General features: G+C 45.7%; 1 protein-coding gene across 3 annotated transcripts; it reads right to left on the reverse strand.

Annotated features, from left to right (window-relative positions):
- Window positions 1–5041: 5041 nt before the first annotated feature.
- Window positions 5042–54988, reverse strand: LOC135054617 (oocyte zinc finger protein XlCOF8.4-like). Of its 3 annotated transcripts, none has more exons than XM_063957819.1 (7): window positions 54831–54988; window positions 52934–53069; window positions 47348–47488; window positions 45708–45786; window positions 45494–45591; window positions 11491–11671; window positions 5042–9465 (listed from the first exon to the last, which is right to left on the reverse strand). In XM_063957819.1, the coding sequence occupies exons 2-7, from the start codon at window positions 53009–53011 to the stop codon at window positions 8564–8566; spliced, it is 1479 nt and encodes a 492-aa protein (XP_063813889.1). In that variant the 5' UTR covers window positions 53012–53069; window positions 54831–54988; the 3' UTR covers window positions 5042–8563. The 3 variants fall into 3 exon arrangements, with proteins under 3 accessions (XP_063813889.1, XP_063813890.1, XP_063813888.1); XM_063957820.1 differs by lacking the exon at window positions 54831–54988 and adding an exon at window positions 53760–53837 and having other exon boundaries at window positions 5042–9462; XM_063957818.1 differs by lacking the exon at window positions 54831–54988 and adding an exon at window positions 53760–53837.
- Between the last annotated feature and the right edge of the window lie 89191 nt (window positions 54989–144179).

Genomic DNA, 144179 nt, shown 5'->3' on the forward strand with positions numbered 1-144179 from the left:
GTAGCGAGCGATCAACTCGGAATAAGGGCCATAATACACAGGTATCTAATTCTGGGACTTAGATAGGATATATTGATTGCAGTGGCGTGCAGTGAGGTCAGCGGCTGGTGAGGCACTGCAGCCATAATGTCCGCCAAATCCCGCCGATGACCCCTACCGCCGCTGAGCCAATGCCCGCTACTGCAGCTGAGCCGATGCCCACTAGCCCCGCCAATGCCAATGGCTCACAAACTCACCCACCATCAACTAACCGGACCCTCCACCACTAATTCGCATCTCAGTCCGATGCCGCCACCGCCGCCAATGCCCGCAGCCTGCCTGCTTATCAAACATGTGATGAGCAGGCGGATAATATATTGTAAATTTTTTATAGGAAAAAAAATTGTGTTTGGGACTGGGGAGGGAGTGGGAGGAGCAATTTTGTTGTCCAAGGCTTCCATTAACTTAATAGCACCGTGGGTGTGGCACTATTAAGTTAATGAAAGTTCTGGACAACAAAAAAGCCAGCAGTGGGTGACAGGGAGAGTGTGACACCAGAGAGAGGGTGACAGCTGTTGGTGACATGGAGTGGGTGACGCCAGGGAGAGGGGGTCAGGAAGAATGTGACACCAGGGAGAGGGTGATGGCTTCATGGGGAAGGGTCGTGGACACAGAATAGTACCTATTCACATTACACCCCACAGTAGTGTCTGTCAGTCACATTACACCCCACAGTAGTGTCTGTCAGTCACATTACACCACACAGTAGTACCCTTTATACACATTACACAAGGTAAAGCATACAACACAGGAAAAATAAAACACAGGGGGAAAAACTATTCATGCCCTTTCCACATTATTTGTTATTTTTGCTCCTTATAGTAATGCCCTTTACACATTATGTCACACACCTTAATGCCCATTCCACATTATGTCACACACCATAATGCCCATTCCACATTATTCCACACACCGTAATGCCCATTCCACAGTATTCCACACACCATAATGCCCATTTCACATACCATAATGCCCATTCCACATTATGCCACATACAGTTATGCCAGATACCATTTTATGCTTCACACACAATGATGTCCCATACAAATTATGCCACAGTAAGGCCTCTAATTATTTTTAAATTACCTGCTCATTGCAAGGGGTCTCATGATCGTTGCCAGGGGTCTCATGCTCGTTGCCAATGGTTTCATGTCCTGGGTTCCATGCTCATTGCCTGGGGTCTAATGATCGTTGCCAGGGGTCTCATGCTTGTTGCCAATGGTTTCATGTCCTGGGTTCCATGCTCATTGCCAGCGGTTCCATGTTCGTTGCCAGGGGTCTCATGTTCGTTACCAATGTTTTCATGCCATGGGTGTTAGGTGCGGCGGTCCACGGCGCTGCTCAGACTGCTTCTGAGCAACGCTCACGGCCGCTGCACCTCCCTTGCTGCCCGCCCGGCACCTACCAACGCCAGGACACCGTGCGTACTGCAGCCGCCGGGTCCCTGACAACGCTAGGACGCCGGGCGTCCACAGCCGCCGGGTCCATGGCAACAGGGACGCCATTGGCGGACCGCGTTCTCCGTTGCCAGATGAAACTTGATTAGTTGTTCGTGCAGCAGGGCAGCTGCACAACTATTAATTAGGGGGCTAGTCTTGCTGGCCCTCCTGTCATTGGCCAGCAGGGTCTTTTTATGGGAGCCAGCACATTGCAGCCTCGCCGGTGATAGCTTCCTGTATGCTGTTCCTGCCTTGCAAAGTTAATTCTTAGTCTGCTGTTATCTGGTCGATCCTGCTTCCTGTTGTCCTGAGTCCTGGAGTTCTTAAGCCGGTCCTGGGAATCCTTCCAGTCCGAGTGAACCTGTTGCAGTCATCTTGGGGTTCTCTCCCGGCCTCTGCCGCATGTTGCGGCCTAGGCCGCTTAGTCCTTGTGTTTGGGGTGTACTGTTAGGTGCGGTGGTCCGCGGTGCTGCTCAAACTGCTACTGGTGTTTTTGCGGAGATTTCCATTCTCACTGTCCTCCCCAGTACACGACAGTGCCGTGTGGGGTGTGGACAGTGGTATCTTTTGTTGTTCTTTTCCTTTGGCGGCGTGCCGCACATACATGTCATTTTAGGGTTGTTAGTAGCCCCTAGCCTTATGTTTGCTTTAGTTAGAGGTCCCCTTGTTATTATCCTGTCTCGGTTCACGCCTTGTCTCACACTAAGACCTGGGAGCATCATCGTTGGGCAGACCTAATCCGCCCTTTAAACGCGGCTGCCGTGGGCCCAAGAAACCATAGTCATGCAGGCGTGAACTGACTACGCGGGTGAAACAATGGAGGTCGGGTGCTAGGGGCTATTCCCATACCTTAACTTATTTCAGCATCACGTTCCGATGCTCTGGACTCACTACACGACATCTCTCATGTTCTGAGCACCGGGAACGTAACAATGGGTTCCATGCTAGTTGCCAGCGGTTTCATGCTCATTGTCAGGGGTTCCATGCAGGGAGCCCCAGCAGCACAAGGCAGCACTACCCAGTGTTAACCCCTCGTGCGCTGAATGTACCGACAATAGTGTGGACACTTTAAATCATTATAATTGTGTTTTAATTCAATCAATAAATAAAATGGAGAATCTTGCTTAATTAATAATAACTTTACTAAATTGTGATTAAGATTAATACACTTAAAATAATCAGTTATACCAATTATTCAGACATATGTTTAAACATATGTCTGAATAATTGGTATAACTTGATTATTTTAATTTTCATCATAATTTAGTAAACTTATTATTAATTAAGCAAGATTCTCATTTTTATTTTGTCCACACTTTTGTCCGTACATTCAATGTGGCTGCGTCCACTCCAGCAAGCACATACCTTGGCACCCGGGACTATTGAAATAAGAAGGCGGGGGGAGGACAGATCCGCGGTGGCCCGAGTGTGCGGCACACAGGGGGATCGGGCTACCCGGCTTCCTGATCAGGCATCTGCGGCGGCCCGTGTGCGGCACACAGGGGGATCGGGCTACCCGGCTTTCTGATCAGGCATCTGCGGCGGCCCGTGTGCGGCACACAAGGGGATCGGGCTACCCACTCCCTGATCAGTGCAGGTTCCGCGGCGGCCCGGGTGTGTGGCACACAGGGGGATCGGGCTACCCGGCTTCCTGATCAGGCATCTGCGGCGGCCCGAGTGTGCGGCACACAGGGGGATCGGGCTACCCGCTCCCTGATCAGTGCAGGGTGCTGAGGTCCGGGAGCTTAGCTCCCAGTGCCCCAGGCAGCGTCACATGCAGGCAGAGCAAATGCTCACACGGAGCTTGTCTGCACGGCTGGAAACCGGAAGCTCAGCGTAGCACTGCACACTCCCACTGGCGTGCTTTCATATGGGCTGAAAGCACGCCCCTGTCAAAGCAGCACTTATACCAGTGCCGCTTATAGTGCTTTTTATCAATGGGATTTTACTCCCTGCTGCTTGGCCCCGCCCTCCAGCTTCCGCCCATTTTACACTGTCAGCGTGAGGCACCGACAACGGTGCCTCTGTAACACAGATTTTTACAGGATAAAAATTATTAAAATAATACAAATATACTTATGACACAAAATCTGTGTCATAAGTATCTTCTTTGTATTATTTGAGTCATTAATCCTGACTGCACATCCCTGAGTGATTGCCAATAAAACACAAAGTGTAGGGCTTATATAGACTGCACCATATATAGATATAGGGGGGTAATTCAGTGTTGATCGCAGCAGCAAATTTGTTAGCAGTTGGGCAAAACCATGTGCACTGCAGGGGAGGCAGATGTAACATGTGCAGAGAGAGTTAGATTTGGGTGGGTTATTTTGTTTCTGTGCAGGGTAAATACTGGCTGCTTTATTTTTACACTGCAAATTAGATTGCAGATTGAACACACCACACCCAAATCTAACTCTCTCTGCACATGTTATATCTGCCTCCCCTGCAGTGCACATGGTTTTGCCCAACTGCTAAAAAATTTCCTGCTGCGATCAACTCAGAATTAGGCCCTTAGTTTGAAGGGTTATGGCACAGATATAATAGAGAGGAAGTGAGCTGAAAACTTTAATAACCGCCCCATATATCTACCAATATATAGTACCGACTCCCATACATATTAATGACTCTAGCTTCCTATCTACAGCATGATATTTAGCCCATAGATAAAGGGGTCAATATAACTACAATACCTATCTGAAAGTAGAATTAATAGTATTATTGCCAGCAAAGTAATTGTTTTGTTATAATATTGTCTCAAAATTTGATTATGTCTCTATACTGGGTACAGGAATATTTCTGTTGATATAATTCCCTCATCTAAAGGATACTGGGGGTAATTCCAAGTTGATCGCTAGACAAAAATGTTTGCAGCGCGGAGATTAAGTGAAAAATCGTCGCAATGCGCACGTGCAAAGTACTTTCACAACAGCCGATGTAGTTTCACACAGGGTCTAGCGAAGCTTTTCAGACGCAATGGGCGCCGCAGAGTGATTGACAGGAAAGGGGCGTTTCTGGGTGTCAACTCACCATTTTCAGGGAGTGTTTGAAAAAACGCAGGCGTGCTAGGAAAAACACAGGCGTGGCTGGGGGAACGCAGGACGTGTTTGTGACGTCAAACCCGAAACTGAACATTCTGAAGTGATCGCAAGCTAGGAGTAGGTCTGGAGCTACTCTGAAACTGCACAATCTTTTTTTGCTGCCGCACTGCGATGCCTTCGTTCGTACTTCTGCTAAGATACGCTCCCAATGGGCGGCGGCTTAGCGTTTGCACGGCTGCTAAAAACTGCTAGCGAGCAAACAACTCGGAATGACCCCCACTGAGTGAGGTTTCAATGCTTTGGTACAAGAAACAAATGTATCCATAATCCGGCAGCTGAGCTAAGAATACAAATGTTACTTTACTTTTGGTTATTTTAAATATAAAATTGATATAAAAGTGATATAAACTAGATATAAAGAATAACATAACAGAAATAAAGAACTACACATAGAGAAGTATACATGAATTTTAGCAATGGAAGGCAAACAATGAAGTTAACAGTCTAAGTGGAAATAGACAATTATTAAAGAATAAGGTGGGCTATTAAGCCTTTATTTTACCTTGCAATTGTATTAACAGTTGACAGCAGTCAGTGGTTGGAACATTTTTAAAACACTTTTTTTTTTCTTTCTATCTCACTCTATACATTTATATATTTCAGTTTCTCAAATATGAATAAAGATTTAAATGCATACCTATAAATAAAAATTTTAAGAATATACAAAGTTTTTAGTGCACCTACGCACAGGGATGGCCATCGAACATCGATGATTCCTAATCATTGATAGTTTAAGGCCGATGTCAAATGGTTTTTTTTTTTACAAGATGCCGGGACATGGAGCATAGCTCCGCCCCGGCACCCGCTAAGCTTCACCCCTGGGCTGTGATTGGCCACGGGTTATTCACAGAAATGTCACTCACAGTTTCACCATCGATGGTGAACACACAGATAGCCATCACTATCTATGCAAGTAATTAACTTTTTGTCTCTTGTTTGCAGTACCGCTGGAGTGTCTACAATCTTTTAATTATATTGGTCATTTTTTCCTGAGCCCTGAGGTGCTGCTATTATATATATATATATATATATATATATATATATATATATATAGGTACACTGGTATTCCACAGGGAATAGCATTGGGGTGTAGAGTTGGATCTTGATCTGAGGCACCAACAGGCTAAAGCTTTGACTGTTCCCAGGGTACATTGCACCGCCTCCTCTATAGCCCCACCTCCAGGCACTGGAGCTCAGTTTGTAAGTTGGTGCCTGCAGTGCAGGTAACTAACAGGGAGGGCTGCGCTAGGCAGCCCTGAAAAGAGTTTTTAAGAAGACTTCAAGAGCTGCAGCACTGTATAGAATGTCAGTCTGACATCCTGCGCTGTGACTCCATCACCTCCCCATGCGGCGCTGCACACACCCACAGCCTGGTTCCCAGGTACTTGCAGCGGAGGCGCTCCGGTCTTCAAGCACACACACCGCAGCTCTCCTGGATCGCGTGGCTGCACATCAGGGGAAGAGGTAAGGTAAATCGTGATCCGGTCGCGGTCTCAAGAGACAGACCGCAATGCTGGCGTGGACATATGTGATATAGTGGTAAGAACAGATACAGACGGATCCACAGTTATCTTGATTCGTTTTCTGCACCTAGGCACAACATGATTTATTAGCATAAACCCTTCATCTATTGTTCTCAGCTGCAATACAATGCAGAGAACAATACAGCAGAGGATTAAGTCCGACTGGCCAGTCTCAGTTAATACTATTAAAAGGTCAAGATAAATGTGGACTCATCTGTACCACAAATTTTAAATCAGTCCCCACACATTTTTTGACACGAAAAAATGGGTGCCATAAATGCCTGGGTTGTACTACATGTACATTCATGTCACCAGGCGATTCCATCACGCACCCATTTTCTGGTAAAAAAAATTCCTATCAAGTGGTCATTAACATTAAGCACAAAGTTTGTAATCTATGGCATCATGTGCCCGTGTGGCACCTACTATGTAGGGAAGACTGAATGCCAATTTAAAATCCACATGGCACAGCACAGACAGGCTATCCACAGGCATGGCAGCGCAACCGGTTGCTCGCCATTTTTCGAGCAAAAACATAACATAGCAACTTTGAGACATAGGAATATTGACCATGTCCCAGAATCCATTAGGGGTGGCAACAGGGGGAAGAAGCTGTTGCAGCTCGAGTCCCAATGGATATTTAGGTTGCAGACACTCCCGCCCCAAGGGTCTCATTGGGACTTATACATTTCTTATAAATCCAGCCGCTCTGATATCTGCCATTGGGGTGGTTTTCAGGTTGCCGACTGTCGGGATCCCGGCGCACAGTATACCGGCGCCGGAATCCCGACAGCCGGCATACCGTCAGTTTTTCTCCCTCGTGGGGATCCACGACCCCCCATGGAGTGAAAAAAAAATAGCGTGGCGCGCGTTGCACGCCACCGTGCCCGCAAGGGGCTCATTTGCGCTCACCACGCTGTCGGTATGCCGGTGGTTGGGCTTCCATCGCCAGTATGCTGGTTGCCGGGAGCCCGGCCGCCTGCATACCATACTACACCCCTGCCGTTGCGGTATGGCTACTGTGTAGGCCATATTAGTCTTATGATGGAGGTAGTATTAGGGGTGCAGTGAGTAAGACCAGTATTTTGATATTGAAGATTAGGAATTAATTATAGGTAGCCACGGCGCATTTATAATGAGATTGTGCCTTAACGTGTCATCGCTATGGGCGATTGCAAGAAAAAAAAAACTTTTCTTTAATAATATGCTGTTTTATTATTGTTTTAATGCACACAATGTCAGATCAATGTCACAACTTGATACTATTTTTATGTCACGAATAAGTGTGTTTTTATGCACCCTGTGCCTGATCATATGTGTAATATTGCACAGTTTCATTTTATTGATTTATCACTGTATGCTTATGTTACGTTTTTGTTATTGATTCTAGTGTTGCCCGGGCGACGGAGCCGTAACATGGGACGTCACTTCCGCCCGGCCGCAGTGGGAGGGACACGCTAGGAGGAATTACGGGCAGCCCTGCCAAAACGCTGCCATGACTACAGGACCGAGTTCCGCCGCATATCTTCCGCCCGGCAGCGCTGAAACAGTGCCACAGGTGACGTGCACGTGGGAGATGCTGGCGGGGGAGGACTAGGGGGTAAGTGGGTATATATTGTGTTTTTTGTGCACTGTTTAATTTGTTCTGAGGAAGGGGAGCACGTCCCCGAAACGTCAACGGATTTTCTAATACACCTTGAGTGATTTTTTTTCAAGCCTCTTCAGATGGTGGACCTTAAATGGCTTACTGCTAAGGTCCTGTTTTGTTGGCTATTGCCTCTGCTAGAAGGGTGTCAGACTTAGGACCTTTGTCCTGTCGCCCACCCTTCCTGATATTTCATCGTGACCGGGCAGTTCTGAGAACTCGCCCAGGTTATTAACCTAAGGTGGTGTCATCTTTTCACCTTAATCAAGAGGAGGCGGTGCAATGCATCTTGGGAACAGTCAAAGCTTTAGCTCGTTGGTGCCTCGGATCAAGATCCAACTCTACACCCCGATGTTATTCCCTGTGGAAACCAGTGTGCCTCGCAGAAAGAGATTTAACAATGGTAAGTCTACCATAAATCTCTGTGTGTGTGTGTGTGTGTGTGTGTGTGTGTTTCTACTATCAATGGTAAACCCCACAGTACAAATAAACATTAATCAGATCTTCTGTTGTATATGAAATAGATATGAATTAACTTGAGGTGGCGACTAGGTATTAGAGTATTTGGAAAGCAGGTAACGCCAGTAGTACACTAAGGATCAGAGTAATCACTGGAATAAAAGGTTTTATCTGTAAGATCAGAGGGTTGCGTCTGAGGACTCGCAATGGTAGACATTGGTCAGTCTGTTTACTTAGGACTGGCCATCGCATCCAGACAGCCAAGTCCAGTAAGTCTGCATCCAACAATGCAGACTTGTATGCTAACCATCATCTTTGCATACAAATCCAAATCAGGCCTTCAGTACATGGAAATGGTTACACACCTGTGTGACTTCTCTCATGTGTAACAAGAGTTGATTTCTTTGCAAAACATTTCCCACAGTCAGAGCATGGAAATGGTTTCACACCTGTGTGACATCTCTCATGTGTAACAAGAGCTGCTTTCTGTGTAAAACATTTCCCACAGTCAGAGCATGGAAATGGTTTCTCACCTGTGTGACTTTTTTGATGTTTAACAAGATATGATTTCTTCGCAAAACATTTCCCACACTCAGAACATGGATATGGCCTCTCACCTGTGTGAATTCTCTCATGTATAGCAAGATCTGATTTCTGTGCAAAACATTTCCCACACTCAGAGCATGGAAATGGTTTCTCACCTGTGTGAGTTCTCTGATGACTAAAAAGCTTTGATTTCAGTGTAAAACATTTCCCACACTCAGAACATGGAAATGGCCTCTCGCCTGTGTGATTTTTCAGATGTATAACAAGAGCTGATTTCTGTCTAAAATATTTTCCACACTCGGGGCATGAAAATGGCTTCTCACCTGTGTGACTTCTCTGATGTATAACAACATGTGATTTCTGTGTAAAACATTTCCCACATTCGGCACATGGAAATGGCCTCTCACCTGTGTGACTTCTGTGATGTCTTACAAACATTGACCGACATCCAAAACCTTTACCACAAACAGAACAGGTAAGGACTGAATCATCTGTAAGAGCAGAACTATATGTAACAATATTTGAGTTATAGGGAGAACATTCCCTATGATCAGAGGGATCAGATGATAGATCAGCACTGTGAGGTACAGGATGTATATTTAGAGTAATGGGGATGTCTCCTGGAGAATCCTGTGTGATGTTATCTTGTATTTTAATATCTGGAGAAAAAATGAGATCTCTTTCCAAAGTCTTCCTACTTGGTCCTCCATCTGCTGGAAATAAATGTATGACGACAACAGAATTTTGTTACCGTGAGGAGCAAATTACCATACTATTAGTGAGTTCAAGATGTTCAGTTGTTTCATTTCAATCTCCAAACTACAGGTTATTACAAATATACATGTACATACAGTAAACAGGGCTCTATTTATGCACATATATAACACTGGCTTAAAATAGAGTCAGATCCATCTAATAAATGTGTGAACTACAACATTTGTCCTAGTGGCCTCTGAGAAAGCCCAGGCTATTATTTAAGAATGTTTCCTCACAAGTTGAATGCAATAATACAGGAGGCTCCTAACATGCGAATATAGTTCTATATGTATCATATGACATACACCAGTGAGTGTGGGGAGGAGACTGGTCAGATCTCTGGGCTGGTAACACACAGTGACATGAGGAGGGGAGAGCAGCAGTATAATAGGGGCTGATGGCTCCTGATGTATAAGATACACCAGAGAGTGAGGGGAGGAGACTGGTCAGATCTCTGGGCTGGTAACACACAGTGACATGATGTGAGGGGGAGAGCAGGAGTATAATAGGGTCTGATGGCTCCTGATGTATGAGATACACCAGAGAGTGTGGGGAGGAGACTGGTCATATCTCTGGGCTGGTAACACACAGTGACATGATGTGACGGGAGAGCAGAAGTATAATAACGGTTGATGGCTCCTGATGTATGAGAGATACACCAGAGAGTGTGGGGAGGAGACTGGTCAGATCTCTGGGCTGGTAACACACAGTGACATGATGTGAGGGGGGAGAGCAGAAATATAATAGGGGCTGATGGCACCTGTTGTAGGAGATACAGCAGAGAGTGTGGGGAGGAGACTGGTCAGATCTCTGGGCTGATAACACACAGTGACATGATGTGAGGGGGAGAGCAAAAATACAATAGGATGGAGATGTGGATGACTGGCGCCAGGTTCCTTTGGAGACCAGATATTGAAGACAAAGATATGCAGCCAGGAACAGCAAGAACCTTTTAACAATGGCCCTCAGGGGTAGATTATGGAGATAAAGGGGTGGTGCTTGAGCTATCTTTGATCGGGATGCGGTTAGCATCCCAGCGGTCATGATGCCGGTGGTCATGTGACCAACGCCAAAATCGCGGGGCCAGAACTCTGACCGTCGACATCCCAAAGGTATGTATCTGGGTTAGGACTTGAGGGGGGGGGATAGGTTTAGACACTAGAGGGAGGGGGGGGGGGGGGGGGGGGTTAGTCGTAGCTACCACTCCCTGAATCTTAGCGCTAGCCGCCACCCCTACAATCTTATTCCTAGCCACCACTCCAGGTGGGTTAGGGTAGGGGTCAGGGAAGGGGCGAAGTGATTACCCTGTCCTCTGTAAGCATGTCGGTGTCGGTCATGTGGCCATCGGCATCCCAACAGTCAGGCTCTCATACCACACCCCTTTGATCAACGAGTGTTTTAATTCCTTCTGAAATGTTCTTCTAGAAGTGAATCAAATAGCCAGAAAATTTGTGGCTGACAAAGCGTAATAGTAGTGTGTAACATACAAGTACTTGAGTTTGCAGGTACGTACAAACTTACCTTGTTACAAGAAGGGGTAGGCATTGGACAAACTAACTTCTCTTTCCTTGGAACACCTGCAAGATAAGAACCTACAACAGTTCCAGACATCTACGTTGGTCATACAACCACCATAGGACAGCAGGATGGAATTTGTCCAATGCCTACCACTTCTTGTACCTCAGTGAGATTGTATGTTCTCTGCTGCAAACTCAAGTACTAGTGCGTTACACATTATTATTGCAGTTTTGTCATCCACATATTTTCTGGCTATTTACAAAGTTACTGAAAGACCATATCAGAACTAAAACACTGATCACAGACCACACCAGAACTACTTTCTCTCCAGGAGTATAATAGGGGCTGATGGCTAGGCAGAAACATTCCCCTCATTAGTCTGTATTGAGGAGGAAGTAGGATAAGAGATTACTGTAGTGACTGATCAAGGAGAATATATTCTGTAAAAATGTATTATTCCTCACCTGTGCTGAGGTCTGTAGGGATTTCCTCCTCCTTACACTGCTGATCACCTCTCACATATGGTTCTTCCTCTCCCTCTGTATCTTCTACCTTAATATCAGTCACATAAGTTTCTTCTTCTTCTATATATTCTTCCTTAATATCAGTCACATAAGTCTCTTCTTCTCCCACTATATCGTTTATCTTAAAATACAGTAAGTAATATACCATAATTAATACAAAAAAACATTGAAATAGTTATGGTAGACTTACCGTTGATAACTCTATTTCTCCAAAGTCCACAGTATCCCCAGGATATCCTTTGGGATATTAGGAAGCGACACTGGATTGGCCCCACTGATCTAACCTTTTCAGATTCCCAGGATGCAAAGGGCCAGTCCCCTATATCCCTGCCTCCTGGCACAGGCAATTCAGTCGTCTTTCCAAAGCTCAAGGCAGGAGCATAATAGGGAGCCCTAATCAGGCGAGAAGAACATGCACACACTTCCATACAAGAAGGAAGAGGTTAGTAAGTGAAAGGATCCTCAAATCAGGTGTGTCAGGGTGGGATCCCTGTGGATACTGTGGACTTAGGAGAAAAAGTTAGACGGTAAGTCTACCATAACTTCTTATTTCTCCTGCAGGGTCCACAGTTGTATCCACAGGATATACCTTGGGATGTCTCAAAGCAGAATTTAGTGGAGATTGGATTGGACAGGAGAATCCTTCACCCAAAAGCAGTGTCCTGAGAGTTGAAGGGTTTCAAAGGCATAATGTCTAATGAATGTGTAAATAGAAGACCATGTGGCTGCCTTACATATCTGCTCAGCTGAGGCACCACAATGTGCTGCCCATTAAAGACCTACCTTATGAGTAGAGTGGGCAGAAACATTAGCCGGGATAGGGAGATCATCTTGAGAATATGCTCCTGAAATAGTCATTCAAAGCCATCTAGCAGCATTTGCTTATTAGCAGGCCATCCTCTCTTGTGAAATCCATATAGAACTTAGAGTGTTTGACCTTCTGATGTCACTGGTACGATTCATGTAGATCCTTAGAACACGAACCACGTCCAATGATGTATCTCCTGCAGAGAGGTCTGGTCCCTGAAAAGCCGGAACTACAATTTCTTTGTTAAGGTGTAACTTAGGGACCACCTTAGGAAGTTATCCAGATTTAGTTTGGAGAATTGCTCTATCTGGATGATATATCAGAAAAGGAGGGCGCCATGATAACGCCCCTAAATCTGAGACTCTTCTAGCTGAAGCAATTGCCAGTAGAAAGAGAACATTTGCTGTCAACCATTTCAAATCCACTTTATTCAGTGATTCAAATGGGGCAACTTGAAGCACCCTAAGGATTATTTCTAGATCCCAAGGGGCTGTAGGGGGAAAAATAGGAGGTTGAATGTGTGGCATTTCTTGTGGAAACATACAGTTAGTGCCAACACATGTACCTTCAAGGAAGTCACACAGAGACCTTGGTTCATTCCTGCTTGAAGTAATGCTAGAACTTTTTAAACTCTGAAAGACCTAAGGTCATAATTTCTGGCAGTGCACCACTGACTATAAGTATGCCATATCCGGTAATAAATGTGAGCCGAGGATGGTTTCCTTGCTTTAAGCATTATTTGAATTAACTGTTGTGAAAACCCTTTTGCTTTCAAGATGGATGTCTCAAGTACAACGCCATCAAAGACAGTCGATCCAGATGTTTGTAGAAACAGGGACCCTGGAACAGTAGATCTTGACGTTGAGGCAGTAGAAGCAGAGTATCCGCAGACAGCCTCTGCAGCTCTGTGTACCAATGTCGTTTAGGCCACGCTGGAGCTATTAGTATCACAACGCCCCTTTCCAGTTTGAATTTCAGAATTGCCCTGGGCAGCAGGGAGATTGGAGGAAACACATGTGCCAGATGAAACTTCCATTTCACTGACCGGGCATCCACGAAGATTGCTTCAAGACCCTTTGTTTTTGATCCATATGCGGGTACCTTGTTGTTCTGACGAGAGGCCATGAGGTCTACTTCCGGCAGTCCCACTTGTTTACCAGAATCTGAAAGACTTCTGGGTGCAAGGCCCATTCGCTTGCATGAATGTCGCACCGGCTGAGAAAGTCTACTTATGTATTTAGGACTCCCAGTATGAACACTGCGGACATGGTTGGATGATGAAGTTCTGCTCACCTTAATGTGCGGATTACCTCCTTCATTGCCCTTTGACTGCGAGTTCCTCCTTGGTGATTGAGGTACACTACAGCCGTCGCATTGTCCGAGCAAATCTGAATTGGCTTGCCGTGACGTATTTATTTTGCTTGAGTAAGAGCCATGTATGTGGCCCGAAGTTCCAGAATGTTGATTGGCAGGCAACTTTCTTCCTTGGTCCATTGTCTCTGGAAGAAGTACTTTTCTGTCACGGCTCCCCAACCTTTAAGACTGGCGTCCGTTGTCAGCACCTCCCAATCTGAGATCCAAATGAGTCGACCTTTGTCCAGATGGGATGTCTGTAGCCACCATGCTAACGACCAATACACTTCCTGAGGAAGAATCATAGTCTGGGTTTTTATCGTCTGGTGCAGTGCATTCCATTTGGAAAGAATCAGATGTTGAAGGGGCCTCGAATGGAATTGAGCATATTCCACCATGTCGAATGTTGACACTATTGATCCCATCACTCGCATTGCTGCATGAATGGATACTCTCAGACTGTGTAGTAGCTCCTGAATCCTTATCTGTAATGTGGATATTTTGTTCAGAGGTAGGAAGAGTCTCTGAAGACTGAAATCCAATACAGCCCCTAGATGCGTCATACATTGTGACGGAACTAAGGATAACTTTGCCGAACTTATGAGCCAGTCGTGGCTTTGTAAACAGGCTATTGTCAGTTGAAGACGGCATTGCAAAGTTTCCTGGGACAGAGCCAAGATTAGCAGGTCATCTAGGTATGGGAAAATCCTTATCCCCTGATGACGAAGGTAAGCTGCCATCACTACTATCATGTAGCCAGCCCAAAGGGTAGAGCCTTAAACTGGAAATCTTGCCGGAGGATAGCAATCCTGAGATAGCACTGGTGGGATGGTGCTATAGGTACAGTTAGGTAAGCATCCTGGATATCTAGGGACACCATGAAATCCCCTGTCTCCATAGCCAAAATAATGGAATGCAAGGTCTCCATATGAAAACCAGGCACCCAAATGTGTTTGTTCAGAGCTTTGAGATTGAGAATGGGGTGGTATGACCTATTCGGTTTCTGTACTAGAAACAGGTTGGAATAGAAACCCTGTCCCTGCTGTGCTGGAGTAACCGGTACTATCACTCCTGATTGTAGCAACTTCTGAACTTCCTCTTGTAATGCCCTGGCCTTCATTTCCACTGAAGGCGGGCTGGTAAAAAAGAACATTTGTGGAGGGTGTTTCTTGAAGGAAAAGCATAAGCATGAGACACTGCATCTTACACCCTGGCATCTGTGGTGGACTGCTGCCATACCTGTGCAATTAGAAGTAGTCGGCCTCCCACCCTGCTCCCCCCAGGTGGAGGCCTGTGCCATCAGGCTGATGGCTTGTCCTCTGGTTTGGACGGTGGCCCTCTGGATGCCCAATGCTTTTTAGTCTTACCAGACTTTTCTGATTGGGACTGTTTGCCGTAAACCCTTTCTTTTGCTTTACCTTGGGTCCGAAAGGACTGGAAAGCCATAAACCTGCGTTTAGGTTTATATGTAGAAGGAAACTTCACTTTCTTAGAGTCTGCCTCAGACTCCAGAATGTTGTTTAATTCTGTACCAAACATAATATCTCCAACAAATGGCAAAGATTCTAGTACCTTTTTGGATTTTGAGTCAGCCTTTCATGTATGCAGCCAAACAGCTCTGCAAGCTGCTACTGCTGAAGCTGATGCTCGAGAAGCTACTATACCCATATCCAAGGCTGCTTCATCCATAGAGACAGCTGCCTGCTTTATAGATGTCATATAGGATTTTTGTTCTCTCATAGCTATTGCTTCCAATGCATCAGCCCAGGCCGCCTGACAAGGAGAAAATAGTTTTGAGAAAAAAACACTATTTTTCCTTCTGTTACATCATTTAATGATGTTGAAGGCAGAGGTAATGTAGATTTGCGCACCAGTCGAACCACATGTGCATCTACTTTGGGAGGAACCTCCCTTTTTAAACAATCCCCAGCCCGAAGAGCATTACAAGATTTCCATTTCTTAAGAATCCTAACCTTCTTACTGGGTGTGACCCATGCTTCTTGAATGATTTCCATCAGCTATTCTGACTCTGAAAATTCTATTTTGACTGTTTTAGGATGTTTAAACACAGGTGCCTTAGTTTTTAACAAAGGCTCTGTTGCCTCTTCTAAAGACAGAATGGCTTTCACTGCATTAATTAACTCAGGCACATCTACTGAGCTAGGACATTCATCATCTCTAAATGCAGATCCAGAGTGTGAGGAATCAGCTTCATCTTCCGTAGTGTCCTCTGCATCTGAAACATGTGTAGATTGCGAAGATGTTGTTTCATGTCTGTGTTTCTTTACAGGCTCGTAAGCCTGTTTATGTTGAAAGGTTGCAGATTCCTGAAGTGGATATGTCATAACCCAGGGGAAATGTTGCATGTAAGGGTTAAATGGGTATCCTATACCTGGCACAGGTGCTGGCATTATTCGCTCAGCTATACTGGGTAATGTTTGAGCTATACTGGATAATGTTTATGCAAAAGATGCCCATGGAGGTTCTGTCTGAAGCTGTGCCAGACTTAACATTGGTTTATTAAGGCGGTTTTGATGGAAGCTATAACAATGTGCACATAACCCATTTTGTACCAGATCTTGAGAGGTTAACCCTTGTTTGCAGGACAAACGTTAATGTAAGTGCTGCTTTGGAGAGCGTATCCTCTTCACCCTTGCCCTTCTTGGACATGGCAATTTTTATCACACACACATACGGTGTTAACTACACAATTTGTGACAGTATTCACTTTATGTTTCTAAAGTGACAATCAGATCCCTCCCTGCTTTGCACCAGCATTGAGGATCAAATTATAAGAGAAAGCAGAATTGACAGAAACACAGTCAGCAGCCACACTAGCAACCAGTCACGTTATACATTAGTAAACATTAGCGATATGAGCATATATTCAACTACAGAATACATTTCAGGTATGTAGGAAAAAATAGGATCCTTATCTTGTAGTCTGTAGGGGATACTGGGAATCCATTTAGTACCATGGGGTATAGACAGGTCCACTAGTAGCCTTGGGCACTTTAAGAATTTGAAAGTGTGCACTGGCTCCTCCCTCTATGCCCCTCCTACCAGACTTAGTCTAGGAAACTGTGCCCGAGGAGACGGACATACTTTGAGAGAAGGATATAGAAAAAAGGAAAGTGGTGAGATTACGAACCAGCACACACAGAACAAGAGAAAAGTCATGCTAACCAAACCTGAACAATGAACAGCAACAGCTAAGGAAACCACACTACTTAACCAAGTAACAGTGCAGGAAGAACGAAGCACCGGGCAGGCGCCCAGTATCCCCTACGGACTATGAGAAAAGGATTTACTGGTAGGTAATTAAAATCCTATTTTCTCTTACATCCTAGGGCAGGCATGTCCAAACTGCGGCCCTCCAGCTGTTGTGAAACTACATATCCCAGTATGCCCTGACACAGTTTTGCTGTCAGAGAATGCTAAAGCTGTGTCAGGGAATGCTGGGATGTGTAGTTTCTTAACAGCTGGAGGGCCGCAGTTTGGACATGCCTGTCCTAGGGGATACTTGGAATCCATTTAGTACCACGGGGAAGTACCAAAGCTCCCAAACCGGGTGGGAGAGTGCTGAGGTTCCTGCAGAACTGATTTACCAAACTGAAGGTCCTCAGAGACCAAAGTATCGAACTTGTAAAACTTAGCAAACGTGTTTGAACCTGACTAAGTAGCTACTTGGCAGAGCTATAAAGCCGAGACACCCCGGGCAGCCGCCCAAGAAGAACCAACCGACCTAGTAGAGTGGGCCTGTACAGATTTTGGAACCGGCAAGCCTGTCGTGGAATACGCATGCTGGATAGTGAGCCTGATCCAGCGTGCAATGGACTGCTTTGAAGCAGGACACCCAATTTTATTGGGATCATAGAACAGCGAGTCCGATTTCCTGTGACGAGCTGTTCTCTTTACATACACCTTCAAAGCCCTCACAACATCCAAAGACTTTGAAGTAGCAGAGGTGTCTGTAACAACCGGAACCACAATAGGTTGGTTGATTTGTAGGCTCCATTAAAGTCCAGATTTCGGCCTTGTCTATTTACTTTCAGAAACAAATGGCTTCTCTCCCTGAGGTCCAGACGTTCTTGAAAGGTGTTTTGCACATCCAACCTCCCTTTGTGCCTCCCACACCACCTTAAGAAGAAATTGCTGACGAGTTCTGAGTTCAAATCCCGGAAGTGAACAAGCCCGGACGGGCGAAACGCGTCTTCCACGGAGGGACCTTTCTATGGAGGACCTGCTGGCGCCATTCCCTTTATTTAAAGGGTGAACACCAACTAACAAAGGGGGACAGTGAACCAAATAGGAATAAAGAAATCTGCTCCCCCAACACAGAGGTATTGTTTCTGCAGACAAAGGGAATAGGAAGCATATCCACAGCAACAGAAGATAATTCAGATCAAAACCAAATAAAAATAGGCAGAGAGAAGAACATAGCTAGGAACAGAAAAAGCACAAACAAAACTCTAAAAGCTATGTGTGCAAATGCTAGGAGCTTAGGAAATAAAATCCCAGAACTAACTGCAATAATGACAAGGGATGATCTAGACATTGTGGCAATTACAGAGTCATGGTACAATGAAAATCATGACTGGGACATAGCTATACCGGGATATACTTTGTTTAGGAAGGACAGAATTGGAAAAATCGGAGGAGGGGTAGCAATGTATGTAAAAAATGCCATAAATACTACATTAATACAAAGTATTGAAGAAAAAACTGAGGCCCTTTGGGTGACCATAGAAACAAGGGAAAAGTTGATTATTCGTATTGGCGTGATATACAGGCCACCAGGTCAGGAAGAGGAACTTGACAAGAACCTATTGCAGGACATAACTAAAATGGCATTAAAAGGAGAGGTAATAATCATGGGAGACTTTAATCTTCCTGATGTAAACTGGGAGGTGTCTGTTGCTAGTTCCACTAGAAGTAGGAACATTTTAAATTCCCTTCAGGGAGCATCCCTCCACCAATTGGTGAGGGAGCCCACTCGGAAAGACGCAATATTAGACTTAATACTTACAAATGGAGACAGATTATCGGACGTAAAAGTGGGTGAAAACCTCGGATCCAGTGATCATCAAGCAGTATGGTTCAGCATTAAGACAGAGACTGACTCGTCCCATACAAAAACAAAGGTGTTGGATTTTAGGAAGGCTGATTTTGTAGGAATGGGAAAATGTGTAAGCGATTCTTTGGCAGAGTGGAGGAACTTGGAAACAGTGCAGGAGAGGTGGAAAACATTCAAATGTGCAATATTGAAGGCAACAGACCTTTGTATCAAAACTGTTAGGAAAAACACAAGGAAAAGGAAGCCAGTGTGGTTTGCAAAAGAAGTAGCAAATATTGTAAGAGCAAAAAAGATGGCTTTTAGGAAATATAAGCAGACACAAAATAATGACGACAAAAAGATATATCTTGTTAGACAGAAGGAGACAAAGAAGGTAATCAGATGTGCAAAGGCACAAGCTGAGGAGAAAATGGCCCAGTCAGTGGGTAAAGGAGGCAAAACTTTTTTTAGGTATATAAGCGAAAAGAGAAAAACAAAAGGCGGAATTATAAAACTAAAGACGGACACTGGGAGTCTTGTTGAAGGAGACAATTTAATAGCAGATCATCTTAATGATTATTTTTGCTCAGTATTTACTACTGAAAGAGAGGGGAAGGGGCCACAGTTAAGTTGCAGGGATATTCAGGAAAATGAAACAAGTACATTTACAGAGGAGAAGGTCCTAACAGAACTCTCAAAGATGAAAGTGGACAAATCTATGGGGCCAGATGGGATACATCCAAGGATACTAAAAGAACTTAAAGAGGTGCTGGTAGCACCATTGACAGAATTATTCAACCAGTCATTAGCTACAGGAGAAATTCCAGGGGACTGGAAAAGAGCAAACGTAGTCCCACTGCACAAAAGTGGAAGCAAGGAAGAGGCAAACAACTACAGACCAGTGAGTCTTACATCAGTAGTAGGGAAATTGATGGAAACACTCTTAAAAGAAAGAGTTGTAGATCATATCAAATCCGGCAATTTACTGGATCCCAAACAGCATGGATTCACTGGGGGGAGATCATGTCAAACAAATCTTATTGACTTTTTTGATTGTGTGACTAAAGTGATGGATAAAGGTGGAGGCATGGATATAGCTTATCTAGACTTTAGTAAGGCTTTTGATACAGTTCCACATCGCAGACTGCTAAATAAACTTGAAAGTTTGGGATTGGATATTAGGATTATTGAATGGATAAGATCTTGGTTGAAGGATAGAAAACAGAGAGTTGTGGTAAATGGAGTGCATTCACAGGAGGGAAATGTTACCAGTGGAGTACCCCAGGGATCTGTACTTGGACCAGTGCTTTTTAATATCTTTATTGGTGACATTGTAAATGGCATTAAAGGGAAAGTATGCCTTTTTGCAGATGACACAAAGGTATGCAACAGGGTAGACACACCAGGTGGGGTAAAACAAATGATTGAGGATCTAAGTAGACTAGAGGAATGGTCAAGAGTCTGGCAATTACAGTTTAATGCCCAAAAATGCAAAATCATGCACTTGGGTCTCAAAAATCCTAAAGCTAAATACAGTATTAATGGCACTATACTGAAAACTACTGAGGAGGAAAGGGATCTAGGAGTCACTATTTCAGATGACTTAAAAGCAGGTAAGCAATGTAACAAGGCAATGAGGAAGGCTAGTCAGATGCTTGGCTGCATTGGGAGAGGAATCAGCAGCAGAAAGAAAGAAGTAATAATGCCACTGTATAGGTCATTGGTACGGCCTCATCTCGAATACTGTATTCAGTTCTGGAGGCCATATCTTCAAAAGGATATTAATACATTAGAAACTGTACAAAGGAGGGCAACTAAAATGGTGCATGGCCTACATCACAAAACATACCCAGAAAGACTAAGAAATCTCAATATGTATAGTTTGGAGCAGAGAAGGGAAAGGGGGGACATGATAGAAACTTTCAAATATATGAAGGGTTTTAACAAAGTCCAGGAGGGAAACATTCTCCAAATGAAGAGAAGCAATAGGACACGAGGACATGCACTGAGACTGGAGGGGGGGAGGTTCAGGGGAAATTTGCGGAAAAATTATTTCACAGAAAGGGTAGTGGACAAGTGGAATAGCCTCCCATCAGAGGTGGTAGAGGCTAAGACAGTAGAGCAATTTAAACATGCATGGGATAGACATAAGGATATCCTTACAAAGAAATAAGGATCAAATAAGGTTAGTGATTAAAAAAAAAAAAGGGGGCAGACTAGATGGGCCAAGTGGTTCTTATCTGCCGACAAATTATATGTTTCTATGTAACAGCAGTATCACCACTAATCTTTTTTCCTTCTCCTTTTCTCTATACATGAGTTCAGCGTCAGGCCTTGACAACATAATTAATATATACCTAATATGTGTGTATTTGGATTAACTGGTGACCAGAAAAATGTATGGTATTGACCCAATTAAAGTGGTCCTTTTAAGATACACCAATCACAATTCTGACCTCTCCTCGGTTCCATTAATACAGAACTTCTGTACTGGTCATGAGAAACGGTGTTAGACAATCAGGTGTCTACAACCTTTCTAATCACTCCCTGTGAAAAACAGACCAGAACATTTTAATAATTTTTCACAACTTTATTCACATTTGGATCATATATGGGTAACTATTTTAATTTTGAATAATAAACAGATGTTTTTAAAAATATTTCTTTGATACATAATTGAAGAATTCTTCTTCTTTGTATAAGAGTACGCCCACACAAGAGCTTTCTTTCTCTCCCTTTGCGAGTTCTGAGTTCAGCTGTCCTCATGGAAAATTAAGTAGGGGCTCTTGTGAGACAACACCCCTAGCTCCGACACACGTCTTGCTGAAGCCAAGGCCAACAGTGTGACGGTCTTCCACGTAAGGTACTTTACGTCAAACTCCTGTAACGGTTCAAACCAGTCCGATTGGAGGAACTGCAGCACCAAATTGAGATCCCAAGGTGCTGAAATCTGGACTTTAATGGAGCCTAGACATAGGTCCACATCCACACCCGACTGCAGAAAAAACATTAGCCGGGATAGGGAGATCATCTTGAGAATATGCTCCTGAAATAGTCATTCAAAGCCATCTAGCAGCATTTGCTTATTAGCAGGCCATCCTCTCTTGTGAAATCCATATAGAACTTAGAGTGTTTGACCTTCTGATGTCACTGGTATGATTCATGTAGATCCTTAGAAACCGAACCACGTCCAATGATGTATCTCCTGCAGAGAGGTCTGGTCCCTGAAAAGCCGGAACTACAATTTCTTTGTTAAGGTGTAACTTAGGGACCACCTTAGGAAGTTATCCAGATTTAGTTTGGAGAATTGCTCTATCTGGATGATATATCAGAAAAGGAGGGCGCCATGATAACGCCCCTAAATCTGAGACTCTTCTAGCTGAAGCAATTGCCAGTAGAAAGAGAACATTTGCTGTCAACCATTTCAAATCCACTTTATTCAGTGATTCAAATGGGGCAACTTGAAGCACCCTAAGGATTATTTCTAGATCCCAAGGGGCTGTAGGGGGAAAAATAGGAGGTTGAATGTGTGGCATTTCTTGTGGAAACATACAGTTAGTGCCAACACATGTACCTTCAAGGAAGTCACACAGAGACCTTGGTTCATTCCTGCTTGAAGTAATGCTAGAACTTTTTAAACTCTGAAAGACCTAAGGTCATAATTTCTGGCAGTGCACCACTGACTATAAGCATGCCATATCCGGTAATAAATGTGAGCCGAGGATGGTTTCCTTGCTTTAAGCATTATTTGAATTAACTGTTGTGAAAACCCTTTTGCTTTCAAGATGGATGTCTCAAGTACAACGCCATCAAAGACAGTCGATCCAGATGTTTGTAGAAACAGGGACCCTGGAACAGTAGATCTTGACGTTGAGGCAGTAGAAGCAGAGTATCCGCGGACAGCCTCTGCAGCTCTGTGTACCAATGTCGTTTAGGCCACGCTGGAGCTATTAGTATCACAACGCCCCTTTCCAGTTTGAATTTCAGAATTGCCCTGGGCAGCAGGGAGATTGGAGGAAACACATGTGCCAGATGAAACTTCCATTTCACTGACCGGGCATCCACGAAGATTGCTTCAAGACCCTTTGTTTTTGATCCATATGCGGGTACCTTGTTGTTCTGACGAGAGGCCATGAGGTCTACTTCCGGCAGTCCCACTTGTTTACCAGAATCTGAAAGACTTCTGGGTGCAAGGCCCATTCGCTTGCATGAATGTCGCACCGGCTGAGAAAGTCTACTTATGTATTTAGGACTCCCAGTATGAACACTGCGGACATGGTTGGATGATGAAGTTCTGCTCACCTTAATGTGCGGATTACCTCCTTCATTGCCCTTTGACTGCGAGTTCCTCCTTGGTGATTGAGGTACACTACAGCCGTCGCATTGTCCGAGCAAATCTGAATTGGCTTGCCGTGACGTATTTATTTTGCTTGAGTAAGAGCCGTGTATGTGGCCCGAAGTTCCAGAATGTTGATGGGCAGGCAACTTTCTTCCTTGGTCCATTGTCTCTGGAAGAAGTACTTTTCTGTCACGGCTCCCCAACCTTTAAGACTGGCGTCCGTTGTCAGCACCTCCCAATCTGAGATCCAAATGGGTCGACCTTTGTCCAGATGGGATGTCTGTAGCCACCATGCTAACGACCAATACACTTCCTGAGGAAGAATCATAGTCTGGGTTTTTATCGTCTGGTGCAGTGCATTCCATTTGGAAAGAATCAGATGTTGAAGGGGCCTCGAATGGAATTGAGCATATTCCACCATGTCGAATGTTGACACTATTGATCCCATCACTCGCATTGCTGCATGAATGGATACTCTCAGACTGTGTAGTAGCTCCTGAATCCTTATCTGTAATGTGGATATTTTGTTCAGAGGTAGGAAGAGTCTCTGAAGACTGAAATCCAATACAGCCCCTAGATGCGTCATACATTGTGACGGAACTAAGGATAACTTTGCCGAACTTATGAGCCAGTCGTGGCTTTGTAAACAGGCTATTGTCAGTTGAAGACGGCATTGCAAAGTTTCCTGGGACAGAGCCAAGATTAGCAGGTCATCTAGGTATGGGAAAATCCTTATCCCCTGATGACGAAGGTAAGCTGCCATCACTACTATCATGTAGCCAGCCCAAAGGGTAGAGCCTTAAACTGGAAATCTTGCCGGAGGATAGCAATCCTGAGATAGCACTGGTGGGATGGTGCTATAGGTACAGTTAGGTAAGCATCCTGGATATCTAGGGACACCATGAAATCCCCTGACTCCATAGCCAAAATAATGGAATGCAAGGTCTCCATATGAAAACCAGGCACCCAAATGTGTTTGTTCAGAGCTTTGAGATTGAGAATGGGGTGGTATGACCTATTCGGTTTCTGTACTAGAAACAGGTTGGAATAGAAACCCTGTCCCTGCTGTGCTGGAGTAACCGGTACTATCACTCCTGATTGTAGCAACTTCTGAACTTCCTCTTGTAATGCCCTGGCCTTCATTTCCACTGAAGGCGGGCTGGTAAAAAAGAACATTTGTGGAGGGTGTTTCTTGAAGGAAAAGCATAAGCATGAGACACTGCATCTTACACCCTGGCATCTGTGGTGGACTGCTGCCATACCTGTGCAATTAGAAGTAGTCGGCCTCCCACCCTGCTCCCCCCAGGTGGAGTCCTGTGCCATCAGGCTGATGGCTTGTCCTCTGGTTTGGACGGTGGCCCTCTGGATGCCCAATGCTTTTTAGTCTTACCAGACTTTTCTGATTGGGACTGTTTGCCGTAAACCCTTTCTTTTGCTTTACCTTGGGTCCGAAAGGACTGGAAAGCCATAAACCTGCGTTTAGGTTTATATGTAGAAGGAAACTTCACTTTCTTAGAGTCTGCCTCAGACTCCAGAATGTTGTTTAATTCTGTACCAAACATAATATCTCTAACAAATGGCAAAGACTCTAGTACCTTTTTGGATTTTGAGTCAGCCTTTCATGTATGCAGCCAAACAGCTCTGCAAGCTGCTACTGCTGAAGCTGATGCTCGAGAAGCTACTATACCCATATCCAAGGCTGCTTCATCCATAGAGACAGCTGCCTGCTTTATAGATGTCATATAGGATTTTTGTTCTCTCGTAGCTATTGCTTCCAATGCATCAGCCCAGGCCGCCTGACAAGGAGAAAATAGTTTTGAGAAAAAACACTATTTTTCCTTCTGTTACATCATTTAATGATGTTGAAGGCAGAGGTAATGTAGATTTGCGCACCAGTCGAACCACATGTGCATCTACTTTGGGAGGAACCTCCCTTTTTAAACAATCCCCAGCCCGAAGAGCATTACAAGATTTCCATTTCTTAAGAATCCTAACCTTCTTACTGGGTGTGACCCATGCTTCTTGAATGATTTCCATCAGCTATTCTGACTCTGAAAATTCTATTTTGACTGTTTTAGGATGTTTAAACACAGGTGCCTTAGTTTTTAACAAAGGCTCTGTTGCCTCTTCTAAAGACAGAATGGCTTTCACTGCATTAATTAACTCAGGCACATCTACTGAGCTAGGACATTCATCATCTCTAAATGCAGATCCAGAGTGTGAGAAATCAGCTTCATCTTCCGTAGTGTCCTCTGCATCTGAAACATGTGTAGATTGCGAAGATGTTGTTTCATGTCTGTGTTTCTTTACAGGCTCGTAAGCCTGTTTATGTTGAAAGGTTGCAGATTCCTGAAGTGGATATGTCATAACCCAGGGGAAATGTTGCATGTAAGGGTTAAATGGGTATCCTATACCTGGCACAGGTGCTGGCATTATTCGCTCAGCTATACTGGGTAATGTTTGAGCTATACTGGATAATGTTTCTGCAAAAGATGCCCATGGAGGTTCTGTCTGAAGCTGTGCCAGACTTAACATTGGTTTATTAAGGCGGTTTTGATGGAAGCTATAACAATGTGCACATAACCCATTTTGTACCAGATCTTGAGAGGTTAACCCTTGTTTGCAGGACAAACGTTAATGTAAGTGCTGCTTTGGAGAGCGTATCCTCTTCACCCTTGCCCTTCTTGGACATGGCAATTTTTATCACACACACATACGGTGTTAACTACACAATTTGTGACAGTATTCACTTTATGTTTCTAAAGTGACAATCAGATCCCTCCCTGCTTTGCACCAGCATTGAGGATCAAATTATAAGAGAAAGCAGAATTGACAGAAACACAGTCAGCAGCCACACTAGCAACCAGTCACGTTATACATTAGTAAACATTAGCAATATGAGCATATATTCAACTACAGAATACATTTCAGGTATGTAGGAAAAAATAGGATCCTTATCTTGTAGTCTGTAGGGGATACTGGGAATCCATTTAGTACCATGGGGTATAGACAGGTCCACTAGTAGCCTTGGGCACTTTAAGAATTTGAAAGTGTGCACTGGCTCCTCCCTCTATGCCCCTCCTACCAGACTTAGTTTAGGAAACTGTGCCCGAGGAGACGGACATACTTTGAGAGAAGGATATAGAAAAAAGGAAAGTGGTGAGATTACGAACCAGCACACACAGAACAAGAGAAAAGTCATGCTAACCAAACCTGAACAATGAACAGCAACAGCTAAGGAAACCACACTACTTAACCAAGTAACAGTGCAGGAAGAACGAATCACCGGGCAGGCGCCCAGTATCCCCTACGGACTATGAGAAAAGGATTTACTGGTAGGTAATTAAAATCCTATTTTCTCTTACATCCTAGGGCAGGCATGTCCAAACTGCGGCCCTCCAGCTGTTGTGAAACTACATATCCCAGCATGCCCTGACACAGTTTTGCTGTCAGAGAATGCTAAAGCTGTGTCAGGGAATGCTGGGATGTGTAGTTTCTTAACAGCTGGAGGGCCGCAGTTTGGACATGCCTGTCCTAGGGAATACTTGGAATCCATTTAGTACCACGGGGAAGTACCAAAGCTCCCAAACCGGGTGGGAGAGTGCTGAGGTTCCTGCAGAACTGATTTACCAAACTGAAGGTCCTCAGAGACCAAAGTATCGAACTTGTAAAACTTAGCAAACGTGTTTGAACCTGACTAAGTAGCTACTTGGCAGAGCTATAAAGCCGAGACACCCCGGGCAGCCGCCCAAGAAGAACCAACCGACCTAGTAGAGTGGGCCTGTACAGATTTTGGAACCGGCAAGCCTGTCGTGGAATACGCATGCTGGATAGTGAGCCTGATCCAGCGTGCAATGGACTGCTTTGAAGCAGGACACCCAATTTTATTGGGATCATAGAACAGCGAGTCCGATTTCCTGTGACGAGCTGTTCTCTTTACATACACCTTCAAAGCCCTCACAACATCCAAAGACTTTGAAGTAGCAGAGGTGTCTGTAACAACCGGAACCACAATAGGTTGGTTGATTTGTAGGCTCCATTAAAGTCCAGATTTCGGCCTTGTCTATTTACTTTCAGAAACAATTGGCTTCTCTCCCTGAGGTCCAGACGTTCTTGAAAGGTGTTTTGCACATCCAACCTCCCTTTGTGCCTCCCACACCACCTTAAGAAGAAATTGCTGACGAGTTCTGAGTTCAAATCCCGGAAGTGAACAAGCCCGGACGGGCGAAACGCGTCTTCCACGGAGGGACCTTTCTATGGAGGACCTGCTGGCGCCATTCCCTTTATTTAAAGGGTGAACACCAACTAACAAAGGGGGACAGTGAACCAAATAGGAATAAAGAAATCTGCTCCCCCAACACAGAGGTATTGTTTCTGCAGACAAAGGGAATAGGAAGCATATCCACAGCAACAGAAGATAATTCAGATCAAAACCAAATAAAAATAGGCAGAGAGAAGAACATAGCTAGGAACAGAAAAAGCACAAACAAAACTCTAAAAGCTATGTGTGCAAATGCTAGGAGCTTAGGAAATAAAATCCCAGAACTAACTGCAATAATGACAAGGGATGATCTAGACATTGTGGCAATTACAGAGTCATGGTACAATGAAAATCATGACTGGGACATAGCTATACCGGGATATACTTTGTTTAGGAAGGACAGAATTGGAAAAATCGGAGGAGGGGTAGCAATGTATGTAAAAAATGCCATAAATACTACATTAATACAAAGTATTGAAGAAAAAACTGAGGCCCTTTGGGTGACCATAGAAACAGGGGAAAAGTTGATTATTCGTATTGGCGTGATATACAGGCCACCAGGTCAGGAAGAGGAACTTGACAAGAACCTATTGCAGGACATAACTAAAATGGCATTAAAAGGAGAGGTAATAATCATGGGAGACTTTAATCTTCCTGATGTAAACTGGGAGGTGTCTGTTGCTAGTTCCACTAGAAGTAGGAACATTTTAAATTCCCTTCAGGGAGCATCCCTCCACCAATTGGTGAGGGAGCCCACTCGGAAAGACGCAATATTAGACTTAATACTTACAAATGGAGACAGATTATCGGACGTAAAAGTGGGTGAAAACCTCGGATCCAGTGATCATCAAGCAGTATGGTTCAGCATTAAGACAGAGACTGACTCGTCCCATACAAAAACAAAGGTGTTGGATTTTAGGAAGGCTGATTTTGTAGGGATGGGAAAATGTGTAAGCGATTCTTTGGCAGAGTGGAGGAACTTGGAAACAGTGCAGGAGAGGTGGAAAACATTCAAATGTGCAATATTGAAGGCAACAGACCTTTGTATCAAAACGGTTAGGAAAAACACAAGGAAAAGGAAGCCAGTGTGGTTTGCAAAAGAAGTAGCAAATATTGTAAGAGCAAAAAAGATGGCTTTTAGGAAATATAAGCAGACACAAAATAATGAAGACAAAAAGATATATCTTGTTAGACAGAAGGAGACAAAGAAGGTAATCAGATGTGCAAAGGCACAAGCTGAGGAGAAAATGGCCCAGTCAGTGGGTAAAGGAGGCAAAACTTTTTTTAGGTATATAAGCGAAAAGAGAAAAACAAAAGGCGGAATTATAAAACTAAAGACGGACACTGGGAGTCTTGTTGAAGGAGACAATTTAATAGCAGATCATCTTAATGATTATTTTTGCTCAGTATTTACTACTGAAAGAGAGGGGAAGGGGCCACAGTTAAGTTGCAGGGATATTCAGGAAAATGAAACAAGTACATTTACAGAGGAGAAGGTCCTAACAGAACTCTCAAAGATGAAAGTGGACAAATCTATGGGGCCAGATGGGATACATCCAAGGATACTAAAAGAACTTAAAGAGGTGCTGGTAGCACCATTGACAGAATTATTCAACCAGTCATTAGCTACAGGAGAAATTCCAGGGGACTGGAAAAGAGCAAACGTAGTCCCACTGCACAAAAGTGGAAGCAAGGAAGAGGCAAACAACTACAGACCAGTGAGTCTTACATCAGTAGTAGGGAAATTGATGGAAACACTCTTAAAAGAAAGAGTTGTAGATCATCTCAAATCCGGCAATTTACTGGATCCCAAACAGCATGGATTCACTGGGGGGAGATCATGTCAAACAAATCTTATTGACTTTTTTGATTGTGTGACTAAAGTGATGGATAAAGGTGGAGGCATGGATATAGCTTATCTAGACTTTAGTAAGGCTTTTGATACAGTTCCACATCGCAGACTGCTAAATAAACTTGAAAGTTTGGGATTGGATATTAGGATTATTGAATGGATAAGATCTTGGTTGAAGGATAGAAAACAGAGAGTTGTGGTAAATGGAGTGCATTCACAGGAGGGAAATGTTACCAGTGGAGTACCCCAGGGATCTGTACTTGGACCAGTGCTTTTTAATATCTTTATTGGTGACATTGTAAATGGCATTAAAGGGAAAGTATTAGAGATGAGCGCCTGAAATTTTTCGGGTTTTGTGTTTTGGTTTTGGGTTCGGTTCCGCGGCCGTGTTTTGGGTTCGACCGCGTTTTGGCAAAACCTCACCGAATTTTTTTTGTCGGATTCGGGTGTGTTTTGGATTCGGGTGGTTTTTTCAAAAAACCCTAAAAAACATCTTAAAACATTGAATTTGGGGGTCATTTTGATCCCATAGTATTATTAACCTCAATAACCATAATTAACACTCATTTTCAGTCTATTCTGAACACTTTACACCTCACAATATTATTTTTAGTCCTAAAATTTGCACCGAGGTCGCTGGATGACTAAGCTCAGCGACCCTAGTGGCCGACACAAACACCGGGCCCATCTAGGAGTGGCACTGCAGTGTCACGCAGGATGTCCCTTCCAAAAAACCCTCCCCAAACAGCACATGACGCAAAGAAAAAAAGAGGCGCAATGAGGTAGCTGTGTGAGTAAGATTAGCGACCCTAGTGGCCGACACAAACACCGGGCCCATCTAGGAGTGGCACTGCAGTGTCACGCAGGATGTCCCTTCCAAAAAACCCTCCCCAAACAGCACATGACGCAAAGAAAAAAAGAGGCGCAATGAGGTAGCTGACTGTGTGAGAAAGATAAGCGACCCTAGTGGCCGACACAAACACCGGGCCCATCTAGGAGTGGCACTGCAGTGTCACGCAGGATGTCCCTTCCAAAAAACCCTCCCCAAACAGCACATGACGCAAAGAAAAATAAAAGAAAAAAGAGGTGCAAGATGGAATTGTCCTTGGGCCCTTCCCACCCACCCTTATGTTGTATAAACAAAACAGGACATGCACACTTTAACCAACCCATCATTTCAGTGACAGGGTCTGCCACACGACTGTGACTGAAATGACGGGTTGGTTTGGACCCCCACCAAAAAAGAAGCAATTAATCTCTCCTTGCACAAACTGGCTCTACAGAGGCAAGATGTCCACCTCATCATCATCCTCCGATATATCACCGTGTACATCCCCCTCCTCACAGATTATCAATTCGTCCCCACTGGAATCCACCATGTCAGCTCCCTGTGTACTTTGTGGAGGCAATTGCTGCTGGTCAATGTCTCCGCGGAGGAATTGATTATAATTCATTTTAATGAACATCATCTTCTCCACATTTTCTGGATGTAACCTCGTACGCCGATTGCTGACAAGGTGAGCGGCGGCACTAAACACTCTTTCGGAGTACACACTTGTGGGAGGGCAACTTAGGTAGAATAAAGCCAGTTTGTGCAAGGGCCTCCAAATTGCCTCTTTTTCCTGCCAGTATAAGTACGGACTGTGTGACGTGCCTACTTGGATGCGGTCACTCATATAATCCTCCACCATTCTATCAATGGTGAGAGAATCATATGCAGTGACAGTAGACGACATGTCCGTAATGGTTGTCAGGTCCTTCAGTCCGGACCAGATGTCAGCATCAGCAGTCGCTCCAGACTGCCCTGCATCACCGCCAGCGGGTGGGCTCGGAATTCGGATTTGGGATTTCGAAGAATGCACAGTTCTTTGCTGTGCTGCTTTTGCCAGCTTGAGTCTTTTCATTTTTCTAGCGAGAGGCTGAGTGCTTCCATCCTCATGTGAAGCTGAACCACTAGCCATGAACATAGGCCAGGGCCTCAGCCGTTCCTTGCCACTCCGTGTGGTAAATGGCATATTGGCAAGTTTACGCTTCTCCTCCGACAATTTTATTTTAGGTTTTGGAGTCCTTTTTTTTCTGATATTTGGTGTTTTGGATTTGACATGCTCTGTACTATGACATTGGGCATCGGCCTTGGCAGACGACGTTGCTGGCATTTCATCGTCTCGGCCATGACTAGTGGCAGCAGCTTCAGCACGAGGTGGAAGTGGATCTTGATCTTTCCCTAATTTTGGAACCTCAACTTTTTTGTTCTCCATATTTTATAGGCAGAACTAAAAGGCACCTCAGGTAAACAATGGAGATGGATGGATTGGATACTAGTATACAATTATGGAAGGACTGCCACGGTTAGGTGGTATAAAAAAACCACGGTTAGGTGGTATATAATACAATTATGGATGGACGGACTGCCTGCCGACTGCCGACACAGAGGTAGCCACAGCCGTGAACTACCGCACTGTACACTGGTTGATAAAGAGATAGTAGTATACTCGTAACAACTAGTATGACACTATGACGACGGTATAAAGAATGAAAAAAAAACCACGGTTAGGTGGTATATATTATAATAATAATACAATTATGGATGGACGGACTGCCTGCCGACTGCCGACACAGAGGTAGCCACAGCCGTGAACTACCGCACTGTACACTGGTTGATAAAGAGATAGTAGTATACTCGTAACAACTAGTATGACACTATGACGACGGTATAAAGAATGAAAAAAAAACCACGGTTAGGTGGTATATATTATAATAATAATAATAATACAATTATGGATGGACGGACTGCCTGCCGAGTTCCGACACAGAGGTAGCCACAGCCGTGAACTACCGCACTGTACACTGGTTGATAAAGAGATAGTAGTATACTCGTAACAACTAGTATGACACTATGACGACGGTATAAAGAATGAAAAAAAAACCACGGTTAGGTGGTATATATTATAATAATAATACAATTATGGATGGACGGACTGCCTGCCGACTGCCGACACAGAGGTAGCCACAGCCGTGAACTACCGCACTGTACACTGGTTGATAAAGAGATAGTAGTATACTCGTAACAACTAGTATGACACTATGACGACGGTATAAAGAATGAAAAAAAAACCACGGTTAGGTGGTATATATTATAATAATAATACAATTATGGATGGACGGACTGCCTGCCGACTGCCGACACAGAGGTAGCCACAGCCGTGAACTACCGCACTGTACACTGGTTGATAAAGAGATAGTAGTATACTCGTAACAACTAGTATGACACTATGACGACGGTATAAAGAATGAAAAAAAAACCACGGTTAGGTGGTATATATTATAATAATAATACAATTATGGATGGACGGACTGCCTGCCGACTGCCGACACAGAGGTAGCCACAGCCGTGAACTACCGCACTGTACACTGGTTGATAAAGAGATAGTAGTATACTCGTAACAACTAGTATGACACTATGACGACGGTATAAAGAATGAAAAAAAAACCACGGTTAGGTGGTATATATTATAATAATAATACAATTATGGATGGACGGACTGCCTGCCGACTGCCGACACAGAGGTAGCCACAGCCGTGAACTACCGCACTGTACACTGGTTGATAAAGAGATAGTAGTATACTCGTAACAACTAGTATGACACTATGACGACGGTATAAAGAATGAAAAAAAAACCACGGTTAGGTGGTATATATTATAATAATAATACAATTATGGATGGACGGACTGCCTGCCGACTGCCGACACAGAGGTAGCCACAGCCGTGAACTACCGCACTGTACACTGGTTGATAAAGAGATAGTAGTATACTCGTAACAACTAGTATGACACTATGACGACGGTATAAAGAATGAAAAAAAAACCACGGTTAGGTGGTATATATTATAATAATAATACAATTATGGATGGACGGACTGCCTGCCGACTGCCGACACAGAGGTAGCCACAGCCGTGAACTACCGCACTGTACACTGGTTGATAAAGAGATAGTAGTATACTCGTAACAACTAGTATGACACTATGACGACGGTATAAAGAATGAAAAAAAAACCACGGTTAGGTGGTATATATTATAATAATAATACAATTATGGATGGACGGACTGCCTGCCGACTGCCGACACAGAGGTAGCCACAGCCGTGAACTACCGCACTGTACACTGGTTGATAAAGAGATAGTAGTATACTCGTAACAACTAGTATGACACTATGACGACGGTATAAAGAATGAAAAAAAAACCACGGTTAGGTGGTATATATTATAATAATAATACAATTATGGATGGACGGACTGCCTGCCGACTGCCGACACAGAGGTAGCCACAGCCGTGAACTACCGCACTGTACACTGGTTGATAAAGAGATAGTAGTATACTCGTAACAACTAGTATGACACTATGACGACGGTATAAAGAATGAAAAAAAAACCACGGTTAGGTGGTATATATTATAATAATAATACAATTATGGATGGACGGACTGCCTGCCGACTGCCGACACAGAGGTAGCCACAGCCGTGAACTACCGCACTGTACACTGGTTGATAAAGAGATAGTAGTATACTCGTAACAACTAGTATGACACTATGACGACGGTATAAAGAAAGAAAAAAAAATACCACGGTTAGGTGGTATATATTGTAATACAATTATGGATGGACGGACTGCCTGCCGAGTTCCGACTGCCGACACAGAGGTAGCCACAGCCGTGAACTACCGCACTGTACTGTGTCTGCTGCTAATATAGACTGGTTGATAAAGAGATAGTATACAATACATACAACAATATACTACTATACTGGTGGTCAGGCACTGGTCACCACTAGTCACACTGGCAGTGGCACTCCTGCAGCAAAAGTGTGCACTGTTTAATTTTAAATTAATATAATATTATGTACTCCTGGGGGCTCCTGCTATAACAACCTGCAGTGCTCCCCAGTCTCCCCCACAATTATTATAAGCTTTGCCTTTTATACATTGATGTGCAGCACACTGGGCTGAGCTGAGTGCACACAGACTGAGTCACACTGTGTGACTGGCTGCTGCTGTGTATCGGTTTTTTTCAGGCAGAGAACGGATATAGCAGAGAACGGATATATTATATTAAAATAAATAAAAGTTAACTAACAACAACTGCACTGGTCACTGTGGTAAACTCTGTCTGACTCTGCACAATCTCTCTCTCTCTTCTAATCTAATTTCTAATGGAGAGGACGCCAGCCACGTCCTCTCCCTATCAATCTCAATGCACGTGTGAAAATGGCGGCGACGCGCGGCTCCTTATATAGAATCCGAGTCTCGCGAGAATCCGACAGCGTCATGATGACGTTCGGGCGCGCTCGGGTTAACCGAGCAAGGCGGGAGGATCCGAGTCTGCTCGGACCCGTGAAAAAAACATGAAGTTCGTGCGGGTTCGGTTTCAGAGAAACCGAACCCGCTCATCTCTAGAAAGTATGCCTTTTTGCAGATGACACAAAGGTATGCAACAGGGTAGACACACCAGGTGGGGTAAAACAAATGATTGAGGATCTAAGTAGACTAGAGGAATGGTCAAGAGTCTGGCAATTACAGTTTAATGCCCAAAAATGCAAAATCATGCACTTGGGTCTCAAAAATCCTAAAGCTAAATACAGTATTAATGGCACTATACTGAAAACTACTGAGGAGGAAAGGGATCTAGGAGTCACTATTTCAGATGACTTAAAAGCAGGTAAGCAATGTAACAAGGCAATGAGGAAGGCTAGTCAGATGCTTGGCTGCATTGGGAGAGGAATCAGCAGCAGAAAGAAAGAAGTAATAATGCCACTGTATAGGTCATTGGTACGGCCTCATCTCGAATACTGTATTCAGTTCTGGAGGCCATATCTTCAAAAGGATATTAATACATTAGAAACTGTACAAAGGAGGGCAACTAAAATGGTGCATGGCCTACATCACAAAACATACCCAGAAAGACTAAGAAATCTCAATATGTATAGTTTGGAGCAGAGAAGGGAAAGGGGGGACATGATAGAAACTTTCAAATATATGAAGGGTTTTAACAAAGTCCAGGAGGGAAACATTCTCCAAATGAAGAGAAGCAATAGGACACGAGGACATGCACTGAGACTGGAGGGGGGGAGGTTCAGGGGAAATTTGCGGAAAAATTATTTCACAGAAAGGGTAGTGGACAAGTGGAATAGCCTCCCATCAGAGGTGGTAGAGGCTAAGACAGTAGAGCAATTTAAACATGCATGGGATAGACATAAGGATATCCTTACAAAGAAATAAGGATCAAATAAGGTTAGTGATAAAAAAAAAAAAAAAGGGGCAGACTAGATGGGCCAAGTGGTTCTTATCTGCCGACAAATTCTATGTTTCTATGTTTCTATGTAACAGCAGTATCACCACTAATCTTTTTTCCTTCTCCTTTTCTCTATACATGAGTTCAGCGTCAGGCCTTGACAACATAATTAATATATACCTAATATGTGTGTATTTGGATTAACTGGTGACCAGAAAAATGTATGGTATTGACCCAATTAAAGTGGTCCTTTTAAGATACACCAATCACAATTCTGACCTCTCCTCGGTTCCATTAATACAGAACTTCTGTACTGGTCATGAGAAACGGTGTTAGACAATCAGGTGTCTACAACCTTTCTAATCACTCCCTGTGAAAAACAGACCAGAACATTTTAACAATTTTTCACAACTTTATTCACATTTGGATCATATATGGGTAACTATTTTAATTTTGAATAATAAACAGATGTTTTTAAAAATATTTCTTTGATACATAATTGAAGAATTCTTCTTCTTTGTATAAGAGTACGCCCACACAAGAGCTTTCTTTCTCTCCCTTTGCGAGTTCTGAGTTCAGCTGTCCTCATGGAAAATTAAGTAGGGGCTCTTGTGAGACAACACCCCTAGCTCCGACACACGTCTTGCTGAAGCCAAGGCCAACAGTGTGACGGTCTTCCACGTAAGGTACTTTACGTCAAACTCCTGTAACGGTTCAAACCAGTCCGATTGGAGGAACTGCAGCACCAAATTGAGATCCCAAGGTGCTGAAATCTGGACTTTAATGGAGCCTAGACATAGGTCCACATCCATACCCGACTGCAGAAAAAGCAGGAGACGTTCCAGATGAAACTCCACCGCAGAATATTGTCTGCTTTCACACCAAGAGACATACTTCTTTCATATACGGTGTTAATGTTTAGACATTACCCCCTTCCTGGCTTGGATCATAGTCAGGATGACCTTGTCAGGAATCCCTCTCCTGGCTAAAATCAGCCATTCAACTTCCATGCCGTTAAACGTACCTGCGTTAAGTCCTGATAGATGAATGGGCCTTGTTGCAGAAGATCCTCGCGAAGAGGTAGAGGCCACGAATCAGCATCTCGAGAAAATCCGCGTACCAGGCCCTTCGCAGCCAGTCTGGAGCAATGAGGATTGCTTGAACCTTTTCCCTTTTTGTTCTCTTTAGAATTTTTGGAATCAGAGGAAGTGGGGGGAAACACGTACACCAGCTGGTAGACCCATGGAATTATCAGAGCGTCTACCGCCACTGCTTGTGGGTCTCTCGACCTGGAACAATACCGCTTGAGCTTCTTGTTGAGTCGAGAGGCCATCATGTCAATCTGTGGATATCTCCACCAACATGTCAAGCACCGGAACACCTCCGGGTGGAGGCCCCACTTTCCCGGGTGCAGATAGTGTCTGCTGAGGAAGTCTGCTTCCCAGTGGTCTACTCCCGGGCTAAAGACCGCCGACAACATCACGGCGTGTTTTTCCACTCAGAGGAGAATTCTTGACACCTCTGACATTGCTACTGTGCTTTTCGTTCCGCCCTTTCGGTTTATGTACATTACCGCCGTTACATTGTCTGAATGGACTTGAATGGCCTGAGTCCGAAGTAGAGAGGAGGCCTGCAAAAGGGCGTTGCAGATTGCCCTGAGTTCCAGGATGTTTATTATTATTATTATTATTATTATTATATTTACTTCCCAACTTGACCATCTTCCTTGAAACTGCACCCCTGGGGTGACTGCTCCCCAACCTCTGAGTCTTGGGTCTGTGGTTAGCAGAATCCAATTCTGAATCCTGATCCTCCGACCCATGACGAGGTAAAAAGTCTGTAGCCACCAGAGAAGGGAGAACCAGGCTCTTGGCGACAGATGGATCCCCTGGTGCATGTGAAGATGCAATCCGGACCATTTGTCCAACAGATCCAGCTGGAAGGGACTCGCATTAATCCTTCCGTACTGAAGCGCCTCGTAAGAGGCCACCTTTTTCCCCAGAAGGTGAATGCACAGATGCACTAAGATCCGGGTTGGCTTCAGGACAGCCTAAACCATCGACTGGATTACCACAGCTTTCTCCAAGGGAAGTAACACTCTCTGAGACACTGTGTTAAGTATCATTCCCAGGAAAGGAAGCCTCTGCATCGGTTCCAGGTGAGATTTTAAGTTCAGAATCCACCCGTGACCCAGGAGTAGTCTGGTTGAGAGGCCAATGCTGTCCAACAACCGCTCCCTGTATGGTGCCTTTATTAGAAGATCGTCCAAGTACGGAATTATGTTCACTCCCTGTTTGCGGAGTATAAACATCTCTGCCATCACTTTGGTGAACACTCTCGGTGCCGTGGAGAGACCAGATGGCAGCCTGATGAGGCGGCCAGATCGGAATGTAAAGGTATGCATCCTTGATATCCAGAGACACTAGGAACTCTCCCTCCTCCAGACCTGAGATCACCGCTCTCAGAGGCTCCATCTTCAATTTGAACACTGGTAAGTATGGCTTCAACGACTTGAGGTTTAAAATCGGTCTTACTGAACCATCTGGTTTCGGTACTACAAACAAGTTGGAATAAAACCCCTTGTTTTGCAGATGAGGTGGAACTGGAACAATGACCTGAGTCTGTACCAGTTTTTGAATGGCTTCCTGTAAAGTTATAGTTGCCTCTTGTGAAACTGGTAAGCCTGATTTGAAGAATCTGTGAGGTGGGAGCTCCTGGAACTCCAGCCTGTAGTTCTGGGAAATAAGATCTATGACCCAGGGATCCTGGCATGAACTTGTCTAGATGTGACTGAAGAATTTTAGTCGGGCTCACACTCACTAGTCTTCCAGGCATCGCGGTTCACAGTCATGCTAAAGGCTTTGAGGAAGCAGAGCTTGAGCTCTGTTCCTGAGAACCAGAAGTTGCTGGTTTGCATGGTTTACCTTTCGCGCCTCTGGTGGCTGTAGAAGAACCTCTGGTTTTGCCCCTAAACTTGGCCTTTCGAAAGGACTGTAAATTGGAACCTGAGTAAGCCTTCCTGGCTGAGGGAGCTGCAGAAGGAAGATATGTGGACTTTCTCGCAGTAGCTTTGAAGATCCGTTTGTCTAGTTCATTTCCAAATAATCATTGTGCTAACAAATGCTTAGTGGATCCAGACGCTACTCGGTAACACAGACGCCCAAGTGAACAAAGTTGCACCAGTGACACAACCACACAGCGCTGATACTGGGTTTGGTTGATTTTTAGCATCTCAGATGGAAGCAGGGAAATTAGTTCATGGCGGGAAACTCGGAGGAAACTGGTCATGTACCGGGGGGAGGGGCGACATGGAAGCGTCTTACTCCCCACTGCTGACATCAAGCCCTGGGATTGCGGCCTCATACTAATCCCTGGAACCTATAATCCCTGAGGCCTAGTGCTGGTGAACCCGAGGTATCAGCCGCGCCAGCGACTGTTCGGTAGTCTCCCCCCGAAACAGTACGGTTGTGTGCTGCGTCTCAATCCGCTAAGCGGAACTGATGCTTTACCTTCTCCCCGTTCTCCGGCCACAGCCTGGTAACATCTGCTGGACTTGCTAGTACATCCTAGCTGACGTCCGCCGAAACAGCACTGTACACGGAGGTAAGCATTGTCGCGACCCGGCAGAGAGCGACTCTCTCTATGATACGTATAAGACGCTATTCAGAAAGATCACTCAAACAAAGGTAAGGCTATAAAGTAAATTAACAAAGCTTATGGCTGCAAAAACTAGCAGCACTCTAGACCATGGTCCGGCTCCTGCCGCACCAAACAAAAAACTGAAGTGCCTGAACCAGGAGGGGATATAGGGGACTGGCCCATTGAATCATGGGAGTCCGAAAAGCTTAGATCGTTGGTGCCAATCCACTGTCGCTTCCTAATATTCCAAGGTATATCCTGTGGATACCACTGTGGACCCTGAAGGAGAAAATAGGAATAATACCTACCGGTAATTCCTTTTCTCCTAGTCCGTAGGGGATACTGGGATGGTAACATTTACCATGGGGGTATACAGTAGATGGGGTCAATTGGAGCCAGGGCACTTTAAAAATTCTTCAGTATGCTGGCTCCTCCCCTCTATGCCCCTCCTGCAGACTCAGTCTAGGAAAGCTGCCCGAGGAGACGGACATACTTTGAGAGGAGGAAAACAGATAAGAAAAAAGCTGTGAGATACGAACCAGTACACAACATAACAAGAGGATAGCAACGCTAACCACAACTTGAAAATAGGGAAAGCAACAGCAGAACCAAACAGTAAACATACAAGAACAACTCTTGCAGGAAAACTCGAAGCACAGCGGGCGCCCAGTATCCCCTACGGACAAGGAGAAAAGGCATTACCGGTAGGTATTAAATTCTTATTTTTTCCCACGTCCTAGGGGATACTGGGATGGTAACACTTACCATGGGGATGTCCCAAAGCTACCAGAACGGGTGTGAGAGTGCGGAGACCCCTGCAAAACTGAGCGACCAAACCGAAGGTCCTCAGCAGCTAAGGTATCGAACTTGTAAAACTTTACAAAAGTGTTCAAACCGGACCAAGTAGCAGCTCGGCATAACTGCAAAGCCGAGAAACCACGAGCAGCCGCCAAGAAAGAACCCACCAACCGCATGGAGTGGACCTGAACAGAACTCAGCAGCGGCAAAGCTGCCGAAGAGTAGGCCTGTTGGATTGTCATCCGGATCTAACGAGCAATTGACTGTTTTGAAGCAGGACAGCCAATCTTCATAGCGTCATAGAGAACAGAAAGGGAATCAGATTTCCGGTGACAAGCTGTTCTCTTGACATAAATCTTCAAAGCTCGAACAACGTCCAAGAACTTTGGAGAAACTGATGTGTCAGACAAAACAGGAACCACAATCGGCTGGTTGATGTAAAATGCAAACACCACCTTAGGCAGAAACTGCGGGCGAGTCCTGAGCTCCGCTCTATCCTCGTGAAACACCAGGTAAGGGCTCTTACATGATAAGGCCCCCAATTTCCGATACCCGCCGTGCTGAGGCCAAGGCCAATAACATGACAGTCTTCCAAGTCAAAAATGTTAAGTCCACCTGGTGCAAAGGTTCAAACCAGTCTGCTTGAAGAAAAGTGAGAACCACATTGAGATTCCACGAAGCCGTGGGAGGTACAAACGGTGGCTGAATATGAAGGACGCCTTTCAGGAACGTCTGAACTTCCGGAACCACAGCCAACTGTCTCTGAAAGAAAATAGACAGGGCAGGTATTTGAACCTTAATGGAGCCTAAACGAAGGCCCATATTCACACCAGCTTGCAGGAAGAGCAAGAACCTGCCCAGATGAAACTCTACAGTGGAGTACTGTCGACCTTCACATCAGGAGACATACTTCTTCCAGATGCGGTGGTAATACCTAGACGTGACCACCTTCCTAGCCTGGACCATAGTAGAGATAACCTTGGCAGTAAGTGTCACGATCCGGGTATCTGGACGCCATTACTTACCCTTCAGATGCCTCCTAAGGCTGGCTCAGCGTTCCAGGACCGGATCCCGCTGTTCCTGAGTTTCCACATGCAGAATGTCAGAGTGGTGATTTCATCAGCCGCGGCCTCCGCTGTGCCCGCGTGGTTAAATGTGCGCTTGTCAGTCTGGCGTCTCCTGTCTCCTGTGGCCGGCGTCGCCATTACTGTTTCAATTCTCACATGGATTACAAACCAAACTTCCCTCCAAGTGTCTGCATGGGCGCAGCCATCTTGGATTTTGTCATCTGATCATTTCCACCAATCTGCTGTCTGTATTGTTGATTTGCATAATTGCCTAGCCAACCCCTTCCTTGCTGCAGGTATAAGTAAGCTGTGCCTGAGCAAGGAAGGCGTCAGTGCTTTGGTTGTCTAACCTAGTTCCAGTTTGTCTCTCTCCTGTGGTTGTCTTCCAGGTTCCAGCTCCTGTCTCCAGACTTCTGCTACAGAGACCCGCACCAGCATTCCATCTGCGGTGTAGCCTGACTCTCCGATCCATTCTGGACTCACCTGTTTCCAGCTACAACAATCACCTGCTTCCAGCCCAGCTTCCAGCAGTGTACAGCTTCTCTTAAAGGGCCGGTGTTCTTTTCTGCAGTTTACCACTCTCCACCGGTATTATTATTTCACCGCTCTCAAACTCCAAACTTCATTATTATTTCATCGCTCTCAAGTTCGTTTATTATTTAACTGGTCCCAGCCAGTATCCACTCCGTATCAACAACAGTCTGGTTCCAGCCAGTATCCACAGTAACTTCAGTAGCCCAGCCTTTCCTGGAACACCGGCTGGTACGATCCTGGGTTCTCTCCATTGCTACAGTCAGGCCTGGTAAGGACTTTCCAACTAAAAGATTATAAGAACTGTCTCACACTACCAGTGCCTGTGGCCCTTGCCACCCTGTAGTACCCAGGAATTGTATTTATCCTCTGTTGACTTTTATGTTTCCTTTTACTGCTGCTGTGTTACGGAGTTTGTCATAATAAACATCATTGACTTTTATCCTGGTTGTCGTGGTCACGCCTTCGGGCAGTTATTTTACATGTCTAGGGGTCTGATACAACCTCCCAGGTTCCGTTACATCTCAGCCCCTACAACTGAGGCTGCCTCCCGTCAGCTCAGGCCCTCAGTTGTGACAGTAAGCCCTTTACGGGCTAATATCTCCCTTTCAACCGCCATGCCGTCAAACATAGTTGCTGTAAGTCTGGATAGACAAATGGACCTTGCAGAAGAAGATCCTTTTGAAGCGGGAGAGGCTAGGGCTCTTTGAGGGACATGGCCAGGAGGTCCGCATACCAATGAGAATTGCCTGTATGCTTTCCCTTTTCAGTCTTTTCAAGACCCTGGGAATTAGAGGAATCGGAGGGAATAAATAGAAGAACTGGTATATCCACGGCGTCGCCAGGGCGTACACTGCTGCAGCCTGTGGATCCCTTATCCTGGAGCAGTACAGACGCAGCTTTTTGTTGAGTCAAGAAGCCATAATGGCGATGAGCGAGAAGCCCCACCACTGAACCAACAGCTGAAACACTTGAGGGTGAAGACCCCACTACCCCGGATGCAGATAGTGTCTGCTGAGGAAGTCTGCTTCCCAATTGTCCACTCCCGACATGGCCCTGGCGTTGCGTTCTGCCCAGAGGAGTATCCTGGACACCTCTCACAATGGAGCCCTACTTGTTGTCCCTCCTTGTTTGTTCATGTACGCCACTTCAGTGGCGTTGTCCGACTGGGCCTGTATGGCCTGACATTGGAGGAGAGTAGAGGCTTGTAGAAGGGCATTGTAAAACGCCCTGAGCTCCAGAATGTTTATGCGAAGAGAGGCCTCCTGAGGTGACCACCTTTCCTAAAACCGAGCCCCCTGGGTGACAGCACCCCAACCGAGGAGGCTCGCATCCGTTGTCAATAGAACCCAAGCCTAAGTTCCGAAGTGTCGACCCTCCACCAGGTGGGAGATCTGTAACCACCATAACAGGGAAATCCTTGCTTTTGGTGACAGGGATATCCGCTGGTGCATGTGCAGGTGTAAGCCGGACCATTTGTTCAGCAGATACAGCTGGAAAGGACGGGCATGGAATCTTCCGTACTGGACTGCCTCGTATGAGGCTACAATCTTGCCCAACAGTTGGATGCAGAGATGCACCAAGATCTTTGGAGGTTTCAGAACAGAGCGCACCATCTCCTGAATTGTGAGAGCCTTATTCAGAGGAAGGAACACCTTCAGAGCCACAGTGTCCAGGATCATCCCCAAGAACTGTAGCCTCTGTGATGGCACCAGATGCGATTTCTGCAGATTGAGAATCCACCCGTGATCCGTCAGTAGCCGTCTCTTCAGGGCATTGCTCTCCAACAACCAAGCCTCGGACACCGCTTTGATAAGAAGATCGTCCAGGTATGGAACTATGGGGGTCATTCCGAGTTGTTCGCTCGCTAGCAGTTTTTAGCAGCAGTGCAAACGCTAATCCGCTGCCCTCTGGGAGTGTATCTTAGCATAGCAGAAGTGCGAACACTTTCATCGCAGAACGGCTACAAAAACATATTGTGCAGTTTCTGAGTAGCTTCAGACCTACTCAGCGCTTGCGATCACTTCAGACCATTCAGTTCCGGATTTGACGTCACAAACACGCCCTGTGTTCTCCCAGCCACGCTTGCGTTTTTCCTGGCACGCCTGCGTTTTTCGGAACACTCCCTGAAAACGGTCAGTTGACACCCAGAAACACCCACTTCATGTCAATCACTCTGCGGCGGCCATTGCGACTGAAAAGCTTCGCTAGACCTTGTGTGAAACTACATCGGCCGTTGTGAAAGTAGGTCGCGCATCCGCAGAAGTGCTGCTTTTTCACTTAATCGATGCGCTGCGAACATTTTTATCTAGCGATCAACTCGGAATGACCAGAAAAAGGAAATGGGTACTGGCGCCGGCTGTAATTCAAAGTATAATGGACAACTCAGTAAATAAAATATAAAAAATTACTTTTAATAAACATTCATCAAAGAATGCCCCTCAAGAATAAAACGAAAGCAGTTGTTGAACAATAATATGGATAAAATTTGTAGGATACCACAAAAGTTAACCCTTCCAAGTAAAATGTCCACAGTTCCTGGTTAGGACACTATTCCACATTTGCCCACAAGTTCAGTTGGATGTAAAAGCATTTTACCAGACTTGATTCTGGATGAAGTCCCCTAGGTATCTCATGCAAATAGGAACCAGATGGCAGATGGGGGTGAGTCCGGGTCTGTAAAGAACTTGTGTAGGAATTTTATCCAGTGGATGCTGATGGGTCCAAATATCGCCAGGAGGTGGATAAGGGTGCTGGTGCTTGTGTTCCTACAAGGTAAATCCCAACGCGTTTCGCTGGTCTGATGGGTGCCAGCTTCCTCATGCTCATGCTTTGCTGGGGAGATAACTAGAGCCTTAATAAGGTAACTAGTCTGATGTATGTATAAATACACAGTATCTTGCTCCCCCCCTTCTACAAAACCCCCTGGTACCAGTAACAAGGTGTTTTGAGGGTCCATTTGAGGAGTCTGATGCAGCAGGAAATGGCGCCTGAGAGCTGCTGGTCCCGCTCTGTTGGAAGCCCCGCCCCCTTAATGGCACGCGGTCCCTGTGACTTATTTATACTGGCAAACACTCCTTAACAGCAGAAAACCGGGTTAAAACCCCAATACTGCGTCAGCGCCGGTATGGGGTCCCCGCAGCGTGCCCCTCCGCCTCCAGCGCCGAGTGCACACTGCGTCCTAATGCCGCCATTGTAACCGGGACCCCGGTTCCTGTACTCACCACTCCAGCGTCTTCGGCTCAGTTAGGGGTGGCAGCGTGCTGTTGGAGCTGCAGCTCTTCTCCTCAGCCCAGCACACTCTGCTGTGTACTGGGCGGCAATGTGGCCATGGAGGTCTTAAAATACAATTTTTTTCTGTATTTTTCTCGAAGGGTACATGACCACACCTCCTGTGATTAGGCCACGCCCCTTCAAAAGTACCTAGGCCCATCCCGGCTTTGGACTGCCCTGTGTGCGCACACCCTGGGGGTAATGCGGAACAACACCTTAGGAGCTATGTACTGTCAGCGGGGATCCGGGCCATTAACCCTTGAAGAGGTTGGTACCGGTCCACCCCTAAGTCCCATGACGCAGGCAGACTGGTGTTAGCCAGCGCTGCCTAAAAATAACAAACTAAAATAAAGTTTTGAAGAAAACTCTCTGGAGCTCCGGAGAATGCACACGGCTCCTTGGGCACATTTTTCTAAACGGAGTCTGCGGGAGGGGCATAGAGAGGAGGAGCCAGCAAACTGAAGAATTTTTAAAGTGCCCAGGCTCCAATGGACCCGATCTACACCCCATGGTAACTGTTACAATCCCAGTATCCCCTAGGACGTGGGAGAAAATACTTTACTAATATCTGTCACTGAGTTAAGCAGTAGAATATCACTGTATAAGATACACACAGATGCATTACACATCATACAGTAACAGTCACTTTGGTATATTGGGGAGACCCTAAATCCCACCTACCTGATCCTCCTGTGGGATCCTGTGATTCTCCTCTGTACAATCCAGGGAATACAGAGGACGGGGACATCTCTCTGGGGTATCTCTGTTACTGGGCCCATCTGTAGGAGACACACAGTGACTGAGTACAGTGTATATATGTGATTATCAGGTGATGTGTATATAGGGGCCCCCATACCTGCTCTCCCCTATACAATACATGACAGTCTCCTCTTACCCAGTGATGTGAGGGGCCGGTGATTCTCCATCATCACGTCCTTGTACAGACTCCTGTGTTCCTCTATATACTCCCCCTCCTGCATGGAGACATAGACAGTGACATCCTGACACCTTATAGGAACCTGACACACACAGTGATACAGTCATCACCCAGACACATCCCCTGGTGTTACTGTATAATGCCCCATTCCCAGCAGCCACCTCTCCAGTCATCACCCAGACACGTCCCCTGGTGTTACTGTATAACGCCCCATTCCCAGCAGTCACCTCTCCAGTCATCACCCAGACACATCCCCTGGTGTTACTGTATAATGCTCCATTCCCAGCAGTCACCTCTCCAGTCATCACCCAGACACGTCCCATGGTGTTACTGTATAATGTCCCATTCCCAGCAGTCACCTCTCCAGTCATCACCCAGACACGTCCCCTGGTGTTACTGTATAATGTGCATTCCCAGCAGTCACCTCTCCAGTCATCACCCAGACACATCCCCTGGTGTTACTGTATAATGCCCCATTCCCATCAGTCACCTCTCCAGTCATCACCCAGACACATCCCCTGGTGTTACTGTATAATGTCCCATTCCCAGCAGTCACCTCTCCAGTCATCACCCAGACACGTCCCCTGATGTTACTGTATAATGTGCATTCCCAGCAGTCATCACCCAGACAGGTCCCCTGGTGTTACTGTATAATGTGCATTCCCAGCAGTCACCTCTACAGTCATCACCCAGACACGTCCCCTGATGTTACTGTATAATGTCCCATTCCCAGCAGCCACCTCTCCAGTCATCACCCAGACACGTCCCCTGGTGTTACTGTATAATGTCCCATTCCCAGCAATCACCTCTCCAGTCATCACCCAGACACGTCCCCTGGTGTTACTGTATAATGTCCCATTCCCAGCAGTCACCTTTCCAGTCATCACCCAGACACATCTCCTGGTGTTACTGTATAATGTCCCATTCCCAGCAATCACCTCTCCAGTCATCACCCAGACACATCCCCTGGTGTTACTGTATAATGCCCCATTCCCAGCAGTCACCTCTCCAGTCATCACCCAGACACATTCCCTGGTGTTACTGTATAATGCCCCATTCCCAGCAGTCACCTCTCCAGTCATCACCCAGACACATCTCCTGGTGTTACTGTATAATGTCCCATTCCCAGCAGTCACCTCTCCAGTCATCACCCAGACACGTCCCCTGATGTTACTGTATAATGCCCCATTCCCAGCAGTCACCTCTCCAGTCATCCCCCAGACACATCCCCTGGTGTTACTGTATAATGTCCCATTCCCAGCAGTCACCTCTCCAGTCACCAGCCAGACACATCCTCTAGTGTTACTGTATAATGCCCCATTCCCAGCAGTCACCTCTCCAGTCATCACCCAGACACATCCCCTGGTGTTACTGTATAATGCCCCATTCCCAGCAGTCACCTCTCCAGTCATCACCCAGACACATCCCCTGGTGTTACTGTATAATGCCCCATTCCCAGCAGTCACCTCTCCAGTCATCCCCCAGACACATCCCCTGGTGTTACTGTATAATGCCCCATTCCCACCAGTCACCTCTCCAGTCATCACCCAGACACGTCCCCTGGTGTTACTGTATAACGTTCCATTCCCAGCAGTCACCTCTCCAGTCAGCAGCTGAATGATCTTGTTGGTGAGATCCAGGATCTTCTGGTCATTGTGCCTCTTATGTATCAGTGAGTGAGGTGGAGGAACCGTGATGGAGGCACAGCTTGGAAGTGTCTTCTTCACTACTGTATAATCCTGTGTATTGAGGGAGACAACATTTGAAAATGTATTAAACAGTGCTTCATTGTGCAAGAAAATACAATTGAGTAATTTATCAGAGAGGCGGAGCTGCAGGAGAGGTAGGCTGTAAGACTATAATACTATTGTTTCTATACAGAGAGGCTGCTGGTCACAACTAATATTACCAGCTACATCCAAATGTACACTCCTGATATACAAACTTCTATGGAATATTTCTGGAATATGTTTGACTGGGTGCATCCTAGACACCAGAGTCACAATGAGAGGAGCCTTCCAGATCCCCTCACCTCCCCAGTCATCTCTCTGTATTATTACTATAGATATAAGTTGTGTCACTGTGATGCTCCCAGATCCCCTCACCTCCCCAGTCATGTCCCTGTATTATTACTATAGATATAAGTGATGTCCCTGTGACGCTCCCATATCCCCTCACCTCCCCAGTCATGTCCCTGTATTATTACTATAGATATACCGTATATACTCGAGTATAAGCCGACTTTTTCAGCACTTTTTTTTTGTGCTGAAAGAGCCACCTCGGCTTATACTCGAGTCAGCGTTAGGAGGGACACGGAGAGCACAGCGCGCGGCTCTCCTGTGTCCCCCCTGCATCTCGGGCGGCAACGACGTGTGTGTGTTAAAGGAAGTGTGCTCTCCATGTCCCTCCTTCAGAAGGGTAAGTATCTAGCACCGTGGGGCACATCTGGCACGGTGGGGCACATCTGGCACTGTGGGGCACATCTGGCACATCTGGCACTGCGGGCCATATCTGGCACTGTGGGGCATATCTGGCACATCTGGCACTGTGGGGCATATCTGGCACATCTGACACTGTGGGGCATATCTGGCACTGTGGGGCATATCTGACACTGTGGGGCATATCTGACACTGTGGGGCATATCTGACACTGTGGGGCATATCTGACACTGTGGGGCATATCTGACACTATGAGTTCTGTGTATGGCTAGAGCTGCATTTCCCACCCTAGGCTTATACTCGAGTCAATACGTTTTCCCAGGTTTTTGTGGTAAAATTAGATGCCTCTGCTTATATTCGGGTCAACTTACACTCGAGTATATACGTTAAGTGATATCACTGTGACACTCCCAGATCCCCTCACCTCCCCAGTCATGTCCCTGTATTATTACTATAGATAAGTGATGTCACTGTGACACTCCCAGATCCCCGCACTTCCCTAGCCATGTCCCTGTATTATTACTATCGATATGGGTGATGTCACTGTGACGCTCCCAGATCCCCTCACCTCCCCAGTTATGTCTCTGTATTATTACTATAGATATAAGTGACGTCCCAGATCCCCTCACCTCCCCAGTCATGTCCCTGTATTATTACTATAGATATAAATGATGTCCCTGTGACGCTCCCATATCCCCTCACCTCCCCAGTCATGTTCCTGTATTATTACTATACCAAACAAAGAACCCAGCACTCTCCTAAGCAGCTTCACCCACCTTAATGCTTTAATATACAACTTGCGGTGAAATGGGGTCCCGTGGAGTGGGCCGCAAGCTTACATGATTTGTACAATTCATAAACCAAAACCCCATTATTTATTTAGATGTATATTAAAGCATTAAGGTGGGTGAAGCTGCTTAGGAGAGTGCTGGGTTCTTTGTTTGGTATATTTGAGTTTGGTGGTCACAGCCCACCGCACCCCAACCCCTGGGAATGGCGAGTGCAGTGGTTCCTCGTGTTTGTTTGTATAACAGGGTTAATTTTTAATTGGCCCATTTGTGACCATATCTCTCTCTCATGCACCCCTGGGCTCATTAACCTTTAACCTGGATCAGCTGCTATTTAGGTGTGTTGGTGACTGTCTCACTTTGAAAGCCAGTAGTCTGTTGGCAGGTGAGCTGTAAACCAGGTAAAGCACACTTGTTTAGTTGTGATATTTGTGTTGGGGACTGTCTTACCTTTTAAAAGCCATGGGTGTGGCAGGTAAGCTTTAAACCAGATAAGCACATTTTCCTCTATGAAACAGCAGTAGCCAGGATTCTATATAATTTCTATAAAATCTATGTGAAAGTTTGTGATAGAGTAGGACTTGCGGTGAAATGGGGTCCCGTGGAGTGGGCCGCAAGCTTACATGATTTGTACAATTCATAAACCAAAACCCCATTATTTATTTAGATGTATATTAAAGCATTAAGGTGGGTGAAGCTGCTTAGGAGAGTGCTGGGTTCTTTGTTTGGTATATTTGAGTTTGGTGGTCACAGCCCACCGCACCCCAACCCCTGGGAATGGCGAGTGCAGTGGTTCCTCGTGTTTGTTTGTATAACAGGGTTAATTTTTAATTGGCCCATTTGTGACCATATCTCTCTCTCATGCACCCCTGGGCTCATTAACCTTTAACCTGGATCAGCTGCTATTTAGGTGTGTTGGTGACTGTCTCACTTTGAAAGCCAGTAGTCTGTTGGCAGGTGAGCTGTAAACCAGGTAAAGCACACTTGTTTAGTTGTGATATTTGTGTTGGGGACTGTCTTACCTTTTAAAAGCCATGGGTGTGGCAGGTAAGCTTTAAACCAGATAAGCACATTTTCCTCTATGAAACAGCAGTAGCCAGGATTCTATATAATTTCTATAAAATCTATGTGAAAGTTTGTGATAGAGTAGGACTTGCGGTGAAATGGGGTCCCGTGGAGTGGGCCGCAAGCTTACATGATTTGTACAATTCATAAACCAAAACCCCATTATTTATTTAGATGTATATTAAAGCATTAAGGTGGGTGAAGCTGCTTAGGAGAGTGCTGGGTTCTTTGTTTGGTATATTTGAGTTTGGTGGTCACAGCCCACCGCACCCCAACCCCTGGGAATGGCGAGTGCAGTGGTTCCTCGTGTTTGTTTGTATAACAGGGTTAATTTTTAATTGGCCCATTTGTGACCATATCTCTCTCTCATGCACCCCTGGGCTCATTAACCTTTAACCTGGATCAGCTGCTATTTAGGTGTGTTGGTGACTGTCTCACTTTGAAAGCCAGTAGTCTGTTGGCAGGTGAGCTGTAAACCAGGTAAAGCACACTTGTTTAGTTGTGATATTTGTGTTGGGGACTGTCTTACCTTTTAAAAGCCATGGGTGTGGCAGGTAAGCTTTAAACCAGATAAGCACATTTTCCTCTATGAAACAGCAGTAGCCAGGATTCTATATAATTTCTATAAAATCTATGTGAAAGTTTGTGATAGAGTAGGACTTGCGGTGAAATGGGGTCCCGTGGAGTGGGCCGCAAGCTTACATGATTTGTACAATTCATAAACCAAAACCCCATTATTTATTTAGATGTATATTAAAGCATTAAGGTGGGTGAAGCTGCTTAGGAGAGTGCTGGGTTCTTTGTTTGGTATATTTGAGTTTGGTGGTCACAGCCCACCGCACCCCAACCCCTGGGAATGGCGAGTGCAGTGGTTCCTCGTGTTTGTTTGTATAACAGGGTTAATTTTTAATTGGCCCATTTGTGACCATATCTCTCTCTCATGCACCCCTGGGCTCATTAACCTTTAACCTGGATCAGCTGCTATTTAGGTGTGTTGGTGACTGTCTCACTTTGAAAGCCAGTAGTCTGTTGGCAGGTGAGCTGTAAACCAGGTAAAGCACACTTGTTTAGTTGTGATATTTGTGTTGGGGACTGTCTTACCTTTTAAAAGCCATGGGTGTGGCAGGTAAGCTTTAAACCAGATAAGCACATTTTCCTCTATGAAACAGCAGTAGCCAGGATTCTATATAATTTCTATAAAATCTATGTGAAAGTTTGTGATAGAGTAGGACTTGCGGTGAAATGGGGTCCCGTGGAGTGGGCCGCAAGCTTACATGATTTGTACAATTCATAAACCAAAACCCCATTATTTATTTAGATGTATATTAAAGCATTAAGGTGGGTGAAGCTGCTTAGGAGAGTGCTGGGTTCTTTGTTTGGTATATTTGAGTTTGGTGGTCACAGCCCACCGCACCCCAACCCCTGGGAATGGCGAGTGCAGTGGTTCCTCGTGTTTGTTTGTATAACAGGGTTAATTTTTAATTGGCCCATTTGTGACCATATCTCTCTCTCATGCACCCCTGGGCTCATTAACCTTTAACCTGGATCAGCTGCTATTTAGGTGTGTTGGTGACTGTCTCACTTTGAAAGCCAGTAGTCTGTTGGCAGGTGAGCTGTAAACCAGGTAAAGCACACTTGTTTAGTTGTGATATTTGTGTTGGGGACTGTCTTACCTTTTAAAAGCCATGGGTGTGGCAGGTAAGCTTTAAACCAGATAAGCACATTTTCCTCTATGAAACAGCAGTAGCCAGGATTCTATATAATTTCTATAAAATCTATGTGAAAGTTTGTGATAGAGTAGGACTTGCGGTGAAATGGGGTCCCGTGGAGTGGGCCGCAAGCTTACATGATTTGTACAATTCATAAACCAAAACCCCATTATTTATTTAGATGTATATTAAAGCATTAAGGTGGGTGAAGCTGCTTAGGAGAGTGCTGGGTTCTTTGTTTGGTATATTTGAGTTTGGTGGTCACATCCCACCGCACCCCAACCCCTGGGAATGGCGAGTGCAGTGGTTCCTCGTGTTTGTTTGTATTATTACTATAGATATACCGTATATACTCGAGTATAAGTCCACTTTTTTAGCACTTTTTTTTGTGCTGAAAGAGCCACCTCGGCTTATACTCGAGTCAGCGTTAGGAGGGACACGGAGAGCACAGCGCGCGGCTCTCCTGTGTCCCCCCTGCATCTCGGGCGGCAACGACGTGTGTGTGTGTTAAAGGAAGTGTGCTCTCCATGTCCCTCCTTCAGAAGGGTATCTAGCACCGTGGGGCACATCTGGCACGGTGGGGCACATCTGGCACGGTGGGGCACATCTGGCACGGTGGGGCACATCTGGCACTGCGGGGCATAGCTGGCACATCTGGCACTGCGGGGCATATCTGGCACTGTGGGGCATATCTGGCACATCTGGCACTGTGGGACATATCTGGCACATCTGACACTGTGGGGCATATCTGACACTGTGGGGCATAACTGACACTGTGGGGCAAATCTGGCACTATGAGTTCTGTGTATGGCTAGAGCTGCATTTCCCACCCTAGGCTTATACTCGAGTCAATACGTTTTCCCAGGTTTTTGTGGTAAAATTAGATGCCTCTGCTTATATTCGGGTCGACTTACACTCGAGTATATACGGTAAGTGATATCACTGTGACACTCCCAGATCCCCTCACCTCCCCAGTCATGTCCCTGTATTATTATTATAGATAAGAGATGTCACTGTGACACTCCCAGATCCCCACACCTCCCCAGTCATGTCCCTGTATTATCACTATAGATATAAGTGATGTCACTGTGACACTCCCAGATCCCCTCACCTACCCAGTCATGTCCCTGTATTATTACTATAGATATAAGTGATGTCACTGTGACAATCCCAGATCCCCTCACCTCCCCAGTCAGCAGGTAGATGATCTCCAGGGTGAGATTTAGTATCCGCTCTTTCATGTGACTGCTGTCATTATCCATTTTCTTATTCTCAGGAAACTTCTAGTACAGATGCTTCAGTTCCTCACTGTTCAGTTTTCTAGGAATAAATGTAATAATTATAATAAACACCAGAGTACATGTATATCATACTCCTCTTTCGCACACGCTATTAGTCCTGGTCAAATAACCCTGGACGAGCTTATTAATACTGGTCACTATTATATTATACTATATCGCGCACAGAGCACATTGCATAATGCCATCATATCGGGTGGCTGTATCACCCATGTACAGCAGTAAATAAAGGAATGCAGCAGCAGTGAGGGCCAATATCGGGAATGCGATCAGGCAGTATCACACCCAGATCACTAAACACAGGTCACACTGATATCAGACATCTGATACACCCTGATCCCTACACAAAGGTCACACACGGTTAGTACACCCCTGTATAATAATAATAATAATAATACCACCACCACAGGCTGCTTCCCCTGTATAATAATAACAACAACAACAACAACAACAACAACAACAACAACAACACATCACAGGCTGCTCCACGTGTATAATAATTACTACAGGACACACAGACTGGTCCCCCTGTGTAAAAATAACAGGACACCACAGGCTGCTCCCCCTGTATAATAATAATAATAATAACAACAACAGGACACTACAGGCTGCTCCACCAGTATAATAATAATAATAAAAATAATAATAATTAATAATAACAATAACAACAACAGGACACCACAGGCTGTTCCCCCTGTATAATAATAGTCACCATCTCCTGCCAGATGTAACGTCTCCCTCCTGCTTCCACCAGTTCAGCACAATCTACCGGAAGCGTACGGTGAGTGGAACGCACACGGCGGAAAATAGGTGTAAACCCACAGGGCGGAAGTCCAGTGGAACGCACAGGGCGGAAGTCCAGTGAAACGCACAGGGCTGCAGTCGAGTGGAACGCACAGGGCTGAAGTGGAGTGGAACGCACAGGGCTGAAGTGGAGTGGGTGGAACGCACAGGGCGGAAGTCGGGTGGAACGCACAGGGCGGAAGTCGGGTGGAACGCACAGGGCGGAAGTCGGGTGGAACGCACAGGAGTGGATGTCGAGTGGAACGCACAGGAGTGGATGTCGAGTGGAACGCACAGGAGTGGATGTCGAGTGGAACGCACAGGAGTGGATGTCGAGTGGAACGCACAGTGCTGAAGACGGGTGGAACGCACAGAGTGGACGTCGGGTGGAACGCACAGGGCTGACGTCGGGTGGAACGCACAGGGCGGAAGTCGGGTGTGTAGCACTGCGGGCGGTGGGCTGGCGAAAAGTACATACATATAGATACGGGGAGGGATATAACACGGTTCACGCAGCGGGTGTGGGGCTTGGAGGGGACTGCAGTCTTGCGGGCCGGACACCCTTCACACAGCTCGGGGGCTGCCCTGTACCTATTGCTGCTGCTCCCTGCCCCTCACACCCCCTCCTATAGAAATAGTAAAAAAAAATTCTGTGCAGCCATAAAGCACAGAGGGCGGGTGAGGCGCTGCGGAGATGACTGCTGGAAGGGGTGGTGGGTGCAGTCTACATGCCTTCTCATACTGCTCACCTGGTATCCTACTAATGCCCCCTCATACCGCATACTTGCCTACCTGACCCTCTCCATGAGGGAGAAAATGCTCTGTTCCTGGACTTTCCTGGTAATGTATGATTGCCATCACCTGTGGTGAGCTAGTTAATTGATAAGAAAGGTGTTTCACCACAGGTGATGGCAATCATACATTACCAGGAAAGTCCAGGAACAGAGCATTTTCTCCCTCATGGAGAGGGTCAGGTAGGCAAGTATGTCATACTGCTCACCTGGTATCCTAATACCGCTTGCTAGTGTCTTCTTAATGCCTCCTCATACCGCTCACCTGGTTTCCTCCTAATGCCGCCTTATACCGCTCACCTGGTATCCTACTAATGCCCCCTCATACCGCATACTTGCCTACCTGACCCTCTCCATGAGGGAGAAAATGCTCTGTTCCTGGACTTTCCTGGTAATGTATGATTGCCATCACCTGTGGTGAGCTAGTTAATTGATAAGAAAGGTGTTTCACCACAGGTGATGGCAATCATACATTACCAGGAAAGTCCAGGAACAGAGCATTTTCTCCCTCATGGAGAGGGTCAGGTAGGCAAGTATGTCATACTGCTCACCTGGTATCCTAATACCGCTTGCTAGTGTCTTCTTAATGCCTCCTCATACCGCTCACCTGGTTTCCTCCTAATGCCGCCTTATACCGCTCACCTGGTATCCTACTAATGCCCCCTCATACCGCATACTTGCCTACCTGACCCTCTCCATGAGGGAGAAAATGCTCTGTTCCTGGACTTTCCTGGTAATGTATGATTGCCATCACCTGTGGTGAGCTAGTTAATTGATAAGAAAGGTGTTTCACCACAGGTGATGGCAATCATACATTACCAGGAAAGTCCAGGAACAGAGCATTTTCTCCCTCATGGAGAGGGTCAGGTAGGCAAGTATGTCATACTGCTCACCTGGTATCCTAATACCGCTTGCTAGTGTCTTCTTAATGCCTCCTCATACCGCTCACCTGGTTTCCTCCTAATGCCGCTCACCTGGTTTCCTCCTAATGCCGCTCACCTGGTTTCCTCCTAATGCCGCCTCATACCGCTCACCTGGTATCCTCCTAATGCCTCCTCATACCGTTCACCTGGTATCCTCCTAATGCCTCCTCATACCGCTCACCTGGTATCCTCCTAATGCCTCCTCATACCGCTCACCTAGAATCCTCCTAATATCACCTCATACCGCTCACCTGGTATCGTCCTAATGCCTCCTCATGCCGCTCACCTGGTATCGTCCTAATGCCTCCTCATACTGCTCACCAGGTATCCTAATGCCTCCTCATACTGCTCACCTGGTATCCTCCTAATACCTCATCATACCGCTCGCCTAGTATCCTAATGCCTCATACCGCTCACCTGGTGTCGTCCTAACGCCTCCTCATAAAGCTCACCTGGTGTCGTCCTAACGCCTCCTCATACCGCTCACCTAGTATCCTCCTAACGCCCCCTCATACTGCTCACCTGCTATCCTCCTAATGCCCCCTCATACCGCTCACCTGGTATTCTCCTAATACCGCTCACCTGGTATCTTACTAATGCCCCGTCATACAGCTCACCTGGTATCCTCCTCAAGACCCCTCATACCGCTTACCTGGTATCCTCCTAATGCTGCCTCATACCTCTCACCTGGTGTCCTCCTAATGCCACCTCTCACCTGGTCTCCTCCTAATACCGGTCACCTGGTATCCTAATGCTCCCTCATACCTCTCACCTGGGGGTATATTTACTAAGCTCACAATTTTTACCTATTTGGTGTTTTTTCAGCAAAGCGTCATCTCAGGAATTTACTAAACTCAGATCTCGGCAGTGATGAGGGCATTCGTATTTTCTCTGACGTCCTAGTGGATGCTGGGACTCCGTAAGGACCATGGGGAATAGCGGCTCCGCAGGAGACAGGGCACAATAATAAAAGCTTTAGGATCAGGTGGTGTGCACTGGCTCCTCCCCCTATGACCCTCCTCCAAGCCTCAGTTAGATTTTTGTGCCCGGCCGAGAAGGGTGCAATCTAGGTGGCTCTCCTGAGCTGCTTAGAATAAAAGTTTATTTTATTTTATTTTATTTTTTTTCAGTGAGTCCTGCTGGCAACAGGCTCACTGCATCGTGGGACTAAGGGGAGAAGAAGCGAACTCACCTGCGTGCAGAGTGGATTGGGCTTCTTAGGCTACTGGACATTAGCTCCAGAGGGACGATCACAGGTACAGCCTGGATGGGTCACCGGAGCCGCGCCGCCGTCCCCCTTACAGAGCCAGAAGAGACGAAGAGGTCCGGTGAAATCGGCGGCAGAAGACGATCCTGTCTTCAGACTAAGGTAGCGCACAGCACCGCAGCTGTGCGCCATTGCTCTCAGCACACTTCACACTCCGGTCACTGAGGGTGCAGGGCGCTGGGGGGGGAGCGCCCTGAGACGCAATATAAACAGAAAATACCTTAGGTGGCAAAAAGAATACATCACATATAGCTCCTGGGCTATATGGATGTATTTTAACCCCTGCCATTTTTACACAAAAGAGCGGGCGATAAGGACGTCGTGAAGGGGCGGAGCCTATCTCCTCAGCACACAAGCGCCATTTTCCCTCACAGCTCCGCTGGAAGGACGGCTCCCTGACTCTCCCCTGCAGTCCTGCTTCAGAATCAGGGTAAAAAAGAGAAGGGGGGGCACTGTTGGCAGCAAATAACGATAAAAACAGCAGCTATAAGGGAATAACACTTATATAAGGTTATCCCTGTATATATATAGCGCTGGGTGTGTGCTGGCAGACTCTCCCTCTGTCTCTCCAAAGGGCTAAGTGGGGTCCTGTCCTCTATCAGAGCATTCCCGGTGTGTGTGCGCTGTGTGTCGGTACGCGTGTGTCGACATGTATGAGGAGGAAAATGATGTGGAGGCGGAGAAATTGCCTGTGTTAGTGATGTCACCCCCTAGGGAGTCGACACCTGACTGGATGATTGTATTTAAGCAATTAAGTGATAATGTCAGCACTTTGCAAAAAACTGTTGACGACATGAGACAGCCGGCAAATCAATTAGTGCCTGTCCAGGCGTCTCAGACACCGTCAGGGGCCCTAAAACGCCCGTTACCTCAGTGGGTCGACCCAGACACAGATACTGAGTCTAGTGTCGACGGTGACGAGACAAACGTAATGTCCAGTAGGGCCACACGTTACATGATCACGGCAATGAAGGAGGCATTGAACATTTCTGACACTACAAGTACCACAAAGAAGGGTATTATGTGGGGTGTGAAAAAACTACCAATAGTTTTTCCTGAGGTCAGATGAATTAAATGAGGTGTGTGATAAAGCGTGGGTTTCCCCCGATAAAAAACTGCTAATTTCTAATAAATTATTAGCACTATATCCTTTCCCGCCAGAGGTTAGGGCGCGTTGGGAAACACCCCCTAGGGTAGATAAGGCGCTCACACGTTTATCTAAACAAGTAGCGTTACCGTCTCCTGATACGGCCACCCTCAAAGAACCAGCTGATAGAAGGCTGGAAAATATCCTAAAAAGTATATACACACATACTGGTGTTATACTGCGACCAGCAATCGCATCAGCCTGGATGTGCAGTGCTGGAGTCGCATGGTCGGATTCCCTGACTGAGAATATTGATACCCTGGATAGGGACAATATTTTGTTAACTATAGAACATTTGAAGGATGCATTGCTATATATGCGTGATGCACAGAGGGATATTTGCACCCTGGCATCAAGAGTAAGTGCTATGTCCATCTCTGCCAGAAGAGCGTTATGGACGCGACAGTGGTCAGGTGATGCGGATTCCAAACGGCACATGGAAGTATTGCCGTATAAAGGGGAGGAGTTATTTGGGGCTGGTCTATCGGACCTGGTGGCCACGGCAACGGCTGGAAAGTCCACCTTTTTACCCCAGGTCACTTCACATCAGCAGAAAAAGACACCGTCTTTTCAAACTCAGTCCTTTCGTTCCCATAAGTACAAGCGAGCAAAAGGCCACTCTTTTCTACCCCGGGGCAGAGGAAGAGGAAAAAGACTGCACCATGCAGCCGCTTCCCAGGAGCAGAAGCCCTCCCCTGCTTCTGCCAAGTCTTCAGCATGACGCTGGGGCTTTACAAGCAGACTCAGACATGGTGGGGGCCCGTCTCAAGAATTTCAACGCGCAGTGGGCTCACTCGCAAGTGGACCCCTGGATTCTACAGGTAGTATCGCAGGGGTACAAACTGGAATTCGAGGCGTTTCCCTCTCGCCGGTTCCTGAAGTCTGCTTTACCAAAGTCTCCCTCCGACAGGGAGGCAGTTTTGGAAGCCATTCACAAGCTGTATTCCCAGCAGGTGATAATCAAGGTACCCCTCCTACAACAGGGAAAGGGGTATTATTCCACGCTGTTTGTGGTACCGAAGCCGGACGGCTCGGTGAGACCAATTTTAAATCTGAAATCCTTGAACACTTACATAAAAAGGTTCAAATTCAAGATGGAGTCACTCAGAGCGGTGATAGCGAACCTGGAAGAAGGGGACTTTATGGTGTCTCTGGACATCAAAGATGCTTATCTCCACGTCCCAATCTACCCTTCTCACCAAGGGTACCTCAGGTTTGTAGTACAAAACTGTCATTATCAGTTTCAGACGCTGCCGTTTGGATTGTCCACGGCACCTCGGGTCTTTACCAAGGTAATGGCCGAAATGATGATTCTTCTACGAAGAAAAGGCATCTTAATTATCCCTTACTTGGACGATCTCCTGATAAGGGCAAGGTCCAGGGAACAGTTAGAAGTCGGAGTGGCACTATCTCAGGTAGTGTTACGTCAGCACGGGTGGATTCTAAATATTCCAAAATCGCAGCTGATTCCAACGACACGTCTACTGTTCCTAGGAATGATTCTGGACACAGTCCAGAAGAAGGTGTTTCTCCCGGAGGAGAAGGCCAGGGAGTTATCCGAGCTAGTCAGGAACCTCCTAAAACCAGGCCAGGTGTCAGTGCATCAGTGCACGAGGGTCCTGGGAAAAATGGTGGCTTCTTACGAAGCGATTCCATTCGGAAGATTCCATGCAAGAACGTTTCAGTGGGATCTACTGGACAAATGGTCCGGATCGCATCTTCAGATGCATCAGCGGATAACCCTGTCGCCAAGGACAAGGGTGTCTCTTCTGTGGTGGCTGCAGAGTGCTCATCTACTAGAGGGCCGCAGATTTGGCATTCAGGATTGGATCCTGGTGACCACGGATGCCAGCCTGAGAGGCTGGGGAGCAGTCACACAGGGAAGGAATTTCCAGGGCTTGTGGTCAAGCATGGAAACATCTCTTCATATAAACATTCTGGAACTAAGGGCCATTTACAATGCCCTAAGTCAAGCAAAACCTCTGCTTCAGGGTCAGGCGGTGTTGATCCAATCGGACAACATCACGTCAGTCGCCCACGTAAACAGACAGGGCGGCACGAGAAGCAGGAGGGCAATGGCAGAAGCTGCAAGGATTCTTCGCTGGGCGGAAAATCATGTGATAGCACTGTCAGCAGTGTTCATTCCGGGAGTGGACAACTGGGAAGCAGACTTCCTCAGCAGAAACGACCTTCACCCGGGAGAGTGGGGTCTTCACCCAGAAGTCTTCCACCTGATTGTAAACCGCTGGGAAAAACCAAAGGTGGACATGATGGCGTCACATCTAAACAAAAAACTGGACAGATATTGCGCCAGGTCAAGGGACCCTCAGGCAATAGCGGTGGACGCTCTGGTAACGCCGTGGGTGTACCAGTCAGTGTATGTGTTCCCTCCTCTGCCTCTCATACCAAAAGTACTGAGAATCATAAGAAGGAGAGGAGTAAGAACTATACTCGTGGTTCCGGATTGGCCAAGAAGGACTTGGTACCCGGAACTTCAAGAGATGCTCACGGACGAACCGTGGCCTCTACCTCTAAGAAAGGACCTGCTACTGCAGGGGCCTTGTCTGTTCCAAGACTTACCGCGGCTGCGTTTGACGGCATGGCGGTTGAACGCCGGATCCTGAAGGAAAAAGGCATTCCAGAAGAAGTCATCCCTACCCTGGTCAAAGCCAGGAAGGACGTAACCGCAAAACATTATCACCGCATTTGGCGTAAATATGTTGCGTGGTGTGAGGCCAAGAAGGCCCCTACAGAGGAATTTCAACTGGGTCGTTTCCTTCATTTCCTGCAAACAGGACTGCCTATGGGCCTAAAATTAGGGTCCATTAAGGTTCAAATTTCGGCCCTGTCGATTTTCTTCCAGAAAGAACTGGCTTCAGTACCTGAAGTTCAGACATTTGTAAAAGGGGTGCTGCATATACAGCCTCCTTTTGTGCCTCCAGTGGCACCTTGGGATCTCAATGTTGTGTTGAGGTTCCTAAAGTCACATTGGTTTGAACCACTCACCACTGTGGACTTAAAATATCTCACATGGAAGGTGACGATGCTGTTAGCCTTGGCTTCAGCCAGGCGTGTGTCAGAATTGGCGGCTTTATCATATAAAAGCCCTTACTTAATTTTTCATTCTGACAGGGCGGAATTGAGGACTCGTCCTCAATTTCTACCTAAGGTGGTTTCTGCTTTTCACATGAACCAACCTATTGTGGTACCTGCGGCTACTAAGGACTTGGAGGACTCCAAGTTGCTTGACGTGGTCAGGGCCCTGAAAATATGTTTCCAGGACGGCTGGAGTCAGGAAATCTGACTCGCTGTTTATCCTGTATGCACCCAACAAACTGGGTGCTCCTGCTTCTAAGCAGACGATTGCTCGTTGGATTTGTAGTACAATTCAACTTGCTCATTCTGTGGCAGGCCTGCCACAGCCAAAATCGGTAAAAGCCCATTCCACAAGGAAAGTGGGTTCATCTTGGGCGGCTGCCCGAGGGGTCTCGGCTTTACAACTTTGCCGAGCAGCTACTTGGTCAGGGGCAAACACGTTTGCTAAATTCTATAAATTTGATACCCTGGCTGAGGAGGACCTGGAGTTCTCTCATTCGGTGCTGCAGAGTCATCCGCACTCTCCCGCCCGTTTGGGAGCTTTGGTATAATCCCCATGGTCCTTACGGAGTCCCAGCATCCACTAGGACGTCAGAGAAAATAAGATTTTACTTACCGATAAATCTATTTCTCGTAGTCCGTAGTGGATGCTGGGCGCCCATCCCTAGTGCGGATTGTCTGCAATACTTGTATATAGTTGTTGTTACAAAAATTCGGGTTATTATTGTTGGGAGCCATCTTTTCAGAGGCTCCTTTGCGTTTATCATACTGTTAACTGGGTTCAGATCACGAGTTGTACGGTGTGATTGGTGTGGCTGGTATGAGTCTTACCCGGGATTCAATATCCTAACTTATTATGTACGCTCGTCCGGGCACAGTATCCTAACTGAGGCTTGGAGGAGGGTCATAGGGGGAGGAGCCAGTGCACACCACCTGATCCTAAAGCTTTTATTATTGTGCCCTGTCTCCTGCGGAGCCGCTATTCCCCATGGTCCTTACGGAGTCCCAGCATCCACTACGGACTACGAGAAATAGATTTATCGGTAAGTAAAATCTTTTTTTTTTGGAAGTCAAAGAAAAAAAATACGAATGAATACATCATTGGTCAAATACGCTTGCTATTTTATACACCTCGGTAATTAACTAAAAATTCAAATTCACAAACATTGCCGGCAATAGCCAAACACTGCCGTGAAAAAATACAAATCGTAAAGAAAAAGAAAAAAAAAACAGTTTTAAAATAGACCTGCTTTTTTTTTTACTGTGTTCTGATAAACATGCATGGATCCGTGCATGTTTATCAGTGGGAAGGGGTGCGAAAGTGTTAAAAATCAGGGGGGAAAAATTGCGTGGGATTCCCCCCTCCTAAGCATATCCAGCCTCAAGCTCTTTGAGCCAGTCCTGGTTGTAAAAATACAGGGAAAAAATTGACAGGGGTTCCCCCATATTTTAACAACCAACACCGGGCTCTGTGCCTGGTACTGGTGCAAAAAAATATAGGGGACCAAAAAAAGTAGGGGTCCCCCTTATTTTTAACACTAGTCAGAGATAATGCCACAGCCGGGGGACACTTTTCTATTGGTCCCTGCGGCCCTGGCATTAAATAACCAACTAGCCACCCCTAGCCAGGGTACCCTGGAGAGGAGTGGGGACCCCTTAATCAAAACACAAAAATGCAGAATACAACAGCATAGTAAATGAGGCGTAAAAAATGCAAAAAGTTGCAAATTCACACATTCAATGTCATTCGTGTTTAATCTCCCTCCAAATCCCGACCATTATGAGTCTTCGTAAATATACCCCCTGGTATCCTAATGCCTTCTTATACCACTCAGAAGAAAAAGAAGTGTACATTTAATAGTAGCGCTCTCCAGTAACCATGTTAGATATCACCCATGTGTAAGAATCAAAACATCAAGGTTGATTCACCGTATAGCGAAGAAACAGGATCTCCTGTTGTCTTCTGGTCACATAAAATCAAGTGATCACAATAGAATATTCCTTTTTCTCTCAGGGGACTCAATAGTGGGCCCAGCTTATAATCTACAACAGAGAAAATATAAGCACCTCCTAATCCTTTGGCAAGGATAATAGGTGGAGGTACTTATAGCAAAAATATATAGTGTAGCAAGCCTTTTAAAAGGATCACATTTATTAGGTACAAAATGCACGTACAGAAAGACAAATTTAAAATAGCATATCAATCTCCATAAGGCACATCACCAACGTTGGAATCTGTCCAGGGGATTCAAATGGCGTCAGGTGTCCAGTGAAACAGGCGAATGAGCTCCGGATGCCCACCACCACAACCATGCAGAGTTCACCCTGTAGTCAGTCGATGAGTGCAGGAGTCCAAATAGAATACAGCCACGCTTAACGCGTTTCGGACGGGATCCGTCCTTCGTCAGAAGCATGGCTGTAATGTGTAAGCTTCTCTATTTAAACCCTCTTAACGAGGGACATCAGCTGGAAACAATTACGGCACAAGACACGCCGCTATCACATCAGAAGACGATCCCGCTGGAACCGGACGTGCGTCATGCGTGTCACCGCTGACCGGAACTTCCTGTGTTTGCGTTCCAAATGCGGCTCAACAGGTTTCGGAAGTTCCTATATTTGCGTTCCATAGCCGCACCATTGAAACGAGAGGTGTAATTCCGGACTCTTACCGTCCTGGGTGACATATAATATCTTCATATTTCCGGTATATGTGTGTTCCAAAAGAATATAGTCCACAAAATGTTCATCTCAGTGGCCCTAAAAAATAAAAACAAATAAAAACAGGTATTACCATGATAATAAGGATATATTCTAAAAATGAGCCTAGTACAAGGAGGTGAGTTATATCAGAAAACATTTTAACTCGAATTCACCGTTCAAACCCCCTGGTGTCAGGGTGTTCAAACGGTGAATCCATCTGTTCTCCGCTTGTGAGAGCCTTTTCTGTATGTCTCTAGTTCTCCATTTTGGGAGAATCATTTGGATACCACAAAATGATTTTAGAAAACATTCATTTGACTCATGGATTTTTTTAAAATGAAAAGAGACTGTGTGAGTATCAAGCCCCTTACGGATATTATAGATGTGCTCTGCCCATCTGACCCTGACACATCTCCCCGTTTTACCAACATAAAAGAGTCCACATGTACACTCCATAATGTAAATCACATTCTTGGAATGACATGTTATGAACTCCCTTATTGGAAATGTTTGACCATGTACTGTGAACTCAGTTATCTTTCGTAGAGGTGTTTTTACTGTCCTACACATTAAACATTCGCCACAGCGGTGAAAACCTTTGGTTCTAATACTTTGTCTGGGATTATTTTCTATACCGCTTTTTACCAGCTGATCTTTAAGTGTAGATGCCCTCCTATAAACAAAGAGAGGTTTCTCAGGTAACAACGGACCCAAAACTGCATCTTGTTTTAATATGTTCCAGTTCCCCCTAAAAACTCGTTCTATGTTTTTGAAGGATCTATTATACTGGCTAATAAATGCCCACTGGAAACGTTCATCCTTTGGTTTGGGGCTAGTGTTACCTTTTAAGAGTTTCTCTCTTTCTATTACGGCCACTTTTGATCTTGCCGTGTCCAAAAGTTTAGTAGAGTAACCCTTCTTAGCAAACATCTTATACCACTCACCTAGTATCCCCCTCATACCTCTCACCTGGTGTCCAAATGCCACTTTATACCGCTCACCTGGTATCCTCCTAATGTCTCCTCATACCGCTAACCTGATATACTTCTAATGCCCTCTCATACATCTCACCTGGTTTTCACCTAATGCTTCATCATACTATTTACCTTGTATCCTCCTAATGCCTTCTCATCCTACTCACCTGGTATCCCCCTAATGCCTCCTCATTCCTCTCACCTGGTATCCTCCTAATGCCTCCTCATTCCTCTCACCTGGTATCCTCCTAATGCCTCATACTGCCCACCTGGTATACCCCTAATGCCTCTCACTTGGTATCCTCTTAATACCGCTCTCCTGGTATACTCCTAATACACACTCATACTGCTCACCTGGTATCCTCCTAAGGCCTCCTCTTTCCTCTTACCTGGTATCCTCCTAATGCCCCCTCATACCTCTCACCTGGTATCCTCCTAATGCCCCCTCATACCTCTCACCTGGTATCCTCCTAATGCCCCCTCATACCTCTCACCTGGTATCCTCCTAATGCCCCCTCATACCTCTCACCTGGTATCCTCCTAATGCCCCCTCATACCTCTCACCTGGTATCCTCCTAATGCCACCTTATACCGCTCACCTGGTATCCTCCTAATGCCTCCTATTGAAGTCAAATTGCATATTTAGTTTTTTAGACTATGCTATGACATTTACAAATGGATGAGTCTATGATGCATGCGTCAAATACGCATGCTATCAGAAGATGCATTTGTTAATAAATATCATACAGTAACAAAATAACGAATATTTCTTACATACACTCAAATGTGTTACATCCAATAAAACCACAAATCAAATAGTGTCTTAAACATATCAGATTGTCTAACAAACGGACATTGTGTCCATGGAAGATGGACCTTTGACTGACAACGGGCGCTCTTCACACCGTTGGAAGGGGCTACGCCCCTTAACCCCTGGCCGCCTTTCTGGGGTTCAATATTTTTACAATATGGAGTATTACCTGCGTTGTTAGTTTTGGTAGTGGGTAAATATTGGAGGAGGAAAGGGCGTCCGATGGTGAAGGGGGCGCTGCCTCTTGCGACGGTGTGACCAGCGCCTGCAGGGCACAATGTGCAGAATGTAGCGGCTGCGGGGGGGGGGGGTGGACTGCGGATGAGGCAGGGAGTCTGTAGATGCTGCGGGTGGAAGGAGGGGGGCGGTAGGAAAGGGACACAGAGACACAGGGCAGTAGGAAGGGGACACAGACACGCAGGGCGGTAGGAAGGGGACGCAAGGCGGTAAGGAAAGGACACAGACACGCAGGGCAGTAGGGAGGGGATACAGAGACGCAGGGCGGTAGGAAGGGGACACAGAGACGCGGGGCGGTAGGGAGGGAATACAGAGACGCAGGGCGGTAGGGAGGGGATACAGAGACGCAGGGCAGTAGGGAGGGGATACAGAGACGCAGGGAGGGGATACAGAGACGCAGGGAGGGGATACAGAGAGGCAGGCCATCAGGGAGGGGATACAGAGACGCAGGGTGGTAGGGAGGGGATACAGAGATACAGGGTGGTAGGGAGGTGATACAGAGATACAGGGAGGGGACACAGAGAGGTTGGGTGGTAGGGAGGGGATACGGAGAGGCGGGGTGGTAGGGAGGGGATACGGAGAGGCGGGGTGGTAGGGAGGGGATACGGAGAGGCAGGGTGGTAGGGAGGGGATACAGAGACGCAGGGTGGTAGGGAGGTGATACAGAGATACAGGGAGGGGACACAGAGAGGTTGGGTGGTAAGGGGGGGATACGGAGAGGCGGGGTGGTAGGGAGGGGATACGGAGAGGCGGGGTGGTAGGGAGGGGATACGGAGAGGCAGGGTGGTAGGGAGGGGATACAGAGACGCAGGGTGGTAGGGAGGTGATACAGAGATACAGGGAGGGGACACAGAGAGGCTGGGTGGTAGGGAGGGGATACGGAGAGGCGGGTGGTAGGGAGGGGATACGGAGAAGCGGGGTGGTAGGGAGGGGATACGGAGAGGCGGGGTGGTAGGGAGGGCTTCTGGTTTTAAAGAAATGTGTCTGGGATGGCAGCAGTATCCTGCCGCACCCCCACCCTGGCAAAAGGCACACATTAATAGATAGGCAGGCGCCCCCCCCCCCCCCCCCATAATATAAGGCATCCCGCTCCCCCAATATGAGTAATCTTTCCCCCTTTTGGAAAGCATTTCACTCCCCCCCCCTTCCAGCACAATAGCAGCCATCAATTCCCCCCCCCCCTCCTTCAAGCCACCCCACCAATATCAGCCTTACTTCCATGGTGGGGGGGGGGGGTGCTGGCTCCTATATAGAGCAGATATACTGTTGTGTGGCTGATGGCTGGGGGTGGATGGGGAGGGTGGTTTGTGGTGGTGGGGGCGGGGGGTGGATGGGGAGGGTGGATTGTGGTGGTGGGGGCGGGGGGGGTGGATGGGGAGGGTGGATTGTGGTGGGTGAAAGCATTCCACTTCTCCCCTTATAGCACAATAGCAGGCATGATGTTATTAACCCCCCCCCCCCCCCCCCCCCAACAATATCAGCCTTACTCCCAAGGTGGGGGGAGGGGGTGCGCTACAGGTGGTTCGGGGTGGGGGTGCAGGAGTGGATTAGTGCTGGCTGATGGTGGAGTGGCAACACAGATGGTGGGCGCAGGCAGAGCGGTGCGCAGGTGGCAGGCAGACTGCTCTGGGTGACTGAGGTGCCGCTGGCTTGGTAGTGAGGGCGGTTTGCGCTGTGGTGTGTGGCGCCTCCGTGAACGCTCTGTGCGGTCCTGTACGGCCCCTCCGTGAGCTGTAGTTGACGGGGCTGGTGAAGGGCGGTGGAAGTGAGGGAGCCTGGCTCCGTAAGTCAGTGTGTGGAGCGATGTGTGCGGCCGGGGTGTGGAGGGCATTTAGCCGTGATTGTATATCCATGGCGCGGCTGCACTGCAACAGATGGTTTGGGGGGGGGGGCTAGCGGTGGACTTGGTAGTGGGTGTGTGGCGCCGTGGTGGGTAAGGTGGGTGTTTGCAGGGGAGGGGTGGTGTGGGGTGAGGGTGTGTGGGTCTCCTTGCTTACCTGCCAGTGTGGGCCGTCAGTGAGAATGGTGTGTCTGCCTGGTGGTCCCTTCTGCTATGGTGTGTCATGTGGTGTGGTGACACAAAGAGGGCAGAGTCTGTGACTCCACCCAGTGTTAGAAATGCAGCCACAGAGTCACAGGGCTGATATATAGGTATTGTTCCATTAAATATCAAGCCATGTGTGTAGTACAGAGACAGGACTGCTTAAGGACACAGTGTGTGTGGGATGAAATTGTGCAGGGTCACATAAGTAATAATTCGGTGGTTGCGAGGATAGTCACCTATTGCGGCAACAAGTTATTATTGACACCAGATTCATGTATGATACTGTGGGCTGTTTGAACTGGTCTTCAGGTGGCTGCCCAGAGGTAAACAACTGTAATCCCATCACAAGATTAGATATTGCCCAGTGTTCGAACTGACCAATAACACAAAGAGAAACCTCCCTCTCCTGGACCAATAGCAGAAGACCCATCCCCAGATGTGTACCTTCTCCAATACACAGTATATAAGTACTTTCCCTTGACCAGGCAGCTCAGTGTTGCTGATTCTAAATAGGGATGACTGTCCTCTGAGCTAAGGGTGATGTATACTAGCTGTAACTATTCCTTATGTGGCTGTAGCTGTTTCTTATGTAACTAACTCTGTACCACTTACTTAGGCTTATATATATGTTATATGGAATAATGTACTGTACATATGTTATTTTGTATGCATACCTTGTAATATAAAAAAATAATAATAATTATATATATTTTATACGATTTTACTCACCGGTAAATCTATTTCTTGTAGTCCGTAGTGGATGCTGGAGACTCCGTAAGGACCATGGGGAATAGACGGGCTCCGCAGGAGACTGGGCACTCTAAGAAAGATTTAGGACTACCTGGTGTGCACTGGCTCCTCCCCCTATGACCCTCCTCCAAGCCTCAGTTAGGACACTGTGCCCGGAAGAGCTGACACAATAAGGAAGGATTTTGAATCCCGGGTAAGACTCATACCAGCCACACCAAGTAACTCGTGATAGGAACCCCGGTTAACAGTATGATAACAAAAAAGGAGCCTCTGAAGAGATGGCTCGCAATAACAACCCGAATTTTGTAACAATAACTATTTACAAGTATTGCAGACAATCCGCACTTGGGATGGGCGCCCAGCATCCACTACGGACTACGAGAAATAGATTTACCGGTGAGTAAAATCTTATTTTCTGTGACGTCCTAGTGGATGCTGGGGACTCCGTAAGGACCATGAGGATTATACCAAAGCTCCCAAATGGGCGGGAGAGTGCGGATGACTCTGCAGCACCGAATGAGAGAACTCCAGGTCCTCCTCAGCCAGGGTATCAAATTTATAGAATTTTGCAAACGTGTTTGCCCCTGACCAAGTAGCAGCTCGGCAAAGTTGTAAAGCCGAGACCCCTCGGGCAGCAGCCCAAGATGAGCCCACCTTCCTTGTGGAATGGGCTTTTACTGATTTAGGGTGCGGTAATCCAACCGCAGAATGCGCCAGCTGAATAGTACTACAAATCCAGCGCGCATTAGTCTGCTTAGAAGCAGGAGCACCCATCTTGTTGGGTGCATACAAGATAAACAGCGAGTCAGTCTTCCTGACTCCAGCCGACCTGGAAACATATTTTCAGGGCCCTGACTACATCCAGAAACTTGGACTCCTCCAAGTCCCTAGTAGCCGCAGGCACCACAATAGGTTGGTTCAAGTGAAAAGCTGAGACCACCTTCGGGAGAAATTGAGGCCGCGTCCTCAATTCAGCCCTATCCATATGGAAAATCAGATAGGGGCTTTTACAGGACAAAGCCGCCAATTCTGACACACGTCTGGCCGAAGCCAGAGCCAATAGCATGACCACTTTCCACGTGAGATATTTTAAATCCACAGTCTTAAGTGGCTCAAACCAATGTGATTTTAGAAACTCCAAGACCACATTGAGATCCAAGGTGCCACTGGGGGCACAAAAGGAGGCTGAATATGCAGAACTCCCTTGACAAAAGTCTGAACTTCAGGCAGTGAAGCCAGTTCTTTCTGGAAGAAAATCGATAGGGCCGAAATCTGGACTTTAATGGACCCCAATTTGAGGCCCAAAGTCACACCTGCTTGCAGGAAAAGTAGGAAACGACCCAGTTGAAATTCCTCCGTTGGGGCCTTTCTGGCCTCACACCAAGCAACATACTTCCGCCAAATGCGGTGATAATGCTTTGCGGGGACATCCTTCCTGGCCTTAATCAGGGTAGGGATGACTTCCTCCGGAATGCCCTTTTCCTTCAGGATCCGGCGTTCAACCGCCATGCCGTCAAACGCAGCCGCGGTAAGTCTTGGAACAGACAAGGTCCCTGCTGCAGCAGGTCCTGTCTGAGCGGCAGAGGCCAAGGGTCCTCTGCGAGCATCTCTTGAAGTTCCGGGTACCAGGCTCTTCTTGGCCAATCTGGAGCCACGAGAATAGTTCTCACTCCTCGCCTTCTTATTATTCTCAGTACCTTGGGTATGAGAGGCAGAGGAGGAAAAACATAAACCGACTAGTACACCCATGGTGTCACTAGAGCCTCCACAGCGATCGCCTGAGGGTCTCTTGACCTGGCGCAATACCGTTTTAGCTTTTTGTTGAGGCGGGACGCCATCGTGTCCACCTGTGGTTTTTCCCAACGGTTTACCAGCATCTGGAAGACTTCTGGATGACGTCCCCATTCTTCCGGGTGGAGGTCGTGCCTTCTGAGGAAGTCTGCTTCCCAGTTGTCCACTCCCGGAATGAATACTGCTGTCAATGCTAGCACATGATTCTCTGCCCATTGGAGAATTCTTGTGGCTCCTGCTTCTTGTGCCGCCCTGTCTGTTTACATGGGCGACTGCCGTGATGTTGTCTGACTGTATCAGCACCGGCCGGTTCTGAAGTAGGGGTCTTGCTTGACTTAGGGCATTGTAAATGGCCCTTAGCTCCAGAATATTTATGTGCAGCGATATCTCCTGAGCTGACCACAGCCTCTGGAAATTTCTTCCCTGTGTGACTGCCCCCCAGCCCCGAAGGCTGGTATCCGTGGTCACCAGGACCCAGTCCTGTATTCCGAATCTGCGGCCCTCTAGTAGATGAGCCGTCTGCAGCCACCACAGCAGCGACACCCTGGTCCTTGCCGACAGGGTTATCCGCTGTTGCATCTGGAGATGGGACCCGGACCATTTGTCCAACAGGTCCCACTGGAACGTCCTTGCGTGGAACCGTCCGAATGGAATCGCCTCGTACGAGGATACCATTTTTCCCAGGACTCGTGTGCATTAATGTACCGACACCTGTCCTGGTTTTAGGATGTCTCTGACTAGAGATGACAATTCCTCAGCTTTTTCCACTGGAAGAAGCATTCTTTTGTGGTCTGTGTCCAGAATCATTCCCAGGAACAGAAGACGTGTCGTCGGGACCAGCTGTGACTTTGGAATATTGAGAATCCAGCCGTGCTGTTGTAGTACTTCCCGAGAAAGTGCTACCCCCACTACCAACTGTTCCTTGGACCTCGCCTTTATCAGGAGATCATCCAAGTACGGGATAATTAAAACTTCCTTCTTGCAAAGGAGTATCATCATTTCGGCCATTACCTTAGTAAAGACTCTCGGTGCCGTGGATAACCCAAACGGCAGCGTCTGGAACTGATAGTGACAGTCCTGTACCACAAATCTGAGGTACTCCTGGTGCGGAGGATAAATGGGGACATGCAGGTACGCATCCTTGATGTCCAGGGAGACCATGTAATCCCCCTCCTCCAGGCTCGCAATAACCGCCCTGAGTGATTCCATCTTGAACTTGAACCTTTTGATATAAGTGTTCAAGGCTTTTCAATTTAAGATGGGCCTCACCGAACCGTCCGGTTTCGGTACCACAAACAGTGTGGAATAGTAACCCTTTCCTTGTTGAAGGAGGGGTACCTTTACAATCACCTGCTGTGAATACAGTTTTGAATGTCCTCCAACACTGCCTCCCTGGCAGAGGGAGTTGCCGGTAAGGCAGACTTTAGGAAATGGCAGGGGGGGTCATCTGGAATTCCAGCCTGTACCCCTGAAGTACTACTTGAAGGACCCAGGGATCCACCTGTGAGCGAGCCCACTGTGCGCTGAAATTTTTGAGACGGGCCCCCACCGTATACTGTTCCGCCTGAGCACTTGCTGTGGACTTACCGGACGCAGGGGAGGACTTCTGCTCCTGGGAACTAGCTGTGTTTTGCAGCTTTTTCCCTCTATCTCTCAGCAGAAAGGAGGAGCCTCTAGCCCTCTTGCCTTTCTGGGGCCGAAAGGACTGTACCTGATAATACGGTGCTTTCTTTTGCTGCGGGGCAGCATGTGGCAAAAAGGTCGATTTCCCAGCAGTAGCTGTGGACACAAGGTCCGAAAGACCATCCCCAAACAGTTCCACCCCCTTATAGGGTAAAACTTCCATGTGCCGCTTTGAGTCGGCATCACCTGACCATTGCCTAGTCCATAACCCCCGTCTAGCGGCAATGGACATCGCGCTTACTCTTGATGCCAGCCGGCAAATATCCCTCTGTGCATCACGCATGTAAAAGACTGCGTCTTTTATATGCTCAAGCATCAGCAAAATATTGTCCCTATCCATGGTATGAATATTATCCAACAGGGAATCTGACCACGCAGCAGCAGCACTGCACATCCAAGCTGATGCAATCGCAGGTCGCAATATAATGCCTGAGTGTGTGTAAATAGCCTTTAGGGTATTTTCCTGCTTTCTATCAGCAGGTTCCTTCAGGGCGGCCGTATCCGAGACGGTAGTGCCACCTTCTTTGACAAGCGTGTCAGCACCTTGTCTACCCTAGGGGGTGTTTCCCAACGTGACCTATCATCTAGTGGGAAAGGGTACGCTGCCAATAATCGTTTTGAAATTATCAATTTCTTATCGGGGGGAAGTCCACGCTTCCTCACACCTCATTTAATTCGTCAGATGCAGGTAAAACTACAGGTAGTTTTTTCTCACCAAACATAATACCCTTTTTTGTGCTACCTGGGGTATTATCAGAAATGTGTAAAACATTTTTCATTGCCTCAATCATGTAACGGGTGGACCTATTGGAGGGTACACTAGTCTCATCACCGTCGACACTGGAGTCGGTATCCGTGTCGACGTCTGTATCTGTCACCTGAGGTAGCCAGCGTTTTAAAGCCCCTGATGACATTTGAGACGCTGGAACAGGCACAAGCTGTGTAGCCGGCTGTCCTATGTCGTCAAACCTTTTGTGTAAGGAGTTGACACTTTCACGCAATTCCTTCCATAAGTCCAGCCACACCGGTGTCGACCCCTCAGGGGGTGACAACACATTCACAGGCATTTGCTCCGCCTCCACATCATTTTCCTCCTCATACATGTCGACACAGCAGTACCGACACCCAGCAGACACACAGGGAATGGTCTTACAGAGGACAGGACCCCACAAAGCCCTTTGGGGAGACAGAGGGAGAGTATGCCAGCACACACCAGAGCGCTATATATCACAGGGATATCACCTATAAAAGTGTGTTTTCCCCTTATAGCTATAAATATATACATACATACATACAGCGCCTAATTTGTGCACCCCCTCTCTTTTTTACCCTTTTCTGTAGTGCAGGACTGCAGGGGAGAGCCAGTGGGCTTCCTTCCAGTGGAGCTGTGAGGGAAAAATGGCGGCCCTGCCCCTTTTTTCGGTGGGCTTTCTCCCGCTATATTAATGTATCTGGCAGTGGTTAATATACACCTATATAGCCCCTGGAGCTATATATGGTGTTAGTTTGCCAGCCAAGGTGTAAATATTGCTGCTCAGGGCGCCCCCCAGTGCCCTGCACCCATCAGTGACCGCAGTGTGTGGTGTGCATGAGGAGCAATGGCGCACAGCTGCAGTGCTGTGTGCTACCTTGGAGAAGACAGAAGTCTTCAGCTGCCGATTTTCTGGACCTCTTCTTGCTTCTGGCTCTGTAAGGGGGACATCGGCGCGGCTCCGGGAACGGACGACGAGATCGGTGCCTGTGTTCGAATCCTCTGGAGCTAATGGTGTCCAGTAGCCTAAGAAGCCCAAGCTACCACCACTTAAGTAGGGTCGCTTCTTCTCCCCTTAGTCCCTCGATGCAGTAAGCCTGTTGCCAGCAGGTCTCACTGAAAATAAAAAACCTAACAAACACTTTCTTTCTAGGAGCTCAGGAGAAGATAGATAGATAGAGAAAGAGAGAGAAAGATGTATCTGAGCGTTGGACCTCAGTAAACCATGTGTGGGTCATAGTGCTGTGACATTTAGCGCACTATTATCGTATATTGTAATAAGACAAAACTTGCCTCCGCAGTATATAAATAACACTGGTATGTAAAGGCTTATTTAAAATAATGGAATTTCACACTCCTCATACCACTCACCCAGTAACCTCCTAATACCACTCACCTGGTATCCTAATGCCCCCTCATACCTCTCACATGCTAGCCTCCTAATGTCTCCTCATATCTCTCACCTCGTACCTTCCTAATGCCTCATGCCACTCACCTGATATCCTCCTAATACCTCCTCATACCACTCACCTGAATACTTCTAGGTTTGGGATGGAATCTCAGGGGCCGGGATGACGGAGGTCAGAATACAGACACCGGGATCCCGGCTGTTGGCAGCAGGGCGAGTGCTACAAAGCCCCTTGTGGGCTCGTTGGCTCGCCACAGGTTCTATTCCCATGCTATGGGTGTCATAGACACCCACGAGTGGGAATAGCTCTGGCGTCACTGCTGGTATTCTCGGTGGTAAGAATCCCAGCATTGGTATTCTGACCTCCAGGAGCCTGACTACATCCCGTATACATGTTGGTTGAAAATTCAAAAGACCAGGTTCTGGGATACAATGTGTTAAATAAGGAGACTGACACCGGACATTTCAAAAAGGATATGCATTTATTTATCCAAGTTACAACAATGAAAACCTACAAATAATTACACATTATATTCAGTTACAATAATAGCAAGAACCAATACTCCGCTTGTTTTACGATCTGCCCCAGATGATGGTCATCGATTAAGTAAGCTAAATAATGTAGTCCAGTTGTCTTCAGGGTCCCTCTTTAATAACTAAATTATTAAAATGTAGTGGGTTTGTGGTAGACTGGATCCGCTGCAGACAGAACCAGCTTCAATCGGAACCGATCTATGTAATCTCTAAGCTTTATAGTATTACTGTGACGATACGCTAACATTGTCTTAACAGATATTACATTCAGGGTCTGTGAAGCTGGATGCAGTAATCATTCACATAAGAAAATTTCTTAGACTTGTCAAGTTTCCCCTTTCACCCACTTATGAACACAATACCCCAAACATCTTACTAGACAGTCTCCATCTGAGATACTGATAATAGGAACATATATTATAATCAACCAGCCTAAAAGCTGTGTACACTCCCCACTCCGTATGGGGGTCATTCAGACTTGATCGCTCGCTAATGTCTTTTGCACCGCTGCGATCAGGTCAGAACTGCGCATGCGCATGCACCGCAATGCGCAGACTTGTCGCACAGGTACAAAGCAGATTGCTGCCCAGCCGTGGATTGTACGAAGAATCTGTTCGCACAGGCGTTCACAAGGAAACTGACAGGCAGAGGGCATTTGTGGGTGTCAACTGACCGTTTTCTGGGAGTGGTTTGAAAAACGCAGGCGTGTCTATGTGTTTGCAGGGAGGGTGACTGACGTCAATTCTGACCCTGGACGGGCTGAAGTGAGCGCAGCGGCTAAGTCCTGGGTAACTTAGAAACTGCACAACATTTTTTTGGGACCGCTCGGCTGCACATGTGATCGCACAATTACACAGCTAAAATATACTCCCCTGTAGGCAGCGACTATCTGATCGCACAATTGCAAAAAATAGCTAGCGAGCGAGCAGGTCTGAATGAGGGCCTATGTCCTTCACACTAGTTCAAAGACAGCTGTGGAGCTAGATTTCTAACTGGTGCCGGTATGTCTGCAAAAGCACTTATTCTAATAAAAAGTACATATATAAAGTAATGACATAATAATACAGATACAAAATGGCATCAAAAATGTAGTTAAAAAAATATCACCCCATACAATATACAATATGTATGTTGCCACTTCAGCCACCAGCACTGCAGGTGGTGACAGCACTGTAACAGCCATGGGCCCCCAAGAAATGTCATCAGTATATGTGGGGGCCACAATTTTGGGTACTTTACAGTGTCCATACCACCTGCACATGTGGTGACCCTCCTCCTATACCTTAGGAGCGGGATGCACAAGGGGGAGACATGCCAGCTACCAGCGCTGACATAAAGCCCTAATTAGCAACATCCCATAATGACATGAAAAAGAGGGAAGAAAAAAAAATGGCTAAAATAAGCTCAAATGCTCTGTTGATCCTTTAAGACAGCCATGTCCAAACTGCAGCCCTCCAGCAGGAACGGTCTACAGGAGAGACACCTACTTGCATCCATGAGATTAGAGTGCTGCGTCTGAGGACGCAGCATCTAATCACCATTGTGACTCGCGATGGTAGACCTTGGTGACTCCAGACAGCCAAGTCCAGTAATTCTGCATCTGACAATGCAAACACGAAGGTTTACATACAAATCCATATCAGGCCATCAGAACATGGAAATGGTTACACACCTGTGGAACATCTCATGTGTAACAAGAGCTGATTTCTGTACAGTATATCTATTCAATTTCATGATTGGGAAAAGCAAAACATTGGAGGTGAGTAAATCTGGGATAAGCAACATATTGGTCATGTCATACATTCATACTAGTTACATTTACCCTATTTCAAATTCAATATACTTTCTAGATTTAACCTGACACCAGGATATGATATAAATCACTATCTGTAGTATATGCAATGTACATCCTGGTTCTATTTCCAAACAGGGATGGACTACAAGACAGTCACTCTATAGAGACACATAACAAGGACTTCCAGAACCTGCTAAAATACATATATTGTTCCAAAGGTGGCCGTTATTGCTATGATAAGTGGTGGAAGACACAGAAAAAGATGCAAATAGAGATTCTCATTGGTTAGAAATGCTATATTACTACACAGAAAAATAGACTTTATTCTACAGGAAATTTCCAGACAAGGGTTCCTGCACAAACCATGTTCAGAAGAGTCTCATCACCAGATATCTGTCACATACCAACTTCACAGCAGATAGACATTATAGGTAATACATTACAGAATATAGGTCTTGGCACAAGACTGGTCACCCAGCTTGGATATATGTGTAAATCAGTGGAGACACAAGAAAGCAGTTCAGGGTGAAATATATCAGTTCATTCTTCATGCCTCCAACATATATACAACCAGACAGTGGCTAATTACAAGAAGAGTCTGCCCAGTTTATACAGTACAATCTGACATCCACCAACCTGCAGCAGACCAATAAAGCTCTGTACGATGCCTTTGATTCATGCTTTCAAAAGATCAATTACCTCTTCCGTCAGACCATCAGTAAAGATGTATCGGTGCTGCTCTGCCAAGCAGCCTTCATTTTTACATGTATAATATGTCGAGTCTATCGTACAGTTGCAATGTGCAGTGTGAACGCATACGTGTAATGTATGGTACGTTCTTCTGTGAGTTTTCACGTTACTTAGATCATTGAATGAACATTTATCATCATCATCATATCTGCAGGTACTGTAGAGCGACAAAAGATCCCTTGCAGTAACAGGATTGTAGTCAGCTGTTAGAAGTGGCAAATCCAGATTTCCTGAATTGTGTCCACAGGGCTGATACCCAACCAGTCTTGTCCTGGCCTAGCACCAAGACCTATCTCAGCTGCTGACTGCATTTACTATTTGCTGGAGTGTATCCCATCCACTTATTTCATCATGGAGAATATGGACCATAATGCTTACAGAACCCCACAGGTGTGCAAATTCTGTGTCCACACACACTTATCTGACCATCTGCAACGAGTATGCCAGAAAATAGATCGCAGGCAAATCAGTCTTCGACAAAGGGGGAGGGGAAAGGAAATTATATACATATACACACACACACACACACACACACACACACACACACACACCAAATGTAATCTGACACCTGTGACAAGCCAAGAAATCCACCATGTTACGGAATCCTCTCTGCCATCTAGGTGTGTAGCTGATTTGGTGAGGAACATTGCAAGGTATATGGGACACTCAGAAAGGGGTGGTCTTCTGTATGCCGGCGGTCGGGCTCGCGGCGCTCAGTATACCGGCGCCGGGAGCCCGACCGCCGGCATACCGACACTTATTTTCCCTCGTGGGGGTCCACGACCCCCATAGAGGGAGAATAAAATAGTGTGGCGCGCTTAGCGCGCCACCGTGCCCGTAGCGTGGCGAGCGCAGCAAGCGGCTCATTTGCGCTCGCCACACTGTCGGTCAGCCGGCGGTCGGGCTCCCGGCGCCAGTATGCTGGTCGCCGGGAGCCCAACCGCCGGCCAGCCATAGTGAACCCTCAGAAAGCACAGCGCAGAAGTTCTACAGAGAAGAAGAAAAAAAACCCACAATCTGGTGATGGAATCTAGGATGGTAAACAGAGAAACAACCTGCCACCTACAGGTTGAATAATTTAAACAATCTGGTGATGGAATCTTGTCTAACAACCAACCTGGGATCTGAGGAACAACCTCAGCCATCAACATACAGGTAAATACTGAAATGCTGCATCTGGTTTATTCTGCCCTGGCCTCCCGCCACCCCCTCTGGTAACAAACTTATTGTGATGCAACCATTAATGCCTGTGGTTTACAAGCAGATGACTTCATTAGAAGTTCTCAGAATTGAGAGTTCCTTACAGGAAGATGCAAAACTTGGCTCATTTAAGAAATAAATGCATTTCTTTTTGATATTCCTATTGAAATACCCCCTCCACCTGTACAGAGAATCTCAATCACTTAAAGAGTGCCTGCAACTTCCCAAAGGAGGTCGTTATTGCTATAAGTAGTGGCGGAAGACATAGAAAGATGCAAATAGTGGGTATCATTGGTAAGAAATTGTATATTACATAGCAAAATAAACTAACGGGTTTCCCCAAATAAGCAAATTCAGTTTATGGATTTATTTTCTTCACACCTGTAGAATATTGGCTGTAGTTTGTACTATGTGTTTCATAGTCATGCTCTTCAATTTGCTTTAGGATTTTCTTTTATAGCCAAGTTGACAGACATGTCGCACATTCTTGGGATATTTTGTGTCCATCCTTGACGTTCAACATAGTCAACTGGAAACCACAGCAACCAAGAAATAATGAGGAAATAGAACAAAATCAAAAAAATAATCCAACATTAAAGCCCTCATGTTTTCTCCTTTCTGATATGGTCACTTCTACATATAAACATTGTCCTTTTGCTTTTCCAGAGATTGTAGCAGTGAGAAAGAAGGACCAGGGATGAGTGTGAAGATGGTGAGGAAGTACCACAATCTCCAAGAAACATATTTTCAACATTCCTATTGAAATATCCCCTAACATTTTTTTCTTTCAGTGGTTTGATGTCCATTTCCAGGTCCATGTTCTCCCAAAACAATGCACAGGAACGTATATATTTTTCATCTCAACGGGTGAAATAAATAATGCTGCCAATCAAGTTTCCTCCAAAAGTGAGTGAAGATGACTTGCGTTTAACATAGAACTACAGTATATCTATTCAATGTCATGATTTTGACAAGCAAAACATTGGGGGTGAGCAAATCTGGGATTAGCAAGAAGTCCCCTCAATTGTAAACATGCAAATATATCAGGTAAATGGGAGTTTCAAAAACAAGATATGTAATTTTAAAGATGCTGTGATTATGGTTGAAGCGGTTTCTTTAGAAGATCACGATGCTGACATTTGGCTGTATGCTGAACTGTATCTCACATTCACCGTGACTGATGAATTGCGTGGCGGCAGCCGACACAAATCTAACTGGTTGATCCTGCCAGTAGCATACACTTGTCTCAAAGATTTAGCCATGCACGTGCAAGTATACACGGCCGGTACAGTGAAACTGTGAATGGCGCCAAAGTACTCCGGGTGTCCTAGTGAAGAACCAGTGTCTTTACTCCATACAAGAAACCAAGATCCAAGAAGTCAGGTCAATCTTAAACTGGACGTCATTTTGTGGTGCTGCAAACAGAAAAAATAAAATAAAAACACTTTGTATCAATGATATGTAAATAAACATAAGTAAGAATTACACGGACCTGTTGTAGGCCGTTCTCAGTTGTAGAAGGGTTTGCAGAGACAAAAGACAGTTTTCCTGGGACACATGGGTGTGGTATGGAAGGTAGGTAGTAACTAGGTTGACAGTGTCTAGGTCGACCACTATTGGTTGACAGGGTCTCTACGTTGACATATTCTGGGTCTACATGTCAAAAGGTCGACATGACTTCCATAGAGACCGGAATCCCCAATTAGTGCACGGCTCGCGGCTTTGGACACGGTGCCTCGTTCCACCCAGCACAGATTACCATTCCCAATTGTAGTCGACGTGGATCGTTAAGTATGAAGGTTAACATTTTTATTTATTTTTTATTTAAAAAAAAAAAAAGTGAAACTCATGTTGACATTTAGACCTGTCGACCTAGAACAGGTCAACTTAGAGACCCTGTCGACCAATAGTGGTTGACCTAGGTACTGTCGACTGGAGACCGGATCCTGGACACTTACGGTTAGATGTCATTATTGGGACTGGCGTTCATTGCAATGGCTAATTAAGGGTTACTGCAAGTGACATTAGGCATAATCAGACACTGGTGAAAATATGTAAAACAGAGATACTTAGGGGCCCTTTCACACATTAGCCTTGGGGCCCACAATAGGCCTAGTTCTACCTCTGCTCTTTGTAATCTACTATATAAAAGCAAAAATTAGTCCATTTGTCTTTCTATATAAATCCACAGTATACAAGCGCAGAATGTGAAACTTTATATACGAGCGTATTAAAACATGACCGAGGCAACTAAAACAATTAGAAATCCCTTGTACCCCCAGGAGGGGAGACAGCAGCACAGAGTATATCAGGAGACATCATAACTCCGGAATTGCTGGAGCAATGTACTCAAGCCTTGGTACACATATGCCTTACAGTCTGGGTACAATCACTGTGGGTAGGGGAGACACCCCTAGGGGTGAGGCAGCAGCACAGAGTATGTCAGCAGACAGCATAACTGTGGAAAGCCTAGAGCAATTTGCACCAAACTTAGTACACATCTGACTTACGCTCTGGAAACAAACACTGTGGGGCTTAGACACCCCTAGGGGTGGGACAGCAGCATAGACTATATCATGACATGCATAGGTCAGTGATGACAGGGCTGCATGTGACAGGGCCAGTGACATGCGAGGAGGGGAATGGAGGTAGCACAAACCCACACACAGAGTTATATAGTGGAAGTATTACAGTCCCCCAGCAGCACAGAGTATATCAGGAGATACATAATGTGCAATATAAGAAACTGTAAAAAACAAACCTTTAATTTCACAGGAACACTGACATGTGAGGAGGGGAATGTAGGCAACAGGAAGCCAGATTAAACCCGGCTATCTACCTGGGTAGGACACGGGAATGAGCCGGGTAGGGTTGTAGTGTAAACGGGAGCCGTGTCGATGTGTCACGGCTCCAGTTTACACTGTATGGATGGGCGGCGCTGGGAGATCATGTGATCTCCCTGCGCCGCCCCTGCCGCGTCACTAGAAGCGTCACCAACCCGGCATATGCCGGGTTGTGACTGCTGATGGGAAAGGGACAGAGCACGGGTCACAGCAGGGGGCAGCTCATGTGTCAGGCACCTGGCTGCGGCCCGTGCTCGTAGGTGGAAAAGGGGTATAAGTTATATAGTGAGAGGAGCAGGGTCCCCAGCAGCCCAGAGTATATCAGGAGATACATAGTGTGCTGTATAAGAAACTGTAAAAAAAATAAAAAAAAATTGTTCTTCATTTCACAGGGGCAGTGACATGATGTGAGGAGGGGAATGGAGACAACAGGAAGCCACAGACAGATGTATAGTGGGAAGAGCAGCGTCCCCTTGGAGGGGGGGGGGGGGGGGGGGGGACCAAAAAGGAGTCCGGCCACTACATAAAGTGTGTCAGGGAAGAAAGATATGCCTATGTACTAGACCTCCAACTAACGTAAAATTAACGAACTATCATTCTAATTTACCATAATCATCCCATAGCAAATCACAGGTATTCAGCCATCAATGTTACTTATACTGTGTGTTTAATATTTACATTTATTTTTGGAAACAGACATTCTTAAAATCTTGGGCAATGCCGGGTACTCCAGCTAGTGTGGCATACAATGAAGTGGAGGGCTTTATAATGTGACATCATATGACTTATGGCACTGTCATAATATGACAAACATCTGCTTATTGCCCAGTGAGTCAAAGAGGGCACACCAAAAATGGCCGACTGCTGCGCCTGCTGAACACTCCTGGAAGGCTGTCCACAATTACACCTCTGCCAGGTGCCAACTACAGCGCTTGCTGTCTCTTGTGCCAAGCGTAGGACCTATTTCAGATAAATAACAGGTCCAATATAAACCTCCTGACCTTAATACATATGGATTACTGATGAAGTCACCTGTGCTCAAGCATGAATATCACTAAAACCTGGACTGTTAGTGTGCCTTGAGAACTGAGGTTGTGAAAGCCTGTATACTCTAAGCAAAGGTTTCTTAAACGCAGTCCTCAGGACCCCAACTAGGTCACCTCATTACTTATAACACATCTGAAAATATCCATAAGTTAAACTAATTATTTAATTTGCAGGTATATGCCTCCCTCCCTGTATATTATATCACTGTTACACCTCCCATACTGTAATACACACCAATGTAATCCCTGAGCTGTATTATACTATTATGCATTCATATTATATAATACACAGCTCCCCCACCCTACTACCATATACATTTTATTATACACAACCCCACTCCCCTCATTTTACACCCAGTACCAGTAACAGGATCAGTGACATAATGGGAGGACATACATACCTCTTGTAACTTTGTATCCTTAATACTCTTTCATGGCAGGACCCTGATGTATATAAGATTTTGTTCTGTTCCTCCTGAATGACACGTCGGGCACTGTGGAAGCTTTTTATAGACACACTTATGAGACATGTGACCCAATCACAAATCACAACACCTGATGCGTCACTGCAGGTATCTGGTCTGCATGCTAATTGTTATGTTAAGCTCTAATTAGCCCTATTGTGTATACACCCCACCCCCTCACTATTTTATTACTTTGCTTTGTGCTTACTGACAAGCTATATTTAATATGAAAAGTAAGACCTTACAAATGCCCTAAAATCATACCTCCCTACATGACCCTCTCCAGGAGGGACACAATGCTCTGCTTCTAGACTTTTCTCTTAACGTATGATTGCCATCACCTGTGCTGAACAGGCTAATGCAGGCACTCCCAACCATGGTCCTCCAGGCACACCAACAGTGCAGGATTAAGTGATATCCAGGCTGCAGCACAGATGGTTAAATCAAAATAACTGAGGTATTAAGTTACCTGTGCTGAAGCCTGGATATCACAAAAACCTGCACTGTTGGTGTGCCTTGGGGATCGTGGTTGGGAATGCCTGGGCTAATGGATAAGAAAGGGGTTACAAAACCAGACTTGTTTCATATGAAACATCATTGCTCTGTTATAGCTGGCCGGGCAATCTGCAGAAATCCAGCATTTTGAATTTTACATTTTCATATGACAAAAAAAATAATATATAAACATCGCAGAGATCACAGGGATTTCCAAGTGGCCACATTTTGACAATTACTGTATAAATATGAACTGATTTTAAGCAGGTCAGAGTGCACTTGAAGCAGGGTAATAAGTCCCGGGCTCTCCCACCTGCGCACGCTCTGGTGTTAGCCACTGGGTCTCGCTCAATAATGTCACCTGGTATTCCTCTATAGTCCTCTCCAGCAGTGCAGTAGACTGTGGCATTGTGCCAAAGTCTACTGTATGTCGTGGCGTGCAGTGAGGTCAGTGGCTGGGGAGGCACAAGCAGCTTACAATCCCCCCCACAATAGAGTGTAGCCCCTCCCCTACATTGGTGAAACCAGCACCGGGCAGAACCAGCCAGGGGAGATAATGCCATAGCAGGGGAGACACTCGGTATGGTGTCCCCCTGCCATAGCATTAATCTGTCAGCCCAGGGCTGGAATTCCTCAGAAGTGGGGACCCCAAAAAATAAAAATGGGGTCCCCCTCCCAAGCAATAACCAGCACCGGGCTGATAGCCCCGTGCCATGCCCCGCACCCCTGGTGGCGGTGGGTGCGGGGTTCATTGTTAATATTGTTCTTTACAGGTGGCCTACAGGTCCCAGCAAGCCTGACCCAGCATGCTGGCACTTGGAGAACCACAAGTGCAAGCATGCCCAGACATAAAGGACCTGCTGGTACCTGTGGTCCACCTGTAAAGAAAAGTAATATTGTTCTTTACAGGTGGCCTACAGGTCCCAGCACGCCTGCCCAAGCATACTGGCACTTGGAGAACCACAAGTGCCAGCATGCCCAGACATAAATGGCCTGCTGGCACCTGTTGTCCACTTGTAAAGAAAATATTAAAATAAAAACACCACACTGTCTTTAAAAAAGAGGTTTATTTGACAGGGTTTTCACCTGGGGGCGGTGGCCTTTAAGCTCTTTTGCATGGCCGCCACCTTCCCCAGGGATTCTAGCGTCTTCACCTGGGTGGGCGGCAGCTGCTAAGCTCTTTTGCATAGCCGCCGCCCATCCAGGACTTCCGGCATCTTCTGCCTTCGAGAGCTCTTCTCTGCTCCTTCTGCGCCGTCGGACTGACAGCCGCTCCCTCGCATTGACTTATATAAGTCAGCCAGAGGGGGCTGGGTGATGACGCGGTGAGCCATGATTGGCTCGCGGTGGCCATCTTGAATTTCAAAAATGACGCTGAGGCGCCATTTTTCAAGTTGGTACCACTCCACTGCCAGCTGACCAGGAGCGTACTACAGCGCCTAATTGGAAAATGTGACACGCGCACGCCCCACTTGTAGAAGAAATGTAGCCAAAATGGCGTTGTTGGTAAGTAAAAGTGAGGACGTAGTACTGGTACATGATTTGACAGTTCATGCATCACATGCCGTATCGGTCTTCAAAGTTCTGCCCGAACCCGGCATGTCCCATCAGCATGAGTTACAAAATGGGAGCGGTCACTGATGACACCAGTATATTACTGCATGTGCCTTGTAATGCACTAAGGGTGGAGGATGAGAATACAGGTGAAGGAAAATTTTGTATGGACGTTGATGTGCATGATAGTATGGAATATCTGAATCAGACTTTTACTACGAGACCAGACATAAAAGTGACAGCCTGTTAGTGAATGCAGACCTGATGTTATTTCTAGACTGACGGTAGTTACCACAGACGGACAGACTTATGCACAGGATATGCTGTTGTAGATGACCGAGGTATAATAAAAGCTGAATCCCTTGGACAGACCGCATGCAACACTGGTCGCTGAGCTGGTCTCACTGACCAGGGCATGCGAGTTGTCAGAAGATATGTCAGCCAATATATATACCGACTCTAGAGATGTTTTTGGAGTGATTCTCATGGTACTCTACATTGCAAACACACGCCAATTAAATTGAGATGCAAAATGTCGGTTCCCTACAGGAAAAGGAGGTCTGGAAGGCAAAGGGTTATGGCCAAGAGTCCTCCGGACTTTGGAGAGATGGACAAGGTAAACCAGTAGCCCCCAGAGAATACCTCCTAGCTGAGACGGCACATGGTCTGACTCACCTAGGGTAAGGAAGGTATGTGCAAATTGGTAAGAGCATACTGGAGTGCGACAGGGTTCTCTTCTCAGAGAGCAGGAAAAGCAATGACCTGTCTTACTTGCATGAGGAAGAACATTTGGTAAGGTAGTACCAACAGAGCCATCCCATTTTCCTCCTGCAGATGGACCTTTTCAGATAATACAAATCGACTTCGTACAGCTAACACCCTGTAGGAATTTAAAAATGTATTGGTATATGCACTGGATGTATTTTCACATTTGGTAGAAACATTTCCAGATGCCACTGGCAATACTGTTTTAACTGTAAAGAAAATCATGCAAGAATTTGGTTGTAGCTATGGTATCCCTAGGATTAGGAGCAAAGGGATAGCTGAAACTGGACTATTGTGGTCATAGACACTGCCACTAGTGATACGTAGCATCAGAACACTCCCAGATCCCTACTTAACTAACCACCCTCTTTGAAATTTTTGTTTTGTTTTTTTGCAAGACAGCCTCATGTCATGATCAATCCGCACCATGGTCTGAAATACACCAATGAGGTGACAGTACAGTACCTTATCAAGATGAGTCAGCATTTGAGAACTTAGCAAAAGAACTTAAAACTGTTGATTCCTGGTATGCCAACTACTAACTGTCTTGATTGTGAACCAAGAGACTGTGTGATTATTCTTACGCTCAGGTTGCTTAATAGACAGGTGGGATGGACCATACCAAGTTTTGTTGACAGCACGATTTCAGTGAAAGTAGCCGAGATAGAGACTTGAGGCCCACACTTCCTATTGCAAGAAAGTCGCTAGTCCGGAAGGAACTCGTAAAGGGAGTGAAATCGCAGAAATATCACTCGAGAATCTGTTCCATGAAGATGGATAGGCGGCACTGTTGAACACTATCTGAGCATACTAAAGGATTAAAAAAAAAAACCAGACGTTGTAAGATGGATTTGCTATAAGCAAAATTAGTTTTGTTTTATCTTTTTCTTTTGACAAACCTTTTTTTCCAGGACATTCTATTTTTGTGAGGGTTCCTGAGGAGTCGAGTGTGGGACTGGAACTGGTTCTGGAGAAAGGAGTGATGTCTTTATAGGATCCCAGCAGAGCCGGCCCTAGGCATAGGTAAATGAGGCAACTGCCTAGGGCATCTGGCATGCCTAGGGGCACCAGCAGCTTATGCTGATTAAAATGATATGCAGCATGCCTATGGTGGTCATTCTGAGTTGTTCGCTCGTTGCCGATTTTGGCTATGCTGCGATTTGTTGCTAAATGCACATGTGCATGGTATGCAGAGCGCATGCGCTAAGTTATTTAACACAAAACTTAGTAGATTTGCTGGTGTTCATGCAACGCTTTTCAGTCGCACTGCTGATCGGTGAATGATTGACAGGAAAGGGGCGTTTCTGGGTGGTAACTGAGCGTTTTCCGGGAGTGTACTAAAAAACGCAGGCGTGTCAGGGAAAAACGCGGTAGTGTCTGGAGAAATGGGGGAGTGGCTGGATGGACGCAGGGAGTGTTTGTGATGTCAAACCAGGAACTAAACGGACTGAGCTGATCGCAATCTAGGAGTAGGTATGGAGCTACTCAGAAACTGCAAAGAATTATTTAGTAGCAGTTCTGCTAATCTTTCGTTCGCTATTCTGCTAAGCTAAAATACACTCCCAGAGGGCGGCGGCCTAGCGTTTGCAATGCTGCTAAAAGCAGCTAGCCAGTGAACAACTCAGAATAACCACCTATATTCTGTGTGTAGCATTTCGTATGCAGATACAGCCACAGTCGCACACAGTATATAGGCATGCCGCATATCATTTTATTCAGCAGAAGCTGTTTGTGCATCCTAGTCATACAGAAATGCAAATAAGATGCATTTTCATAAAAAAAAAGTGCCCAACATTAGGAGAGCTTTCAGCTGACTCACACAAGGTATCTCCTGCTGCATGGTGTATTGAGGCAAGATGTATGAGGACACATCTTTATCCAAGCAGAGGCAGAGGTCACAGTGTTAGCAGCCATGTAAGTGCTGTGTGCAGGTTGGTTGATTGTGCAATCGTGTTCGGCTTAATGTGCCTACACACTGGCCGACCCGCCGCTGAGCTGCCCGACGGCGGATACGGCCAACGAGCGACCCAGCGGTGGGGGGCAGTGATGGGGGGAGTGAAGTTTCTTCACTCCTCCCGTCACCCGGCTGCATTGAAGTGCAGGCAAATATGGACGAGATCGTCCATATTGGCCTGCATGTACAGCCGACGGGAGACCAGCGATGAACGAGCGCGGGGCCGCACATCGTTCATCGCTGGAGCCTCCACACTGAAAGATATGAACAAGATCTCGTTCATTTATGAACAGGATTGTTCATATCTTTCTAACAAATTGGCCAGTGTGTAGGGCCTATTAGAGGCATTATGTGTGTCATGTGTATAAATGCATTAATAATGTGTAGCAAATGTGTAAGGGACATTATGTGTATAAGGGCATTAATAAAGGTTGGAAGAATGTGTAAGGCACATTATGTTTATAAGGACATTAATAATGTGTGTCATATGTGTAAGGGGCATTACTGTGTGGTATTATGTGTATACATGCATTACTAATGTGTGGCATAATGTATATAAAGGGCACTACTTTGTGGTCCAATGTGAATAAAGAGCATTATAAAGTTGTGTAATGTGAATAAGGAGCAATTCAGTGTGGTGTAACGTATATATTGTAAAGTGTTACTAATGTGTGATGTAACGTGAATAAGGGACACTATTGCATAATAAAATGTGAATAAAGTTGCACCACTGTGTGGCATAATTTGAATTTAGGGTACTATTGTGTGCCCATGTGTCTTGCCAGCAAAAACACACCCCTCTTTGGGCTGGTTCCGGTATGAATATGGTCGACAGTCATAAGGTCGACCACTATTGGTCGACATTGACATGGTTGACACATGAAAACGGTTGACACATGAAAGGTCGACATGAAAAGGTCGACAGGAGTTTTTAAACTTTTTTTGGTGTCGTTTTTTGCGTAAAGTGACTGGGAACCCCAATTAGTGCACCGCTTCGCTCGCCATGCTTCGGGCATGGTGACTTCACTCCGATATTGCTTCGCTCGGCACAGATTACCGTTCCAATCGTAGTCCACGTGGATCGTAAAGTATGGAAAAGTTCCCCAAAAGAAAAAAAAGTTAAAAAACCCATGTCGACCTTTTCATGTGTCGACCATGTGTCCATGTCAATGTCAACCAATAGTGGTCGACCTAATGACTGTCGACCATAACATGGTCGACCATCTGAACGGATACCCTTTGGGCTGCGCACTGAATGTGCACACTGTTCCTATTTTAAATATAGGGGGTAGCAACACCAAAATGAGGACTGCTATGGCTAGGGGGTGATGGTGCTGGAAAAGGGGTACAGGGTAAGAGGCAGAAATAGCGGTGGGTCTATGGGGCACCAGACAAAATCTTGCCTAGGGCATTTTTATTGGTTAGGGCCAGCTCTGGATCCCAGGATCAGCCTATCACTTTGTTTAAAGCCAGAGTAAATCAAAGGTCTAGTAGTTACAGAGTTCGGAGGCAATGTGATAGGCTATTGTCTGAGGAATACTGTATTTTGTAGTTATTGGGACCCTATAATTGAAGATGAGTGCATCCAAAGATGTCAGTGTAGCAATAAGGCAGCATTTGACAGACATCTTTTGAGTGATTATCATTCATTAGTGGGTAAGGTTTTAAATTAAATGGAATGTTGGGTGTGCTCACAGGTACCTCTAAGACAAAATAATGCAGGATTAGTGCCATATTCTTTAAAGTTAGCCGAGTTACTTGAATTACCTAGGAGGGGGGGGGGGGGGGGGGACCGATGGACAAGGAATATAATATAACTAGACCCCCTAGTCTTAAAATCCACCAGTACCATATAGATAGATCCCTGGTATATTTACATCTCACCAATTTCAGGAAATTAGGAGGTAATCATGAACAATCAGACAATGGCCTATTCACACATAGCAGATAAAGAGCTAATACCAAGACTGTACAAAATATTGTTATACAGGTTGAGTATCCCTTATCCAAAATGCTTGGGACCAGAGGTATTTTGGATATGGGATTTTTCCGTATTTTGGAATAATTGCATACCATAATGAGATATAATGGTGATGGGACCTAAATCTAAGCACAGGATGCATTTATGTTACATATACACCTTATACACACAGCCTGTAGGTCATTTTAGCCAATATTTTTTATAACTTTGTGCATAAAACAAAGTGTGTCTACATTCACACAATTCATTTATGTTTCATATACACCTTATACACACAGCCTGAAGGTAATTTAATACAATATTTTTAATAACTTTGTGTATTAAACAAAGTTTGTGTACATTGGCCCTCATTCCGAGTTGATCGGTCGCAAGGCGAATTTAGCAGAGTTACACACGCTAAGCCTACGCCTACTGGGAGTGTATCTTAGCATCTTAAAATTGCGACCGAAGTATTCGCAATATTGCGATCACAAACTACTTAGCAGTTTTAGAGTAGCTCCACACTTACTCTGCCTGTGCGATCAGTTCAGTGCTTGTCGTTCCTGGTTTGACGTCACAAACACACCCAGCGTTCGCTCAGACACTCCCCCGTTTCTCCGGCCACTCCTGCGTTTTTTCCGGAAACGGTAGCGTTTTCATCCACACGCCCATAAAACGCTGTGTTTCCGCTGTCACAACTGAGGGCCTGAGCTGACGGGAGGCAGCCTCAGTTGTAGGGGCTGAGATGTAACGGAACCTGGGAGGTTGTATCAGACCCCTAGACATGTAAGTAACATGTAGAATAACTGCCCGAAGGCGTGACCACGACAACCAGGATAAAAGTCAATGATGTTTATTATGACAAACTCCGTAACACAGCAGCAGTAAAGGAAACATAAAAGTCAACAGAGGATAAATACAATTCCTGGGTACTACAGGGTGGCAAGGGCCACAGGCACTGGTAGTGTGAGACAGTTCTTATAATCTTCTAGTTGGAAAGTCCTTACCAGGCCTGACTGTAGCAATGGAGAGAACCCAGGATCGTACCAGCTGGTGTTCCAGGAAAGGCTGGGCTGCTGAAGATAAAACGGCTGCTGTGGATACTGGCTGGAACCAGACTGTTGTTGGTACGGAGTGGATACTGGCTGGAACCAGTTAAATAATAAACGAACTTGAGAGCGATGAAATAATAATGAAGTTTGGAGTTTGAGAGCGGTGAAATAATAATACCGGTGGAGAGTGGTAAACTGCAGAAAGGACACCGGCCCTTTAAGAGAAGCTGTACACTGCTGGAAGCTGGGCTGGAAGCAGGTGATTGATAATGAAGTTTGGAGTTTGAGAGCGGTGAAATAATAATACCGGTGGAGAGTGGTAAACTGCAGAAAGGACACCGGCCCTTTAAGAGAAGCTGTACACTGCTGGAAGCTGGGCTGGAAGCAGGTGATTGTTGTAACTGGAAATAGGTGAGTCCAGAATGGATCGGAGAGTCAGGCTACACCGCAGATGGAATGCTGGTGCGGGTCTCTATAGCAGAAGTCTGGAGACAGGAGCTGGAACCTGGAAGACAACCACAGGAGAGAGACAAACTGGAACTAGGTTAGACAACCAAAGCACTGACGCCTTCCTTGCTCAGGCACAGCTTACTTATACCTGCAGCAAGGAAGGGGTTGGCTAGGCAATTATGCAAATCAACAATACAGACAGCAGATTGGTGGAAATGATCAGATGACAAAATCCAAGATGGCTGCGCCCATGCAGACACTTGGAGGGAAGTTTGGTTTGTAATCCATGTGAGAATTGAAACAGTAATGGCGACGCCGGCCACAGGAGACAGGAGACGCCAGACTGACAAGCGCACATTTAACCACGCGGGCACAGCGGAGGCCGCGGCTGATGAAATCACCACTCTGACATTCTGCGTGTGGAAACTCAGGAACAGCGGGATCCGGTCCTGGAACGCTGAGCCAGCCTTAGGAGGCATCTGAAGGGTAAGTAATGGCGTCCAGATACCCGGATCGTGACAGCACCCCCCCCTTTAGAAGTGGCCCCAGGACACTTCTTAGGCTTTAAAGGAAACTTTGCGTGGAAATTTCGGACCAAGGCAGGAGCATGGACGTCTGAGGCATTGGTCCAAGAGCGTTCTTCAGGACCATAGCCCTTCCAGTCAATGAGGTATTGTAACTGACCGTAACGGAAACGTGAGTCCAAAATCTTGGCCACCTCGTACTCGACTCCCCGTTGAGTCTGAACTTTGGGAGCTGGAGGAAGTGCAGAATGAAACCGATTCAGGATCAGCGGTTTCAACAAAGAAACATGAAATGTCCTGGGTATTTTCAAGAAGGATGGTAACTGTAACCTGTAGGCAACAGGATTGATGACTTGTTCAATCTTGAAGGGTCCGATGTAGCGAGGTGCAAATTTCATGCTGGGAACTCTCAACCTCAAATTCTTCGTGGACAGCCACACACGATCACCCACCTTGAGAGCAGGAACCGCTCTACGCTTCCTATCGGCGAACTTCTTATACCTGAATGAGGCTTTAAGCAGGGCTGCGCGGACGTTCCTCCAGTTATTTGAAAACTGACGCAAGGTGACATCCACTGCTGGAACAGAAGTTGCGGGAAGCGGTTGGAATTCTGGGACTTTAGGGTGGAATCCATAATTAATGAAGAATGGTGTAGAAGAAGATGAGGAATGGTATTGATTGTTGTGGCTGAACTCGGCCCAAGGAAGGAGTTGAACCCAGTCATCTTGAGAGGAAGACACATATATACGGAGGAAGGCCTCCAAGTCCTGATTCACCCTCTCGGTTTGACCATTGGTCTGAGGATGGTAAGCCGTGGAAAACTTTAACTTGACTTGGAGGGCTTGACACAAACTTCGCCAATATTTGGCTACAAATTGTACTCCACGATCCGAGATGATCTCTTCAGGAAGACCGTGAAGTCGGAAGATCTCTTGTATAAACACTTGAGCCAACTTGGAAGCTGACGGAAGACCGGTGAGAGGGATGAAATGTGCCATCTTGGTGAACCGGTCAACTACCACCCAGATGGTATTAAACTTGTTGCAGATAGGTAGATCGGAAACAAAGTCCATCGACAAATGGGTCCAAGGTCGACGGGGAACAGATAATGGAACCAGTTGCCCCGCAGGCGACTGGCGGGAGACTTTGTGTTGGGCACACTTTGGGCAGGAGGCAATAAATTCCATAACGTCCTTCTTCAGAGTTGGCCACCAGTAGGACCTAGAAATAAATTCAAGGGTATTCTGAATGCCTGTATGTCCAGCAAAACGGGAAGCATGGGCCCAATGCATGAGCTTCTTCCTTAGAACTGGCTTAACAAAACTTTTCCCTGGTGGAGGCGTAGAGTCCATCCCTACCGTGGAGAATGCCAACGGATTAATAATAGGATGCTTGTCTGCAGACTCGGACTCATTTTCTTGCTCCCATGAGCGGGAAAGGGCATCGGCCTTACGATTCTGAGAACCCGGACAGAACTGGAGTTTAAAGTCAAACCTGGAGAAGAAAAGTGCCCATCTGGCCTGGCGAGGATTCAGACATTGTGCGCCTTTGAGATATAAAAGATTTTTGTGGTCGGTAAGTATGGTGATTGAGTGGGAAGCTCCCTCCAACAGGTATCTCCACTCCTCCAGAGCGAGCTTGATGGCTAGCAACTCCTGATCGCCAATGGCATAGTTGCGCTCAGCTGGGGATAACTTCCGGGAGAAGAAACTGCAAGGATGTAGATGTCCATCTTTGGCCCTCTGGGATAACACTGCTCCTACTCCAATGGAGGAGGCATCTACCTCTAAGATAAAAGGAGAGTCGGTGTCGGGCTGTTTCAGAACTGGTGCAGAGATGAACCGTTGCTTCAGAAGGTGAAAGGCCTGTGTAGCTTCCTCGGACCACTTGGACGGATTAGCACCTTTCTTGGTTAATGCAGTGATAGGCGCCACAATGGTGGAAAAGTCTCGTATAAATTTTCGATAATAATTGGCGAACCCTAAGAACCTCTGGACCCCTTTGAGGCTTAAGGGTATAGGCCAATTCTGGATTGCTTGGAGTTTCTCAGGATCCATCTCTAGTCCGGAACCGGACACAATGTAACCTAGAAACGGAATGGTTTTAACTTCAAACACACACTTCTCCAATTTACAATAGAGGTGATTGACACGGAGACGGGAAAGAACCTCTTTTACCCAGAAACGATGATCTTCGAGATTATTAGCAAAGATGAGGATGTCGTCTAGATAAACCACGACATGGCGGTACAAGATGTCCCTGAAAATCTCATTCACGAAGTGCTGGAAGACTGCTGGAGCGTTGCTCAATCCGAAGGGCATGACGAGGTACTCATAATGTCCGTCACGGGTGTTAAAGGCGGTCTTTCACTCGTCACCCTCACGGATTCGGATGCAATTGTAGGCACCCCTCAAGTCCAGCTTTGTGAAAATGGTTGCACCATTAACTCTATCAAAGAGCTCGGTAATCAGGGGTAAAGGGTATCGGTTCTTGACGGTAATGTCGTTCAGACCTCTGTAGTCGATGCACGGACGCAGACCACCGTCTTTCTTCTTAACGAAGAAGAGCCTGCGCCGGCTGGAGAAGAAGATGGTCGGATGAAACCCTTCGCCAGGTTCTCTTTGATGTACTCTTCCATGGAGTGTGTCTCAGGCAGAGACAACGGATAAGTTCGGCCTCGCGGTGGAACCTTCCCTGGAATGAGATCGATTGGGCAGTCCCATTCTCTATGAGGAGGAAGGATATCAGCAGAGGCTTTACTGAACACGTCCGTGAAGTCTTGATATGGAGGAGGCGGAACATCAGATGACCTGGGGAAGGAAGAACAAACAGGAAGAACTTTGGCTAAACAAGTCTCAGCACAGGAGGGACCCCATGCCAGTATTTGCGTAGTCGTCCAGTCAATTGATGGGTTGTGGAGACGGAGCCATGGAAGGCCTAAAACCACTGGATGTGTGGCTCTTGGAATCACTAAAAAAGAAATATACTCAGAATGAAGAACTCCCACTCTCAGACGAACTGGAAGAGTCCTTAAGGAAATGACTGCGTCAAAAATCTTGCTGCCATCCACGGCAGTCAAAGAGATGGACGAGGACAGTCTCTCGGTGGGTAGGGACCACCGTTTAACATAAGCTTCGGTTATGAAATTCCCAGCTGCTCCGGAATCAAGGAGGGCAATGACGTTCCTGTAACGTTGAGCAATTTGGAGCGACACTGGGAGGTTACAGTCATGAGGAGATGGAGAGGAGATCATTACTCCTAGCCGGCCCTCTCCTTGGCGAGCTAGGATCTGGAGTTTCCCGGACGTTTGGGACAGGCATTGATAGTGTGCGACGGAGCTGCACAGTAGAGACAGAGAGACTCAGAGAGACGTCTTTGGCGCTCAGCGGGAGATAGACGGGAACGACTAATTTGCATAGGCTCATCCTTGGATGGAGATGGTTGACGAGGAGGAGGAGCAGAAGATTTAGGAGTAGATCTTCCTCGCTCGGTTGCTCTCTCTCTGAAACGTAGATCAACCTTCGTGCAAAGAGAAATTAGCTCATCCAACTTAGAGGGCAAGTCTCTGGTAGCTAACTCATCCTTGATGCGTTCTGATAAGCCATGCCAGAATGCAGCATACAGGGCCTCGTCGTTCCATGCCAGTTCGGATGCCAGGATTTTAAACTGTATAAGATACTGTCCCACAGTACGTGTTCCCTGGTGTAAACGGAGAATCTCAGATGAAGCAGATGTTATCCGGCCTGGCTCGTCGAAGATGCGCCTGAATGTAGCTACAAAGTCAGTATAGGAGGATAGCAGGGGATCAGACTTCTCCCATAAAGGTGATGCCCAGTCAAGGGCTGAGCCACTGAGAAGGGAGATGATATAGGCAATTTTGGTACGGTCACTGAAGAAATTGCCAGGTAGAAGCTCAAAGTGGATTTCACATTGATTGAGAAATCCCCTGCAGAACCTTGGAGATCCATCAAATTTTGCTGGCGTTGGAAGATGAAGATGTGGACTGGAAATGGGTAAGGTGGGTGGGGTTACAGCTGGTGTCACTGTAGTGGACGCACCGGACGTGCCAGGTCCACGGAGGGTCGTTTGAATCCCATCCAGCCGTGTAGAGAGATCCTGGAGACAGCGGATGATGTGGCCCTGTGCAGCCTCCTGATGTTCAAGTCGGGCTGCCAGTTCTTGCATCGGCCTGGTCGCTTGATCCTGGTCTCCGGCTGGATTCATTAGGTCAGTGCTTACTGTCACAACTGAGGGCCTGAGCTGACGGGAGGCAGCCTCAGTTGTAGGGGCTGAGATGTAACGGAACCTGGGAGGTTGTATCAGACCCCTAGACATGTAAGTAACATGTAGAATAAGTGCCCGAAGGCGTGACCACGACAACCAGGATAAAAGTCAATGATGTTTATTATGACAAACTCCATAACACAGCAGCAGTAAAGGAAACATAAAAGTCAACAGAGGATAAATACAATTCCTGGGTACTACAGGGTGGCAAGGGCCACAGGCACTGGTAGTGTGAGACAGTTCTTATAATCTTCTAGTTGGAAAGTCCTTACCAGGCCTGACTGTAGCAATGGAGAGAACCCAGGATCGTACCAGCTGGTGTTCCAGGAAAGGCTGGGCTGCTGAAGATAAAACGGCTGCTGTGGATACTGGCTGGAACCAGACTGTTGTTGGTACGGAGTGGATACTGGCTGGAACCAGTTAAATAATAAACGAACTTGAGAGCGATGAAATAATAATGAAGTTTGGAGTTTGAGAGCGGTGAAATAATAATACCGGTGGAGAGTGGTAAACTGCAGAAAGGACACCGGCCCTTTAAGAGAAGCTGTACACTGCTGGAAGCTGGGCTGGAAGCAGGTGATTGATAATGAAGTTTGGAGTTTGAGAGCGGTGAAATAATAATACCGGTGGAGAGTGGTAAACTGCAGAAAGGACACCGGCCCTTTAAGAGAAGCTGTACACTGCTGGAAGCTGGGCTGGAAGCAGGTGATTGTTGTAACTGGAAATAGGTGAGTCCAGAATGGATCGGAGAGTCAGGCTACACCGCAGATGGAATGCTGGTGCGGGTCTCTATAGCAGAAGTCTGGAGACAGGAGCTGGAACCTGGAAGACAACCACAGGAGAGAGACAAACTGGAACTAGGTTAGACAACCAAAGCACTGACGCCTTCCTTGCTCAGGCACAGCTTACTTATACCTGCAGCAAGGAAGGGGTTGGCTAGGCAATTATGCAAATCAACAATACAGACAGCAGATTGGTGGAAATGATCAGATGACAAAATCCAAGATGGCTGCGCCCATGCAGACACTTGGAGGGAAGTTTGGTTTGTAATCCATGTGAGAATTGAAACAGTAATGGCGACGCCGGCCACAGGAGACAGGAGACGCCAGACTGACAAGCGCACATTTAACCACGCGGGCACAGCGGAGGCCGCGGCTGATGAAATCACCACTCTGACATTCTGCATGTGGAAACTCAGGAACAGCGGGATCCGGTCCTGGAACGCTGAGCCAGCCTTAGGAGGCATCTGAAGGGTAAGTAATGGCGTCCAGATACCCGGATCGTGACATCCGCCCAGTTACACCCATTTCCTGTCAATCACACTACGATCGCCAGAGCGAAGAAAAAGCCGTGAGTAAAAATACTATCTTCATAGCAAAGTTACTTGGCGCAGTCGCAGTGCGAATATTGCGCAAGCGCACTAAGCGAAATTTCACTGCGATGCGATGAAAAATAACGAGCGATCAACTCGGAATGAGGGCCATTGAGCCATCAAAAAACAAGGGTTTCACTATTTCACTCTCACTCAAAAAAGTCCGTATTTCGGAATATTTGGATATGGGATACTCAACCTGTATGTGGAAGAAAAGTGTATGAGTGGCTCTCCTCGAAGTCTGAAGGTTTATGTCATATAGGAAGGATACTACCTGAAATAATAACCCTTGTTCAATGATGAAACAGACCTAGCATACAATCCAGAAATGTAAACTATAATCAGATAACAATACCATGCATACATTTGCCATATAATATATACATATATCTACGTCACCAATTGTATTTGTATGGTTTTTTGTTTTTGCAAATACATTTTTATTGAAAATGAAAAAAAAACAAAAAACAACTAAACATCACATAGTAACATCAGAGATACAGCGTCAGGAAGTTCTCAATACCGTGTACATTAAAGAGACCCGTAAAGGGAATATCTCATATCCACAAACATATCGTATCTGAAATAAAAAAAACATTACAAGAATTACAACTACTTAAATCAAAAAGGAAGAAATGGAAGAAGGAAAGGAAAGATGGAGACCAAGAGGATGAGAAAAAAGCAAAGAGATAAGGGCCCTCATTCCGAGTTGTTCGCTCGCAAGGCGATTTTAGCAGAGTTACACACGCTAAGCCGCCGCCTACTGGGAGTGAATCTTAGCTTCTTAAATGTGCGACCGATGTATGCGCAATATTGCGATCAAAAACGAGTTAGCAGTTTTTGAGTAGCTTCAGACTTACTCTGCCTGTGCAATCAGTTCAGTGCTTTTCGTTCCTGGCTGACGTCATAAACACACCCAGCGTTCGCCCAGGCACACCCACCGTTTCCCCGGCCACTCCTGCGTTTTTTCCGGAAACGGTAGCGTTTTCAGTCACACGCCCCTAAAACGCCGTGCTTCCGCCCAGTAACACCCATTTCCTGTCAATCACAATGCGAACGTCGGAGCGATGAAAAAGCCGTGAGTAAACTTACTTTCTTCATAGTAAAGTTACTTGGCGCAGTCGCAGTGCGAACATTGCGCATGCGCACTATGAGAATTCTCACTGCGATGCGATGAAAAACTCCGAGCGAACAACTCGGAATGAGGGCCAAGGAGTAAAGTTTCTCCTAGAATAGAGGAGGAAAGAGAAAGATAGCGTAAGAAAAAAGATTTAGAGAGGGGGATGGGGGGTGGGGGGGTGTCTCTCCTCCCATCCTAAGGGGCCTTAACGTATCTTCAGGGGACTGCTTGAGAGTGAAAAAAAAAAAAAAGGGGGGGGGGAGGTATCTCTTAAAGAGAAGATTTATAATGGGTTGTCGCTTTATATTCCAGCCATGGGCTCCAAGTAGTAGTAAAGGATGTGTTTCTCACTTCCAGTGACAAAATGAGGTCCTCCATTGCCATATAGTGATCTAGGCAGGTGGTCCACTCTTTCGTAGTGGGAGTCACTGTAGATTTCCAGTGTACTGGGATAACTGCCTTAGAGGCACTCAGAATATGGCGAAGTAGTGATTTCTTGAGTTGATATCTGGGTGTACGCATAAGATTTAATAACCAAAAACTAGGACAGAAGGGTAAATCCTCACCGAGAATAATGCTAGCCGTCTCCACCACTTTGTGCCAATATGGTTGAAGGAGAGAGCATTCCCACAATATATGAAGGGGGGTGCCCACTGCTATCCCGCATCTCCAACATGTGTTGGGTACTCCAGGGTAAGTTTTCGCAAGGAGATTTGGGCATCTATACCACCTTGTAAGCACTCTGTAGTGAGTCTCCAAAACCAATACATTGGTAGTTAATGAGAAAGTATTATTATAAATATCTTCCCAATCATCTGTGGTCACCAAACCCACAAGATCTAATTCCCAATCCTTGACATATTTAGGCTGGGAGGAAAATCTGTGGTTTAATATCCATTTATAAAACGTAGAGAGAGTGTGCCTGGGGTATGTGTGGGAGAGACACAGCTGCTCAAACAAAGTCAGTGTTCGTAAACCTTTCCCAGAAGAGCAAAAAGTCTTTAGGTAATGTTTAATTTGGAGATATTTCCAAATTTCTTTATTTGGTAATTCCATTTAGTTTGCAGTTTGGGAAAAGATATGTCAGATGTGTCTAGCAGCTGGCTTGCTCTCAGGATGCCTCTTTCTTGCCATAAACAGAACGACAAGGAGTGGCATCCTAGGGGAAACTCAGGATTCCCAAACAGCGGCGAGAGTGGAGAAGGAGGCGCTGAAACATGAGGAAGGGAGCAGAAGAGGCGCCAACACAAAAAAATGGGGCCAGCTAGCAGGTGCAACACCCTTGGGGACTTTGGAAAGCCAAGGGGAGTCCGAGCTAAGAGAGGGGAGAGAGGCCAGTTCAAGGTCTACCCATTGTTTCCTGTGGAGTTCACGACTCCACTCCATTACTCTCGTAAGGAGTACTGCTTGGTAGTAGGATAAAAAGTGGGGAAGTTGGAGACCTCCCTGGTGTTTTCATCTAAAGAGAATCTCATGCTTAAATCGGGGTTTTCGTCCCACCCAAATGTAGTCTCTAATCTTTCGTCGCAGTAAGGTAAACCATGATTGGGGAACAGCGACGGGTAAAGTTTGTAACAGGTAAAGGATTCTGGGTAAAATATTCATTTTGATTACTCCTATTCTACCTACCTATCCATGAAATTTTTTCCCCGCCCCATTTGGAGAGGTCAGATTGGAGTTTTGATAAGAGTGGGGGGAAATTCAATTGGTAAATCTGGGAAAGATCCCTATGGAGGATCACCCCTAAATATTTTAATTATGTTGGGTGCCATGCAAAGGGCTAGATGGATTGGAGAACTTGGAAGCTCGTCTGGTCCAATGTTAAATTCAATGCTGTAGATTTAGATAAATTAATTTTAAAATTGGAGAGAGTTCCAAAACGTTTAAATTCTTTAAGAAGATTGGGTATAGAGATCAGAAGGTTAGATCGTCAGCAAACAAGGCAAGCTTATACTTTGTCTTTCCCACCTGTAACCCTGTGATGTTAACGTTCTGACGAATGGCCCTCGCCAGGGTCTCCATGCAGAGCACAAAAATAAGCGGTGACAAAGGACAACCCTGACGAGTGCCATTCCGTATCTGGAACGGGTCCGAAAGTTCTCCATTAATACGAACACGAGCCGCGGGCCCAGAATACAGGGCCCTAATTCTCTGGAAGCCCACTCGGCCCAAGCCCATGGGCTCCAACACCTCCAACAGAAAATCCTAGTCAACTTTATCGAACGCTTTTTCCGCATCTGTTGAGAGGAGGATGGAAGGAGATTTGCAAGTCGATGCGTAATAAATTAAGTCCAGAACCTTCGTGGTGTTATCCCTGGCCTCACGGCCCGGAACAAAACCCACTTGGTCCGAGTGTACCAGTTTTGGAAGGAAGAGTTTTAGGCGATTCGCCATTAATTTGGCAAAGAGCTTCAAGTCTACATTTAACAGGAAAATGGGCCTATAACTGGAACATTGGGCCGGGTCCTTACCCTCCTTATGTATCACTGTAATATGTGCGAGCATAGACTGGGGAGAGAAGGGGGACTGGTCTGAAACTTGATTAAAGACTCAAAGCATCAAAGGCAACAAAACATCTCCAAATGTCTTATAATAGGCTAAAGAGAAACCGTCAGGGCCCGGACTCCTGCCATTAGGGGTGGTTTTAATAGCTTCTTCAAGCTCTGCAAGAGTGTAGGGATCCTCGAGTGATTCGACTTCTTCAGGTGTAAGTGTGGGGAAATTAATTTCATGCAAGAACTCTGCAATAGAGGCCTTTCGGAAGAGGTCAGGTTCGGCTTCAGTAGAACCTCTTAGATTATATAACTGAGTATAATAATGTCGGAAGGCTGTCGCTATCTCTTTCGTGGTATTCTGTGTTGTTCCAGTATGCGATTTAACTTTAGATATAAAAGATGCTGCACGTTGAGCCTGGAGAGCCCGCGCCAGCAGCTTCCCAGGTTTATTCCCCCATAGAAAATAACGACTACGGCATTTTCTTGCTTCCAATTTCAATCTATGGGACATGAGCGAGTCTAGTTCCTTCCGAGCCAATAATAAAGGTTGAAGGGTATCATCTGACACGGTGGATTTATGGAGAAGTTCTAAGGCCTGAATTTTTTGTATCAAGGCCACCTGTGCCGCCATGTGTTGTTTTTTCCTATGGGCGCCCAATTGAATGAGTTTTCCCCTTATTACACATTTGTGGGCCTCCCAGACTACCACTTTAGAGATCCCCGCAGTGTCGTTAACATCAATATAGTCAGTTATAGCCTCCCTGATCTGCTGTTGGCAATAAGGATCCTGAAGGATCAGCTCGTTTAATCTCCACGTGTAAGAATTCGGGCGGGCAGGGGACAAATGAACCCCCAAATAGACAGGAGCATGGTCAGCCCAGGATATGTTACCCACAGCAGAGGCCTCAGCCAGGTGCAAAAATCTATGCAGGATAAATAAGTAGTCAATCCTAGTGTAAGTGTTGTGAGGGTGTGAATAGAAAGTAAAATCACGAGTAGAGGGGTGTTGTATCCTCCAGACATCAATGAGTTGGAAGTTATGTAGAATTCTCCGGACCCTACGATGGAGTTTATCCGAATACCTAGGGGAGGGGTTTAAGGAGTCCAATCGAGGCTCCAAAGACCAATTTAAGTCCCCGCCAAAGAGCAAAATCCCATTAATATGGGGTTGGGCTAGGGTAAGGACTCTTTCTAAAAAGCCCAGTTGTACCTTGTTTGGGGCATGAACATTAAGAAATGTGAGAACTCTATTGGCGACAGTGCAATTTATAAGCAGTGCCCTGCCGGGGACAAGTTGATGGCAGACAACATCAGCAAGGGCAAACAATATTGCTACACCCAAAGTCTTACCATCAGCGTTATTGGAAAAATACCCTGTAGGGAAGTCTCGATTCCTGAGAGAGGGGGCCACCCCTCTTTAAAGTGGGTTTCTTGCACAAAGGCAACGTCTGATTTTTCGTCCTTCAGTTCTTGCAAGGCCCTTGACCATCTCTCAGGAATGTTGAGTCCCCGGGCATTAATAGAAACCACTTTTAATAGCGCCATTTACTTGTTCCAAAAAGAAATAACGAATCTAATCTCATAGAGATCCCAGCAGCATAAAATAGGGTTCGGGCATTAGTGAATCCAGGTAATTCTGGAAGGGAGGAGAAAACCAGAAGGAAAAAAGGGTAAAGAGAAGAGGACAGAGGAAGAACAGCAGGACAGAAAAACATGACAATATAGAACAATTGAACAAGTAACCAAAGTAAAGACCAAACATTGCGGTGCAAATGGGGCAACAAGGGAGGAACGGATCCACCCTCCGACACCAACCACATCATTGGCATAAAAAGAGGGGGAAAAAATAAAATAGTAGAACACAATTAGTGACCACAAGATTGTCAACACAACATATCAAAGTAATAGGAACAATACGTTACCCAAACTATGTTAAGGCAGTAGAGACTATGACAAAGTTGCTAAGTCACCACTCTGTTTGGGAAATAAAATGTCCAGGTCCCTCGAACAAAAGGCAACTATCAAATAAAGAGAAGGGGTTTAGAAAAACATTACGCCCTCTGACTACAAGGTGCCTCAAGGCGGGGGGGGGGGGGGGGAGGAGGAGTCTTCTTAAAGGGACAGTGGCCCCTCCGGCAGAGTCTCGGCATAATGATGCAGTCATCTATGGGCCAATAAATCCCGCATAGTAAGTAAAAGTTACAAATCAGAAAGTGGGGTAATCAGGTCTTCATAGCCGATGAGGAAGATGAAGAAGACGGAAAGGAGCGGTTCCGTTTCTGTGACGCAGAAGGAGAGCCCATTGTTTGGAAAGGAGTGTCAAACCGAGGGGGTTGGGGGGGGGGGGGCGAATCCTCGAGCGCACGGATTGACACTCAGGGACCTGCACCGGGTCAATAGATAGGATGTCGCCCTCTTCTGCTCCACCCTCAGGGGTCCAAATCGTGGCAGACCGACCTTCATTGGTAGCTGTAGTGCTGAAAGGAAATCCCCATCTGTATTTGATATTGCTCTTACGAAGGGCATCTGTTAAGGGCTTTAATTGACTTCTAGACTAAGGTGTGGCGAGAAAGATCTTGGAAAACCTGGATAGGCGAGCCATTGAAGTCCAGGTCTCCGTAGTTCCGGAGTTTCCTAATTATCTCGTCTTTTGGCTATAGTAGTGAAGACGGCAAATAATATCTCTCGGTCGTTCAGACTGCAGGCCTCTAGGACGCAGCGCCCTGTGTTCCCCGTCGAAGACGATGGGGTCATTTGGATCGGTTTCCAAGACTGCACCGAAAATCTTTTTAAGGACATCGGGGATGCTTTGCTGCGGTATGTCTTCAGGAATGCCCCTCACTCGCAGGTTGTTTATGCGTCCCCTATGGTCTATGTCATCAAGATGGTCGTGCAGGCTCTGAATCTCTTCTGCTTGGAGTCTAATGGTATCTACCAATGCGTGATGGAAAGCGTTGGATTCTTCTCCACTAGTCTCCAATGTTTCAATACGAGAGCCCAGCTGAGCCAATTCGGACCGAAGTGAGGACACCTCGGAGTGAACCACGTCCCGAAGTTTACTTTCCAAGGATGTGAAGTCCGCCTTAGGACTGTAAGAGGTTGAGGACTTTCTGCATATCCTGCTGTCCAACGGAGCTCCTATCTGGTGGAGTCGCCCTGGTTTCAACTTGCGTCTCCGTCCTCTCGGATTGAACAGGAGAGGTGGGCGTCGACGGGGCCGACATATCTGTATCTTTCCGGAGATTGAGATCCTGCCTGAGGTCTGAGCGGACTGACGGATAGAGGTTTTCACTCCCTTACGTTTCCTGCGACTCATGAAAAGGCAGCTTTGAAATCCAGAGAGGGCAGCCCAACGAGGGTAACAAGAAGAGGATGGGAGCGTCAGAACCTGCACGACAAGAGCTGAAGCAGGGGTACAGGGCGACTCAGCGCCAATAATCACACGTTAACCACTTCCCCGTTCCCATCTCCCACAGCTAGGGACTGTTATTCAAAGAGCACTACGTCGCAACCATGTAGAAGAGAGTGTCAGGTGCAGTGATGGGTACAGATAGCAAATTGCATGGTTGCGGGCATGTCAGAGTGGCTGCGTTATCGCGTCGGGTTGTCAAAGTCAGAAAAATATCACGATGCACACTACCATATTTGCACCTCATACAGGTCCGCGCTGCGCATGCGTGCGCTCTCCCGTGCGTGCGCATACCCGCTGTTGCGTGCACCCGCAGGCGCACGGTATGAGCATTTACGGTAGAGTTTCTGTGTGCCCAGCGTGCGACTCAATCGTTACATATTTTTAACATATAACGTATTTTGTAGATTATGGTCCCTTTGATAGATTCTGAAAGTTTAGTTAATGTAGCATGTTCATGAACAAAGAGATCCCTCTTTGTTTGATACGAAGGGTCAGACATGGGTCATACTGTGGTGTTTAGTATCCATCGGAAGAGTATTTAATTAGCAATATTCCGGTGTTGGGTTGAAGCGGATTAATCGCTCGTGTGAATAGTTATGGACATAAGAAGTTTATGTCCATTTACTATTATTTGCACTCACTTATCCATGCGGCGGGAAACCTAGTTTCCCACCCACCTGAGCAGTTGGAAGTAGTCACAGCCCACCTGTATGAATCAACCTATGACCTTTTGTTATAATACGAAGACGAATTCCTGTGTCCAATGAACAATGAGATTGTAGGGACCATTGCATTGTATTGTGTGTGGGGCATAAATAGACAAGCCGATCATATCCAGCTCTATTCATTCTCTTCAACGGTTCTCATCACTGATAATCGGGAGCTGGATATTCAGAAAGGCGCATGCGATCGTTCCCCTTGTGCGTAAGTTTTCTCCGCAATCATATTGTCTTTATTGTTATTGTGAGCCATATCTCTCTCTCTTCTCTTTCTCCCTCATTTTCCCTTAAACGTAATTGTATTGTATTGTATTTCCTGTGTAGTTATCTGGTTAGTTAGTCTATGTTATATTGTAGTGTATGACTTGTATTGTATTATTCTTTTTGCAAGTATAACATTCATATAAGGCGTTAGACCCTAAGCCCGGTATTTGTGTATTTCTTATAGTGTTAAGTATTCTCAGAGCGTCGGTGACGCTCGAACAGCTTTTAAGTTAATAAGGTTACACTGTGTTGCATCTACACCCTACCACTACACTAAGGTTTTCCTGTATAATACATTGTTTATGGTTTAGATATAAAGGTTTAACATTGTGAGCATCTGCGCCGCTGGTGATCTCCTCGTGGTCCCGAGCGCCCGCTACGCTAATAGCGAACCATTACGTTAGTCGGCAGCCAATAGCGTGCCTGCCTGTGATCTCTTGGCCGTGAGCGAACGTGACGCTTGAGCGTCTCGACTACGGCTAAGCGATTGTTACGCAACGTGCGTACTCTTACGGTACTCCATACGTCAATAGCGTACAGTGTTCTTAGACCTCTTAAAGGGTTTTAAGTAAGATAAATATTTATCTTTATCAATTGGCGGCTCGTCCGTCCTTCACATATCTCTGCTAGGTAATTTCAGCAGACATTATCCATCAGCAAAGGGCGGGAGATCATATTCCTCGCAGTGCTGACTGGATAAGCGTCTGCTTCGCTTAGTAAAGGGTGCTGAAGGAATCCGGAACCGGAGGTAAGAACAAAAACGCTAGTGTCTTTTAAAACTGTTTATTTCTGTCTTGCGTACGCACACACGCATATCTGCATTTCTTTTTATTCGTGTATTTTCATATATCACTCTCCTGTTTGCCATTTTATAATTGATAAACGTGCTAAGAGAGATTTGTCGCTATTTCATAGTTAAAGTGTAAAAGTAATACATTAAGGGATAAATTGCAAAGCACGCACGCAGCTCTACCTAAAGATACAAGGAGAGATTGGTGTGGTGCTCGGTAGATGATCGAGGATCATATACATTGATAAACGTGTTAGTTGTGTTACGGTGGATAAAGACTGGTGTACACGTCTCTCTAACAAAGGGTGAGACTCGCGTACGCAAAGGACGACGCACGCAGCGTAAATTACGCAACGGAGCGTCTGGGTACGCCCACGTAACTCAAGTCACACGATAGTGTTATTTTTAGCAGGCGAAGAGGTGGCAATGCGATAAATAGCGCAAGTCGATTTCAGTGTCCGAAATTTAAGCTAATAGATCCTTCTCCAAATTTACAACTCATCTGGTCTAAAGAAAAAATTGGTGAGTGAGTGTTTGCATATATAAGTTTTTACAATTTTGGGGATTGAACCACAGAAATCGAGTTCTCATGAAGGTACATACGTGTAAGTGACATGCACGGTGGCTAGGGAGGCATCCCTTGTTAAACATATAAAGAGCATTAGAGTGTAGCAGACCAGGAGGTCATACTGTAGCAGACCAGGAGGTCGCATAACAGACCAGGAGGTCTAGGTACAGCAGACAAGGAAGTCCGCTATAGAGTCAAGTAGCCCAACACCAAGAAGGGTTGGTGCGGAACCCATATAGGTCATAAAGCTCAGGCTGAAGGAATTCGCAGCTGCCGAATGTCGATTCCGTTGGTCGCTCCGTACATAAGATTAGTTGCTTATGTGCTGAACGATTGTACCGCACGTAATTGTGTGCATTAGTTAGTAATCTGACCTAGTACAATTTGTGTACGAAAGGGGTCATAAACGCTACTTGTACATTCTAACGTGATTTGTGTAATTTTTTATTTTAAAAAAGGGAAGTTCGCTGGTCACTAAGGAATTGTCCAACAACCCCACAGTTACTGGAAAGGGTTAATGCTCTGCGGATCACACTCACATGTTCCAGTAAACAAAGGTTCATAGGGGCCCTGGGTCAAGTACGCCAGCACTATATCAGTGTGGAGGTCGTATTGGTCGGCGTGGGCGAGTAAGTGGGGTACTCGGTAAACTACCACCGTCAACCTATCTTTGAATATTTTGGTTTTTTGTAAGGGTTCGCTGAAGACCCTGATATAAAGGTCAGAGGTAGAGCAAGCAACACCTGAAAATTATGGGGGCCAGTTGTTCAGGAAGGGGGCGATCAACCTCGGTTCGGGTTGATTTAGTGAACCGACCAATCGGGTCGGCAAGGTACGTAATGTGTGAAAAATACGGTTCACACACAGAAGTTTTATGTGATGAATGGGAGAGAATGACGGTACATGACGGGGAGAAGTTCCCAAGAGTAGGCAGCTTTAGACCAGAAGTGTTACAAAATCTAAGGAGGATATGTCTCATTAAGTCAGCAAAGAGACGGATCAAACATTATGATTATTTGCAGTTATGGCAACAGGAGGGTGAAATACAGAGAGGATTGGCTCAGGCGGCGGGATCTAACCCTATCAGGAAACTGATAGCCACGGCCCCACCGCCACCATATATATCAGGAGAGAAATTGGTTGCGGAGAATGATGCACTAGGGTGTAACAAACAAACACTTAGCAACTGTATAAATGTTAAAGATAATGTTAATAAGTTAACCAATGCAAGTATTAACCCGTGCAAGTTGTACCCTGTTTTGAACTTTCCCCAGGAGTGTGATCAAGAGGACGAAGCATCAACAATATCGGCGCTCTCTCTAGCAGCCACCATATCAGAGACAACAGTAGGCACGGCCCAACCCTTAAGATTAGTAACCAAGGCCCCTAGCGGAGGGACAGGTGAGGTCGTATCAACGGGTAAGTACGGCACCTTACACTATGCTGAAACCATTTCACCACAGGCTGTAGAATCTAATCAGAATGACATTATTAAACTTGCTCCCGTTAGGGTAATAGCTGTTCCAAATGGGAAAACGGACACTACAGGAGTTACTCCCATTAGGAACATTGCCATGTACAGCCCATTTTCCCGAATGGAATTAAGAACCATAGTGTCTGAATTCCCTGATCCTAGGAAAGATCTGGTTGCTAGCCAGAAATACATCAGAGACCTAGGGAACACTTTAGAGCCCAATAACAAAGACTGGCAGATATTGCTGAGGGCATGTTTACCCTCCAATGTCGACTCAGCTCAATTTTTAGCTGACTGTGGATTAGATCAGGATGTACCCCTTACAGATGTGTACAACAAAGATAATGTGAAAAGAATAAATTTACAGTTAAAGGAGTATTTTCCAGCTGTAGCCAAATGGAATAGAATTTTTTCCATTAAACAAAAAGAGTCAGAAACAGCTGCTGAGTATTTTCACCGGGCACTATTAGAAATGGCAAAATACACTGGCATAGAGGACATTAGGACCAATGCAAACCATCAAGAAGTAGCAGTATCTGTGCTAATGGATGGTTTAAAAGAAGCATTAAAGACAAGGGTACAGACCACGCAACCATGTTGGCGAGGTCGGTCGGTGGCTACTTTGAGAGAGGCTGCTATTGATCACGACCGTAATATCACAAGACACAGGGAGTCACAAGGTGATAAGTTAATGGCCGTAAGTATACAGGCCCTGACCACAAGGCAGCCTTTGTTTAAATCACCAAACCCTGTGGGTAAGTCAAATGTGGTAACATGTTATTTTTGTCATAAACAGGGACACAGCACGAGACTGTAGAGCGAAAAATTCACAAAGATCATACCAACCCCCTAGACAACGACATGACACACGAAATTGGGATCAGGGTCCGCAGAGACGGAGTTATGAGCCACATACAGGGGAAACAAAAAGATATCCCCCAAAAGGAGACTGGCAAACTTCTGGCAGTTCCCATTTAACCCCTTCACAAGTAGTTGCTGCCAGCGGGATTCAGGGAGGTCACCATACCCAATAGGGGTGTGGCCATACCTGTAATCTGCAGCCAGTAAACTTGATTGCAAGTCTTGGAAGTGAACCCGAAATTGCAATTAATGTAGCTGGTAAATCATTAAACTTTCTTGTAGATACGGGGGCGGCCAAATCAGTGATAAATTCGACAGTGGGCATGAGAACCACTGGTAAGACAATTCCAGCCATGGGAGTAACGGGAGTAGTCCAGCATTACCCTGTTAGAAAACCAGCAGAGATTACAATAGGGCCTTTGCATACCAAGCATTCCTTTTTGCTGGCTGCATCGGCACCGACTAATCTCCTGGGAAGAGACTTATTGTGTAAAATGGGGTGCGTCATTTATTGTACTCCTGAAGGTGTATTCTTGGACATACCTGAGAATCACGCTCAGGAAGTGCGAGACATGTTAGACTCCCCATCAAAATTAATGTCACATACCATTATGACAAATAGGACTCCATCCCAAGTAGAAGAAATGACATCCCAGATACCGGAGTCACTTTGGACTAAAGATGGACAAGACACTGGATTAATGGCAAACGTAGCTCCAGTAGTGGTGCAAGTAAAAGATGGTAGGATAGCTCCAAAAATCCCACAATACCCTCTGAAGCCAGAGGTGGAGTTAGGAGTTTATCCCGTAATAGAGCGCTTGCTACAACAGGGCATTCTGGTAAGAACATCCAGCAGTGCCAATAGTCCCATCTTCGCTGTGAAAAAAAATGGGGGGAGGGGTTACAGGCTAGTGCAGGATCTAAGGGGGATTAACAAAATAGTTGAGAGTCAGTTCCCCGTAGTGCCAATTCCAGCTGTCATCCTTATGCAAATCCCTCCCACTGCGAAATTTTTCACTGTTATTGACCTCTGCTCCGCTTTCTTTTCGGTACCTCTGCACCCTGACAGCCAATATTTGTTTGCATTTACATACAGAGGAGTCCAATACACATGGACTCGATTGCCACAAGGATTCATAGACAGTCCAAGTATATTTTCCCAGGCTTTGCATGATTGTTTACAGTCTTTCCAACCAGAGAGTGGATCAGTATTGATACAGTATGTGGATGATTTACTGCTGTGTTCAGATTCATTGGAAGCGTCCCTGAAGGATACGAAACAGCTCCTGTTTCATCTTTCAGACACAGGACACAAGGTTTCCAAAGACAAGTTGCAATTATGCCAAACTAAAGTAAAATATCTAGGACACTGTCTAACACAAGGACTGAGACACCTGACCGCTGATAGAATTCAAGCAATTAGAGACATGACTCTGCCTCAAACCCAGCAACAGATCAGAACGTTCTTAGGAATGTGTGGGTATTGCCGTAACTGGATCCCAGGATTTTCCATTCTAGCGTTACCTTTGCAGGAGATGGTCTCCTCAAACAAACCTGATCGGATTTCGCATACAGACGAGTCCGAGATGGCATTTGAGAGACTCAAACAGTGCCTAACGCAGGCACCAGCATTAGGTATGCCAGACTATGGGAAACCCTTTGAGCTGTACGGAACAGAAAGTGCTGGTAGCGCGGCAGGCGTCCTAACCCAAAAGCACGGTGATGCCAGCAGGCCGGTAGCATATTACAGCGCTCAGCTAGACACGGTAGCGCGATCCCTCCCCACATGTTTGCGAAGCGTTGCTGCGATAGCATTGCTAGTAACGAAAAGCGAAGATGTAGTGCTAGGTCACAACCTCACAATCCATACACCGCATGCAGTGTCAGCCTTGCTGAATTCGGCTCAAACTAGACACGTCTCATCAGCGCGGTTTACAAGATGGGAATTGGCATTAATGGCCCCTGTAAACATCACCATAAGGAGATGCAGTGCATTAAATCCTGCAACATATCTCCCAGGTGTGCCTGGACAGGCACAAAGGGTGGAGGATGAGAGTAATAGTGAAGGAGGATTTAATACAAAGGAGGACACACATGATTGTATGGAATATTTGACCCAAAATTTTACCGCAAGGCCTGACATCAGTGACAACCCACTGGAAGATGTAGATCTTACCTTCTACACGGATGGTAGTTGTCACAGACAGTCGGACTCGGGAGACTTGTGTACTGGATACACAGTCGTAGATGACCAAGGCACCATAGAAGCAGAACCGCTAGGCCCACCTCACTCAGCCCAGGTTGCTGAACTGGTTGCCCTAACCAGAGCATGTGAATTGGCTAAGGGAAAGTCAGCCAATATCTACACCGATTCTAGGTACGCATTCGGGGTAGTCCATGATTTCGGAGCCCTATGGCGCCTCAGAAATTTCATGACGGCAGCTGGTACACCGGTAGCGCATGCAGCCCACATCAAAAGGCTTCTAACAGCGATACAGGAACCCGACAGAGTGGCTGTTATCAAGTGTAAAAGCACACACATATAGCCAGGACCCAGTATCACTTGTTAACAGCCGAGCAGACGAAGCTGCTAAGCTAGCAGCTGGTACTCCCAGACAGACAGACACCACACAACTGATGGTATTTAATACCATCAACACACAGAAGCTGTGTGAAATGCAAAATTTGTGTTCCACACAGGAAAAGGCAGTCCGGAAGGCAAAGGGATATGGCCAGGAGTCCTCAGGACTCTGGACGGATGGACAAGGTAAACCAGTGGCCCCCAGAGCATATCTTCCATGTTTAGCTGAAGCAGCACACGGGCTGACTCATCTGGGCAAGGAGGGAATGTGCAAGTTGGTAAGAGCATATTGGTGCGCCCCAGGATTTTCATCTCATGCAGGTAAGAGAGCAATGTCATGCCTTACCTGCTTGAGAAAGAATAATCGGAAAGGCAATACCAACAGAACCATCTCATATCCCACCTACAGGCGGCCCTTTCCAAGTAATACAGATTGACTTTATACAATTACCCCCTTGTCGAAATTTGAAATATGTACTTGTTTGTATAGATGTATTCTCAAATTGGGTCGAAGCATTTCCTGCGGCCACAAATACCGCTATGTTTACTGCTAATAATTTTGTGCAGGAATTTGTATGTAGATATGGTATCCCTAGAATAATTGAAAGTGATAGGGGTACCCATTTTACAGGTGTTGTCTTTCAAGGAATGTGTAAGTTGATGGGAATTGATAGTAAGCTGCACACTCCATACCGTCCCCAGGCGAGTGCGAAGGTGGAAAGAGTGAACAGCACTATTAAAAATAAACTGAGCAAAGTTATGGCAGAAACAGGATTGACATGGCCAGAAGCTTTACCCATTGTACTGTACAGCATCAGAACCACTCCCAGGTCCCCTCTTAATCTGTCCCCCTTTAAAATCTTGTTTGGCCGACAACCGCATGTTATGATTAACCCTCAGGATGATTTGAAGTGTAACAATGAAGTGACTGTAAAATACTTGATTAACATGAGTAAACAGCTAAGGAATCAAAATGATAATTTGAAGTTGGTGATTCCTGATTTACCAGATAGTAATTGTCATGACATTGAACCTGGGGATTATGTAATGATACGGAATTTTCTACGCTCAGGTTGCCTTATTGACAGATGGGAAGGACCATACCAAGTCTTATTGACTAGCACTACAGCACTGAAAGTTGCCGAGAGAGAGACTTGGGTTCATTCGTCCCATTGTAAGAAGGTTGCTGATCCAGAGAGGTCCCGTGATAAGGAACAGACGGTAGAGGAAGTTGTATCACTGGAGTGTCTGTTCCAGGAGGACTGAGGCAGCACCTGAGCATTGAAAATCATAAGACCAGAAGCAGTTGTCGATTCCCTGTTCCCTTTTATTGTTTTTCTCCACTTCCCATCCCCTCTCCCTCAATTATTTTTTTCCCCTTCCTATTCTTCTCCGTTTCCTCCTATAAGATGGACTTGCCCCAAGAGACTGTGATCCGGATTTTCCTGTTGACCATGATGTTGACCAGAGCAGTCTGTTCCGGCGAGAGTAACATGGAGGTCGAGAGAGGTTCTGATGACAAAGATGGAGGCGTAGTTTTCCAAGAACAACTCAACCAACAAGTAAAGGCGAGTATCAGAAAACGATCCGATAGCATTGACAATAGAAGGAATTGTGAAGGATTGTTAGCTGAAGAAAACTGTATCTGTAGACTCTGTGACAATGTAGTTGAGGATGGGTGCATTAAGAAATGCCAATCCAGTTTTAATATCCACATGGACCGGCATCCATTGAGTGACTATCACTCCTTAGTGGGTAGTGTGTTAAATCAAACAGATTGTTGGGTATGCTCTCAAGTACCTCAAGGTCATAGCAAATCAGGATTAGTACCATTCCCTTTAACGGTAGGGGAGGTACTTGAGCTAAAGGGTGGGAGACCGGTGGACAGGAGGTTTAATATCTCCAGCCCACCTAGTTTGAAGCTCCACCAATATCATGTGGATAGATCCCTAATATGTTTTAACATTACCAATCCCCGAAAGCCGGGAAATTGGGAAGTGTCATGGAGTAACCAAACCATGACCTTTTCATTTAGAGCAGATAGGATGCCTACAGATACAGAGCTTATACGCCACATAGCCAGTAGAGAAAAATCTTTCCGATATAGGTATACCCTAGGAAGTAGGATTACGAGAGTTGGAGAGAGGTATCACCAGGATACTGTGCACATATCGTACAAACTGATACGTGTACTAGACAGATGGGAAAATTAGGGCTAGGAGATTTCACATGGAAGATGTGTAATATGGTTATGTCCTATTCCGTCCCATATGTTCTCCCCGATGATGCATATTTCATATGCGGGAGGAAGGCGTATAAGTGGCTTGGCCCAAACTCTGAAGGATTGTGTTATATTGGAAAAGTACTGCCTGAGGTAATGACTGTATCACATGCCAAAATAAAAGATATACACCGTGGTGCCCAAGCTCCTTATACTCACACTCATTACGAGCACGTAGTTAAAAGGCAACTGACAGAAAGGACAGAGCATCCGGCCTCTGATCTGATCCATGAATCCACTGGGATTCAGGTTCTACTTGCGTTAGATTTCACTCGCACCGCTAGAGGAGTGCTGAATTATAGATACATATCTGCGCTTGCAAATTTGTTATACAATATCACTGAAATGTATGACGACACTTTTAGGTATACTGGAAGAGAGCTTCAAGCTTATAAAACAGAACTGGTTCAGCATAGAATGGTTCTTAATTATCTCACGGCAGTGACAGGCGGATATTGTGTCACACTGGCAACGTAGTACGGCGTGAAATGCTGCACATATATTACGAATAGCACCGAGGACCCGGTCGAGGTCATAGACCAAAAGATGGACGACATTCTCCAATTAAAGTGGGAATTTCGCAGGAGACACAATCTCACCCTTGCTGCTGTGGGTAATGAGCTGACTGGTTGGGTGTCATGGTTGAACCCGCGAAATTGGTTCTCTGGTTTAGGAGAATGGGCTCAAGGAGTCATAATGGATGTTGGGAAGTTTCTTCTATGTATCTTAGGTGTTGTCATATCGATTGGCTTGATATTTAGATGCGGTCAGGCTTTAATGAAGTGCAAACGTAGTACCAGGGTAATGAGTCTAAGGAGTGAGGAAACTGTAATTCCAATGGATTTGATTTATGACCCAACGGTAGAGACAATGATGAGATGAAAATGCGATTATACGGTCCATTTCTTTCACCTGTTTTTCCGTTTTCTCCAAGGTAAAAAGACCCATTTGGACGAGGAATTTGACGATCGTGTATACAGACAACTGATGGATTAAAGAAGAAGTTTTGACAACCTTATACACAGATATTTGATGAACTATGCCATAGACCCCCAGTTTCCCTAGAAATTTTAAAATTACGCTAGCCCAACACTTTTGTAAGTCTATGGACATTGACAAAGCTTTTGCCCACACCTTTTGGCAAAAGCCCAAAGAAGACTGCATTCAACAGACACCGAACAAGACTTCAACCGACAAATGTTCATTAACCCGACATAGAATACCACTGCATTTACCATAATTGTTCTTTATCTTCATTTCTACAACCTTCAGGGAATGAAACACATAGTCGATAGGGAATACCAGCACAGATATCAGCAATCACATATTTCCCCATTCATGTATCATCAACTAAAATGTGCTCCCCCATTTTGTTACAACCAAAAGCTGAAAAGAGCTCGGTAAAGTTTGACAGCCCATCCACAGACCCTTAATACGGGATAAGAAGGAATTTCAAATGTATACTTCGCAATACCTCGAAGCTTGATTTAAAACACGTACGGCACGATGATACAGGACCCCCCCAAACATGGATTCATACACACATGCTTCTGCTATCTCACTAGGTCATACCCTTCTCACACCTTCTTCTCTCCTCCCTTACCCAACCATGGAAATGTATTTACACCTGACATATATTTTTCTCTTTTTGAAATGTTTTAGGAAGTGGCAGTTATTGTTGACTGCCAAAGGGTGGACTGTCAAAGTCAGAAAAATATCACGATGCACACTACCATATTTGCACCTCATACAGGTCCGCGCTGCGCATGCGTGCGCTCTCCCGTGCGTGCGCATACCCGCTGTTGCGTGCAACCGCAGGCGCACGGTATGAGCATTTACGGTAGAGTTTCTGTGTGCCCAGCGTGCGACTCAATCGTTACATATTTTTAACATATAACGTATTTTGTAGATTATGGTCCCTTTGATAGATTCTGAAAGTTTAGTTAATGTAGCATGTTCATGAACAAAGAGATCCCTCTTTGTTTGATACGAAGGGTCAGACATGGGTCATACTGTGGTGTTTAGTATCCATCGGAAGAGTATTTAATTAGGAATATTCCGGTGTTGGGTTGAAGCGGATTAATCGCTCGTGCGAATAGTTATGGACATAAGAAGTTTATGTCCATTTACTATTATTTGCACTCACTTATCCATGCGGCGGGAAACCTAGTTTCCCACCCACCTGAGCAGTTGGAAGTAGTCACAGCCCACCTGTATGAATCAACCTATGACCTTTTGTTATAATGCGAAGACGAATTCCTGTGTCCAATGAACAATGAGATTGTAGGGACCATTGAATTGTATTGTGTGTGGGGTATAAATAGACAAGCCGATCATATCCAGCTCACTACTCACTCTCTTAAACGGTTCTCATCACTGATAATCGGGAGCTGGATATTCAGAAAGGCGCATGCGATCGTTCCCCTTGTGCGTAAGTTTTCTCCGCAATCATATTGTCTTTATTGTTATTGTAAGCCATATCTCTCTCTCTCTCTCTTCTCCTCTTTCTCCCTCATTTTCCCTTAAACGTAATTGTATTGTATTGTATTTCCTGTGTAGTTATCTGGTTAGTTAGTCTATGTTATATTGTAGTGTATGACTTGTATTGTATTATTCTTTTTGCAAGTATAACATTCATATAAGGCGTTAGGCCCGAAGCCCGGTATTTGTGTATTTCTTATAGTGTTAAGTATTCTCAGAGCGTCGGTGACACTCGAACAGCTTTTAAGTTAATAAGGTTACACTGTGTTGCATCTACACCCTACCACTACACTAAGGTTTTCCTGTATAATACATTGTTTATGGTTTAGATATAAAGGTTTAACATTGTGAGCGTCTGCGCCGCTGGTGATCTCCTCGTGGTCCCGAGAGTCCGCTACGCTAATAGCGAACCATTACGTTAGTCGGCAGCCAATAGCGTGCCTGCCTGTGATCTCTTGGCCGTGAGCGAACGTGACGCTTGAGCGTCTCGACTACGGCTAAGCGATTGTTATGCAACGTGCGTACCCTTACGGTACTCCATACGTCAATAGCGTACAGTGTTCTTAGACCTCTTAAAGGGTTTTAAGTAAGATAAATATTTAGCTTTATCAGGGTCTAGCTGAAGAATGTATGATCAGCAAAACAAATCCGTGGTCGTTTTGTCGGTAGTACGTGTCAGAAGGTGTCAGACATTACTCCTCGAGTCGGCCTTACATAATTGTTGAAGGAGGCATCTACTCCCTTTAGGGTGGGGACAAGGTGTTCACATGGCAGTGACTACTCCATTGTAGGCAAGTTGTTTCGTTATAATACAAGCAAGTATGACAGAAGGGAAGGCGAGATTCAGCAAGGACCCACAAGGGGGAGCTTCGGTTCCCTAGGTCAGGCAAAGAGTGTGTATTCAGGCTCGTCTCATCCCATACAACTAGTGAAGTAGCAGGAATTCTGTACAATAGAGCACCATGGTGCTATTAAATAAACGGAACATCCTCCAGCATGACCGGTTTGGCAGTAGGTCAGTAATTGTGTGGGATGGCATTTCTTTGGGGGGCCGCACAGCCCTCCATGTGCTCATCAGAGGTAGCCTGACTGCCATTAAGTACCAAGATGAGATCCTCAGACCCCTTGTGAGACCATATGCTGGTGCGGTTGGACCTGGGTTCCTCCTAATGCAAGACAGTGCTAGACCTCATGTGGCTGGAGTGTGTCAGCAGTTCCTGTAAGACAAAGGAATTGATGCTATGGACTGGCCTGCCCTTTCACCAGACCTGAATCCAATTGAGCACATCTGGGACATCATGTCTCGCTCCATCCACCAATGCCACGTTGCACCACAGACTGTCCAGGAGTTGGCGGATGCTTTAGTCCAGGTCTGGGGGGAGATCCCTCAGGAGACCATCCGCCACCTCATCAGGAGCATGCCCAGGCATTGTAGGGAGGTCATACAGGCATGTGGAGGCCACACACACTACTGAGCCTCATTGACTTGTTTTAAGGACATTACATCAAAGTTGGATCAGCCTGTAGTGTGTTTTTCCACTTTAATTTTGTGCGACTCCAAATCCAGACCTCCATGGGTTAATACATTTGATTTCCATTGATAAATTTTGTGTGATTTTGTTGTCAGCACATTCAACTATGTAAAGAACAAAGTATTTAATAAGAATATTTCATCCATTCAGATCTAGGATGTGTTATTTTAGTGTTCCCTTTATTTTTTTGAGCAGTGTATGTTATATTGTACATGTTATTTTGTATGCATACCTTTTAATATCAAATACATTTATATATATCCGAGCGTTGGACTTCAGTAAACCATGTGTGTGATTACTTGCTTTCTCTTAAGCAAATAGTGCTGTGACATTTAGCACACTATTATCGTATATGGTAATAAGACGCAGTATATAATAACACTGTTATGTAAATGTTTATTTAAAATAATGGAATTTCACTCCTCATACCGGTCACCTGGTATCCTCCTAATACTTCCTCATACTGCTCACCTGCTACCCTCCTAATGCCTCCTCATACCACTCACCTGGTATCCTCCTAGTACCTCCTCATACCTCAACTGGTATCCTCCTAATGCCGCCTCATACCACTCACCTGAATACTTCTAGGTAGAGGATGGAATCTCAGGGGCCGGGATCATGGAGGTCAGAATACAGACACCAGGATCCCGGCTGTCGGCAGCTGGGCGAGTGCTAGAAAACCCCTTATGGGCTTGTTAGCACACCACAGGTTCTACTCCCACGCTATGGGCGTCATGTACACCCACGAGTGGGAATAGCTCTGGCACTGCTGCAGGCATTCTCGGTGGTAAGAACCCCGACCTCTGGGATCCTGACTACTTCCTGTTGGTTGAAAATTCAAGAGACCAGGTTCTGGGATACAATGTGTTAAATAAGGAGACTGACAAGACATTTCAAAAAAGGATAAACATTTATTTATCCAAGTTACAACAATGAAAACATACAAAAGTAATAACACGTTATATTCAGTTACAATAATGGCAAGAACTAATACTCAGCTTGTTTTAAGATCTGTCCCCGATGATGGTCATTGATTAAGTAGTCTAAATAATGTAGTCCCGTTGTCTTCAGGGTCCCTGTTTAATAACTAAATTATTAAAATGAAGTGGGTTTGTGGTAGACTGGATCTGCTGCAGACAGAACCAGCTTCAATCGGAACTGATCTGCTATGTGTAAGTCTAAGCTTTATAGTATTACTGCGACAATATGCTAACATTGTCTTAATAGATAATACATTCAGGGTCTGAAGCTGGGTGCAGTAATCGTTCACATAAGATCATTTCTTAGACTTGACAAGTTTCCCCTTTCACCCACTTATGAACACAATACCCCAAACATCTTACTAGACAGTCTCCATCCGAGATACTGATAATAGGAACATACATTATAATCAACCAGCCTAAAAGCTGTGTACACTCCCCACTCAGTGTGGGGGTCATTCAGACCTGATCGCTTGCTAGTGTTTTTTGCACCGCGGCAATCGGGTCAGAACTGCGCATGCTCCGCAACACGCAGGCTTGTTACAGGTACAAAGCAGATCGCTGCCCAGCAATGGATTGTACGAAGAATCTGTTTGCATAGGCGTTCGCAAGGAGACTGACAGGAAGAGGGCATTTGTGGGTGTCAACTGACCGTTTTCTGGGAGTGGTTGAAAAAATGCAGGCGTGTCCATGCGTTTGCAGGGAGGGTGTCTGAAGTAAATTCAGAAACTGCACAAAGTATTTTTTGTATCGATCGGCTTTACATGCGATCGCACACTTGCACAGCTAAAATACACACCCCTGTAGGTGACGACTATGCGATCACACGACTGCAAAAATGAGCTAGCGAGTGATCAGGTCTGAATGAGGGCCTATGTCCTTCACACAGACAGCTGTGGAACTATATTTCTAACTGGTGCCTGTATGTCTGCAAAAGCACTTACTCCAATAAGAAGTGTATATATTATATATATATATATATATATATATATATATATATATATATATATATATATATATATATATATATATATATATATATATATAAAGTAATGGCATAAAACAGATACAAAATGGCATTAAAAATAAATAAATAAAAAAATAGTAAAAAATATCACCCCATACAATATACAGTTTATATGTTGCCACTTCAGCCACCAGCACTGTAATCTGCAGGTGGTGACAGTACCTTAACAGCCACGGGCCCCCAAGAAAGGTCATCAGTATATGTGGGGGCCACAATTTTGTCTACTTTACAGTGTCCATACCACCTGCACATGTGGTGACCCTCCTACTATACCCTAGGACAGGCATGTCCAAACTGCAGCCCTCCAGCTGTTGAGAAGCTACAATTCCCAGCATGCCCCGACACAGCTTTAGCATTCTCTGACAGCAAAACTGTATCACGGCATGCTGGGATATCTAGTTTCACAACAGCTGGAGGGCCGCAGTTTGGACATGCCTGCCCTAGGAGCAGGTTGCACAAGGGGGAGACATGCCGGCTACTAGTGCCGACATAAAGTCCTAATTAGCATAACCCCATAATGACATGAAAAAAGGGAGACAAATGGCTAAAAATATATACATACACTCAAATGCTCCGTTGACCCTCTAGGAAGTAACAGTTGTTCTGGCAATGAGCTGTGAGTCAGGTTGATCTAGGGAGTGGCGTCAGCTCATTGGTCTGGCTGATCAGGTGACCAGCCACGTGAAAGGTAATCACTGAGTAAGTCTGCAGGGAGGTTTGGATACAGCAGTACAGATACACCACCACATGCCAATCACTTCTCTTTATGTGGATTTTCTGACGTGTAACAAAATAGGACTTCAGTGTAAAGTATTTTGCACACTCAGGGCCTGATTTTGTTCTGTAAGGAATTGCGCAGACGCGGGGAAGAAGCTGTGCAACACTGTACTAATTAAATGTAAATTCAGCAGGAAGTCTACAGGAAACACCTCCTACTCACATCCATGAGATTAGAGTGCTGCGTCTGACGACGCAGCATCTAATTACCATTGTGACTCGCGATGGTACACCTTGGTGAGTCCAGACAGCCAAGTCCAGTAATTCTACATCAGACAATGCAGACTTGTATGCAAACCATCGTGTTTGCATACAAATCCATATTAGGCCATCAGAACATGGAAATGGTTACACACCTGTGTGACATCTCAGGTGTAACAAGAGCTGATTTCTGTACAGTATATCTATTCAATTTCAGGATTGGGAAAAGCAAAAAACATTGGAGGCGAGTAAATCTGGGATAAGCAACATATTGGTCATGTCATACATTCATACTAGTTACATTTACCCTATTTCAATATACTTTCTAGATTTAACCTGACACCCGTGATATGATATAAATCACTATCTGTAGTATATGCAATGTACATCCTGGTTCTGTTTCCAAACAGGGATGGACTACATAAACCTCATATAGTCTGAGGATTGTCCGTAACATAAACCATAACATCTTAACACTTAACTATAATAAATAAAGACAGAGACTTGAATTTTGCAGAAATTGTTAGCTACTTTAGTTTAAATATTCACAGTTAATAGTTCACTTAAGTATGGTGTCCAAAAAGAACGGCTAAACAACCCTATCCCATAGATAACTATCTTATAAAACAGAACTTACGTAAACCTTCCAACTCCCAAATAGGTATCCGCTCAACCTCCATCCTGACTACCCACCCGTGAAGGTGATGAGGCTGCCACCCACGAAGGCAGTCCAGCAGATATAAAACCAGTCAGCGCAGGAGAGCGCACCTAAAAAAACACAACTAAATGACCTCCAATTCACTCTTTAATCCAACAAATGTTAACTTGCAGTTCTTTCCCGCCACAACCCAAAACATGACAACCCACAGCATGAAAATAGCCAACGCAACAACAAAATCAAACACCACCAGTAGGGAGGGAGGGACGACAAAAGCAGAAGAGGCTGACCCAGCCCCTTTCTCAGGCTTAAGAACCCATTTCACCTACCCCCAACATTCATTCCTATTGGCTAACAATAAAACTCCCATAATGCCTTACCGTCCTGCCCCCAGACTAGCAGAGGTTTAACCCACTCATCTCCTATTCTGTCAATTCGTTCTCCAGACAGTCACTCTGGAACCACATAAGAACAAGGACTTCCAGAACCTGCTAAAATGCATATATGGTTCCAAAGGTGGCAGTTATTGCTATGATAAGTGGTGGAAGACACAGAAAAAGATGCAAATAGAGGCTCTCATTGGTAAGAAATTCTACATTACGACATAGCAAAATAGACTTTTTATTCTTCAGGAAATTTCCAGACAAGGGTTCCTGCACAAACCATGTTCAGAAGAGTCTCATCACCAAATATCTGTCACATACCAACTTCACAGCAGATAGACATTATAGGTAATACATTACATCACCCAGCTTGGATATGTGTGTAAATCGGTGGAGACACAAGAAAGCAGTTCAGGGTGAAATATATCAGTTCATTCTCCATGCCTTCAACATATATACAACCAGACAGTGGCTAATTATAAGAAGAGTCTGCCCAGTTTATACAGTACAATCTGACATCCACCAACCTGCAATAGATCAATACAGCCCTGTACGATGCCTTTGATTCATGCTTTCAAAAGATCAATTACCTCTTCCGTCAGACCATCAGTAAAGATGTCTCAGTGCTGCTCTGCCAAGCAGCCTTCATTTTTCCATGTATAATATGTCGAGTCTATCGTACAGTTGCAATGTGCAGTATGAACGCATACGTGTAATGTATGGTACGTTCTTCTGTGAGTTTTCAGGTTACTTAGATCATTGAATGAACATTTATCATCATCATCATCATCATATCTGCAGGTACTATACAGTGACAAAGGATCCCTTGCAGTAACAGGATTGTAGTCAGCTGTTAGAAGTGGCAAATCCAGATTTCCCGAATTGTGTCCACAGGGCTGATACCCAACCAGTCTCACCCTTATCTGACCATCTGCAACGAGTATGCCAGAAAATAGATCGCAGGCAAATCAGTCTTCGACAAAGGGGGAGGGGAAAGGGAAAAATAAATATTATATACATACCAAATGTAATCTGACACCTGTGATAAGCCAAGAAATCCACCATGTTACGGAATCCTCTCTGCCATCTAGGTGTGTTGCTGATTTGGTGAGGAACATTGCAAGGTATATGGGACACTCATAAAGCACAGCGCAGAAGTTCTACAGAGAAGAAAAACCCACAATCTGGTGATGGAATCTAGGATGGTAAACAGAGAAACAACCTGCCACCTACAGGTTGAATAATTTAGACAATCTGGTGATGGAATCTTGTCTAACAACCAACCTGGGATCTGAGGAACAACCTCAGCTATCAACATCCAGGTAAATACTGAATGGTTGCATCTGGTTTATTCTGTGGACTACTGCTAGAGCTTCCATTTTGCTTTGAACAAGTATCAGCTACAGAAAATGTACTTTGATAACTGGTAATTATAAAGAAAATACCTGCAGATGAGCACTTACCCCCAGGGATGTGTGCATTTATCAGTCCAAGACCAATCTGGGGGTTCCCAGCAGGACAGCCCTGGCCTCCCGCCACCCCATCTGGTAACTAAAACTTATTGGGATGCAACCATTAATGCCTGTGGTTTACAAGCAGATGACTTCATTATAAGTTCTCAGAATTGAGAGTTCCTTACAGGAAGATGCAAAACTTGGCTCATTTAAGAAGAAATAAATAAATGCATTTCTCTGACATTCCTATTGAAATACCCCCTCCACCTGTACCGAGAACTTCCATCACTTAAAGAGTAACTGCAACTTCCCAAAGGAGTGTATCATTGGTAAGAAATTCTACATTACATAGCAAAATAGACTAAGGGGTTTCCCCAAATAAGCAAATTCAGTTTATGGATTTCTTTTCTTCACACCTTTTTTTTAGCCAAGTTGACAGACATGTCGCACATTCTTGGGATATTGTGTGTCCATCCTTGACGTTAAACATATCAGTCAATTGGAAGCCACAGCAACCAAGAAATAATATGAGGAAATGGAACAAAATCAAGAAAATAATCCAACATTAAAGCCCTCATGTTTTCTCCTTTCTGATATGGTCACTTCTACATATAAACATTGTCCTTTTGCTTTTCCAGAGATTGTAGCAGTAAGAAAAAAGGACCAGGGATGAGTGTGAAGATGGTGAGGAAGTACCACAATCTCCAAGAAACAGATATTTTCAACATTCCTATTGAAATATCCCCTAACATTTCTCTTTTCTTTCAGTGGTTTGATGTCTATTTCCAGGTCCATGTTCTCCCAAAACAATGCACAGGACGTATGTATTTTTCATCTCAACGGGTGAAATAAATAATGCTGCCAATCAAGTTTCCTCCAAAAGTGAGTGAAGATGACTTGCGTTTAACATAGAACTACAGTATATCTATTCAAGGTCATGATTTTGACAAGCAAAACATTGTGGGTGAGCAAATCTGGGATTAGCAAGAAGTCCACTCAATTGTAAACATGCAAATATATCAGGTAAATGGGAGTTTCAAACAAAAGATATGTAATTTTAAAGATGCTGTAATTATGGTTGAAGTGGTTTCTTTAGAAGATCACGATTTTGGTATTTGGCTGTATGCTGAACTATATCTCACATTCACCGCCACTGATTAAGACGACTTGCGTCGCGGCAGCCGACACAGATCTACCTGGTTGATCCTGCCAGTAGCATACACTTGTCTCAAAGATTAAGCCATGCACATGTAAGTACACACGACCGGTACAGTGAAACTGTGAATGGCGCCAAAGTACTCCGGGTGTCCTAGTGAAGAACCAGTGTCTTTACTCCATACAAGAAACCAAGATCCAAGAAGTCAGGTCAATCTTAAACTGGACGTCATTTTGTGGTGCTGCAAAGAGAAAAAAAAACCAAAAACACTTTGTATCAATGATATGTAAATAACCATAAGTAAGAATTACACAGATCTGTTGTAGGCTGCTGTCATAGTTGTAGAAGGGTTTGCAGAGACAGACAAAAGACAGATTTCCTGGGATACTTATGGTTAGAGGTGATTATTGGGACTGGCGTTCATTGCAATGGCTAAGTAAGGGTTACTGCAAGTGACATTAGGCATAATCAGACACTGGTGAAAATATGTAAAACAGAGTTACTTAGGGGCCCTTACACACATTAGCCTTGGGGCCCACAATAGGCCTAGTTCTACCTCTGCTCTTTGTAATCTACTATATAAAAGCGAAATAAGTCCATCTGTCTTTCTATACAAATCCACAGTATACAAGTGTAGATTGTGAAATTTTACATACGAGCGTATTAAAACACAGCAGAGGCAACTAAAACAATTAGAAATCCCTTGCACCCCCAGGAGGGGAGACAGCAGCACAGAGTATATCAGGAGACATTATAACTCCGGAATTGCTGGAGCAATGTACTCAAACCTTGGTACACATATGCCTTACAATCTGGGTACAAACACTGTGGGTAGGGGAGACACCCCTAGGGGTGAGGCAGCAGCACAGAGTATGTCAGCAGACAGCATAACTGTGGAAAGCCTAGAGCAATTTGCACCAAACTTGGTACACATCTGACTTACGTTCTGGAAACAAACACTGTGGGGCTTAGACACCCCTAGGGGTGGGACAGCATAACAGACTATCATGACATGCATGGGTCAGTGATGACAGGGCTGCATGTGACAGTGCCAGTGACATGTAAGGAGGGGAATGGAGGTACCACAAACCCACACAGAGTTATATAGTGGAAGTAGCACAGCCCCCCAGCAGCACAGAGTATATCAGGAGATACATAATGTGCTATATAACAAAAAAAATTATATATATATATATATATATATATATATGGGGAGTCCCACACTCTCACCCAGCGCAGGTAACGGCTGGGGTGCCAAATCAAAGTCTGATCCAATCACTGGGTCAAACTCATAGTACAGTACAGTGTTTCTCCACATTAACCGTGGAGAAAGATAGCACTCTCCAGACTTGTTATAATATATGCAATAAAGTCATTTATTCACAAAACTTGGTTCCATGTGTATCTTCATGTCACAAGCAGGGTATATAACAAAAAGGCTCACCAACGTTTCGGTCCTAATTTGGACCTTTCTCAAGGTATTAGCCAGTCTCTTAAAGCAAAATCAGGAAAACAGCAGCGTCAGTGTCAACATCAAAAGCAGGAACCGGTATCTGCTAACGCAGACCGAAACGTTGGTGAGCCTTTTTGTTATATACCCTGCTTGTGACATGAAGATACACATGGAACCAAGTTTTGTGAATAAATGACTTTATTGCATATATTATAACAAGTCTGGAGAGTGCTATCTTTCTCCACGGTTAATGTGGAGAAACACTGTACTATATATATATATATATATATATATATATATATATATATATATATATATATATATATATATATATATATATATATAATTTCACAGGGGAACTGACATGATGTGAGGATGGGAATGGAAGCAACAGGAAGCCACAGACAGTTGTATAGTGGGAAGAGCAGTCTCTCCTTGGGAGGATCAAAAATGAATCCGTCCACCACACAAAATGTGTCAGGGAAGAAAGATATGCCTATATACTAGATCTCCAACTAATGTACATTAACGAACTACTATCATTCTAGTTTACCATCCTCATCCCGTTGCAAATCACTGGCTTTCAGCCAATGTTATTTATACTGTGTATTTAATATTTACATTCTTAAAATCTTGGGCAATGCCAGGTACTCCAGCTAGTGTGGTATACAATGTAGTGGAGGGCTTTATAATGTGACATTATATGACTTATGGCTCTGTCATAGTAGGACAAACATCTGCTTATTGCCCAGCGAGTCAAAGAGGGCCCACCAAAAATGGCCGACTGCTGTGCCAGCTGAACACTCCTGGAAGGCTGTCCACAATTAGACATCTGCCAGGTGCCAACTACAGCACTTGCGGTCTCTTGTGCCATGCGTATGACCTATTTCACATAACAGGTCCAATATAAACCTCCTGACCTTAATACATATGGATTACTAATGAAGCACCTGTGCTCAAGCATGAATATCACTAAAACCTGGACTGTTAGTGTGCCTTAAGAATAAGAACAGAGGTTGTGAAAGCCTGTATACTCTAAGCAAGTGTTTCTTAAACACAGTCCTCAGGACCCCAAATAGGTCACACAGGTCAACTCATTACTTAGAACACATCTGAAAATATCCATAAGTGAAACTAATTATTTAATTTGCAAGTGTATGCCTCCCTCCCTGTATATTATATCACCGTTACACCCAGGGCCGGTTCTACCCCTTGTGGCGCCCAGGGCGAGAGTTTCCACTGGTGCCCCCCCCTCTGTGGCAAAGCAGTTAGTGTGCGGGGGGGGGGGGGCTTCATAGGGGAGGGGCGTGCCCAGTTATGCTCCCAGTAGCTGTGCCCCCAGTTGATTTGCGGTTGGTTCTATATCGGAGTGGAAGAAGGGACCTTGGCAGTAGCTGTGCCCCCTCCTTTATTTGCCCCCAGTAGCTGTGCCCCCCGCTTACAAACACACACAAATTAATAAAAATACTTACCACTTCCCCGCTCCTGCTGCTGCTCAGTCAGTCTGGCCGCCCGCTCGCTCCTCTCTATGGGAGAGACGTCAATGACGTCTCTCCCATAGCCCCGCACAGACACTAGAGGTCAATAACGACCTCTAGTGTCTGTGCCTGGAGCCGGCTGCAGCGGACGCCCACACAGCCCACGACGTCTGCTGCAGCCGTGGAGCGGGGTGCGGGCAGGCGGCGGTGCCTGCGGCCGCACCCCCAGGCCTCAGCGCCCCGGGCAAAGGCACTGCTTGCCCGCACCAAGAACTGCTCCTGTTTACACCTCCCATACTGTAATACACACCAATGTAATCCCTGAGCTGTATTATACCATTATATATTCATATTATATAATACACAGCTCCCCCACCCTATTACCATATACATTTTATTATACACAACCCCACTCCCCTCATTTTACACACAGCACCATTGACAGGATCAGTGACATAATAGGAGGACAGACATACATACCTCCTTAACTACACAAAATCTGCTAGAAGCGCCTAATCGGATAGTTTTTAAAGCAACATCACGAGCGCTGCCAAAAAAGCATTGTGTATATGCTTAATTGATTACTGAGAACATGGGGAGAAGAATTGGCTGCGCTTGTAATGTGGCCAAAAAAAAAAACCAACCTGGTTAATGGAGAGCTGACAAACACAAAAATGATAATAAAAATTGTTTATTTAAAATATAAATATACCAATGAAATTAGCACAATATCCTGAAATATTGATTATATAGGTGTACTCTGAGCTGACCCTAAATATCAAACAACAAGTAGCAGCATTGATACAATTATTAGATGATTATGAGAGAAAGTTATAACAATAATGTAACAAACATGTGGCTTCTCACTGAGATCAATCATTCACAGAATTCATGAGATTAATATTATCTAGGAGTACAGAGGCAGCATGTACTCCGAGAAATAGGAGAGTCCCAACAGCAAATGGTTTAGCTTGAGGAAAAATGATTAGCTTATCTCTTAAGGGCTATTTGTACCGGGCGTCCCCGGTAAGATCCAGTAATGCCCTTTTGATGGATAAATGATTCTAGCAGACTGCCCTAATGGGAGCTATTCCCGTATGCTGGGAAATAGCTCTGCTTTAACCGGCTTTATTTCCAGGGATCTCCCGTGAGCTGGTAGAAATCCTTTAAAGTGCCCACTTACGTGCAGTTAGGAGTAACAGGTCCCTTGCCGTTAATTGCTTAATTAGCAGAGCAGAAAGTACTTGCCGTGCAGCGAAGTTTTTCCAGAATGGGCAGGTGTGAAGAGATGAATGAGCACACTGGAGCTGAAGTGTCCGTGCTCGGCAACCGCCGCTGGCAGCAGGGGAAAGCCGCTCAGTGAGAAGCGCTGATCGGAGCCGTCCGTAGTGGATGCTTGAAATGCCGGAGTTCAATGGGTCAGCAATCAGAGGGATGGTGGGAGGAGCCTAACGCGTTTCGTCACGATTACGTGACTTTTTCAAAGGAATATCCCCTCCCTAGTGTGTCCAGACTTTTATAGTGATCATAAATTGAAACCAGGTGCAGTTCATATAAGATAGACAAATGATGATTAGAAGATAAGAGTCAGCTCTCCAAACCATGGATTTTATAATTATTCAAGGTGCATACCCAGAAAATTTATTTGAATCCATTAACAAACAATCATTTATTATATAAACAAACTAAATAATAAATAAGACAAGACATATATTATATAACATAAAAATAAATAAAATAAATTTGCAGACTAAAATCGGCTGCAGATACTGGGTAACAGATCAGCATATCGCGAGATAAATTACTGGTGTTACACAGTATGGGGTCTGTAACCTATATAGAAGTTATCATGAGGCAACTGATGACTACAATAAAAACGAATTAGATTCGGACTAATATCCTAATTATCCAAGTAATGGATCTTTGCATTAGTGGTTTATATTTATATATATTAATCCTTACCAATAATTCATATACAAATAAAACAAATATATAAAGTCAGAAAATTAAAATAGGGTGAAGTTAGATAGTTAGTCCAAATTCCCCTATAATTAATTATCAATATTGTTGATGAATTTCTATATTTCTAATTGATGTATTACATAAAAAGTAAAAATAATAATAATAATATAGCCTAGGGAAAAGAGAGAAGAGGGAAACGGTGGGATAGGGAACAATGGTCCCCCCAAATTACTGAGGTTTAATCTATGACTAAGGATCAAATTCAATGGTTTCATTGAGACCATTTGGAAAAAGAGTTCTTAGTTTATGGATCCAGAAGTTTTCACGTTGGCAAAGTTTCCTGTATCTATCACCTCCTCTTGGAGTGGAAGAAATCGCTTCTATCCCTATAAGATGGATGTCTTGCGGATTTCTTTGATGAAATTCGGCAAAATGTCTGGAGACACTATGGAAGAGATGCCCCCTGAGAATATTCCGTCTATGCTCCAGGAACCTAATTTTTAATTTGCGGGTTGTGCGTCCCACATACATAAGTTGACAGCTGCATTTTAGTATATATATAACATAAATGCTGTTACAATTAATATAAGAATTAATATTAAACGGTATATTATCTGTTGAAAAAAAAGTTTTAGTTTTGTTCTGTATGTAGTCACAGGTTATGCAGTGGTTAGAACAACATTTAAAGCACCCTTTAACTTTAGTTAACCAGAGTGAAGAATTGGGAACAGTGTTTGGTTGTCCTGCAACTCTTTTATCTACGAAAAAGCTAGGGGCAAGTTGTTGTTGCAAACTAGCAGAACGTTTAAAGATGATTGATGGTTTTTCACCAATTTCTGTCTTTAGGATTGGGTCGGTTAACAAAATTGAAAAGTTACTAGAGATAATGTTCCTAATTTTTAGAGAAGAGTTATTATATTGTGAAACAAAGTGGGGTTGATCCTGTTTAAATTTGGAGGTATCCTGTTTATAGTGTAGAAGCTCTTCTCTATCAATGTGATTCACACGTGTGCGGGCTTCTTGAATCAGCTCTAGAGGATAACCCTTTTTACACAGAGATTGAGATAATTCGTCAGCTTGAACTGTATACTGATGATATTCACTACAATTGCGCCTAATGCGTCGTAGCTGGCCATAAGGGATGTTCCTGATCCAAGGCTTGTGATGAGAACTATCAAAAGGCAGAAAATTATATTTGTCTACCTCCTTGTAACTTTGTATCCTTAATACTCTTTCATGGCAGGACCCTGATGTATATAAGATTTTGTTCCGTTCCTCCTGAATAACATATCAGAACCTTTAGTCACGTCAGGCACTGTGGAAGCTTTGTATAGACACACTTATGAGACATGTGACCCAGTCACAAATCACAACACCTGATGCGTCACTGCAGGTACCTGGTCTGCATGCTAATTGTTATATTATCCTCTAATTAGCCCTATTGTGTATACACCCCACCCCCTCACTATTGTATTACTTTGCTTTGTGCTTACTGACTAGCTATATTTAATATGAAAAGTAAGACCTTACAAATGCCCTAAAACAGAGGTTCTCAAACTCGGTCCTCAGGACCCCACACAGTGCATGTTTTGCAGGTAACCCAGCAGGTGCACAGGTGTATTAATTACTCAATGACACATTTTAAAAGGTCCACAGGTGGAGCTAATTATTTCACTTGCGATTCTATGATGAGACCTGCAAAACATGCACTGTGTGGGGTCCTGGGGACCGAGTTTGAGAACCTGTGCCCTAAAATCATACCTCCCAACACGACCCTCTCCAGGAGGGACACAATGCTCTGCTTCTGTACTTTTCTCTTAACGTATGATTGCCGGCACCTGTTTTGAACAGGCTAATGCAGGCATTCCCAACCACGGTCCTCCAGGCACACCAACAGTGCAGGATTTAGTGATATCCAGGCTGCAGCACAGATGGTTAAATCAAAATAACTGAGGTACTAATTAAGTCACCTGTGCTAAAGCCTAGATATTACTAAAACCTGCACTGTTAAGTGCCCTACACACTTAAAGATTATCTGTCCAATCTTTCTGGTTGGAACAAAAATCTGGTAATGTATGGGAGCAAATGACAATTGACCATTTGCTCTCAAACACTGGACAACAGACAAAAATGGACTTTCAAACAAATTGGTTAAGTTTGTTTCATTAAAACAACTGATCTTGGGGGGCGTGGCTTGGACACTGCAGAGAGAGGTCTAGCTTACCCTGAGCTCCTGCAGAAGCCGACTAATAAACCCTTTTTTGGGGGCGAATTCTCCCCTGAACCCTCTCAAATACATTTCCTGCAGCTGTTGTGCGGGTGCTGGACAGGGTGTAGAACGCTGAAGGCCGCTGTTACTGTCCTCCGTCTGCGGCCTGCTCCGTTGTCCGGGACCGGGGCCTCAATTCTGGAGCCTGCCCGACTCCGAGCTCCAGATCCGTGGGACGGCGCAAAGAAGAACCGGGAGAAATCGTCCCTGCGCACCAAGACCCCCCGCCGCTCCACCCCTCCGCTGCCTGAAGCCCCGAGGGAACATACGGCAGGACCGCTGATCGATACCCCGGCTGAGAGAGCACGCTCCGGGAGCCTGCCCGCCGTGCCCGTCAGCTCCCGGCGGCCATCTTGCAGACGGAGGTGAGAGGCGCCGCTCGGCTGTACACGGCCTGTACACTCCCCGCAGACCCCAATTGCTTTCCACTCTCTCTCCTGCCCGCCTAGCGAGGCCAGACCCCGGGGGCCAGCACACCGAGGAGGCTCTGTAGCGCACAAAGTCCCGCTGTGGGATCCGTTGGCAGCTGCCCCCGCTTTCACCTCCCAGGCACCCCAGACCTCCCCAGCTAACCTCTCATACTTGGGCTTACCTGCCCAGAACCGCAAAGAGGCCCTGGGTGAAGCGGCTGCAGCTGCACTCTAACGAATTCACAGCCGACGGGTGACCTCTACGCATAACCGACCCCCTCCAGCTGACCTACCTGCATCTTCCCCTATCCGTCCCACCCTGCAAGCCACCATCTCTCATTCCTCCCGCAGCCCAGCACCAGGGAGACTGAGTATAACTCCCTCTGGAGTCAGCATCCACTCTGGAAAAGGATCTGCGGAATAAATTTAGCGGATACCTGTGGCAATCACCATACCCCGCTCCCAAGACACAGCCCACCCTAAACTCCACTAGATTGGTGGCTAAAAGAACTCTCACTGTCCCTATCACACCATCTTTGGGACAAAACCAGACCTCTCATCCGCCCGGTCAGGCAGACCTGGTTGACAACCCGCCCAGCTCAGCTGTGCTCCGGCACTCACTCCCTCTGGGCCTATGTCCTCAATGACCTCATAATGTGAGCGCTCTCTAACCTGTCTGCCGTCACTCATGCTTGTCTGAATAACACGTAATACTCTCCAATGTGACTGAGCACCCCTGCCTCACTATTACCGATTGATTGGACCCATCACCAAGGCACGTCTCTTCAACAACCCTAGGCGCGTTGCTACTGACGAGAAATGGCGCCTACAAAAAAGAAGGAAACAATCCCCCCGAAAGTTGCCTGCCCCTCGCGAAAAGCCCTCCAAATCTCCCCACTACAAAATACTCCCTCCCCCTCTGCCACACTGGACACCTTGGAATCAAGTGTTCTGTCCTCTGCTCTCTCGGTATCGGGGGTGGACTGCGAGTCGGATGCCCCTCTAACCGTGAGATCCCTCTGCCAAATACTCTCTGCCTTCAAATCTGAACTTTCTAAAGATCTGACCTCTGCCATTCGTGAGGTCAAAACTGAGCTGGTAGCCCTGGGAGACAGAACGGATCAATTGGAACGCAAGATGGAGGAATTGGTCTCCTCCCACAATGACCTACTCTCATCTCACGACCGCCAACAACAAGATCTGGATCAATTCAAATCCAAACTGGCGGATATGGAGGACAGATCAAGGCGGAACAACATCAAAATTCGAGGCATTCCTGACTCAGTTACCAACTCCGAACTGGAAGCCTACGCCACTGTCCTATTCAAGAAACTTCTCCCTAAGGCAGATGCCTCGGAACTCCTGATTGACCGTATTCACCGTCTCCCTAGACCCAGAACCGTCTCATCTGACCTTCCTAAAGACACCCTCCTTCGAGTCCATTTCTTCCCAGTCAAGGAACGCATTAAGAGGGCTGCTAGAGAATCCAAAACCTCAGATACACTGGGGGGTCTTCAAATTTTCCAAGACTTCTCCGCAGCTACCATAGCGAAGAGACGTGCTTTCACCCCCATCACTCTTGCTTTGAGAGCCCACGACATCCACTACCGCTGGGGATTCCCAGTTAAACTGATAGTTTCATACGAGGACTCGACCTACATAATCTCCTCCCTAGATGCAGGCGTGAAGTTACTGATGGACTGGGATATCTCCGTCTCGAAGCCGTCTACAACATCACGCGCTGCTAACGTCAGCCACGATTGGTCGACCTCTTGAATCATTGGACTCCCGACCTGGGTCCTCTCACAAACCATGCACCAGATCCTCCGATTTACGGAGGCTGCTGATCTTCTCCCCCTCCAATGCGGGGAAGGGAAAGTATCCTTTATATGCTTCTTTCTACAATTGTAATGTTTTACCTCGGTATAAGTTTGATTTCTTGGTTTACAAGTCACGGGGGTACTCCCTCACATGTTGTTCAAATGTTGTTATATTCTATGGGGCGACAAGTTGCCCAGTTATTTACTGACACCTACCAATTTCCAACTGGTAACCTAGGGGGCGTACGTTCCTGATTAGAGTAGCCTTCAATAGACCCCCACGCCCTAAGGTTCCCCTCTTAGAAGTTGTTTTAGAGTGACGGAGCAGGCCAATCCAGCCCGCCTCACTTCTTTTCTGTACTACTGCTTTCCCCAGAATTTTCCCCCTTACCCATGCAGTAGTCATGCAGGTCCAATATACCGGACCTTTTCTTTTCTTTTTGTTGTTTACCCCCTCCTCTCCTGTTTTAATTTCAACCCATGCATTTCCCACCTGTTCCCCCTCCCCTTCGAGCTCCAGACTCGATCCATATTCCGGGCTACCAACGCCTATTTGCACTCGGAGCAGATACGCTCCAATAGATACCCACAGATCACTTTCATCATGCCTACTATTGATTTCCAATGTTGAACCTCATATCTCTTAATGTTAAGGGACTTAATTCCCCCAACAAGCGCAGACTGGCCCTTTCTTTTTTCCATAAGCAAAAAGCTGATGTCATAGCTTTACAAGAAACCCATTTCTCTTCTGTTAACCCCCCCCTTTTTAAAGATAGCCATTTCCCAGTGGGGTACTATGCTAATGGCCCATCTAAAAGAAACGGAGTAGCCATCCTCTTTAACAAAAATGTCTCCTTTTCCCTACACTCTCAACTATCAGACAAAAACGGCAGATATATTATCATAACTGGCCTCCTCAACGACACACTGGTTACCTTAGTATCCCTTTACGCTCCTAACTCTAACCAGGTCCCATTTTTGCGAAAATTATTCCTCACTATACGAAAGGCACTAAAGGGCTCCTTGGTAGTCCTGGGTGACTTTAATCTTGTTTTGGACCCTAAACTGGACAAGTCCCGCCAACTCCCCCAATCTGTTCCAACCTCTATCTCTGGCCCCTCCTTAGCCTTTCGCAACCTACTTGCAGAATTCGACATATACGACATCTGGAGGACACAATTCCCCACAGACCGAGAATACACGTTCCACTCCCTTGTCCATAACTCCTATTCCAGAATAGATCTGATCTTATGCGATAAATGGTCTCTCCAGAGAACTAAAAGTGTGGTTATTTTACCAATCGCATGGTCGGACCACGCCCCAGTTCTCTGGAAATGGAACCTCCAGAACTCCTCCAATCCTCCCCGACATTGGCGCCTTTATCCATACCTACTAAACAACCCCCTATCTAAAAAAATAATCTCTGACTCTATTGACTCCTATTTAACTACCAATTCCCCCCAAGATACCTCTCCTATCAACCATTGGTGTGCTTTTAAAGCCGTCATCCGTGGTGCCGCCATTCAGGCTGGGGCCACTCTCAAAAAACAAGCCCTTCAAAAGCAGAAATCTCTGGAAGACGACCTGATGGACCTCGAGACTAAGAATAAGGCCCACCCCTCCAAAGCACTTAAAACTGAGATCTCTAATGTCCGAGGCCAACTCCAAAAGCTACTCCTCGCACGCACCCAAGCGGCCCTGAATAGATTGCGCCACAAATTTTACCTGCTAGGAAATAAAGCTGGCAAAATGCTCGCACGCAAACTCCGCGTTCAACAAGCCAGAAATAGAATTAAATGTGTCTACTCTCCCTCTAAACAAAAGATCCTGAACCCTAAAGATATAACGAACCAATTCGCAAGCTATTACGCCAAATTATACAACTTAGCATCTGACCCCTCCACCCCCCAACCCTCCCCCCCGTCCATTTCATCCTTCCTAGATGACCTCTCCCTCCCTACTCTCACTCAGGACCAGCTCTCTTCTTTAAATGCCCCATGGTCGGCGGATGAACTCTCCACAACTATCAAATCTACTCCCAGGAATAAGGCCCCTGGCCCAGACGGCTTTGTTTCGGACTTCTACACTACTTTCCACGACGTCCTTTCCCCCCTCCTGACCTCGCTATACAATACATTTTCAGATCGTGGTTCCCTCCCTCCAGAGCTCTTAGAAGCGCGTATTGTCACTATACCTAAGCCCGGCAAAGACCCCACCCTTGTGCACAATTACCGCCCGATAGCGCTACTAAACTGCGATATCAAACTATATGCCAAAATGATTGCAACCCGCATTAACAAATTCCTCCCTTCACTGATACACCCGGACCAGACTGGCTTCGTCCCTGGGAGACAAGCATCTGACAATACACGTCGGGTCTTCAACCTGATAGACTCTCTTTCTGAAGATCAGGGCCTTCTCTTGCTTTCATTGGACGCAGAGAAGGCGTTTGACAGATTAAACTGGGCATACATGCGCCAAACTCTCCTCAGATTCGGATTTAGGGACCGTATCCTATCCTCTATTCTAGCACTATACAGCTCCCCCACGGCCCGGGTGTTCAGTGGAGGCTTCCTATCCGACCCTTTCCCCATTACAAATGGCACCAGACAAGGCTGTCCTCTATCCCCCCTGATCTTCGTCCTATCAATTGAACCCCTAGCAGCTAAAATAAGAGACAATCCCAACATCCCAGCAATTCAGTTCGGATCATCCCGCCATAAACTTAGCCTCTTCGCTGACGATGTTCTCCTCTTTATCTCTAAACCCACCACAACACTTCCAGTCTTACACGTCGTGTTAGATTCTTACAGCCGCGCCTCTTATTACAAACTAAACACTACCAAAACAGATGCCCTCCCCTTCAACCTATCCCATTCCATCTCAGCACTCCAAGCTTCCTTCCCTTACAACTGGCGAACCCATACAATTAAATACCTAGGTATCAACATTCCTACCTCCACTAAAGACGTATTCTCTGCCAACTTAACTCCCTTGATAGAGTCACTGGAATCCCTCACGAAATCCTGGTCATCCTATGAGGTCTCTTGGCTGGGTCGAATGGCGGCATTTAAAATGTCCCTACTCCCTAAACTAATGTATCTCTTCCGCACTATACCATACCCCTTCCCAAAGAAAGCCATCCAAACCTGTTCTTCTATCATGTCTAAATATATCTGGTCTGCAAAACCACCTCTAATGGCCCTTTCCAGATTGACCTTGCCTAGAGCATTTGGTGGTCTTAACATACCTAATATTCCACTATACCAAGAAGCCTCCCTCCTAGCCCCCATTAAATATTATTTCTCGACCCAACTGCACACGGGATGGATAGAGCTGGAGCAATCTCGATCAAATCCTATCCCCCTGGCTGACCTTTTCCGTATCCCAAAGTCGCTCCGACCCACACAACCATCCCTCCTTCCCTCCACGAAAGCCGCTCTACAAATTTGGGACTCCCTATCGACCTCCCTATCAACGCCCATTTCCCATATCTCCCAGATATCGATCACTACATTAACATCGATGATACCACATCTCAATTTATCCAAATGGAGAAACGCAGGAGTGTTATCCTTGGGAGATCTCCTCGATGGACTCTCTCTAAAACCTTTTCCTACTCTCCAGTCACAATACTCCCTTCCAGCTACGGAACTCTTCCACTATTTGCAAGTGGCACACTGGTGGAAGACGGTCCCCCCTACCTACGCAACGCTCCACACGTCCTCACATACTCTCCTCTCCCGTCTCTCCTTACCGGCCTCCAAAGGCGACATCTCATACTGGTATAAACTTCGGATAACCCCTACCTCCCCTTCTAAATCAAACGCCCAAATCAAATGGGAACAAGACCTGGGAAAAACCTTATCCCCTAAAGATTGGCGTCAAGTCTTTTTAACCTCGCATTCCATGTCCCAATGCCTAAATCACACTGAAATGCATATAAAACTAGTGAACAGATTATATCAAACCCCAGACCGAATCCATAAATTCTGGCCCTCTCATAGTAATAAATGTTGGAGACTTTGCGGCTCGGTGGGGCATATCTTCCACATATTCTGGACGTGTCCAAAGATCACTAAATATTGGATAGATGTATTTGAACTAATAAATAAAGTTCTGTCCACCCACCTAGCTCCAGACCCAACCCTAGCATTACTACAAATTATCCCCACTGCAATAACGCCATCCGCCAGATATGTCCTGGGCCACATCCTGATAGCCGCTCGAGCAAACCTAGCCCAAATGTGGAAACAGTCCTCTCCCCCTACCCTGCTTAGAGTTATTCATAAAATAAACTATCATTTCCATATGGAGACGGAATCAGCTTCCTCCTCTCTCAACTACACTTCCCTTAAAACACGTTGGCTAGCGTGGCATACCTATATCTCCTCAACTGAAGGGTCACCTGGGCAACCCGACAATATCTGAACTACAACATAACACAAACCATTACACCCTCCAGTACCCAGGCATCCATATCTTCCCCTCCCGGCTGAGAACCATCCCTCATCAGACCTCCCTACACGATCTACCTAAACGTACCTATAACGCCTGACCAACATGATTAAGCCACTATTATCTTATTGCAACGTACAGTTCCTTAATGTGTCTCAACTTTTTTATTCTTTTATATATTTTTTTTTTCTCTCTTTTATGTATTACGAATATACTGATCTGATGCAACACCCCCCCCACCTTTAGTCTGGACCCCTACCCTCCCCCCCCCCCCACCCTTCTATACCCCTAACATTCCTATTGTTATATTGTATTGATGTATCGCCCCCCCTTTTTTTCTTTGTTCTGTACCCCATAAAAATGTTTATCTTTCAATAAAAACTATTGATTTAAAAAAAAAAACAACTGATCTTAACAACCATTTCTGTCCACTTTCTGGATTTTGGAAGCAAATGGTTGATTGTAATTTGCTCCCAAACATTGCCAGATTTTCTTTCCAATCAGGCAGATTGGACAGATAATCTTTAAGTGTGTAGGGCCCTATGTGTGCCTTGAGGTACTAATTAAGTCACCTGTGCTGCAGCCTGGATATCACTGAAACCTGCACTGTTATAGGCCCTACACACTGGCCGATATTTTGAAAGATATGAACGATCTCGTTCATAAATGAACGAGAACTCGTTCATATCTTTCAGTGTGGAGGCTCCAGCGATGAACGATGCGCGTCCCTGCGCTCGTTCATCGCTGGTCTCCCGTCGGCTGTGCATGCAGGCCAATATGGACGATCTCGTCCATATTTGCCTGCACTTCAATGCAGTCGCGTGACGGGGGGAGTGAAGAAACTTCACTCCCCCCGTCACTGCCCCCCCGCCGCCGGGTCGCTCGTCGGCCGTATCCGCCGTCGGGAAGCTCGGCGGCGGGTCGGCCAGTGAGTAGGGCCCATTAGTGTGCCTTGAGGACAGTGGTTGGGAATGCCTGGGCTAAAGGATAAGAAAGGGGTTACTAAACCAGACTTGTTTCATATTAAACATCATTGCTCTGTTATAGCTGGCCGGGCAATCTGCAGAAATCCAGCATTTTGAATTTGAAATTTTCATATGATAAAAAAATAATATATAAACCTCGCACAGATCACAGGTATTTCCAAGTGGCCAAATTTTGACAATTAATGTATAAATATGAACTTATTTTAAGCAGGTCAGAGTGCATTTGAAGCAGGGTAAGTCCCGGGCTCTCCCACCGGTGCAGGCTCTGATGTTATCCACTGGGTCTCGCTCAATAATGCCACCTGGTATTCCTCTATTGTCCTCTCCAGCAGTGCAGTAGTCTACTGTATGTTAGTGGCGTGCCGTGAGGTCAGTGGCTGCGGAGGCACAAGCAGCTAACAATCTCCCCCACACCCCCCCACCAAAAGAGTGTGTGGGGGGGGGGGGAAGTGTAGCCCCTCCCCTACATTGGTGAAACCAGCACCGGGCAGAACCAGCCAGGTGGGATAGTGCCATAGCAGGGGAGACACTCAGTATGGGGTCCTCTGCCATAGCATTAATCTGCCCCCCCAAACTAGTCAGCAGAGGGCTGGAATGCCTCAGAAGTGGGGACCCCAAAAAATAAAATGGGGTCCCTTTCCCGAGCAATAACCAGCACTGGGCTGATCGCCCAGTGCTATGCCCCGCACCCCTGGTGGCGGTGGGTGCGGGGTTCATTGTTAATATTGTTCTTTACAGGTGGCCTACAGGTCCCAGCAAACCTGACCCAGCATGCTGGCACTGGGAGAACCACAACTGCCAGCATGCCCAGACATAAATGGCCTGCTGGCACCTGTTGTCCACTTGTAAAGAAAATATTAAAATAAAAACACCACACTGTCTTTAAAAAAAATAGTTTATTAGACAGGGTTTTCACCAGGTGGGCGGCAGCTGCTAAGCTCTTTTGCATAGCCGCCACCCATCCAGGACTTCCGGCGTCTTCTGCCTTCAGGAGCTCTTCTCCGCTCCTCCTCCGCCGTCGGACTGACAGCTGCTCCCTCGCGTTGACTTATATGTCAGCCAGAGGGGGCGGGGCGATGACGCGGTGAGCCATGATTGGCTCGCAGCGGCCATCTTGAATTTCAAAAATGACGCGGAGGTGCCATTTTTCAAGTTGGTGCCGCTCCGCTGCCAGCTGACCAGGAGCATACTAAAGTGTCCAATTGGAAACTGTGGCATGCGCACGTCCCACATGTAGAAGAAATGTAGCAGTAATAGCGTTGTTGGTAAGTAAAAGTGAGGACGTAGTACTGGTACATAATTTGACAGTTCATGCACCACATGCCGTATCGGTCTTCAAAGTTCTGCCCGAACCCGGCATGTCCCATCAGCATGAGTTACAAAATGGGAGCGGTCACTGATAACACCAGTATATTACTGCATGTGCCTTGTAATGCACTGTCAAAGTCAGAAAAATGTCTCAATGCACGTTGCCATATTTGCACCGCACACTGGTCCGTGCTGCGCGTGCGTACGCTCTCCCGTGAAGGCGCATACCCGCAATAGCGTGCACTCGCAGGCGCGGTATGCGTATTTACGGTAGAGTTTATGTAGTCGTAGCGTGCGACTCATTCGTTACAAATGTTCACAATTAATGTAGTTTATAGATCATGGTCCCTTTGATAGATTCTGAAAGTTTGGTTAAAATACAATGTCCCAGAGCTGAGGAATCCCTCTTTATATCGTACGAAGGGTCTAACAGGAATCATACAGCAGTGTTTGGTACCCATCGGAAGAGTATTTAATTAGCAATATTCCGGTGTTGGTTTGGAGCGTATTAATCGCTCGTGCGAATAGTTATGGACATAAGAAGTTTATGTCCATTTCTATTATTTACACATACTCAGGTATGCGGCGGGAAACCCAGTTTCCCACCCACCTGAGCTGTTGGAAATCGTCACAGCCCACCTGTATGAATCACCCTATGACCTTTTGTTATGATGCAGGGCCGAATTCCTTCGGCCAATGGACAATGGGATTGTAGGACCAGGAGATTGCATTGTGTGTGGGGCATAAATAGGCAGGCCGACCACATCCAGCACTCACTCTTCAACGGTTCTCATTGCTGAAAATCGGGTGCTGGATGTCCAGGCGCATGCGATCGTTTCCCCTTGTGCGTAAGTTTCTCTCCGTAATCATTGTCTTTCTGTGAGCCAATTTCTCTCTATCTCTCTATCTCTCTCTCTCTCCCTCTCTCTCCTCTTTTCTCTTATATCTCCCATAGTATTATAGTATTGTATTGTATTTCATTTAGGTCAGAGTAGTATTGTCTTTTTTGTATTTTAGTTCTGTGGTTAGGAAGTCTCTGTTATATTGTAGTGTATCATTTGTACTGTTATCCCCTTTTACAAGTATATTAGATATAATACAGTTAATAGGCTTTGGAACCTAAACCAGTATCTGTGTGTTTTCTATAGCGTTAAGTGTTCACTTGAGCGTCAGTGACGCTCAAGCAGCTTTGTAGTTAGTTAGGTTACACAAGGTTGCACTTACACCCTGTACTCACATTAAGGTATTCTTTGTATTTCTTTGGTATAAGGTTTAAACATTAAGGTATAGCGTTGTGAGCGTCTGCGCCGCTGGTGACCTCCTCGTGGTCTCGAGCGTAAGCTACGCCATAGCGAATCATTACTCTAGTCATAGCCAATAACGTGTCCTGTGATCCCTGGGCCGTGAGCGAACGTGACGCTTGAGCGTCTCGCCTACGGCTGAGCGATCGTTACGCAACTAGCGTACCATTACGGTACTTCTTAAGTAAACAGCGTACAGTGTTCTTAGCTTCATAAATGGTTGTTTATACGACAAAGGAATTTAGCATTGTCAATTGGGGACTCGTCCTATCCTTCTCATATCTGCACTAGGTAGATCAGCAGACATTATCCCTCCAGCAAAGGGTGGGAGGTTGTCTCACAGTGCTGACGGGATAAGCGTCTGCTTCGCTTAGATAAAGAGTGCTGAAGGAATCCGGGAACCGGAAGTAAGAACAAAACGCTTGTGTCTTTTAAAACTGTTTATTTCTCTTCTGTCTTGCGTATACACGCACGCATACATATATCTGCATTTTCTGTTTCATTTTCGTATATCACTATTCCTGTTTGCCAAATTTTATAGTTGATAGAAAGTGCTAAAAAGAGATTTGCTGTTATTTCATAGTAGAGGTGATAGTTAAAGTATAGAACAAACACACGGTTTGTCTGAGATACAAGGCAGTCAGTGTGGATTGCGGTAGATGATCAGGGATCATTTACATTGATAAAAATAGAAATTGTGTTACGGTGGATCTTTATATTGCGTACACGTGTCGCTAACAAAGACTAGCGTACGCAATCCAAAGGCAGACGCACGCAGCGTTCATTACGCAACGTAGCGTCCGGTTACGCCCACGTAGCTCAAGCTGTGATAAAGTGAAGTAACGCAAAGGCAATAATTAACGCACAGCGGTAGATAACGCGACGCGGTAAATAACGCAAATCTATTTTTGGAAAAATCTGAAATTTAGTTTAACAGATCCTGCTCCTAATTGGTAACACTTTTGGCCTAAAGACAATTTCTGCGCAGAAATAGATATAGAAACAAAAGTGTACATGTGTTGAGTGAGTGTGTTTTGTATACAAAAGTTTATATAACTTTAAGGTGGAACCAAAAGGAAAGCCGGGTACTCGTCAAGGGACATACGTGTAAGTGACATATACGGTGGCTAGGGAGGCATCCCTGGTTAAATAATATTTGAGCATTAGAGTATAGCGGACCATAAGGTAACAAGACCAGGAGGTCATAAGGTAACAAGACCAGGAGGTCATAAGGTAACAGACCAGGAGGTCATAAGGTAACAGGTAAAATAGACAAAGAGGTCCGCTATAAAAGTCCAGTGGCACAACGCCTGGGGTGTTGGTGCAGAACCCATATAGGCCATACAAGTTCTTGCTGAAGGAATCGCGGCCGGAAACATCGATTCCATTGATCTTTCAGTACATGACAAGTAGTGCTCGTGTACTGAACGATTGGACCGCACGTAATTGTGTGCAGTAGTTAGTAATCTGACCTAATACCATTAGAGTAAAGTGGTCACAAACGCTATTTGTACATTCTGACGTGATTTGTGTAATTTTTTATTTTTGGAAGGGAAGTTCGCTGGTCACTCAGGAACTATCCAACAACCGATACTTGCTGGGGAACGCGCCCCAGTAAATAAAGGTTCACAGGGGCCCTAGGTTGGGTACAGCAGCTCTGGTTACAGTGATTGCAGTACTGGCCAACGTGGGCGAGAAGTAAGTGGGGTACTTGATAAACCACCACCGCCGGCCTGCCCAAGGACATCTTGGTTTGTTTGTAAGGGTTCGCTGAAAACCTTGAGATAAAGATCCAAGGAGGAATAAGCAACGCCTGCAGATTATGGGGGCCATTTGTTCAGGTAGGGGGCGATCAACCTCGGTTCGGGTTGATTCAGAGAACCGACCAGTTGGGTCGGCACGATATGTAATGTGTGAAAAATACGGTAGTCACACAGAGGTTTTATGTGATGAATGGGAGAGAATGACTGTACAAGACAGGGACAAATTCCCAAGAATAGGTAGCTTCAGTCCAGAAGTGTTACAAAATTTAAGGAGGAGGATATGTCTCGTAAAATCATCAAAGAGACAAAATAAACATTATGAATATTTACAGTTATGGCAACAGGAAAGTGAATTACAAAAAGAGTCTATTGACTTTTCTGACTCTTATCTTGAGAGGAGAGACAGTGGCATCAGGAGAGGGGTTGATTGCGGAGAGAAAGACACAAGGGTGAACAATAAAAACGCTCTTAGCAACTGTAATATAGATTATAAGAATAAGTGTAATAAATGT

Source organism: Pseudophryne corroboree, chromosome 3 (assembly GCF_028390025.1).
Source record: "Pseudophryne corroboree isolate aPseCor3 chromosome 3, aPseCor3.hap2, whole genome shotgun sequence".
Classification (NCBI taxonomy): domain Eukaryota; kingdom Metazoa; phylum Chordata; class Amphibia; order Anura; family Myobatrachidae; genus Pseudophryne; species Pseudophryne corroboree.

Coding starts and splice junctions, on each gene's coding strand:
- LOC135054617 (XM_063957819.1), bottom strand. CDS start 53,011: ATGGATAATGACAGCAGTCACATGAAAGAGCGGATACTAAATCTCACC. Junction 45,787..47,347: donor TTCAGCTGCTGACTGGAGAG/GTGACTGCTGGG, acceptor GTCTCCATGCAG/GAGGGGGAGTATATAGAGGA. Junction 45,592..45,707: donor CCGGCCCCTCACATCACTGG/GTAAGAGGAGAC, acceptor TGTCTCCTACAG/ATGGGCCCAGTAACAGAGAT.